Genomic DNA, 132,808 nt, shown 5'->3' with positions numbered 1-132,808 from the left:
GTCACTTTGGTGACCTCCCTAGTATTGTCTTCCGAACCCTGCAAGATGTTTGTTTTGCTTGGAGTGTTCTCTAACTCTCATTGTATAAACTGTACCCGTGGCTCAAAGCTCAGTCATAATACTAACTGGAAATCCTTAACGACAACACAGAGGGCCAAATCCCGATCCCTGGCGTCTGGTTCAGCAAGACAGGGGGAACCCAGCAGTGGTGTTTTTCTGTCACCCCAGAGGGTTCACAGATTGAGTATGCACTGTGAAATGGCCGTATATAAAGATGGCTCATGTCCTTTGTTCGTTTTTGAGACAAGGGCTCCAGAAAATTGAATAGTTTTCCATGGATTTATGTGTGTGTGTTTCTGTATGTGCACATCTGTGTGATTACATGTGCATTCCCAAAGGATGACTTTGTGGGACTGGGTCTCCCCTTCCACATTTATGCAGTTTCCAGGGATTGAACTCAGGTCATCAGGCTTGGAAGGCAGGCACTTGATCCACTGAGCTATCAAGCCTGCCATCATATTCATTTCATCAAAGTTCTGCCATATAAACAAAATGTCATAAAATGCAGGGGAAGCTGGGATCCCAAAGCCCGCCTGGGTTACCTAGTGAATTTGAGGCTAGCCTGGGTAATTTGGTGAGAACTTGACTCAAAATAACAATGTCAATGATGGAAACACAATGAACCATGCTGGTAGCTTTATTAAAAGAAGTCAAGCTGGTGCCGGGTGGTGGTGGCGCACGCCTTTAATCCCAGCACTCAGGAGGCAGAGGCAGGCGGATCTCTGTGAGTTTGAGGCCAGCCTGGTCTACAAGAGCTAGTGCCAGGACAGGCTCCAAAGCTACAGAGAAACCCTGTCTAGAAAAACTAAAAAAAAAAAAAAAAAAGTCAAGCTGTAGTCATAAATATAACTGGTAATGTTGGGCGGTGGTGGTGCACGCCTTTAACCCCAGCAGTGGGAGGCAGAGGCACACGGATCTCTGAGTTTGAGGCCAGCCTGGTCTAGTGAGTTCCAGGACAGCCAGAGATACACAGAGAAGCAGCAACGTTGTAAGAGCAGGCCCAGCCACGACACCACTCTTTCTGTTTCAGGGCTGGAGCACATGCCAGGGGGAGAGCACTCTCCCACTGGGCCACGCTCCCTCCTTGTTATTTTGAACAGTTTTTGGTCTCACAGCAAATCTCTATGTTATGACGGGAATAAGCTGAGCAACTTCTTTTGACGCCACTGTGGAGTTGTTCAATACCTCTAGGCTTAATTGTCCATACCTGGTAGAGGGCACGGTTAGACCACCTGCCATCTGAGAGGGAGAGTTGGAAACCCATGAGTTTAGGACCTCCTGGGGCCCTCGGAGATTATTAAACAATTTTATTAACTTCTTGTCTCTGTCTTTACAAGGTTTCTAGACAGCATATTTTACATACTTCGGATTCTCATAACTACTCATCATGAGTCATCTTTTTATGTGTGCCTGCGTAGTTTGTGTTCCTGTGTTACGGTATTCATGCATGTGGGTGTGTCCTCAGCGTCTTCCTCAACGGTTTTCCACCATTATGTAGACCAGGGTGGCCTGCCAGCCTCTGCCTCCTGAGTCTGGAATCAGAGGATTGCACCACCACAGCCTAGATCCTCTTTATTTTTTTAAGGTTAACTTTTTATTTTTAATTGTTTTTATGTTAATGAGTACTGTCCTGCATGTATGTATGTGCACCATGTACACACAGAAGTCAGAAGAAGGCATTGGATTCCCTGGGACTGGAGTTAAGGATGCTCCTGAGCGACCTTGTGGGTGCTGGGAATCGAACACCAGTCTTCTGCAAGAGCAGCCAATGTTCTTGGCCTCTGAGCCAACTTCCCAGTACCTCTTATTTTTTTAAGGCAGAGTTTCTCATTGAATCTAGAACTCTCCCATTTGGCTAGACTGGCTGGCCAGCAAGTCCCAGGGATCCTCATGTCCCCACAATGGGATCACAAGGCCCAGTTTTGACATGGATGGGTGCTGTGGACCCAAACTCACATCTTCATGCTTGCACAGCAAGTTTTTGGTTTTTTTTTACCAAGTAAGCCATCTTCCAGCAGTCCCTTTTTTATTATGTCTTAAAATTATTTGTTGTGCATGTGTGTCACAGAGCACATGTGGAGATCAGAGGGTAACCTGCAGCAGTCAGTTCTCTCCTTCAACTATGTGGGTCCCTGGGGTTAAACTCCAGTCATCAGACTTGGTGGCAAGAGCCTTTACTGGCAGAATCATCTCAACAGCCCTGGGTTTTGTTTTTCTGAAACTGACTCTCATGTAGCCCAGGTTGGAATTGGTCTTCTTAAGTAGCTGTGGCTAGCCTTGAACCCATAACCCTTCCGCCTCCACTTCCCCAATGTGGGGATTTTAGGTAAGAACAGGTCCACCTTAGCCATTTTTCAGTGAACAGTCCAGTGGCGTCAGTATTCACAACTGTAAGCCGCAGTGGGCAACAGTCACTCCATTGGACCACCTCTAGAACTTGGTCATCTTTTCCAAGTGAAACTTGGTCTCCAACAAGTACTACCGTGGAACCAGGGAATATGGCTCAGCCGGGAAAGGTTCAGCCTGCGCCTGTCATGAGTCAGCTATTCATTCCCACCAAGAACAAGTCATAGTGGAAGCCACGCCCCTACAGCTGTTTGTGGCTTTTAACAATATCGGAAAGAAGAACAATACTGATGGAACAAGGGGTGGCAATGCACCGAGTTCCAATTACACTCACCAGTGGCACCACGAAGTCTTTAGGGAAGGTGAATGCTGACAAAGGAAAAATGAACCTGAACGGACTAGTGCGCATGCCTACCAAGACCCTGAGACTCTACAGGAAAAACACTGGGTGGTGACGGTTTCAGCATTTCGAGTTGAGGATCTAAAAGCGATATTTGACTTACACAATCCTTTGCGGATTGTTAAAACTCCTTCTAATGGTATTGAGCCAGTAGTGGTGTGGTGTGAGAGGTCCAGGCGAGGGGACTAAACTGAATGCTGGGAGAAAGAAGGCGGAGGCAAGGAAAAGCCATGGAGCCACTGCCAGAGAAAGACATGCTGAAACTTTGCCAGTAAGCCACAGCCACATGGTGATACACAGATTAATGGAGATGGGTTACTTTAGGATATAAGAGTTAGCCAGAAATACACCAAAGCTATTGGCCAAACAGCATTGCAAATAATATGGTTTCTTTGTGGTTATTATTTCAGGGCTGAGCAGCTGGGAACAAAGAAGCGGCCTCCTACAGCAGTGGTGGTTGAAGTCACTACTGGAGATGCCTAAATCAACTGTTTTAATAAACTGACTTAGACCAGGCAGTGGTAATTAATTAAAAATAAAAATAAATATGATGGCCTGCAGCTGTAGTCCCAGCATTCCAACAGCAAGCTGGGAGGCAAAGACAGAAGAATCAACCAGAATCACGAAGGCTTAGCTACTCTGGAAGACACTGTGCCAGATTGACATGCTAGACCCTGCTGCAACAAGGTAGGAGAGACTCAACTCCTGAAAGTCGTCCTCTGACCTCCACATGCATACTGTGGCACACACACAATAAATCAAACTAAAACATTCAAAATAATAATGAAACTGTCGTCATGGAGTTGGAGAGATAGCTCAGTGCTTACTAGCACGACTGTCCTTCAGAGGACCCAGGCTCAACAGCCGCCCTTAATTCCAGTTCCCCAGGATTAGACGCCCACTCTGGCCTCGTCTGGCAGACATGCAATTCAAATACAACATCCATCCACATAAAATGAAAATAAATAAAATAAAATCTTTAAGAAACAACTTCAGGATTTGGAGAGATGGCCAAGGGGTTAAGAGCATGCACTGCCCGTGGAGACGACCAGGGTTTGCTTCCCAGCACCCTCATGGCAGTTCCTAACTGTCCTTAACTCCAGTTCCTGGGAATCAGACGCCCTCTGCTGGCCTCCTCCAGCACCTGCAATAACACATTCACATACCCCCCCACACACATATAAATATACATATACGTTTTAAATAAAAGAAATCCACTGACTTTGTTTTTAGAGACAGGGTTTCTCTGTGTAACAACCCTGGCTGTCCTGGAACTCTCTTTGTAGACCAGAATGGCCTAAAACTCACAGAAATCCACCTGCCTCTGCCTCCCAAATGCTGGGATTAAACGTATGCAACACCACGCCTGGCTCACTGGCTTTTGTTGTAAATCAACTTTACACATTTCTAAAAGGAAACAATGTTCACTTGTGGCTTCTGAAAGCAAAGTTAGGACTCAGAGCCTATAGAAACTGGGGTGAAAACCATAGGAAGAAGACCCACGGAGCTAGGTGACTTCCAGGCACACAGAAATGAACCATATTCATTGATCTAAACCAATTTATGTATGAGGGTAACCTCAAAGAAGTTTAAAAAAAAACTAGTTAATTTGTTGTTTATCTATTTCAGTCCTGGAGATGAAATTAATGCCCTGTGCATGCTAGTTAAGGCCTAGAATACGATACTCATTGGAGCAATTTAGGCAGGTGTTCCAGCACTGAGCCACACCCCAGCCCCTCACTGGGGGATTCTAGGCAGGGGCTCTACCACTGAGCCACACCCCAGCCCCTCACTGGGGATTCTAGGCAGGGGCTCTACCACTGAGACACACCCAGCCCCTCACTGCGGGATCTAGGCAGGGGCTCTACCACTGAATTAAGCCTACAACCAATTTGAGGGTTTTGTTTGGTTTGGTTGATTTTGCCTGTCTTTGTTTTTGTTTGGACAAGGTGTCAATCAAAGTTCAGTCTAACTTCAGTATACTATGTTGCCCAGACTAATTCAAGAGTCTGCTACCTTAGCTTCCCTAGTGCTGGGATTACAGCCATGTTTATTACCACACCCAGAAAAGCCACTTCTTACCTCAAACTTGGGGAAGATGGGTGGAGCGGTATGCACTTTGGGCTCAGATGAGCTCCATTTATCACTGATGAAGGTTAACTTTCTGTTTAAAAACAGGAACCTTTGGATGTCAGTGTGGTGATTTCTCAGAAAATTAGGAAACAACCTTCCTCAAGACCCAGTAATACCACTTTTGGGTATATACCCAAAGGACGCTCAACCGTAACACAAGGACACTTGCTCAGCTGTGTTCATAGCAACTTTATTTGTAATAGCCAGAACCTGGAAACAACCTAGATGTCCTTCAACCAAGGAATGGATAAAGAAAATGTGGTACATTTACACATGGAGTATTACTCAACGGTTAAAACCAATGTCAAGAAATTTAAAGGCAAATGGATGGAACTAGAAAAAAAAAATCATCCTGAGTGAGGTAACCCAGACCGAAAAGAGCAAACATGGTATGGACTCACTCCTAAGTGGGTATTAGCTGTAAAATAAAGGATAGCTCCAATCCACAGACCCAGAGAGGCTCGGTAACAAGGAGGGCTCCAGGAAGGATGCTTGGATCTTCCTGGGAAGGAGAAATAAGAGGGATTTTGTGGGTAGGCTGTGAATGGGAGGGGATGGGAACATGAGTGGTCAGGTTGGGGGAGGGGAAGAATACTGAAAGAGGCTACAGGAAAGGGGGTGCATTTTAAGGTCAGGTAAAAACCTGGTGTGAGGGAATTCCCCAGGAATCTACAAGGATGACACCAGCTAAGACACCTAACAATAGCTGATAGGTAGCCTGAACTGGCCAGTGGTCATCAAAGAGGCTTCATCCTACAACTGCTAGAAACAGATGCAGGCCCACAGCCAAACATTAGGTGGAGTTCAGGAAACACTGCAGAAGAGAGGGAGGATGGATTATAGGAGCTAAAAGGGTCAAGGACACTACAAGAAAACTCACAGAGCCTGACCTAACAACCAGGGAGCCCACATGGGACTGACCTAGGTCCTCTGTATATATGTGCAGTTGTATAACTTGGTCCTCTGTGGGAGTCCTCTAATAGTGGGAACAGGGGCTGTCTCCGACTCTTTTACTGACTTTTAGAACCCTATTCCTCATATTGGTCGCCTTTCCCAGCCTTAATACAGGGGTGGTGCTTAGTCTTACCGCAACTTGATCTGCCATGCTTTGTTGATACTCCTGGGAGACCTGCCTTTCCCTAAACAGAAACGGAGAAGTGGATTGGAGGGTGGGAACAGAGTGGGGGGTGGGGGAGGGACTGGAAGGAGAGGAGGGAGAGGAAACTGTGACTGGGTTGTAAAATAAATTATTTTAAAACAAACAAACAAAACCCCAGAAACCGTGCTAGCAGCAAATTCAGGGTTGCTCACAGCGAGCCTTGTTTTTCCTTCTGTGCTCCTCTCGGAGCAGCAACTCTGTGGCCTGCATTTCCCACGTTTGAGCTACTTAACAACTGGCTATTTTTGCTAATCTTTTGGATTAGTCTTTGAACTGCTAGAGACTCGCCGCCTTAAAAAGGAAATGTTTCTGCCTTAGAACTTCTACTCTGGTGGAAATAAGCATGATCATTCCAAAAAAAAAAAAAATGCTGCGTAAGTACCCAATGGCGTACCTCAAAATGGGTCCCAGCAGCTAAAAATAAGCCCTTCAGGGATAGCAAAACCTAGGCCAGGCGCAGAGTGACCAACAGACCCTTCTGGAGACAAGGAACCTCAAAGCCCAAAGGCTGAGCTGCTCTTGGCCTACTTTGATCTAGTACAAATACCAAAGCGGATGCAGATAAATTGTATATATAAATCAAAATGTTACCCTGTCCCTGATAAATATGTTCAATTATAATATGTCACTCAAAAGGAAATACTGACTGTGCTCAGTGGTAGAGCCCCTGCCTACCCAGTGACGGGCTGGGGTGTGGCTCAGTGGATCTAGTGCAGTCTGGGTGTGATGGTGTCTGAATCCCAGCAGTTAGGAGATGGAGATAGGAAGATTAGGAGTACAACTCAAGCCTCAGTTGTGCAGCAAATTTGAGGCCATCTTAGGCCATAGAATATCCCATCGTTTAAAAGAGGACACAATTCAATGTCTTGTCCTATGTGCATACAGTTGTGCAAACATCATTATACTCAAATTTAGGGTAGTTTCATCACCACCAAAAAACCCCTGAATATCTTACTCATCTTCCCATCACTCCTTTGGACCTTGTCCCAGACCCTGGCAACCTCTATTCTATTTTCTGTCTCTGTGGATTCACTTTGTCTGACATTTCATAGAAGTACAATTTTGCAATAGGTGACCTTTTGCTCCTGCCTTCTTCACACGTTTTCACAATTCAAGGGTGTTGCAGCGTATATCAATTCCTCATCCTTGCTAGGTACCAAATGCTGGGGGTTCATCCTGCTGGGCAACATGTCGTACCCTGAATATCCCTCTTCATTAACTTAGTGTGTGTGTGTGTGTATCCCACTTCATTAACTCAGTGTGTGTGTGTCTGTGTGTGTCTGTGCATGTCTGTGTATTCCACTTCATTAACTCAGTGTGCGTGTGTTTGTATTCCACTTCATTAACTCAGTGTGTGTATGTATGTATGTATTCCACTTCATTAACTCAGTGTGTGTGTGTGTATTCCACTTCATTAACTCAGTGTGTGTGTGTGTGTGTATCCCACTTCATTAACTCAGTATGTGTGTGTCTGTGTGTGTGTGTGTGCATGCGTGTGTGTGTGTGTATGGGTGTGAGTATGTGTGTTTGCGATTGCATGTGCCTGGGCAGGAGGTCAAAGCTTGCCCTCAGGTGTGGTTCCTCAGGCTTTCTCCACCTTGTCCGCTGCCAGCAAGGCTAGGGCTAGCTGGCCAGTTATCTCCGGTGATCCTCCTGTTTCTGCCTCTCCAGGGCTGACTTTAAAGACGCACACTCCACACCTGGCTTTTGCACATGGATTTTGGAGATCAAGCTCAGGTCCTCGTGCTTGTGTGCTTGACTCGCTCATCCCAGCTTGGCTTCATTTTGGCATTTGTTTCCTTTTCTGGTTTTCCAGGAGCTCTGATCCCAGGCCTTGTGCAGGCTGGGCAAGCCTTCTGCCACTGAGCTCCATCCTTCAGCCTCCTTTATTTCCCTCAGTTTCTCTGCTCCATGCCTTAGTCACCTTACGTCACCACTGCAAATCTCTACAGACTAGGTGGTGACTCAGCTAACAAGCATTTGGAGCTGGAGAGGTGGCTCCGCAGTTAAGAGCACTGGCTGCTGTTACAGAGGACCTGGATTTGATTCCTAGCCCCCACGTGACAGCTCACAACCTTGTGTAACTCCAGTTCCAGGTGATCTGATGCACTCTTCTGGCCTCCATGGGTACCAGGCATGCACAGGATGCAGAGACATAACCACAGGCAAAACATCCATAAAGCATTTGTTTCTCATGAATCTGGAGGCAGAAATTTCGAGATCAAGGAGCTGCAGTTAAGAGCACCTGCTGCCGGAGGACTTGAGTTTGGTGCCCAGCATCTACCCTGAGCAGTTCACAGCCTTTTGTAACTCCAGATCATAGATTCTTGTGTGTAACTGAGGAATTGCCAAGGTTTCCCAGTGCAGCAGTAGCCCCTGCGTTCCCACCAACAGCATCCTGGGACTCCAATCTCTCTGCATCCTCCTGCAAACTCCCCCTCACTCTCGGGTGAGAGCCGGTCTAGTGTATGCAATTTGCATTTCCCTAGTGACTAATGGGGCTGAATGTTTCTTCCCTTGAGTTGGTTATAGATATGACTCATCTCTTGTTCCCCATTCATGCTGAAAGGGCAAGGGTGATTACAGCAGTCTGTATTTCCTCTCCCTGGACGGCTCCATAGTCTTACAAACTTGAGAATGTCCTCTTGCCCCTCAAGATTAGAGAAGGGAAAGACTAAATCAGCCTGTGTCTATTATGTGGATATTGCTCAATCTTCTCCCTTAATCTTTGTGTTGATGCTGGGAAGATGGTGTGTGTGTGTGTGTGTGTGTGTGTGTGTGTGTGTGTTAGTTACAGTAAATGGAACACAGGGCTTTGCAGATGCTAGGCAGGCTCTCTGAGCCAGAGCCACACACCCAGACACTCACTGAGGGATTCCAGGCAAGTGCTCTACCTCTGAGCCATACCCCTGGCCCTTCTCTGGGAGAGTCTAGCCAGTGGCTCTACAGCTGAGCGACGCCCCCAGTATAAGGGTCTCTGTGCCGGTAGTTTTAGGTCAGCTTGACACCAGCTACTCGTTTCAGAAAGGGAAAGCTCAATAGAGAAAATGTTTACACCATATTGGCCTGTAGGCCAGCCTGTGGTGAATCTTCTTGATTGGTGATTGATATGGGAAGACCTGTTCACTGTGGGTGCTGACATCCCTGGGCTGGTGGTTTGGGGTTCTATAAGAAAAGAGGCAGAGGCGCCCCGCCCTGCACTCTCCGGCCTCTCCTGCCTCTTAGAACCTTCCTGCAGTCATGGTAGCATCTCGCTGCTGCAGCCTCCGGGGCCACGTTCCATCCTTTCAGCCTGAGACCAGCCCAGAAAGAAAAATAATTATCTTTTCTTGCTCGGTACCTATCTTAAAGCCATGAGGGAAATCGTGCACATCCAGGCCGGACAGTGTGGCAACCAGATCGGTGCTAAGTTCTGGGAGGTGATAAGCGATGAACACGGCATCGACCCCACCGGTACCTACCACGGAGACAGCGACCTGCAGCTGGACTGAATCTCCATCTACTATAATGAAGCCACAGGTGGCAAGTATGTCCCTCGAGCTATCTTGGTGGATCTAGAACCCAGGACCATGGACTCCGTTCGATCAGGTCCTTTTGGCCAGATCTTCAGACCAGACAACTTTGTTTTTGGTCAGTCTGGGGCAAGCAACAACTGGGCTAAGGGTCACTACACAGAGGGAGCTGAGCTGGTTGACTCCGTTCTGGATGTGGTGCAGAAGGAGGCAGAGAGCTGTGACTGCCTGCAGGGCTTTCAGCTGACCCACTCTTTGGGTGGAGGCACGGGCTCTGGCATGGGCACCCTGCTCATCAGCAAGATCCGAGAAGAGTACCCTGACCGTATCATGAATACCTTCAGCGTGGCCTTTACCTAAAGTGTCCGACACCGTGGTCGAGCCCTACAATACCACCCTCTCTGTCCATTAGCTGGTCGAAAACACCGATGAGACCTACTGCATTGACAACGAGGCCCTCTATGACATCTGCTTCCGTACCCTCAAGCTCACCACGCCAACCTACGGAGACCTGAACCACCTCGTCTCCGCCACCATGAGTGGTGTCACCACCTGCCTCCGCTTCCCGGGCCAGCTCAATGCTGACCTCCGAAAGTTGGCTATCAACATGGTGCCCTTCCCGCGTCTCCACTTCTTCATGCCCGGCTTTGCCCCGCTCACCAGCCGTGGAAGCCAGCAGTACCGGGCCCTCACTGTGCCTGAACTTACCCAGCAGGTCTTCGATGCCAAGAATATGATGGCTGCCTGCGACCCCCGCCACGGCCGATACCTTACTGTCGCAGCTGTCTTCCGCGGGTGGATGTCCATGAAGGAGGTAGATGAGCAAATGCTCAATGTGCAGAATAAGAATAGCAGCTACTTTGTGGAATGGATCCCCAACAATGTCAAGAGGGCGGTCTGTGACATCCCACCCCGAGGCCTCAAGATGGCAGTCACCTTCATCGGAAACAGCACATCATCGGAAACATCCAGGAGCTCTTCAAGCGCATCTCGGAGCAGTTCACAGCCATGTTCCGCCGGAAGGCCTTCCTCCACTGGTACACAGGTGAGGGCATGGACGAGATGGAGTTCACCGAAGCCGAGAGCAACATGAATGACCTCATCTCCGAGTACCAGCAGTACCAGGATGCCACTGCGGAAGAGGAGGAGGATTTCGGGGAGGAGGCAGAAGAAGAGGCCTAAGGCAGAGAGCCCCGCATCACCTCAGCCTGCTTAGTTCCCTCAGCTTTCTTCGGTTGCCCATTTTTCTCCTTCAGAGTTTTCTTTCTGCTGCCTCTGTCCTGTTTTTTCGTTTTTTTCACTGGGGCGGGGGGGGGGGGGGGTGAACGGTGCCTGGCACACAGTAGGCGCTCAATATATATTTGTTTGTGGAATGTCTCCTTTCTCTTTCCACTCTGACAAACCTACACTTCTGCCATTCTGAGTGTTGCCCTGTTTCCTTCTGGTACCCATTTCTCATAACTGTCAATGTTTCCATTATATTCCCCTGGAACCTGAGTTCTGCTCCAGAGTCCACCTAGAACAAGTCCATTACTAAAGACCCAGATAGTTGCCATCATCCTAAAGCTAAGGAGATCAGGAAGGGAAGAAGGGTGCCAGGTAGAGGTCACTGGGAAGAGAGGGGCGGGGTTTTCCAGTCAAGGCCATTTCCACAGGGGAATCCACTGAGGCTTTTTCAATTGACAGGTTTTTCTCTGCCTCATCTCTCAGCCTCAGGGGAAGGATTAACAGTATTATCTCCATTTATAACCTCCAGCTGTCCTGAGCCAAATCTGCCATTGGAGGTGTCTTCCCTGTATTCCTTCATCCAGAAACCGCCCCGTCCATTTGACCTCCAAACCTAGAAAGGTGTGCTGACACCGGGGTGTCTGGGACCTGTCTCTGCTTCTGCCGTTTTCTTCCTGGTTTGGTCCTACCCTTCTTTTTTGTGTTGAACTTGGCTGCTTTTTTTTCATATTGAAAAGACGACATTGCCCCAAGAGCCGACAAATAAATGGGAGTTGGGGAAAAAAAAAGAGGCAGAGCACAAATAACATAAAATTCCTTAGGGTAACACTAACCAAACAAGTGGAAGACCTGTATGGCAGGAACTTCAAAACTTTGAAGAAAGAAATTGAAGAAGACACCAGAAAGTGGAAAGATCTCCCATGCTCTTGAGTAGGCAGAATTAGCATAGTAAAGATGCAATCTTACCAAAAGCAATCTATAGATTCAATGCAATGCCCATCAAAATCCCAGCAAAATTCTTCACAAGACCTTGAAAGAACAATACTCAACTTCATATGAAAAAAAAAAAACCCTGGATAGCCAAAACAATCTTGTATAACAAAACTTCTGGAGGCATCACAATCCCTGACTTCAAACTCTACTGTAGAGCTACAGTACTGAAAACAACCTGATATTGACATAAAAACAGACAGGAGGAAAAATGGAATTGAATCAAAGGCCTGGATATCAGTCCACATACTAATGAACACTTGATTTTTGACAAAGAAGCTAAAAATATAAAATGGAAAAAAGAAAGCATCTTCAACAAATGGTGCTGGCATAACTGGATATCAACATGTAGAAAAATGAAAATAGATCCATATCTATCACCAAGCACAAAATTCAAGTTCAAATGGATCAAAGACCTCAACATAAAACCAAATACACTGAACCTCATAGAAGAGAAAGTGGGAAGTACCTTTGAACACACTGGCACAGGAGACCACTTCCTAAATATAACTCCAGTAGCACAGACACTGAGAGCAACAATTAATGAATGGAACCTCCTGAAACTGAGAAGCTTCTGTAAAGCAAAGGACATGGTCAACAAGACAAAATGACAGCCTACAGATTGGGAAAAGATTGATTTCCAGAATATACCAAGAACTCAAGAAACTTGACATCAAAAGAAAAAACAACAAATAAAAAATATGGGGTACAGACCTAAACAGAGAACTCTCAATAGACAAATCTCAGAGGGCTGAAAGACACTTAAGGAAATGCTCAACATCCTTAGCCAGCAGAGAAATGCAAGCCAAAGCAACTCTGAGATTCCATCTTACACCTGTCAGAATGGCCAAGATCAAAAACACTGATGACAGCTTATGCTGGAGAGGTTGTGGAGTAAGGGGAACACTTCTGCATTGCTGGTGCGAGTAAAACTTGTACAGCCGCCTAGAAATCAGTATGGTTATTTCTCAGAAAATTAGGAAACAATCTACCTCAAAACCCAGCAATACCACTGTTGGGTATATACCCAAAGGATACTCAATCATACCACAAGGACATGTGCTCAACTATACTCATAGCAACACTATTTGTAATAGCCAGGACCTGAAAACAACCTAGATGCCCCTCAACCAAAGGATGGATAAAGAAAATGTGGTACATTTACACACGGAGTACTATACAATGGTAAAAAATAATGACATCTTGAAATTTGCAGGCAAATGGATGTATCTAGCAAACACTGTATTGACAAATATAATATGTATTCACTTATAAGTGGCTTCTAGACATAAAGCAAAGAAAACCAGCCTACAGACCACAACCCTAGAGAACCTAGAAACAAAAAGAGGACCCTAAGAGAGACATACATGGATTTACATAGGAAGGTGAAAAAGACAAGATCTCCTGAATAAATTGGGAGTGTGGGGGTCATGGAAGAGGATAGAGGGAGAGAGAGGAGGAAGGGGGGAGTGGAGAAAATGTATAGTTCAATGAAAACAACAAACAAACAAACTAGAAAGCAGGCAGAGGAAGCACTCTTCCATGGCCTCTGCATCAGTTCCTGCCTCCTGGTTCCTACTCTGACTTCCCTTAGTGGTGGACTGTGATGTGGAGCTAGTAGCCGAAATGGACCCTTTCCTACCCAGGTTACTTTTTCTCATTGTGTTTTATCACAACAGTGGGAGCACTAATTAAGACAGTCTCCTTATGTAGCCCAAAGTGGCTTCAAACATGTGACCCTCCCGCCTAGGGAAGTACTGGTACTACAGGCGTGTGCCACCATACTTTACAAACAAGGGAACGAAGGTGAGGTCACTGATGTAGCTGCGGGTGAGTGCTCAGCTGAGATGCAGCCCCGCGGATAAGTGTCTGGTAACCTTGTGATCTAGCCCCCACGGATCCCTGCAGTAACAACACAGGAGTCTGTGGTCTTGAGTCTGCATGATGCATCCCCACAGGCTGTCATTTAGATATGATTCGTCTCCAAAAGCCCGTGTGTTGGAGAGTTGTTCTCCAGAATAGTAGCATCGGGAAGTGCTACATCCTTTAAGATGTTAGGCTAGTTGGGGGGTCCTTGATCACAAAACAGTCCCTTCAGGTGCCATTTCCTGTGGGGAACTGAATACTCTAAGATAGGAGGCCTAGACCTTTAGACCCATCGACACATCTATAGATGCATGGGGGTATTGTGATGGTCAGCTTTATCAACCTGGCACAACCTAGAATCCTCTGGGATGAGAGTCTCACTGAGGGACTGTCACCTTGGGTTGACCTGGGAGCATATCTGGTGTGTGTGTGTTGGGGGGGGGTTGTCTTAAGCTAACGGGTGTGGCCAGTATAGGTGGTACCATTCCCTAGGCTAGAGAATCCGAACTGTTCCAAGAGTATAGGAATCAAGCTGGGCACAAGGAAACAAACAGGCTTTCATTTTCATGCTAAGTCTTCCCAATAATCCACTGTTTGATTTGATTTAATACCTCCACTTAATAGCTAATCCAATTAATGGAGATTTTCTCCATCTGTCACCGTAAGTAACTGAGGCATTGCTTGCATTACACCTCCTAATGAGGGCTGGCAAGGTGGCTCAGCCAGGAAAAGTGCTTTCTACCAAGCCTGATGATCTGAGCTCGACACCCCAGACCCAACTGACTCCAGCAAGCTGTCCAGTGATTTCCACGTGTGCCTCCCAACCCAGATAAATATGTGAGAAAAAGGAAAAAAGAATTTAATCGTGGATTGCTTGAGGCATCAACGTGAAAATGGCTTCTAAGGGGGCTATTTAGAGAAAAGAGAGGGACCCACTGGACCAGGGAGAAAGGCTCAGGAAGTAATAGGAGGTGGTGGGGTGAAAATGGCACCTACAGATGAAACCATCATGAGGCTTGGAGGTATGGCTCAATTGCCTGAGTGATTGCCTAGTGTGCATGAAGTTCCGGGTTCAAATCCCAATATCTCATAAAATGGGTCTGGTGATACACACCTATCATCATAGCGCTCAGGAGGCGAAGGCAGGAGGATCAAGAATTCAAGGTCATCCTCGACTACTTAGTAAGTTTTAGGCAAACCTGGGCTACAGAAGACCCTGTGGGAGTGGGGGGAAGATCTAGGTATGGTGGTGCACACTTTCAGTCCGCGCACTCAGAAAACAGACAGGCAGATCTCTGTGAGTTCCAGGCTAACCCCTACATAGAGACTTCTAGGGCAGCCAGAGCTATATTGTGAGACTGTCTCAAAAAGGAAGAATAGGAAAAGAAAAATAGAAAAGGACTTCATTTTGTTGCTAAATTAATAAAATAAGACTGAACTCTCATTAGTCTCAGTTTTTTCCATGGTGTGTGGGGGGTTAGTGTGTGTGTGTGCGTGTGTGTGTGTGTGTATGTGTGTGTGTGTGAGGATGTGTGTGTGAGGGTGTGTAGTGTGTATGTATATGTGTGTGTGTGAAGTTGTATGTGTATAAGTGTGAGGATATGGGTGTGAGGGGTGTATATTGTGTGTGTGAAGGTGTGGGTGTGAGGGGATATGTATTGTGTGTGTAAGTGTGTGTGTGTATGTGTGTGAGGGTATGTGTATGTGTGTGTGATGTTGTGTGTGTATGTGTGTGAGGGGTGTGTATTGTATGTGTGTGAGGGTGTGGGTGTGAGGGTGCGTGTGTATTGTATGTATGTGTGAGGGTGTGGGTGCATGTATGTATCCGTGTGAGGGTGTGTGTGTCTTCATACTTGGGAAGGAATCCAGTGTCTCATGTATGCTAAGTATTCATTCGGCCACTGAGTCACATCCCAGATCTTTGTTTTACGAGCCACCTGATGTGGGCGCTGGGATCTTAATTCCAGTGCCCATGATAGAACACAAAGTACTTTTAACCAGTGATCCATCTCTTCAGCTCCCCACACACCAACGCTTATTTGTTGAGACAGAGTTCTCAACTCTACTGCCCAGACTGGCCTTGAATTCACAGTATTGTCCCTGCCTGAGCTTCCAGAGCTTCCTGGGACCACAGGCAGTGAACAAAATAGACCCTATCTCAAACAAGTTGGAAGGTGAGGATGGCTCTGATCTCTACACACATACCAAGGCACAAGAGCATGTGTGTGCATACATGAACACATGCAAACACGCCTTTTAAGAAGAGCTTGAGCTATAGCTCACCACTTGCCTAGACTCCTCCAGCGAGGGACTGGGGTGTGGCTCAGTGGTAGAGCCCCTGCCTAGAATTCCCCAGTGAGGGGCTGGGGTGTGGCTCAGTGGTAGAGACCCTGCCTAGAATTCCCCAGTGAGGGGCTAGGGTGTGGCTCAGTGGTAGAGCATCTGCCTAGAATCCCCCAGTGAGGGACTGGGGTGTGGCTCAGTGGTAGAGCCCCTGCCTAGAATCCCCCAGTGAGGGGCTGGGGTGTGGCTCAGTGGTAGAGCCTCTGCCTAGAATCCCCCAGTGAGGGACTGGGGTGTGGCTCAGTGGTAGAGCCTCTGCCTAGAATCCCCCAGTGAGGGACTGGGGTGTGGCTCAGTGGTAGAGCCTCTGCCTAGAATCCCCCAGTGAGGGACTGGGGTGTGGCTCAGTGGTAGAGCACCTGCCTAGAATCCCCCAGTGAGGGACTGGGGTGTGGCTCAGTGGTAGAGCCCCTGCCTAGAATCCCCCAGTGAGGGGCTGGGGTGTGGCTCAGTGGTAGAGCACCTGCCTAGAATCCCCCAGTGAGGGACTGGGATGTGGCTCAGCGGTAGAGCCCCTGCCTAGAGTCCCCCAGTGAGCGGCTGGGTAGCTCAGCAGTGGAACACTTGGTGCGATTGTTAGTGACAATCATCAATTAGCATCACCTGGAAGATGAACCCCTTGGCATCTGATCACCCCTGTGGGAGACTATCTTAACCGTGTTAGTTGGTGTGTAAAGACACATCTTTGCTGTGCGAATTTATTCTGCCAATAGTTTTGGGTGCCAACCTTAGGGCGTGGCCTTGGCTGCTATGTGACAACTGAAAAGCCAGAGAGAGAGCCCTAACTCTCTTGTCTGGGTTCATGCTTGGTGCAGTTGGAGACTCAAAGGGCCAAGAGGCAGCACAGGATCAGCAGCAGCATCAGCCTTACTCTGTATCTCTGAGTTTGTCTTTTCATCGCACCCTTTAATAAATCGATTTTTATACCTTTGTGAGAGTGCGCTTCACACCTTAATTGTGGGCCTGACCATTCCCCAGGCGGGGGTCCTGCATGTGAGGAGGAGAGCAGACGACTGAGCCTGATGATACACGGGTGCCAGGTCTTCGAAGACTGTGAAGTGGCCAGCGGCCTCCGCGGCTTCAAGCCTGGATGCACCGCCATCCCCATCAGAATGGACTGTGCCTTAAGTCACGACCTAAAATAAACCCTTTTTCTAATATCCAATTTTATCATAGCACCAAGAAAAGACACTAGGGTTGGAGAGATGTCTCAGAGGTTAAGAGCACTCGCTGCTCTTCTAGAGGACCACGTTTCATTCCCAGCAGCCACGTGGGATCTCCAAACTACCTGTTACTCCAGTTATGTTGGGGACTCAGGGCCCTTTTCTAGCCTCCTAGGGCGCTCGGCATACATATGGTACACAGACATATGTGAAGGCAAAACATCCATCCATATAAAGTAAATTAGAAAAAAAAAAACACTTGGGTTAGAGAGATAGTCACAGTTAAGAGCATTGACTGCTCTTGCCGAGGACACGTTTGGTTCCCATCACCTACAAGGCAGCCACAATTGTCTGTAACTCCAGTGCCACTGCTACGCCATCTTCTTTCCCCCACAGAGCCCAGGCAGGCACATGGTGCACATACATACATCAAAGCAGACACTCATGTACATTACAAACCAAACTTGAAAAAAAGAAAAAGAACTAAGAAACCCAGCATGCATTGCTTCATGCTCAGTTCCCAGCACCTAAATCATACAGTGTTCACAGAACAGAAATGGGCTGGTGCAACAGAAGCCTCCACTCGAGATGCTAGACACATCGTTAGCAAGTGCAAGAGCACCTCTTCCAGCATCTTCCCCGCGCCTCCCAGCCACGAGAACAATCCTGACTGTGCACACGGCTGTACGTTAACAACTGATTTCCTTCCGAGCCTGCAGATGCATGAAGCACACCCCTGTCTCCTTCATCTGTTTATTTTAGAGCCTGGCACGCTGTCTCAACGAAGTAAAAACATTCCCTGGAAATCCAAAATGACTACTGTAGGCTATTCCAAGACCTGACCTGTCTGCTCCGCTCTGGCAGTACAATTCTCATTTGCACACGAGGCCGGCCAGCCAGCCAAAGGCTCTAGCCCGCTCTAACCTTGTTTGAAGATTTGTTAGAGATGAGACAGGGTCTCAGGCTTTAACCTAGGCTGTCGTATAACTCAGTATGTAGTCCAGGCTGGCTTTGACTCCTTGAGCCTCCCAAATTCCAGGATTATGGGAGTGAGGCACTATGTCCCATGTCTGCTCCGATCATTTGAAGGGAGCTAATGTGTCCCTAGTGATGGCTGACCTCATTGTTTACGGGAGCCTTGCAGAGCCCAGGACGGAGTCCAAGCAGATGGGAAGCTCCATTACTAATATTTGTGCTGATTTTGTTTATGAAGCGGACACACCCCAAAGCATCCAGCTCTGGCAATGTTAACATCGTCTTCCTCTTCATGGGTGTGGGCGGGAGGATCGCCTTGCTATGGATCCCAAACTGACCGTGAATTCACATCCTCCTGCTTCATTAATCCTCTCGGGTACTGTGATGACCAGGGTGTACCACCATGCTCAGCATGGACAGCATCCTAACCTCTCAGGACATGCTTCAGAAGAGCAATATGGTGGCACAAGGCTGGGATTCCAGTACTTGGGAACTAGAGGCAGGAGGATCAATGCTAGTCTTGGCTACGTAGAGTTTGAGGCCTTCCTGAGCTACAGGAGCTCTCAAGGAGAACATACTGGGGCTGGAGAGATGGCTTAAAAGAGGATACTGCTCCTGCCAAGGACCCAGGTTCAATTCCCAGCACCCATGTTGGGAAGTAGCAATTACAGTTGCCTGTAACTCCAGTTGCAGAGGATCCAAGCCTTGCACAGGCCCCTGCACTCAGCTGCACACATCTATGCACAGACACACTCTGTGACTTAATATCCGCTGACTATGTCTAGAATCAACTAAAACCCAAGGTGCTGGGCACTCCTATGAGGGATTTTATGCTTCGGATCATTTGAGGTGGAAAGACCCATCCTAAGTCCTGGCCACACCTTCTGGTGACAGCCCACATCAAAGGCCATAGAAGAAGGAAGGTTTTTGCCTGCTTGTTCCCACTCTCGCTGGCACGTTCATCCACTCTGCTGCTGAGCCATTACTTGGCTGCCGTTAGAACTGACTTCTTTCGGATTCCAGCATAGACTGAAGACCAGCAGCTCTAGAAATCCTCCGGGACTCCAGCAACAGATTAGGATTCTGAGACAGACAGCCTTGTAGACTGGATTTTCGGCCTTTCCATCGCAAGGCAGACATTATTGGACTACCCTTTTCTCACCCTGTAAGCCATTCTAATAAACCCCCTTTACAACACACACACACAGACACACACATACACACACATACACACAGACACACACACACAGATACATACACAGACACACACAGACACACCCACACAGACACACCCACAGACACACACGCACACAGACACACACACAGATACACACACACACACACAGTCATTCCATCACTTCTGTTCCTTTAGAGACCCTGACTAATTGCTCACACATACACATACTTGAAAGTAAATCTTTTTTCTTTAAAAAAAAAATAATATCCTATGCTTTTAGGCAGATTAAAAAGCCTTTTTAGAGTTGGCGTGATGACTCAGTAAAGTCCTTGCTATGAGGAACGAGGACTTGAGCTTGAATGAATCCCCAGCACTCACATCAAAGCTGGGCTTGGCCTTGCGCACCTGTAATCCTAGCTCTAGAGAGGCAGAGACACGAGAATCCCTGGGACCCGCCGGTCAGCCAGCCTAGCAGAATTGGTAACTCCAGGGACAAACCCTGCCTCAAACAAGTGGAGAGTGATTAAGGAAGATGATGTCCTCTATCCTACATACACACGTGTGGGATACATACATCTCTATCACACACACACACACACATACACGCACAAGAGAAAAGACCTTCTAGTCAGGGCCCTAATATTCTACAGGGGAATGGGAACGAAAAGGAAAACCCTTCCCTGCCCAACTCCATCTCCAGGGGACTTCACAGGCCTGGCCGGAAAACCTCACTTCCTGCCTCTGACTATAAGATGCATTATGTCACATGGGGAATGTTCCAACGCCTATTTTTGGGAAAGGAGGTAATATTGGAGGCTATGAGGGGGAGGCCAAGTTCTTCTTGGAGCTGGAAGATGCCCAAGAGCGCCTTAAGACGTCTTGCAGGTCCAGGGGGACAGCTACTTTAAAGTCCTGCCTCCCTGCCTTGGGCATCAGCTCTCATATTTTGAGTCTCCAGTGGCTCTGGTGGGGGACAGTACAGGATGTTCTCATGAATCATTCCAGATTTGATGAACTGTCCCAGAACCAATGCCAAGGTCAAGTTTGAAACCTGAATATGGATTTCATCTGGAGTGTGCTGAGGGTAGCTGGCTCTGCTGCTAGAGGTTGCATGTTTGGGCTGCAGCAGAATGAAGAACACTGTCTCAGATGCTGGGAGCGCAGGCCTAGACTAGCCCAGTGAGGAGCTGTGTGCATGGCTCAGCAGGAGAGCCCTTGCCTGGCTTGCACGGGGTGGAGGGTGGATTGGAGGAGCTAAGGAAGAAGAAGGATGGGGCTGAGGAAACGGCTCAGTAGTTAAAGGACTTAGTGCTCTTACAGAAAACCTGGGTTTGGTTCCCAGCATCTACACTGGGTAGCTCACAACTGTTTGTGACTCCAGTTCCAGAGATCCAACACCCTCTTCTGGCTTCCACGGGTACCCACATGCACACACATGCATACATACACGCACAGAAATTTGTTTTAAATCACAAAATATGAAAGAAAGGGACCAGGCACCGGTGGTGCACACACCTTTAATCCCAGCACTCAGGAGGCAGAGAAGGCAGGCAGATCTCTGTGAGTTCAAGGTCAGCCTGGTCTACAGAATGAGTTCAAGGACAGCCAAGTCCACACAGAGAAACCCTGTCTCAAAAAAACAAAAGAAGAGGAGGAGGAAGAGGAGAATAAAAAAGAAATGAAATATTTCCAAAGATCTAAGACAGAAAGAGACTTCGAAAACAGTTAATATTGCATAAGAAGCTACTTAGGATTCAAGCCGATATATTTTGAAACACACAAACTAATGTAAAGCCAGCGTAGAGAGACTGTCACTCACAGGATGCATTAGGTGCCCAACACTGTGCTAACTAACCCTTTCCATCCTTGGCTCAAAGAACATCACCCTAAGGGCTGGGGCGGGGCTCAGCTGCCAGAGTGCTGGCCTGGTTTGCCAGAAGTCCTCGTTTCCATCCCCAGCGCTACATAAACACAGCATGGATGCGCACAGCTGCAATCCCAGCTCGCAAAGTTAATGTCATCCTCGGGACACAGTGAGTTTTGAGATCAGCCTGTGCCACCTGAGACCCGGTGTCAAAGAGAAAATGGTTAACTATCTTGTGAAGAATTTAAAAACTAAAGCCAGGCTTGGTGGCACACACCTGTACTCCGCAGCACTCAGGAAGCAGGAGAATCGCCAACAAGACCCTGTCCAAAAAGAAGTGTTGGGGGTCAGCATTGATGGCTCAGAGGGTTAAGGTAATTCAAACCAAGTTATATGATCTGAGCTCAAGCCCCAGGGACCACAAGGTGAAAGAGAAGCTACTCCTGCAAGTCGTGTTTTGTTTTTTGAGACAGGGTTTCATTGTGTAGCCCTGGCTGTCCTAGAATTCACTACATAGACCAGGCTGACCTAGAACTCATAGAGATCTGCCTGCCTCTGCCTCCCAAGCACTGGGATTAAAAGTGTGTCTCCCAACCCACAGCCTGGAAATTTGCTTTCTGACTTCTGTATTCTCCCTGTGGCTGGCTTACATGTGCATGAATGCACACGTGCATGCGCGCGCGCGCGCACACACACACACACACACACACATATATTAAAATTGAAGCTTTTTCTTTGTAGAGCTATGAACAGTTTAATACAAAGGTACCAGTTTCTATAAGAAATTCCTTTCCGGTTTTGTGATCTTGAGGAACATATCAAAGTAGTTTTGGATAGGCATGTGAGCCCCATGCAGAAGACAAGAAATAGCTACCCTGGCAATTGTTCTGTAACAGACTAAACCAGAAATACTTAACAAAGAGAAAACCTGGAGTTTATCCCAGCACACTGCTTTATTTGAACAAGTTCTAGGTGGTGCTCAAAACATCACTACGATGCTAAATAGCCTGCAAGCTATTTATACATGCTCGGTTATCCCAATTTATCTTTAAACATTTTCCTTTGACAGGTCTTCTGCAAAAATGCACGAGGAATCACAGTAATTCATTGGAATTCAAAGAAAACAGCAGCCCACAAACTTTTACATGCATCTGTTATGTTTGGGTACACATGTACCTGTGCCACAGCGCCCCTGTGGAGGTCAGAGGACAACTTCAGAGAGTCAGCTCTTTCTTTCCACCTTGGGGGCTCTGAGGCTCAAACTCAGTTGTCAGACTTGGTGGCAAGCCTGTTCACCCTAGAGTCACATCCCTAGAGTAGGGATATCTCACTAGGGGCCACAGTGATGGCTCAGCAGCTAAGAGTAACGACTGTGCTTCCAGAGGGCTGCATTTGGGTCCCAGCACTTAGACAACACGTGGCTCACAACTACCCAAGACTCGAGCGGCAGGCGGATCTGACACGTGCGGCCTCTGCGTGGGCACCTGCACTCTGCACATGCCCCCCCACACCACGCACACGCACACATGTGTGCAACCATGCACACACAAACATAATTTATGTACAGGGAGCTAGAGATATGGCTCGGCTTTTAAGAGCACTGGCTGCTCTCCCACAGTATGAGAGTCCTAGCACTCACGTGACGGCTCACAGTCGTCCATAACTTCCATTCCAAGGGATCCAGTGCTCTTTTCTCATCTCTGTAGGCACTGTACACATGTAGTACAGAGACATATGCATGCAAAACACTCACACACATAAAATCAAAATCTTAAAAAAAATAAAAAAGTATATATTGACATAGTCCATTCTTGTCTGCTATAAATTCTTAATATGTACATGTATGTTATCTATGTAACTATGTATGTATGTATCTATCTATCTGTCTGTCTGTCTATTGAATCTCATAGGACTAGAGAGATGGTTACAAGTTCTTGCAGCTCTTCAGAGGACTCCAATTCCATTCCCAGAACCCTCATCTGGTAGCTCACAAGTACCTATACCTCCAACTCCAGGGGATCTGACATACTCTTCCGGACTTCCTGGGTACCTGCACACGTGTGGCATTTGCTCACACTGACACGCACATAAATAAAAATGAGTATTTCCTAAAACAAAAGAAAATCTACACATGTGGAAGTCAAGATGGCTGAGTCAACTCAGTGGTATGAGGAACTGAGTTCAGAATATGCTATCAGAACCCTGAATCTATTTCATCAAGTTCAGTTTGTTATGCAGAACAAATGTTTAACTTTCAGCAAACTGTCCTAGCCACGATCCACTTTCTTCTGTTTGAGCAAGCAAGCCGAACTATGTAAACTCCAGTGCCTAATGCCCTCCTCAAAGGTCTGTGTACACTAGGAGGGCAACTGTGTGTCAGCTGCTTGACTGCCTAGCATGCACAGGGCCCGGGGTTCAGTCTTCCACAATGGACGCATGCATGCACAGTGTGGCGCATATTCTATGCCACGTAGCGTTAAGGATTGTATCCTGAAATATAAGAGAATGCAAATGGGAAACTAACCAACCACGAGTTAAAAGTTGAACATGGAGCTGGTGAGATGCTCGGCAGGTAAAGGCACTGTCTTTGCCAGCCTGATGACCTGAGTGCATGGTCGAGAGAACTAACTCCCACAAGTTATGCTCTGAACTCCAATATAGCACATTATTAAATCCTCTCTGAAATAAATAAGGAGAAAAAGGCCATGTGTGGTAGGTATGGGCCTGTAATCACAACACCCAGGTGGGTGAATCAGGATTGCCAAGGGTTCTAGGCCAGCCTAGGCTATAACAGTGAGTTCTAGGTCAGTCAGAGCTACATATCAAGAGTTTGTCTCAATCCAAAAGAAAAAAAGAAACCCCCCTCCCCCTCAAAAAACATTTGTCTCAAAAACAAAACAATAAAAAAAAACCCATAATCACAGACACACATACATACGCACGGATAAAATGTGTTTAACAGAAGAGGGAAGAGAAGAGAAGGAAGAAAGGAAGAAGACAGAGACAAAAACAAAGACACTGCAATAAGCCAATCAGCTGGGGAAATGAAGGCTTATGAAGGCTTTTTGAAAGCAGCTCATTTGCCTAGGTGGACACGTGGCTCCCTCTTCTGGGAGGTCTGGTCCTTGCATGCACTGATGCCGTGAGCTTGTCTTCCTGGCTCCAAATGAAGAGGCTTGCTTCAGCTGCACTGTCCTTCCTTCTCTCTCTCTCTCCGAAGATTATTTATTTTATGTGCATGGGTGTTTTGCCTGCCTATGTGTCTGTGTGAGGGTGTTGGATTCTCTGGAACTGGAGCTACAGTTGTGAGCAGCCAGGTAGGTGCTGAGCATTGAACCCGGGTCCTCTGGAAGAGCACCTGGCGCTCTTGACCACTGAGCCCCACTCCAGCTCCACACTGCCTGTCTTTCAGTGGCATCACAACCCACTGTGGCTTCCTACAGTTCACCTTCAGAACTAGAATTTTTCTATTGAAATCCTTTTTTGTGTGACACTAGGGAATAAAACCACTGAGGTATACTCCCATCCCCCAGGGGTGTGTGTGTTTGTCAATATAACTATTGAGGCATGCTCCCATCCTTCGTGTCTGTGTGTGTGCATGTGAAACCACTTAGGCAAACACCTATCCTCCGTGTGTGTGTGTATGTGTGTGTACAAAACCACTGAGGCATACACCCATCCTCCATGTGGTTTGTGATGTGTGTGTGCATGCGTGTTGCTGTGGGCTGAACCCAATGCCTCCTGTGTGCTAAGCAAAACAATCTTTAAAATCAGCTATGTCCAGCTGGAGTGGTGACACACACCTTCAACCCCAGCACTTAGGAGACACAGGCTCTGTGTCTCAAACTCTGTGAGTTTGAGGCCAATCTCATCCTCATAGTGAGTTCCAGGCAAACCAAGGCTATATAGTGACGTCCTGTCTTGAAGGGTAAAAAAAAGTCTGCCATGTCTGATCTAGCAAGTCTTTGCTGACACAGTCTAAAGCATTTTCCCCCCTTAGCCCTTAGGGAGCTGGAGAGATGGCTCAGTGGTTAAGAGTACTGACTGCTCTTCCAGGGATCCTGAGTTCAGTTCCCAGCATCCACGTGGGGGCTCACAACTGTCTGTAACCCCAGTCCCAGGGAGCCTTATGCCTTCATCTGGCCTTTGCAGGCACCATTACTGGGGGCCATTATTGGCTATGTAGGGAGTTGGAACCCAGTCTGGACCATGTGAGATCCTGACACAAAAGCATGAAGTCTTAATGGGTCCCAGGAAACCAAGAAAAACAAGTTCTATCCTTCAGATCGTTATCTTTCCTAAAAAAGTAACTTTGAAAACAATCTTCTGGACTGGTGCGATGACTTAGCTGGTAGAGGTCCTTGCTACCAAGCCTGAGTCACGCACAAGAGAACCAGCTCCTCTAAGCTCTCTGAATCCACTTCTGTGCAGTGGACACACACACACACACACACACACACACACACCTGCAATGTAATGAAAAAGAACTTTTCTGTGTGGTTTTTCGAGACAGGGTTTCTTTGTGTAGCACTGGCTGTCCTGGAACTCACCACATAGGCTAGCTTGGCCTTGAACTCACTGAGATTAGCCTGCCTCTGCCTCCCAAGTGCTGGGATTAAAGGTGTGTGCTACCCCTGCCTGATGGGGGGGGAGGAATGGAGGACATTTTAAAAAAAACTTTTTCGGGGGAGGGGGAGGGAAATGGGAGGCGGTGGCGAAATCTTTAATAAATAAATATAAAAAAAAAAAAACTTCTTCTTGGCTGTCCTAGAACTATGTAGACCAGGCTGGCCTCAAATTCAGAGAGACCTGCCTGCCTCTGCCTCCCAAGTGCTGGGATTAAAAGCGTGCAACACCACCGCCCGGCAATATACAGATCTTTAATGAAGGCTTGAGCCTGAAGTACAAATGAAAACCAGATACCACTTAACTGATGAACTTTGGTAACAGACATACACACACACACATATAGTTCTTCACTGACTTCCACACAAGCCCTGGAACACACGCACCCACTCACTCATCCACACAATAAATGTAATAAAAAAAATTTTAAAGAAATACTTGTGTGTAAATACAGCGTTCTTATGTGACTTGATTTTACTTACATACAGGTGCAAGCCGTATGTTACACAACTTAATGTGCATCCTTGGATACTCGGATTTTTAGACTGATTGCTCTGATCTGACATAACAGAACTGGACTATGGGACTCTCTCTACACTAAGTTGTATCTGTTCACTTACTACTTGGGCTTGGAGGTGAAAGGGCAGCTCGGAGGAACTGGTTCTCGCCTTCCATGTGAACTCCTGGAATTGACGAGCATCTTTAGCTGCTGAGCCTCTCACCAGCCCCATTCACACGTGAGCACTTCTTAATTTACTTTTCACTCTCCATAGCCTCGGCAATCACCTAATGGCTTCAAGACCTCATCGCTCACTCCAGTGCTTTTTAAAGAAAGGAAATCATAATTTCCAGATGTGAATAACAAGTCTAACATTTTCTACTAAGGCACAGCTGCTAAATTTAAAATAATTGCATTGTTCAGTCCTTAAGGGCAAAGACCGTAGGGGATGTGGAGCAGCACAGAAACCTAGGAACCAAGTTCTTGCCTAGCAGGCACAAGGCTTGTGATCCACCCCCAGCACTAGATACCCAGGTGTGATGCGCATGCCTGCAGTCCCAGCACTCAGGAGGTAGAGGATGAATTAAAGGCCATCTGCAATTACATATTGCAAGTCCCAGGCCAGGCAAAGCCACGCATTCTATGGAAACTTCATCTGAGGAAAGAAAAAAAAAAAAGATAGCCTCACGTGGCTCAGGCTAGCCCCGAACTCGGACAACTTCGGCTTCAGGAATGCTAGGGTTACAGGTGTTCCCCACCACAGCGAGACGGTCCTGAAGCACGTTTCTGCACTACTTGTCTCAAATGCTTATAAAAGGCCTTCTTTGAAGTCCTACGACATTTTGTTCTGCTTCAAATATCGGGACTGTAAGTGTGAGCCACCACGCCCAGCCTCCTTGGTGTTTTGAGGTCTCGTTACACAGTCCGGGCTGGCCGTAACGTCTAGGCTCTTCTGCTCCTCTGCAGCTCAAGTGCCAGTCACGAGTGACCCTGCACACCAAAAGCATGGGGGAGGCATGCTCACGTGGGCATGGTCGTGCACAGGTGTGTGGGCTAGATCAGCCTCGTGTCACTTCTTCCACAGCCTTTTTTTTTTTTTTAATGTGCCTTGGTGTTTTGCCGTGGGTGTTGGGTGCCCTGGAACTGGAGTCACAGACAGCTGTGAACTACCATGTGGGAGCTGGGAATTGAACCTGGATCCTCTGGCAGAGCACTCCGGGCTCTTAAATGCTGAGACAATGATTCCAGCCCCACCCCCCACATCCACCTTTTTTCATACAGGCCCTCTCACTGGCGTGGAATTGGCTAATTAGGCTGGACTGGATGGCTGGATGGCCGACAAGCTCAAGGGCTCTCCCATCTCCGAGTGCTGGGGTTGGAGACCGTCGCAGCTACACTGGGTTGTTGTATATAGGTTCTGGGAATCAAGTTCAGGTCAGTCCTGCACAGAAAGCGACGTCCTGTGTCCTTAGCCCTTTGCTGTGTTTCCTGGAACATTCCTGCTTTGTAATCCAAGTTGGCCTAGAACTCTCAAATGAGCACAGGCTAGCCCAGAGCTCACGCCTCAGCCTCTTGAGTGCCGGGTGTGTGCTACCATACTCAGCCATGCTGCACTACTTCAGAACCCGCAAGAGAGAGGAGAGAAAAGGGGACGAGAGGGCAAGGAAGGCAGGAGCAAGGATGGGAGGGAGAAAGAGTTCAAATGTCAGGAAGACGAAGACACTGAGAAAAAGAGGAGGAAACATAAGCACACACACAAAATCAAACATTTATTATGCTAAAGAACAGATTTTATTATTTTCCCAAAACACTAAAATAGCCCATGGCATAGTAATTTAGCACACAATATAAATGACATATACAGTCAGGTTCCCCTCCCCCACAGGGCTGTTCTGAACTCTCTCTTGGGTAGGGAGCTTAAAAATGTCCACTCTTTAGATGACCTTTATTAAAATTATCAACAAACCACAAGGGAGAATTACTTTAGAAAAAAATCTTAACGTAAAAGAGATCAGGACGCCTAGGGTCCGGGAAACAGGAAACACTTCATTTGCGATCTGTCTTCTGTCCGCAGAAGAGCCTCAGCTTCTTCATAGTGCCGTCACTGGAAACTGCGCTCCAAGCGGAAGGAAAGGGGCACGTGAGGAAGGACGAAAGGCTGCAGGCCAGAGTCCATACAGTGCAGAAATGGCAGGACTCATCGTGACCAGAGCAGGGCTGACAGGAAGTGGAGGGGGTAGCCTAAGATCTCCACTTCCGTGGGACAGCCAGAGGTGAGCTGAGACAGGCGGCATCTGGGATTAGCCCTTTAGAACGGCTCCACGACGAAGAACTGCGCTAAATGGCTCTTGACTGACCTTGTACTGAGTAGATCGATCATTTCCTGGAAGGGTTTTCCCAGTTCTGAGTCTCTCCGAAATGATTAAAAACACGCTCAAAACCGTCTCTGCGTCAACCAGCGAGGTGTGTCTGGTCACAGCAACCAGAGCAGGAACTGAACGGCTGCAGCATACGCCAGATTTAATGCAAAAGAAACTGCAAGGCAACCTTTAAAATTAATCTGCTATTTTTATTGTTCTGCTTGTACCTTAGCTATGGCATCAGACTTGCTGACCTGGAAGACTGCAGAGTCAGTGACCCCACGACCAGCTGCAGACCATATCAAGTGCTTTTTAAGCTTGAGAGAATTTCCTCGTGGTCTACTGTTTGCTCTGAAAACATGGGGTTTGAACTGTCGAGGGATACACATCTGGTCTCATCTTCTGGGAGAACTTCATAATAGGCATAAGCATATGGCAGCTGGCACAGCTCAGAACGCGGGTGAGACAGTTCCGAGCTGGTGCCTGCCCCCTCAGGGACAGCACTTAACAGTTCAACGTTCAGGAAACCCATTTCCCTCAGTTTTGGATGGTCTGGCCATCCTGACACCCACGACTCTCCTTTGGGGTACCGTCCCCAGCTGTCTGGCCAGTCACTTCCTAGAGCATCTCCGATGCCACAGGATACCCCTGCCAGATGTTCTTCCAAAGCAGATAACAGAACCTTGCTTACGGAGGCTGCTGGAGCCAAATTTCTTCCTGTTGATTCCTTCAGATACTGAAGCACTTGGTAAAGTATGAGGTCAGCCTCACTCTGGCCACGTTTCCTTTCCAGGGATGCCACCACTGTGTCCTGTGCCCTTCCATCAGCACCTGTGGCAGGCTCATCTGTCCAGGAAGGCACACATGCTGGGCTGGGGCTGCCCCTCCGGCTTCTCTTCTTAAGTCCACACAATAGTTTGTCCAAGTCACCTCCTTGTGACCACCTTACGTTTGTCAAGCAAGCATCCAGGGTCCCTCTTCTACCCCTCATGCTTTGCGCCTCTGATGCAGTGAGCTGGGGTGATGCCTGTCAGTCAGCGTCGGCCTTCAGTGGATCTCAATATGAACCTAGAAAAGATAACCAAATGAAAATTCTGTGACAGGGGGTTAGTAAAACATCCCACACACGCAGTATCATCAAACACTAGTTCCTTGAGTAGTGGGGCCACAGAGATGAGCAGGAGCCAGAGAATGAGAGGCACTGAGCACTGTCATAGCCAGCCTGGGCTCTGCAGTGAATTTCAGCATAGAGACAGAGACGGGAGGATCACAAGTTCAAGGCCATCCAAGCCAGTCTGGGCTATATGGATGGGGTCCTGACTTAGATAAATACATGAATTAAGTATACAAAAAGATACAAATAATCAATCCCCCAGCCCTAGGTCTTATAACCCAGCCCCAAGTTAAGTCTACAAAAGAATTAATACTGTTAAGTTATAACAAACCAACCTGCCCACCAAAATGCTAAATGAGAGAGTTTATTTCCAAGTTAAAGGAAAAAATGTAGTCGTGGGAATCAGTTCCTCAACATCCACTCCCTTCACCCCTGTTGAAGATGCTAAAGGCTCAAAAATGTAACCAAGGGGTGGGAGCAAAGGCTCCCGCCAAGGATCCTCAGGGCAATCAGAAGGCATCTCCACACAAACCCTTGATTGCCTTGCATGAGGCAGCCAACTTGCTCAATGACAATAGGCCTGACCCAGTTAGGCAGCTGTTGCCTGCTGGATGCCTGTCTCCTCACCTTCCCTAACCCAGGCTATTAATGGCCTCGGGCACCTGACAGTCCAGACTACCACCGCTTTGTAACCTAAAAATATCCTGCCCCCAATACTTTCCAAAGCAAGCTAGCAAGGCCAGTCCTAAGGGGGACAGGGAGGAGTCACAGTGAGTAGAGCAACTGGCTTGAGCAGGATCCTGTGGGCTGATGGCTCTAAGATGACCCAGCCCTGGGCTGTGGAGTGCTGTTAGGTGGATCCTGGTACTGATGGGCCCTGTAAGGGATCAGGCTAAAGGTTGCAAATTTCTACACACTGCTGAGAATGAGGAAAGGTGCCAACAACATCCTGCTGACTGAAGCTGACTCATGGCCACACTCATGGACACATCACTGACCAGGCAAGCATCTCTGCCTCACACCTGATCCTGCGAAGTCAGCTGTGCCCTACAGCCACACCTTGTCTCCTGGCCACACATCTGCTCAAAAGCACATTCAGTAAGGAGAAGCTACACACAGCTCTGGGGGAGCTGGGCAACTCGGTATCCTCAGGAAAGGTCACAGCTTCTCATGCCGTGTTATGGACCGAGCGTGGGAAAGCACTGAGCATTCTCTTCAGTCAGCATCCCACAGGCCTGACGGCGGTGGTCCATAGGCCTGACGGTGGCGGCAAGTGCCACAGGGAATGAATGAAAGGTTGCTGGAGGTTTGCTAAAGAAAAGGGTAGAAAGGGACCTCAACAGCCAAGTGTATCTCAATGGGGCAGCAACCAAGGTCAAAGCCCGACTGGGGCTGCTGAACAGCGAATAGTCTGCCCAAGGCAGGCCCTGCACGGCTGGTGAAGGCAGGCTGGTAGCTCTGAAAGTCTCAAATGCTCACCTTTACCTGGCATTCAGCTCCTAGGATTTCTTTGTTACAAATTCAATCAGCTGCTCCCCAAGCCCGTCCCTGAGTCAGGTGCTGATCTGGATTCTAACACGAGGACAGCAGAAGACAAAGCAGATGCAGTTTTCTTCCCAGTGAGTCACTAACGCACACGCACGGACCTCACTGTGATACCACTACCACCTAGAGGTCAGTTTACACCAGCAAATCACTAACCCCCACACACGGACCTCACTGTGATACCGCTCAGAGGTCAGTTTACACCAGCGAATCACTAACCCACACACACGGACCTCACTGTGATACCGCTCAGAGGTCAGTTTACACCAGCGAATCACTAACCCACATACCCGGACCTCACTGTGATACCGCTCAGAGGTCAGTTTACACCAGCGAATCACTAACCCACACACCGGAACCTCACTGTGATACCGCTCAGAGGTCAGTTTATACCCACGCCTCAGAGCATGCACCAAAGACAAACTGCTAAAGTGAGGGGTAGAGGGGCCAGGCGGTTAAGAACTTATTGCTCTTCAAGAGAACCTGAGTTCAATTCCCAGCACTCAAAAAAAGCAACTCACAACTGCCTAGGGATCTAATACCCTCTTCTGACCGCCACAGGCACACACACCCACAAATAAAAAGTTCAAATTAAAATGAAAGTAAGGGCTGTAAAGGGCTCAATTCCAGTTCCATATCCAAGAGGGGGGAGGCTTTTATTCCCAGCACGGGGGAGGTGCAGACAGGCAGATCCTGAATCTTGCTGGCCAGCCAGCCTAGCCTACTGGGCAGGTTCCGGTCCAGTGAGAAAGAGACAAGATGGACAGCAGGAAAGACGCCGGAGGTTGTTCTTGACCTCCACATACCCATGCATTGTCCCCGAAAGTTGAAATGTCCAGGTGGTGGTGCATAGCTGCACTCTCAGTACTCAGGAGAGGGCAGAGAGAGGAGGATCATGAGTTCAAGACCATCCTCAGCTATTCATTAAGGCTGAGGCCAGTTTAGGGCTATACAAGAACACGTCTTTAACCTTCCTTCAAAATAAATCACAATGGCAGAGGGCTTACCCTGACTTGCACAAAGCTCTCAGGTAGTTTGGCTTTTTTGTTTTGTTTTGTTTTTGAGGCCAGAGTCTCACTATGTAGCTCTGGGTAGCCTAGAGCTCATTATGTAGGCCAGGCTTAAGTTCAATGAAATCTACCTCTCTCTGCTTTCCGAGCGCTGGTGTGCATCGCCATAACGGGCTAATTTATACTGGCCCTTGATTTGATCTCAACATCAACACACACACACACACACACACACACACACAGAGTTAAAATGAGCCAAGTGTTGTGGTACATGACTGGAACGCCAGTATGGAAGAGACCAAGACAAGGAGGCTTTCCAGTTTGAGGCCAGCATGGACTACATGGCAAGAAATCCACCATAAAAACATACGAGCCGAGCCGGGCAGTAGTGAGAGGCAGAGCTGTGAGTTCAAGGCCAGCCTGGTCTATAGATCGAGTTCCAGGATAGCTAGGCAGTGAAACCCTGCCTTGTGAATCTGACGCCTTTCTCTAGTCTCCAAGGGCATCAGGCATACAAATGGAGCATATATATTTGGGTACTTATACATACACATAAAAACTGAAGCCAGGCGGTGGTGGCGCACGCCTTTAATCCCAGCACTCGGGAGGCAGAGGCAGGCGGATCTCTGTGAGTTCGAGACCAACCTGGTCTACAGAGCTAGTTCCAGGACAGGCTCCAAAGCCACAGAGAAACCCTGTCTCGAAAAACCAAAAAAAAAAAAACAACAAAAAACAAAAAAAACAAAAAAACTGAAGCAAGCAAACCAACCATTTTTAGTTCAAGTCTTGCAGAGAATATATGGTTAAGTTCCAGGACAGCCTGGGGTATAGTCAGAGCAGGGGTGGGGAGTGAGGGGTGGGAAGAACTGTCTCGGTAAAAAAAGTAGGATTGGGGAGATGACTCAGTGGGTAATATGACTGCCTGTGCTAGCATGAGAACCTGAGTTCAAATCTCCCACACTTAAACAAAAAACACTCTGAAAAGGTGGGTGTGACCACATGAGCACCTGATGTGGGAAGGTCATTTGTCAATCTGTTGTTTCATTCGTTAATCAATAAAGAAAACTGCTTGGTCTGATAGGTCAGAAAATTAGGTAGGCGGAGTAAACAGAACAGAATGCTGGGAGGAAGTGAGGCAGACGCCATGCCTCTCCTCTCCAGGGCAGACAAGATGAAGCTCCAGGCCAAGATGGACGTGCACTAGAATCTTCCTGGTAAGACACCACCTCATGGTGCTACACAGATTATTAGTTATGGGTTAAAGCAAGATATGAGAGTCAGCCAGTAAGAGACTAGAGCTAATGGGCCAAACAGTGTTTAAATGAATACAATTTGTGTGTTGTTATATCGGGGCATAAGCTAGCCAGGCGGCCGGGAGCTGGGTGGTGGGAACGCAGCCCGCAGCTCCCTCTACAAGCACCTGCAACCCCAGCATTTCCAGGATAGAAACAAAATCCCCAGCGGTTACCCCAGCTGAAACATTGAGCTTCCAGTTCAGTGAGATGCTTCTCAATGCACACTTGGAAGCACGCATCTGCACTTGGGCACACACATCCACACTCATGTGCACGTATCAGACAAACAACCACGCACACACACAACCACACACACACACACACAGATACCCACAGCAACATTACTCATAATCAGATAGTGACAACAACCCAAAGGTCCAGCAGCCAACTGCAGGTTCTCTGGAGAGTGGTGACTATTATAGACTCCAAGTGGGATCCAGCAGTGGAAAAGCACATTGGGGAAGAAACTGGAGCCATCTAAGTGGCATGCTCACACTAGAGGTGGGGACATCTAAAAGGGCTCTTATCAATTCTTTTTTCCTTTTCCTATTTATTTACTTATTTATTTTAGACTCAGAGTCTCGAACAGCTGACCTCAAACAGGCCATGTAGCTGAAGCTGACCTTGGACTCCTACCCCTTTCTTCCACCACTTGAGTACTGGTGCTACGGGCCTAGGACATCTTGCATTGGTTGGACATGGTGCTGGGGTTGGAACCTAGGGTTCAGGTCATGCTAGACAAGGTCCTTTCTACCAGGACACAACCACGGACTTGTTGCTACTGCCTTTGGGCTACCGCTTATCAGCCCTGCAGTACCCGGCTTTGAACCTGTTTTCAAACCTCTCAGGTATATATCCAGAAGCAGACGTAGGAGACGGTGGGTTCAGTCCACGTTCACCTGTGTGAGAACCACCAGGCTCTCACAACAGCTGAGCACTTTACAACCTGACTAGCACGCAAGGACGGAGGACACACACCTTCCCCAGCATCTGCTCCTGCGACCTCTCCTCCGCCTTCCACCTTGACAACAGCCATCCTAACAGCTGTGGAGTGACCTCCCACTGCTCCTGAGTGAATCTGCTTTCTCCTGGAGTCCAGGATCTTCTCAAGGACATACTGGCCATCTGTGTACCTCCTCAAAGAAATCTCTACACCAGCTCTTCCAATGACTGGATTGAGCTACCTGGTTTTTGTTTTTTCTTTTCTAATTGTAAGAGATCTTTCTCTATTAAGTGTTAATCCTTTACCAAATTAATTCACCAACAACTGCTTTCCTCCATTCCGTGGGTGGTCTTTTGGACTTTCTTCCCCAGGGCCATGCTGAGCTAACATTTGACCATAGAGCTGCATACTCAGCTCCTCCAAATTCATCCTTTTCCATGTAGAAATAGCATATTTATTCAATTTTATTGCATCCTAAAAAACTATCAAGGGGTGAAGAAACTGATTCTTTCCTCCCCAGGTACAGACAAGAGAGGGCTGGAGCCCAGAGTCCAGCACACACCAAATGCAACCCCAGAAGTAAGCAGTTTTGGTTTTTGTTTGTTTGGATCTTTTGCTGTTTTTTTGTTTGTTTGAGACTAGGTATCTCAGTGTAACCTTGGCTGTCCTAGAACTCGCTCCATAGACTAGGCTGGCCTCAAACTCGTAGAAATAGTCCAGCCTTGCCTCCCAAGTGCTGGGATTAAAGGTGTGCACCACCACTGCCGGCAGCAGCTTTTAGCTGATTTGTTCCCATCACCTCATATTTGATGGATCTCTTTTAACATTTGCAAAAATAGAATGAGTTCACATACAGAAACAAGTCAAGGAGGCTGCAGTGGTGACACAAGCTTGGGATCCCAGGACCCAGGAAGACAGGAAACTGATCTGGAATTCCAGTAGCCTGTGTTACAAAATGAGTTCTAGGTCAGTCTGGTGAGGCTGTCTCAAAACAACTAAGCAAAATGAAACCGACTCCAGAATACAAAATCCAGGTAAGAGGGAGGGGAGATGGCTCTGGGGTCAAGAGTGTTTGCTGCTCCTGGAAAGGACCCAAGTTCAGTTCCCAGCACCCACACCGGGTGGTCACAATCACCTGTAACTGCAGATCAGGGGATCTGTCACCATTTTCTGGCCTCCACAGGCATATAAACACACATATACAAGCACATACACACACATACGCATTAGGGGAAAAAAGAATGTAGATGCTGGGCCAAGTGAGAAGGCGCAGCAGGAAAAGCCACTTTCTACCAAGCCTGATGACCTGAATTTGATGCCCAGGACACACATTACAGAAAGAGAGAACAGATTCAAATTACTCTCCTCTCTAGTCTACACACACACACACCCCAAGGAAAAGCAACAAAGGGAGCTGCTCCAATGCACTTTGCACAAATCTACCATTTCCTTCCTGCTCACTACTCTAGCCTCCAGCTTTCTGCCATTTCAGGCTTGGCCCACATGTGGGTCCTGGTGACAGCTCTGCCCTGTCTACACGCTGCACTCCTCCAACTCAGACATCAATGCCGCAACAGCCTTCACCTTCACCAAGGTTTTGCTAAAGTGTCCCCTTCTCAATGAGCTCCTCTCTGTTTTATTCAGAATGCCAGCCAGCTCACCTTCCTCTCAGAAGACAAAAGAGATTTCCATGGGATGGAGAAGTTCTGAGAATGGGTGGTGTGACAACTGCTCAGTATGGAAAGATATTAATGTCCCTGAATTATACACTCAACTAGTATGATGTTATTTATTTATTTTTTGAGACAGGGTTTCCATGTCCCAAACTGGTCTCAAATTCACTCACAGCTGAGGCTGAGGCTGACTCTGAACTCCTGATGCTCCTGCCTCCGGCTCCTAAGTGCCGGGATCATAAGCTTGCACCACAATGCCCAGCTTGCAGGATTAGCTTTGTTGTGAATTTGTCCTCCCTTAGTGTCTCTACATGCTGGGTGTGTGGTACAATGTCTGGTGAAGCAAAAACATATTAAATACAAGGGGGAAAAGATGTCCAAGAGGTGAGAGGGTACTGAAACCCATGAAGCTATGGATTTAGAAAGAGGTTCAGAGAGGAGACAGAGTAGGCTGTGGCCTGTGACATAGCTCAGTGGGGAAATGTGCTTGCTACCATGCCTGCTGACTTGAATTTGGACCTCAGGACCCACACAGTAGGAGACAAGGGACTCCTGCAGGTTGTGCTCTGACCTCCATACACACATTATGACATCCCATGTGCACAGGGGTGCACACACACACGTGCACACATGTGCATATATATACACACAATAAGTAAATAAGATGTAATAGAAAGAGAAGACTGGCGCTAGGAGCCAGGGATGTAACTCAATGATCAAGAGGCCATGGGTCCAATCCCTAGTACTAAAGAAGTGGGACAGAAAGCCGGGCAGTGGTGGCGCACACCTTTAATTCCAACACTCAGGAGGCAGAGGCAGGTGGATCTCTGTGAGTTTGAGACCAGCCTGGTCTACAGAGCTAGTTCCAGGACAGGCACCAAAGCTACACAAAGAAACCCTGTCTCGAAAAACAAAACAACACCAAAAACAACAACAAAAAGGTGGGAAAGAGCCAGGTGGTAGTGGAGCACACCTTTAATCCCAGCATGAGTGAGGCAGAGATAGGCAGATTTCTGTAGAGCAGCCTGGTCTGACAGCCAGGGCTACACAGGGATACCCTGCCGCAAATAAATAAATGAAGAGGAGGAGATTGATGAAGAGCATAGATGGCAAAGGTTCGAAGGCTCGCTGAGCACAGGGCGGCGAGGGAGAAGGTACGGGTGAAACAAGGACATCTCTTGGTCCGGCGATTATCATCAGCCTTTACAGTATCTTTTCCCTGTTTCTTTTAGGCCTTCTCTTTGGGTGACATGAGACTAAGACACTTGATCCATGTTTCTCAGAGCCCACATAAGTGAAAAGTTATAGGCAGGACTTGCTCCAGCAGGTATTCATGATACCGGTTATGTTTCTTGGTTTGTTATTGGTTTTGTTTTTCAAGACAAGATTTCTCTGTGTGTCCTTGGCTCTCCTGAAACTCGTTCTATAGACCAAGCTGGCTTCAAAGTCAGAGATACACCTGTCTGGGTCTACCGAGTGCTAGGATTAAAGGCATCCACCACCACCACCTGTTTTTTTGTTTTGTTTGATACTAGTTATTTTTAATTTTTATTTCAGTTGGGGAGGAGCAAGGTCTCATGTAGCCCAGGCTGATTTTGAACTCCTGATCTTCCAGCCTCCACTTTCCAAGTGCAGGAATTACAGGTATAAGCTACCATGGCCCACCAGATTGCTTTTACCACATGTAGTGAAGGGTATAGAGTCTCATTTTGTTGTTTTGTTTTTTGAGGCAGGGTCTTCTGTGGGTAACCCTGGCTGACCTAGAATTCACGGAGATCCACTTCCCTCTGCTCCCAAAGACTCTCACTTTCTACCATCTGTCTTCCCATGCTGTATGAAACGGTGGGATATTAATAACCTCAGAAGATTGAGCTTTGCTTAGAAACAGCACTTTCTTTTCTTTGTTTTTGCTTCGTTTAAGGCAGAGAAACTGGCTGGTCTAGAACTCACTCTGTAGACCAGAGTGGCATTGAACTCACAGAGATCCGCCTGCCTCTGCCTCCCGAGTGCTGGGATTAAAGGCGTGCGCCACCACCGCCCGGCTTGGCTTTACTTTTTAAGATTTATTCTTTTATTTAATTATATGGCTGGGGGTGGCAGGTATACTCACAAGAGTACAGTGCCCTCTGAGGCCAACAGATCCCCTGAAGCAGGAACCATAAGCTGTTGTGAGCCACCAAGTGTCAGTCAGTGCTGGATACCAAACTCCAGTCCTCCACCTGTCCGATCCCTTTACTATTTTGGGACAGGGATCTTGTCACTATGCTGCCCACACTGACCACAAACTGGCTAAGGAGACAGTTCAATCAGCCAAGTACTCACCATGCAAGCACGAGAACCGGAGTTCCATCCTCCAGAATACACAGGAAAAAACCAAGCATGGTGTCACATGCTTATAATCCCAGCACTGGGGAGCTGGACACAGGAGCATTACTAGAGACATGAAGATCCCTGAGGCTCCCAGGTCTGTCAATATAGTCAAATTCGTGAGCCTACAGCCAATGAGAGACCCTGTATCAAAAAATCAAGAGGCTCACACCTGAGGACAGACACCCAAGGTTGACCACTGACCTACACACACATACATACATGCATGTTCATGCTCGAACACACGCAACACACTCACACGGCCCCAACTCCTGAACTCAAGTGATCTTCGTGTCTCAGCCTCACAGGTAGCTGGGATTACAGGTACACGCTTGTCTGCAAACAGCGCGTTCACGCTTTCTTTTTTTGGCTACATTTGTTTGTGTATGGAGTCTATGTACATGATCAGAAGATAATCCACAAGAGTCATTCTTTCCTTTGACCAAACATCCACATTTCAAAATTTTAAAATAAGTAAAAATAGTTTTTAAAGATTTAGTTTATGTGCATGAGTGTTCTGCAGGCTTGTGTACCACAAGCACGCATGGCACTTAGAGCTGGGACTGGGGTTACGCATGGTTGTGGGCCATCCTGTGGGTGTTGGCAATGGAATCCGCGCCCTCTGCAAACGCAGCAAAGCTCTTAACTGCTAAATAACTCTTCTGAGTCTACAAATCCCTCTGCATCTATTTTCTTGTTCAATCACCTCTCAGACTAAAGAGCTGTTAGCATGTGCTAAAATGCCTCACCACTGAGCTCTGTGGTAGACTTAAGGGGCCTTAGGTTCCATGCCTAGCACTGCCAAAGGGGTAAGGGAAACCCCAGTGCCCTATGAACAAGAGATTTAAGTGTAGGGTTAACAAAACTCTGTAGGGCCCAATGTTTTAACCACATTCCCGTTCCCCTGTCACAGACTAGAATGCGATGATGGAGGGGAAGCTGGTGAGCTGGTGGGGTCCCTCAGTCAGGCTAAATTCTTACTGAGAACAGAACACTATGATGGAGGGAAAGCCGGTGAGCTGCTGGGGTCCCTCAGTCAGGCTAAGTTCTTACTGAGAACAGAACGCTATGATGGAGGGGAAGCCGGTGAGCTGCTGGGGTCCCTCAGTCAGGCTAAGTTCTTACTGAGAACAGAACGCTATGATGGAGGGGAAGCCGGTGAGCTGCTGGGGTCCCTCAGTCAGGCTAAGTTCTTACTGAGAACAGAACGCTATGATGGAGGGAAAGCCGGTGAGCTGCTGGGGTCCCTCAGTCAGGCTAAGTTCTTACTGAGAACAGAACGCTATGATGGAGGGAAAGCCGGTGAGCTGCTGGGGTCCCTCAGTCAGGCTAAGTTCTTACTGAGAACAGAACGCTATGATGGAGGGAAAGCCGGTGAGCTGCTGGGGTCCCTCAGTCAGGCTAAGTTCTTACTGAGAACAGAACGCTATGATGGAGGGAAAGCCGGTGAGCTGCTGGGGTCCCTCAGTCAGGCCAAGTTCTTACTGCACTCTTCTTAGCTGCAGGTCAGAACAGTAAACCCTCAAGCTAGGCTCTGTTAGTGATTTCTCACAAACTAACAAAAGTCCTAAAGCCTTCAGGGGAGACTAAAGCATCCAATATAAAGATCTCAAGAATGGCACTGTGCCCCAGAACGCTCTCTCTCCCTCCTCAAATATGAAAAGGCTGTGTTTCAGGTCCAAGATCAACCTTACATGGTTGGGCAGCAGTATGTACCTTGAATTCCAGCACCTGGGGAAGAGGCAAGTGGGTCTCTTGGAGTTTAAGGCCAAGTCGGTCCACATAAGTTTGTTATTTTGTTTTGTTTGGTCTTGGTTTTTCTATATAACAGTCCTGGCTGTCCTGGAACTCACTCTGTAGACCAGGCTGGCTTAGAACTCACAGAGATCTGCCTGCCTCTGCCTCCCAAGTGCTAGGATTAAAGGTGTGTGTCACCACCGCCTGGATACATAAGAGTTCCAAACTGGCCCGGGTTGTATGAGAGCCTGTCTCAAAAGGAGTTGGGGAGGAGAGGAGAAAAGATGACTTTTCCAAAGCACTCGGTGAGACTGTCTTTCCCTCTACCTGGGCCCACATCTGGTTTCCCAGATTCTCTAGAGCTGGATACACCTGGACCATGCCTCCTCTGGAGCCCACCGAGCTGCCCTCGCTACTGCTGGGTCTCACTCACTGCTCACATCACCCCAGTTAGAGATCTTGTCTCCCTCCCCCAAATGCGCTTGCCTTCAATCTGCATAGTGCACACTCCCCGTGATGAAATATGGATTTGAATCACCTTTCCAGAGATGATCTCACTGTCCTACAAACAGATGCGCCATTAGGAAACACTGGGAATGGAATCTGCCGTTGTTTACTGCTTAGAAAACAAACGAGCCTTCAGCACTCCTGTGATGCAAGGTTACAAAAGTTCCCCCTGAAAGGACGACAGGAATGTCCCTATGGAGGAGGATATTCACCATTCTCCAAGAGCAGGCAGGGAATGGCTGCAACCGAGTAAAGAGGAGAGCATAACAAAGTCTAGTCCGTCATCCAGGTGCAAGCTGGGTGAGGGGCGGTCACGCACACACGTGGTAAGGATAAGCACGTATGTGCTGTGCTGATGGTTAAGGATGACAGGATGTGCCTTACTGCGTTCAGAAGACTTCTCTAGGGAGCCCTCATAGCTAAGCTGTTAGGGAGTGTACCGCTCCTGCAGAGAACTGGAGTCAGACAGCCCGGAACTGCCTGTACCTACCACTCCAGGACAGCCAGCACCTCTTCTGGCCTCCTCATACAGAGGATACACACAGACACATCATACTATGTACACAAATGACAGATCTGACCGGTGGGAAACAGATGGAGAATACACACAAATCCAGGCCAGCAACTGGAGCAGTCTGGACTGGAGAAGGGTACGAAGAAAACTGAATACGAGAGGAAGTGTTTTGGGTTTTGTTTATTGGGATAGGGTCTTGCTACCTAGCCGGAGATCACCCTGCCTCCACCTCCCGAATGCTAGGGTTACAGACACAGATCATGACACCCAGTTTATGCAGGACTGGGGATTAAGATCAGGACACTGTGCATACCAGGCAAACACTACCACCTGAGCTACATCCCTAGACTGTTTTTAATGGTACAAAAAAACAGCAATTCAAGACTACATAACATGTAGCTTTCTAAATTACATAGTTTCTAAATGAGCACAAATCCTATCTAATGCTAGACACCAGATTCCAAAATGGGAACTTGATGGGCCAGGCACGGACTGCTGTTTGCAGACTCTGAGCTAACATCAGGATGTCTGACTTCTCTCAGAGGAGGTGACTAGAGCCGGCAGAAACACCTGGGCCGTGTTTCTACAGGTTGGTAATTGGCAAGGACACAGGCTTTGTGGTTTATCTCCATTCCCACACCCATCACTCTTCACTCATCTGTGCCACCTGCTCTGGAAGTTTGCTGTTTCTGCCCCCGCGGCCTGGGATCACAAAAGATGCCACAAGCCCTTGTTCAGGTGCGATGTCCTGATTTGGGAGCAGAAATACAGCTCATTTGGTAGCGTGCTTGCCTGGCATGCGGGAAGCCCCGGGCTCATCCCAGCAGCAGCTCATCGCCAGGTACACTGGTGCACAGCTGACACCTCTCACCACAAAGTAGGAAAGGTATTCTGAGCTGAGTTTTAAAATTGGTTTTCCTTAACTTGTTTTATTGAATTTGGATCAACATAACATACTTGGCTTCGGATCTCACATGGCCTGTAACCACCTGTGTCGGGGACCATACATACACCAAATCCATTACACTCTAATTTGACCCAACCACAGAAAAACCAGGTATACTACTTCGAGCGGGCTCCACTGCACACCAGGGAATGACATATGTACAGTCCGTCTGCGGCCAGGGTGTTTTCCTTGCCTAGTGGCAAATGCAAAGTACTCACCGGGTTCATCTCCAGAACCACAATAAATAAATAAATAAATAAATAAATCACGCAACCCTGCCAGATTATATGCTTCCCAGGGGTGGAGCTGAGTCCTCTCCAACCCAGCCTGTGCCACTCCAAAATGTGTAAACAGAATCCAAGGAAGCTCCCTATCCAGCCTCTCTCTTACTTGAGACGGGACACTCCAATCGGTAGGACCTCTCTCCGCTAGAGAAAAGTGTTTTGTAATTGGATAGAGACGTGCCAGCCGTTCCCAGCAAATACGGCCTCCAGAATGGTGACACAAGGCACACGCTGTTTGTTACTCCAAATTGTTTCAGGCCTCTAAATTGGTTTCACCTCATTTTCTCATCTTCATCCCCACTGCCTCTTCTAACCCCTGGCCGGAACAAATCGGATACATTGGTCAAAACACCATTAACTTTCCATCTAAAGGTACAAGGATAACAGAATAAAGCTTCACAAAGTTTGGGGAACCAGAATTCACATAAGAACTCGCTGCTACCGGATCGCCAACAATTTGTCATTTTTAAGGACAAAGCGTCCTAAGGGACCTTCCTGTCATCTTTCCTCGGACCCCACCCCCAGATGTAGGACCTGTTCTCTGAAGCATCGTCTATGCAGAGCGGGGTTACAGAGGGGCAATGCACGCTGCTCGGTACGCGCTCAGCCCCCGGCAGATGGCACGAGCCCCCTAGCACCTGCATCCCACGGAGCCAGGTGGGCAGGGCCGCGCGCGACCCAGGGATGCCGAGGGCGCGGCTCACCTACCTGCAGGCGCACGTTGAGCATCATGGAAGCCACGATGTAGAGGTAGGGAAAGTTGATGCGCAGCCGCCAAGCCAAGTCAAAGAAGATGAGCAGCGTGCGGGTCAGCCCCTTGCAGAAGACCCCATAGGAGCGGGCGGCGGCCGAGCGCGACAGCCGGACAGCCAGACCCGACAGAGCCGTCGCCATATAGAGACCCGCGGCGCTCCCACTGCCCGCCCGCCCTCCCTCTCCGCGCCGCGTCGCCCGAGGCCTCCTCCCCGGGCCGCTGTTCAGCGCTCAGCGATCTCAGGGAGCGAGGGAGACCGCGGCGAGGCCGGCGGGAGGGCGGGCCGCGGGGGAGCTGAGTCTGCGCGTCACTCTCGGGAAGCGCCTCCGCGAGGTACCACCTAGATCCCCGGCCCGGCCGCGCGGCCTGACGTCACAAAGCCAGCCCGCGCCTGCGCAGGCAGCAGACTCCGCCCCGCGCCCCGCCTCGCCGACCGCTTTTCTAGCGAGTAAAGTGCGCGTGCGTACGAGAATGGAGTCGCTGCGTTGCGTCCTGGCGCCCTCTAATGGTGAAACCGATGATAACAACTAGAGGAAAAGTCGGGCGTGGCGGCTCTAGCCTGTTAGTATTCCAGCGCTCAGGAGGCTGAAACAGGATCTGAGCTCCCTGACAAGGCTCTGTCTCGAGAAAGAAAAAGCAAAGCTGAAAAGATGATTCCGCGGTTAAGAGCGCTTGCTGCTCATCTATAGGACGCTGAGTTCGGTTTCCAGTACCCATATCAGGTGGCTCACTACCACTTATAATTTTGGCTTCAAGGGATCTATGTCTTTCGGCCTTCGCGGCATTTGCACTCACTTGTGCATGTATATACTCAGATACACATTCACATAAAAATAAATAAATAAATCTTTTTTAAAAAAAAACAGGAAAGAGATGGACCATGGCCATCCATGGTCACAGGTAATTTTAGATCACATATTCTTAAAATGGTTACAGTGAGGCCAGCGAAGTGGTGAAGCAGGTAAAGGCACCTTCCGCTACTCCTAAGGGCATGAGTTCGATTCCTCATACCCTCACCGTGGGAGGACACACCTAAAGTCCGACGAGTTGCTCTCTAGGCTGGCACAGAAGCTACAGTTATCCTGGAAGAGGGAACCTCAATTGAGAAAATGAGAACCCTGAGCCGGTGGTCTCTGGGTTGTAAGAAACAAGGTAAGGAAGCCGGGAGGAACGAGCCAGTGATTTCATCTTAATTTCTAGTTCAGTTCCTGCCTCCAGTTCCTGTCCTGCCGGAGTGCCTGCCTTGGCTTCCCTCAATGACAGACAGGGGGCTGTATAAGCCAAACAAACCCTTTCCTCCCCGTATTGCTTTTGGTAATGGGGTTTATTACAGTACTAGAAAGCATATTAATATATCCTCCCACCCCTTGCAGCCTGCTGTGTTATATGCATGTGCACACATGCACACACACACACACACACACACACACACACACTAAAATGTGACTTCCCATCTGTGTAATGGCTACAGTGGGGACTAGAGAGATGGCTCAGTAGTTAAGAGTGCTTACTTCTCTGTCGGAGGACCAGAGTTCAGACTGCAGCAACCATATCAGGCAGCTCACAAACATTCAAAACTCCAGCTCCATGGAATCTAATGCCCACTTCTGGACTCCATGGACACCTACATGCACACATATATGCACAGACACACACACATACACACACAAATATAGTATTTCTTAAAAATGGTTACAATGGTCGGGCGGTGGTGGCTCACGCCTTTAATCCCAGCACTCGGGAGGCAGAGGAAGATGGATCTCTGTTAGTTCAAGACCAGCCTGGTCTACAAGAGCTAGTTCCAGGACAGGCTCCAAAACCACAGAGAAACCCTGTCTCGAAAAACCAAAAAAAAAAAAAAATTGGTTACAATGGTAAATTTCCTAACACGTATATTTACCATAATTTTTAAAAGAAAGAAAAAGGCATTTGTGGGCTAATAAATAGTCTAGTGTTCCTTGTGTTGCCTGCAGTTCCAGTCATTCTTGTTTAATGTTCAGATATATATATATATATATATATATATACAGTTATATAATATTTAATGTTCGGTTATATATACTTTAAATTTTCATTAATTTGTATACTATTTTATGTGTGTGAATGTTCTACCTGCATGCACCATTTTGTTTGCATGTCTATCTGTGCACCGTGTGCCTGCAAAGGCCAGAAGAGGCCATCAGATCCCCTGGAACTGTAGTTATAGACTGTGAGCTTCCAGGTGGGTGCTGGGATTCCAACCTGGCTTCTCTGGAAGAGCAACCAAGTGACCTTAGCAATGAACCATCTTTCCAGCCTACAATCCTTTAATTGTAGTACTGCCAGACAGGGTGGCACGTGCCCTCAAACCCAACACTCAGAAGCAGAAGCAGACAGATCTCTGTGAGTTCAAGGCCATCCTGATTTACATAGCAGCTTCCAGAACTCCCAGAGCTACACAGTGAGACCCTGCCTCAAAATAACAAATGATGGTGTGGGAGGTCCTTCTGTCTATGTGTTGCTTTTATTGGTTAGTGAATAAAGAACTGCTTTTAGCCTATGGCAGAGAAGAACAGAACTAGGCAGGGAAAGCTAGGCTGTATGCTGGGAGGAAGAAGGGTGGAGTCAAAGAGAGACACCATGGAGCTGCCAAAAAGAAGTAAATCATTAAAAAAAAGTCTTTAAAGAGACAGAGTACAGACAGTCAAAGATTAAAAGGAGTAAAGAAAAATAAGCCACATACATAAAGACGGAATATACAAGGAGAGTCTGAATTATGTATATTATTGTGTCTTTAAATTTTTTGACTGTGAAGGAGCTAAGTAGAGAGAGACATTTTATTGTATGGGCTGCTAAGCTAAACCAGTATGTATATTATAAAGGTATCTTGACTTCAGAATTTGGGTCTAAGAACATGTTGCTTGGGAAAAGAGGTTTTTCTTTTGTTTTCATAGAAGATGAGAACCTGTGGATTGCTTCTGGACGAATATGGTTTCATGAACCAAGGCCTCCTGAAAGGTCGCTGTAGACACCCTCAAAAAATTACTTCGCCCAGCTGCTGGCTGAGATGAACCTAGCACACAGGATACACCATGAAGACCTGATTAATAGTGCCCCCAAACAGCAGGAAGCAGTATGTATAGAACTACACCCATATTCCCAAATATTATCTATAATAATTTAAAGGGGGATATACTATAGAGATGAATAATTTGCATTGGTGTAGATCTTGGTTTATTGATACAAAAGGACAATTTTGTGATATATATATGTATATATAATGTGTGTGTGTTTCTAATCTCGATTAAGGTATTGTATTTATGTAGCTCATTTATAATTAAGAAATACAAGTTAATAGATACTCATCTGTAATAGTCAAGCTTATAGTCATGTTAGTTAGATTTTCTAGATGTATAGAGATATATTTCAGTTATATAGGTATTCTTCAAATCTTTCAGAGACTTTCAGAATATGGCATTTTAAATGTTTTAATAACTTAGGATTTTTCATGTCTATGAGACATGTCTGCTCTTGGCAGCACCAAATACTCTGAGAGAAGGATGGGCATCAAAGAGGCTCCTTAGCCATTTGGGCAAGAAACTCTTGCCTGGACTGCTTAACTAAACATGCAGGACCTGCAGAGAGATGGCTGCTAAACTTGCCTAAAGGTGAGATGATCCTTCAGGTTTCCTGCTTCATGAAAGAGTCTGTATTCTACGGAATACAGAAGAAAGTGACTGGCAAACTACAAATATAGGTAGACCTGTCTTTGAAATTTCCTGCTTCATGGAAGAGTCTGCCCAATACTATTGTGCTGTAGGCTAAAGATGGATGCCCCAATGGTACAAAAGAACTTTGGGTGGCTGTCCAGGTAGCAAGATGTCTCTGTCAATTCTAGAGTTTTGAAAGTTGCTTGCAATGTACTTCCTGTTTACTTAGGTAATATTATATCCTTCTGGAGTCTTTGATGGAGTTAAAGAATAGATAGATAGTTATAGATAGAGTTTTTCTTAGTTATGAGAAAAAATACAGTAGGTATAAATATTGTAACTGTAGTTCTTGTTTGATGTCTGTTTTGTTATATGTAATTTTATTATGTTAAAGTTAAAGCCTTCCTTTTTGTTTAAACAGAAAAGGGGAAATGGTGTGGGAGGTCCTTCTGTCTATGTGTTGCTTCTATTGGTTAGTGAATAAAGAACTGCTTTGAGCCTATGGCAGGGAAGAACAGAACTAGGCAGGGAAAGCTAGACTGTATGCTGGGAGGAAGAAGGGTGGAGTCAAAGAGAGACACCATGGAGTCATGCCAAATCTTTACTGGTAAGTCACTGCCATGTGGCGATATACAGAATATAGAAATGGGTTAAATTAATATAAGAGTTAGCCAGTAAGTAGCTAGAGCTAATGGGCTAAGCAGTGTTTTAATTAATGTAGTTTTTGTGGGGTTATTTTGGTTCTGTGCAGCCAGGACAAACAAGCAGCCCCCTCCTTGCAACAAAATGAAATAATTATGGTACTAATTAAAGCCTCTGAGGTAAAATATACATTGACTTTGAAGAATTCTAGTATTCTGGAATGTAAGGAGTTTGTTAGCAATCTTTCTTTCTGGATTTATTTGTTTGAGATGAGTTTTTTTTTTATCATTTTCTTCTTTTTGTGTGTAGGTGTAGAAGGGGATCTCATGGGTTTGGCTCCATATAGCAACCCAAAGTTGTCCTCGGGAATCCTCCTCAATGACTCTTCCTGTACAGTCTTTGAAGTGGCATCTTTGGGCTCACTGATACTGCTAGTCTAGCTAGCCCACTTGCTCTGGGTAATCCTGTCTCTACCTTCTGAGGCCGAAATTAACTCTGCTGCGCTGTGCCCGCCCAGCTTTCATTCAGCTTCAGGGTCTCCTGACTCCAGTCCTCACAACTGGCCAGCAAACACTTGATCCACTGAGTCATCGCTTCACCCGAGAGAAGCTGATAGTTTGAGAGACAAACACAAGAAAGGGAAGGTCAAGGATGTGGTTCAGTTGAGAGAAGGCTTGCCTAGGATGCATGGAGCCCGGGATTCTGTTCACAGCACTGTGTTAACTGGGTGCGGTGGCTCACTCCTGTAACCTTAACAGGTGGAGGCAGGAGGATCAGAAGTTCAAGGTCATCCTTAGCTACGTAGTAAACTTAAAGATACCCTGGGTAAAGTGAGACCCTGTGAGAGAGGGGTGAGAGAGAATTAGAAAGGTCGGTGTGAAAAGTACTTTTGTACAGGCACAAAGAGTGACACGAAGGGGCTAGAACAGACACAGCATTAATAACTGACAAGCCCATCTGTTTTACTCCCAATCCTCCCTGCTGGTGCTGGAGCCGTGCCTCTGCAGAGAGCAGACCAGAGAAACCAGGCTCCATTTTCAGCAACCTCTCCACGCGCCTCAGACCTGCTTCCAGAAGACGAGAATGAGATGCTCATCCCACCCCATCCTGTCCCCCCTCTAGGTATTTGTGAGAAATGAATGAAATCAAGTTTGCAGCACTGGGCACACAGAAGGCAACCAGAAAACAGTAACTATTTTTATATCCAGAGCCCTTGAGTCCTTAGATTGTAAGCTCGGTGGATTTATGAGCTCAGTGTATGATTAATAATGGTTAATGGTTAGTTGTTTATAAAATTACTTTCCTTGGGACAGTGAGATGGCTCAGCAGGTAGACACTTGCAGCCAAGCCCAATGACCGGAGTTCAATGCCCAGGACCCATATGGTAAAGGACGAGAAATGAGTAATGCAAATTGTCCTCTGACCTCCACATGCTCACTGTGTGTGTGCGTGCACACACACACACACAAACACAGATATTAATAAAATAACTTTCTTGACGGCCCATCTTTATTGAGGCAGTGGATTCAATCCCAAACACTGCAGAAAACAAAATAAACAACAAAAGTCTATATGTTTATTTTCATAATATTTATACTTGTATGAAACTATTGTGATTACTTTTTGGTGTCTCTGTGTTGAGGGAGGGAATGTGTGTGCTTGTGCATGGAGTGTGTGTGTGTGTGTGTGTGTATGTGTGTTGTGTGTGTGTGTGTGTGTGTGTGTGTGTGTGTATGTGTTGAGGGAGGGAACGTGTGTGCTTGTGCATGGAAGCCAAAGTTTGATGTCTGGTGTCTTCTGCAGTCGCTCTGCAGTCTTAGGTTTTGAGACAGTCTCCCACTGTACCTGGAGCTCACCAATTGGCTGGGCCATCTGACCAATGGGCTCCAGGAATCTCCCTCTTTCTCTTCCACTGGTGCTGAAATTACGAGAGTCTATGACCACACCTAGATTTTTTTTTTTTTTTTTTTTAGGCAGGATCTCACTATGTAGTCCTGGCTGGCCTGGAACTTACTAAGTAGAGCAGGCTGACCTCAAATACATTGAGATCTGCCCACCCCTGTCTCTATCCCTAGTGCTTTGCCCTGCCTATGCCCAGCTTGGGTGCTGTGGATCCAACCTCAGGACCTGTGCTAGCATGACCCACTAAATCCTCGCCCCATGTATGGAAAGATTTTAAATTAAAAAAATTCATGTGTATGAGTGTTTTGCCTAGATATGCATGAGCCTGGTGTATGTAGAGGCTAGGAAAGGATGTCAGGTGCTAGGGAGTTTGTGACCCCTGGGGTAAGACTGTAGACTCAGTCCAATTATAATTAAAGTTTATTGTTTAGCTGCTAGCAGAAAGAATAATCTCTGAGCCAAATTTGAGATTGCCATGAGAAAGGGGGTGGGGGAAGGACTTTTAAAGGTGAAAATCACAGGAAGACTTTCAGGAACTACTCAAACAAGCAAAAACTGGTCTGTTCTGCTGAGTGGTGGTGCACACATCTTTAATCCCAGCACTCGGGGGGCAGAGACAGGTGGATCTCTGTGAGTTCGAGGACAGCCTGATCTACAAGAGTTAGTTCCAGGACAGGAACCAAAGTTATAGAGAAACCGTGTCTAAGAAAACCAAAACAAGAAACAAACAAACAAAAACAACAACAAAAGCCTGGCTTGTTCTGCCAAGTTTAACAAGTTAATAACCCGAAACAATGGATACACAAGTTATAGAAGGTCAAAAACAGCTGGGCGATGGTGAAACATGACTTTAATCCTGGCACTTGGGAGGCAGAAGGAGGATCTCTGTGAGTTCGAGACCAGCTTGGTCTACAAGAGCTAGTTCCAGGACAGGCTCCAAAGCTACAGAGAAACTCAAAAAAAAAAAAAAAAAAAAAAAAGAAAGTGAAAAAACAGTTAACCATACAGTAATAACAAGTCATGGTTGTACATTTTGGGAATCGGGGGGGTCACTGAGTCAGGGTTCCTGGGAACTTATCTTCCAGGGACTGGAAGTCAGACACAGCTAGTATGTACCAAGATGGATGCCTGACAGAAAATGGAGTTTCTTTAGCCATCACACAGATACCCTGGAACTGTAGTTTGCATTAGTAAGCTCCCCTGTGGGTGTAGGAGCCGAACCAAGGTCCTCTGCAAGAGCAGAAAGCATTCCTAACTGCTGAGCCATCCCTTCAGCTCCATGGAAGTATTTTATTTTTTACATTCACATTTGATCAACTTGAGAAAGACTCAGGAAGAGAGAATGGGGACACACCATCCCAGATGTGGATCACCAACTTTTTCTAAAGCTGGATACAGTGGTTCACACCTGTAATCCCAGAATTTGAGAGACTGAGGCAGGAGGACTGCCTAGAGTTCCAGGCTAGCCCGGGTGTCTGTTGTTGTTTCCTCTGAGTTGATGCATTCCCTCTTGAAGGAGGGAAAGAAGCTCATGCAACTTGTAAGGTTCAGGGAACTTACCCAACTTACAAGGCTCAGGAAATTCATGTGATTTACAAGGATCAGGAAGATAGAAGGTTACAGGATTTACAAGGCTTCTCTCCGAGCTTATATAAGCAGCCAATAATTGCTGGGTAGGGGGCTGGAGAGATGGCTCAGTGGTTAAGAGCTCTGCTTGTTCTTCCAAAGGTCCTGAGTTCAATTCCCAGCAACCACATGGTGGTTCACAACCATCTGTAATGAGATTTGGTGCCCTCTTCTGGCCTGCAGGGATACATGCAGGCAGAACACTGTATACATAATAAATTAAGTTATTATTATGTATTATTTATTATACATAATAAATAAATTAAATCTTTAAAAAATGCTGGGTAGAAAGACTCCCCAGTTGGCCAACTGTTAGGTTGTTCAGTGAGCTTCAGGGATGCAGCTCCTCTGAGTCATCACCTGTGTTGGGGTGAAATTTTAGATGACAGAGCAGCCTTTGAGTCACCTGGGTTATTGTAAGTCACTCATTAAACTCACTGATTGCTTGGGCTAGACTGAACAGGAAAGATCATTCCTTTGTTGTCTTCAACCTGTGAGATAAATACATATTTGTTCACAACTTCCTAGGAAAAGTCACACAACACTGGGCTAAGCCAATAAAGCTATTACAGCGAGGAGATCAGCAACATTGAGAGGATGGTGGTTTGTTTGTTTTGAAAACTGATGCTTTAGAAAGGGAAGAGAAACTGGGTGTGGACTACACCCTTGCAGCCCAAGTTACATGGGAGGCTAAGGGCAAGATGGCTTGAGTCCAGGAGTCTAAGTCTCTTGTGGACAGCAAGACCCCGGCTCAACAACCACAGCAAAATCCAAGCTAGGCTGGAGAGGCGGCTCAGCAGTTAAGACCGGGAATTGGTGAGTCTCAGCACCCCTATCAGGTGACTCACAGCCACCTGTAACTCCAGCTTGACGTGGTCACATGCCCTCTCTAGACAGACACTCCTGCTCACATGGTGCACATACATACATACATACAGGCATACACACAAGTGCACAGTATTAAACAAAACCCAAAATATAAAGCCAATGGAGCTGAAGAGATGGCTTGGTAGTTAAGAGCACGTGTTGCTTTTGCAGAGGATCTGGGTTTGGCTCACAGCTCTTTGTTGTTGTTGGGGTTTTGTTGTTGTTGTTGTTGTTGTTGTTGTTTTTGGTTTTACGAGACAGGGTTTTCCTATAGCTTTGGTGCCTGTCCTGGAACTAGCTCTTGTAGACTAGGCTGGCCTCGAACTCACAGAGATCTGCCTGCCTCTGCCCCCTGAGTGCTGGGATTAAAGGCGTGCGCCACCACCGTCTGGCTGGCTCACAGCTCTTACATGGTCACTTACAACCATTTATGATTCTAGTTCTAGGATCTGATGTCCTCTTCTGGCTTCCACAGGCACCGGGCATACATGAGACGTACAAATATACATGCAGGCCAAACACCCATACACAGAAAATAAATAATTTAATTTTAAAATTCAAAGATAATTAATAAAATATTTATTTTTAGTTTTTCGAGACTGGATTTCTCTGTAGTTTTGGAGCCTGTCCTGGAACTAGCTCTTGTAGACCAGGCTGGCCTCGAACTCACAGAGATCTGCCTGCCTCTGCCTCTTGAGTGCTGGGATTAAAACTGTGTGCCACTCTTGTCCAGCCCATTAAAATATTTATATTGAGCTACAGAATATAAAGTTTTCTTTAACCCCAAAGTTCTCCTTGTTACCTATATTAACCAACACTAATAATGGTCATAGCACAGCAGTCAATAAATTTTTTCAAATACTTTTTGAGCAAATTATCACTTTCAGAACGTGTCAAAATGAAAGGAATGACATTAAAAAACAACAAGTCTATACTCATAGCAGCTTTGTTTGTCATAGCCAGAACCTGGAAACAACCTAAATGCCCCTCGATCAAAGAATGGATAAGGAAAATGTGGTACATTTACACAATGGTGTACTACACAGCAGAAAAAACAATGACATCTTGAAATTTGCAGACAAATGGATGGATCTAGAAAACATTATGTTGAGTGAGGTAACCCAGACCCAGAAAGACAAATATCATATGTACTCACTCATAAGTGGCTTTTAGACATAAAGCAAAGAAAAACCAACTGACAATTCACAATCCCAGAGAACCTAGACAACAGTGAGGACCCTAAGAGAGACATACATAGATCTAATCTACAGGGGAAGTAGAAAAAGACAAGATCTTCTGAGTAATTTGGGAGCATGGGGACCTTGAGAGAGGGCGGGGGGGAGGGGAGGGGAGGGGAGAAAAATATATAGCTCAACAAAAACAATTTTTAAAAAAGTAAAAAAAAAATAACAAATCACCTGCTGGTAGTGATGCACCCCTTTAATCCCAGGACTCATGAGGCAGAGGCAAGCAGATCTCTGTGAGTTTGAGGCCAGCCTGGGCCACAGAGTGAGTTCCAGGACAGCCAAAACTGTTGTATAGTGAAATCTTGTCTCAGAAAAAAAAAAAGACATGACATTTAGACAAGCAAAGGTTATTATCTTAGTAACTGTTATGAAATAAATGGCAAAGTGCAATGATTTAGTGCACACAAAATACTTATAATTGTATAGACTAGCCAGGCAGTGGTTGCACACGCCTTTAATCCCAGCATGTGGGAGGTAGAGGCAGGTGGATTTCTGAGTTGGGGCCAGCCTGGTCTACAGAGAAAGTTGTAGCACCGCCAGAGCTCCACAGGGAGACCCTGTCTCAAAAAACAAAACAACAAAAATATAATCAAAGTATATGATAGGTGTATATGACAATGTCACAATGACGCCATAATTTCTACAATTAGCATATACTAATTAGAAAAAGAAAAATTTAAATATGAGGGAAGATATGTGTGTGAGATATCATAGTCCTTTAGGGCCTATTCTTCTCTCTGGGAAAGCAGGCTTGCTAAGGACCTCTATCTCCCGGTTAGAACTGCAGCTTGGCATGACCACATGTCTAAATTCTGACCAATGGAATGGAAAGAGAAGGATGTCCTGTCTCCTTGCTTCTCGTTTTCTGTTTCTCAGCTGCTGAACTGACCTCCTCCTCAGCTCAGGAAGAAAAAGTTGCCCCCAGCCTTCATTCCCTAGAGCCCACGCAGCCAGCTTGACTGACTTATGTCTGGACTTTTAGACCTGGGGGAAATCACTTTTGAGCTCATTGAAGCCATCGTCATTTTGAGTCTGTGTTTTTTTTTAATTTATTTATTTTTATTTTATATACCTTGGTGTTTTGCCATGGGTGTCAGGTTCCCTGCAACTGAAGTTACAGACAGGTGTGAGCTGCCATGTGGGTGCTGGGAGTTGAACCTGGGTCCTCTGGAAGAGCAGTCAGTGCTCTTAACCACTGAGCCATCTCTTCAGCCCCGTCTGTGTTATTTGTAATCCTTCCTAATCAGTGAACAGCATTTGGTGTGAATATGTGTGTATTTGTATGAGGACTGTGCGTGTGCATCGTGTGCGCATGGAAGTCGGAGGTCTATATCAGGTGTCTTCCCCAATGGCTCTTCACTTTGACTGTAAATTTCAGGTATTGCTTTATTTTATGTAGGGTCGGTGGGTTGGTCTGTGGGCTTGACCCACAGGTGGAGGTCAAAGGACGACTTACAGGATTTGGTCACTTGGTGGCAGACAACTCTACCTGGTGAGTCATCTTTCTCCTGTTTCCTCCACCATGCCCTTTATTTCTTAAGACAAAGTCTCTCACTCTACCTGGTGCTGGGTGCTTTAAGTAGGCTGGCTGACCAATACACCCCAGGTATCTTCCTGCCTCTGCATTCCCGCCACAGGGATTACAGGTGTTTTTACAAGGGTCCTGGGAACTGAACTCAGGGCCTCATGTTGGTACTGTTAGCATTTTACCGACTGAGCTATCGCCCAGCCCCGATATCTTTTGGTTTTTCCTGCCCGGCCACGACTTCCCATTCTTTCACAAGACTTCCTCCACCCCATTGTTTGTGGTTGTATGACTCACTGAGTCCCTTTCTTCCCTAATGAGTGAGCAAGGGACCAGACGACCAAGATTCTCCCTCCCCCACATCAGGAATGAACATTTTCTCTGGAGTGGCACAGGAACCTCAGGGAGAATGAGTTAGGATTTGTAGTACCAATCCCACCAGAATATGATCCTTTGGGTCCCAAGTATAGCCTCTTAGTTTGCACTACTTTTTAAATTTTGTAAATATTTGTGTGTGCATGCATACACATGTATACACATACACATATGTACACACAAATCAAAATATAATTAAGTTGTTTGCTTAACAAAACTTTTCCCAGGTTTTCTTGGGACAGAGTCTTTCTATGTAGCTCTGGCTGTCCTAGAATTCACTATGTAGACCAGGCTGGCATCTAACTCACAGAAATCCATCTGCTTCTGCCTTCCAAGTAGAACTGGGATTAAAGGTGTAAGCGACCACAACTGGCAGGATCGAACTTTTGAAATGTGGCCACTAGGTTTGAAGAACTGAATTTTAGATGTTGTACAGGTGGCTCTAAAATAGATCACCTGCCTAGAATCCCTCAAGGAGAGGTTAGGGATAGTGCTCAGTGGTAGGGCACCTGCTTAGAAATCCCCAGTGAGGGGCTGGGATGTGGCTCAGTGGTAGAGCCCATGCCTATAATCCCCCAGTGAGGGGCTGGGGTGTGGTTCAGTGGTAGAGCACCTGTCTAGAATCCCCCAGTGGGGGGCTGAAGTGTGGCTCAGTGGTAGAACACCTGCCTGGAATCTCCCAGTGAGGGGCTGGGGTGTGGCTTATGGTAGAGCCCCTGCCTACAATCCCCCCAGTGAGGGGCTGGGGAATAATTCTGACAGAGACACATAAGTCTACACATATACATTTTTGGTTTTTTGAAACAGGGTTTCACTATAGCCTTAGGTGGTCTGGAACTTGATATGTAGACCAGGCTGGCCTTGAACTCAGAGATCTACTTGCCTCTGCCTCCCAAGTGCTAGAATCAAAGGTGTGAGCCACAACACCCAATTTAAAAATTAGTTGTGAATGCACAATAAAGTGGAAAGAAATCTACAATGAAGTCACATCCCCCTTAAATTTACAGCAGGCGTTCTAGCTATACTTGCTTTTCCTTACTTCTATCCATTGCCCCATTCACAAGCATCTCCTTTATGTGTGTGCGTGTTGGTGCAGGTGTAAGTCTGTGAGTGTCCATGTGTGAGTGCATGTGTATAAGTGTGCAGATGTAGGTGAGAGGTCAATCTCAAGTGTCATTTCTCAGTCACTATGCACTTTAATCTTGTCGCATGTTTGTGTATGTGTGTCTATACAAGTGTATGTGTGTGCAAAGATGTGTGGAAATCAGGAGACAGCTTGTGGGAGTCAGCTCTCTCCTACTGTGTGTGTCTTCATTATCAAACTCCGATTGTTGAGGTTGTTGCCAAGCACCAAGGTGCCACCATATCAGTCCTTAAATCCTCATTTTGGTGTGTGTGTGTGTTAAATGTTTGAAGAGATTTATTTATTTTATGCGCATAGGTATTTTTGCTTGCATGTATGTGCACAGACTGTGTGAGTTCCTGGTGCCCATGGAGGTCAGAATGGGTGTTGGAGCCCATAGAACTGGATTTACGAGTAGTAAGCCACCATATGAGTGCTGGGAAGCAAACCTGGGTCCTCTGCAATAGTAATGGATGCCCTTAAACACTGGGCTATCTCTCCAACCCCTTTAGTTGTAGGGTTTTTTAAGATTTAATTTCCATGTGTGCGTGCGTGCATGTGCATGCGTGCATGGTATGTGTGTGTGTGTGTGTGTGTGTGTGTGTGTGCGCGCGTGTGTGTGTGTGTGTGTGTGTATGGTACATGTGCATGAAAGTAACCCAAATTGGCCAGAGAGAGGGCATCAGATTCCCCAGCGCTGGAGTAACAGGATATGCTGGGAACCCAACTCTAATCCTTTGCAAGAGCGAGCAGCAAGTGCTCTTAACCAGATCTATCAGTCCAGATCTCACCCTCTTTGCCTCTCACCCAGACCTGGTGCTCCTTGAATGACCTAGGCAGGGTGGCCAGCCTCTCCTGTCTCCACCTCACCAACACTGGCATTTCTGAACACACCTATATTTTTCGGGAAGTGCCAGGGTCGGAGCTCAGGTCCTCATTCTTGCGAGTTAAGCAGTTTACCATGGAGCCATTTCCTCAGCCCACCTCTCATTTCTTGATACATTTCCAAAACCATTACAGAGGTCAGGACATTTGCCCTTAAACAAGTTTGCATCTGTACCATCAGAGGTCAGGGCTCGCTTATAGTCTCTTCTCTATTTGGGGGTGTTAAAACATCCCAAACAACGAAATGTAGAGATTTCTGGTTTCCCATAATGGCGCTTTGACAAATCACTACATCTGTGTAACACAAAGCTCATCAAGAAATACAGCCTGGGGGCTGGAGAGATGGCTCAGCGGTTAAGAGCATTGCCTGCTCTTCCAAAGGTCCTGAGTTCAATTCCCAGCAACCACATGGTGGCTCACAACCATCTGTAATGAGGCCTGCAGGAAGAATACTGTACACATAATAAACAAATAAATAAATATTTTTGAAAAAAAAAAAAAGAAATACAGCCTGGGAGCTGGGCGGTGGTGGCACATGCCTTTAACGCCAGCACTCGGGAGGCAGAGGTGGGCGGATCTCTGTGAGTTGGAGGCCACCCTGGTCTACAGTATGAGTTCCAGAATAGGCTCCAAGGTTACACAGAGAAACCATGTCTCAATAAATCAAAATAATAATAATAATAATGAGGAGGCGGAGGAGGAGGAGGAGGAGGAGGAGGAGGAGGAGAAGGAGAAGAAGAAGAAGAAGAAGAAGAAGAAGAAGAAGAAGAAGAAGAAGAAGAAGAAGAAAAAGAAAAAGAAAAAGAAGAAGAAAAGAAAAAGAAATACAGCAGCAGGGCCAGCCTGATGCTCAGCAGGTAAAAGCTGGCTACACAAGCCCAGTGATGGAAGTTAGATTAGATGCTTGGAAACCACCTGGAAGGCAAAAATTGACTCTTGATCATTGTCCTCTGATCCCTACACATGCCTTATACACACAACAATAATAATAATACATAAAAAAAAACATTTAGAAAGAAATAAACAGCAGGCCATGGTGGCACATGTCTTTAAAACACCCAGAGGTAAAGGCTGGTAAATCTCTGTGAACCCAAAGCCAGCCTGGTCTACAGTATGAGTTCCTGGCTAGCTAGGACCATATAGCCACACAGTGAGACCCTGTCTCAAAACCAAAACAAAACACCTACCAAGAAGGTTTTCATCCCTAGTCCTGAGCTTTGGGGCTGAAGAGATAGATGGCTCAGGAGTTAAGAACACTGCCTGCTGTAGCAGAGGACCCTAGTTCGAACCTCAACACCCACATGGTGACGTACAACTGCCTATTACTCCAGTCTCAGGGAAATCCGACTCCTCTAGCCCATGGATACCTGCACTTACATACACATCCACACGCATATTAAAAACAAGTCTTTTTTAAAAGTTTAGAATTAAAAAAATAAAATAAAATGAGCATCGCCTTCCATGATGTGCCTTTCCAACTCCTGCCTGCTTCTGGAGGCAACTACTAGTTGAATTTTTTGTCAAGGTTAGTTCGGCCTATTTTAGAATTCCATATAAATGGAACTATTATATAGAATGTGTCTGTGTGTGGAGAGGTGAGGGTGGGGTGAGAAGAGTTTTGTTTTTTTAATTTTTTTTTTTTTGAGACAAGGTTTCTCTGTGTAACCATCCTGGAACCTACTTTGTAGACCAGGCTGGCCTCGAACTCACTGAGATCTGTCTGACTCTGCTTCCTAAGTCCTGGGACTAAAGGCATGCACCACCACTACCTGGCTGAGACAGGGGTCTTATGTAGCCTAGGCATATATATTTATAATAATAAAATAAATAATATATAATAATAATAATAAAATCTATATATATTTAGTTTTTGTTATAGTCCAGGCCTGCCTGGAAATCGTAGTGATCCTCCTGCCTCTGTGTCTCGCGTGTTGGGATTAAAGGTGTGCACCACTGTGGCCTGCCTGACTTTAAACTCTCCACATAGCTGAGAATGACTTTGACCTCCCAGGTATTCTGCCTCCTCATGCACCACTACACTTCCATTTTTTAATATCTTCTTTTTAATTTTTTTATTACATTTATTTATCATTTGTGTGTAGGACACATTCATGTCACAGTGCGCATGTCAGGGTAGGAGAGAACTCGCAGGAGTCAAGTCTCTCCTCCTACATGTGGGACCCCAGGATAGAACTTGGGCCATCAGATTTATCAGCAAGGGCCTTTACCCACTAACCCATTCAATCCATCTTCTTGCCCTTTTTAAAATTAGACTAGGGCTTATAGAGCTGGCTCAGTGGTTAGGAGAACTTCCTGTTCTTGCAGAGGACACAGCTCAGTTCCAAGCACCCACCTGGTGGCTGAAAACAGTCTGTTAGCCTTCTTCTGGCTCTGCAGGCATCAAGCATGCACCAGCACATACATGGTCCACAGATATACATACAGGTAGAACACACATATACATACAATAAAAAGAAATAAATCTTTAAAATAAAATAAGACATAATAAAATTACTGAAACCTTGTGGTCATTTCATACAGAGAGCATGGCACAGTGAACAGAACTCTGAAGTAGGATCCCCTGCTGTTACCAGCCTGGCTCCTACTTGCCATCATTGCTCTCTGGAACATTCCTGAGTCAGTAAAGCTTCTGATCCTCTGTGCAAAATGAGGAGCATGAACCTTGCGCTCTCAACTCAATTACAGGTTCACTAGGGCCATAAAGATGGCAAAGTGATTCTCACCTTTAATCCCAGGGCCAGAGAGGAAGAGGCAGGTGGATCTCTGTGAGTTCCAGGCTATTCTGGTCTACGGAGAGAGACTCTACCCACCCCCACAAAGATGAGGGGAATTGGAGAGATGTCTAAGAGATCAAGACACAGTTCCTGAAAAAGACCCAGGTTTGACTCCCAGAACACACATCAGATTATATCAGGCTAGCCAGGGGATCCAGTACCCTCTTCTGTACTTTGAGGACACCTGTACACGCATGTACCACATATATAAAATTAAAAATAAAATTAATCTGTAAAAAAATATGAGGAGAGTAGCTGAGTGGTGGGGGTGCACACCTTTAATACCAGCACTTGGGAGGCAGAGGCAGGCTGATCTCTGTGAGTTCTAGGCCAGCCTGGTCTACAGAGCTAATTAATTCTAAGACATCTAGGGTTGTTACGCAAAGAAATCCTGTATCCCACCCAAAAAATGAGGAGTAAGCCAGTTCCAATGATTTGTTTCATGTGTGTGTATGTATGTATGTGAGCACATGTGTACACGTGTGTGTATGTATATGGAGGCCAGAGTTGACATTGGATGTCTTCCTTAACCACTCACAACCTTATATATTGAGGTAGGATCTGTCACCTAAACCCAGAAGGCTTTGATTTAGCTAGCCTAGTTAACTAGCTCGCTCGAGGGACCCTTCACCTCTGCCTCTGTGCACTAGTGTTACGGTATAGCCACTTTTTAAGGTTTTTTAACTTTTTATTATAAAAAATTACTTAGGGACTGAGGAGATGGCTCAGAGGTTAAGAGCATTGCCTGTTCTTCCAAAGGTCCTGAGTTCAATTCCCAGCAACCACATGGTGGCTCACAACAATCTGTAATGGGGTCTGATGCCTTCTTCTGGCCTGCAGGCATACACACAGTCAGAATATTGTATACATAATAAATAAAAAAATTACTTAAAGTTTTAAATTTCATTATACATACCAAATCCAAGTTCCCACTCCCTCCTCACCTCCCATTCCCTCCCCTTACACTCCCCACCCCCCATTCACTCCTCAGAGAGGGTAAAGCTTTGGGGAAGGTCCAAGGCCCTCCCTGCTGTATCTAGGTTGAGCAAGGTATCCATCCAGAGAGAATAGGTTCCCAAAAAGCCAATACAAGCAGTAGGAATAAATCCTGGTGCCACTTCCAGTGGCCCTTCAGTCTGCCCCAGCCATGCAACTGTCAACCACATTTAGAGGGACTAGTTTGGTCCTATGCTTGCTCCTTCCCAGTCCAGCTGGTGTTGGTGAGCTCCCATTAGCTCAGGTAAACTGTTTCAGTGCTTACACCATCATGGCCTTGACTTCTTTGCTCATCCTCTCATTCCTCCCACTTTTCTTTCTTTTTTTTTTAAAGGTTTATTTATTTACTTATTATGGATACAGTGTTCTGTCTGCATGTACATCTGCAGGTCAGAAGAGGGCACCGGATCTCATTATAGATGGTTGTGAGTCATCATGTGGTTGCTGGGAATTGAACTCAGGACCTCTGGAAGAACAGCCAGTTCTCTTAACCGCTGAGCCATCTCTCCAGCCCTCCTTCCACTTTTCTTTTTTTTTTCTTTTTTTTTCTTTTTTTTTTTGGTTTTTCGAGACAGGGTTTCTTTGTGGTTTTGGAGCCTGTCCTGGAACTAGCTCTTGTAGACCAGGCTGGTCTCGAACTCACAGAGATCCGCCTGCCTCTGCCTCCCTAGTGCTGGGATTAAAGGCGTGCGCCACCACCGCCCGGCCTCTCCTTCCACTTTTCAACTGAACTTTGGGAGCTCTGTCCAGTGCTTCAGTGTGGGTCTTTGCCTCTGTTCCCATGAGTTGCTGGATGAAGTTCTATGGTGACATTTAAGATATTCATCAATCTGACCAGAGGGCAAGGCCAGAGCTCTACTCAGCGGTAAAAAGCAATGACATCTTGAATTTTGCATGCAAATGGATGGAACTAGAAAACAAAATCCTGAGTGAGGTAACCCAGACCCAAAAAGATGAATATGGTGTGTACTCACTCATAAGTGGATACTAGCTATAAACAAAGGATATTGAGCCTATAGTTCATGATCCTAGAGAAGCTAAGTAATAAGGTGAACCTAAAGAAAAACATACATAGATCCTCCTGGAAAGTGGAAATAGCCAAGACCACCCGACAAAATTGGAAACAATGGCGGGGGGGGGGGGAAGGGAGGGTGGAAGGGGAAGAGGAAGGGAGAAAGGGAGCGGCGAGAAGAACTTGAGGGAATGGGATATTCGAGATGGAGGAAGGGCAGAGATGAGAGCAAAGAAAGAGATATCTTGTTTGAGGGAGCCATTGTGGTGTTAGCAAGAAACTGGCTCTAGAGAAATTCCCAGGAATCCCCAAGGCTGACCCCAGCTAAGATCCTAAGCAATAGAGGAGAGGGTGCCTTAACTGGCTGATCCTCATTCTTGCAGGGTAAGGCCTTTACTCTCGGGCCCACCTCTCCAGCCCCTATTGTTTGATAATTATACTATGCTAGCTGTACGATACACAGTGTATCTGATATGTTTGTGCATCTGTGCGTGCACAGCACTTCTGCTGAGTCCTTGGTATTGAAGTCAGTAGCCTCCACTGTGAGAAATAAATTTCCAGTATTTATAAATTACCCAAGATGCAGCATTTTGTTATGGCGGCAGACATTCCAGTACCCACAGGGTAGTTCACAATCACCTGTAACTCCAGTGTCAATGTATCTTGATGGCTTCCTCTTCCTCCTCCTCTTCTACGGCAGCCTTTAGAATATGTGTATGAGTGTTTTCCCTTCATGTTACGTACCTGTACTACATGTATGTGTTCCTGGAGCCTGTGGAAGTCAGAAGGCACTGGAACTGGAACTATGGATGGTTGTGAGCTACCATGTGGGTGCTGGGAATCAAACCCAGGTCCTCTGTAAGAGCAACAAGTTGTAGGCAGAGTTTCTCTATGTCTCGGCCATGCCCAAATAACCATTCAGAGACTTACTATTAATTATAAATGCTTGGCCTATTGGCTAGGCTTGTCCCCAGCCACCTCTTTTTTTTTAATTTATTTATTTATTACATATACCGTATTCTGCACCAGATCTCATTACAGATGGTTGTGAGCCACCATGTGGTTGCTGGGAATTGAACTCAGGACCTGTGGAATAATAGGCAATGCTCCTAACCTCTGAGCCATCTCTCCAGCCCCCCCCCCCCAGCCACATCTTAAAACTTAAATTAACCCGTTTATATTAAGCCACATTTTGCCACATGGCATTACTTCTTTCATCTTGCACCTCCTGTTTCCTCTCTGTATCTGTCTGGCAACTCCTCTGACTCTGCCCTTCTTCCCAATGTCCTTCCCACCTAACCTGATCATGACCAGCTACGGGCCAGTCAGTTTTATTACACAACATATATAACATATATTTATTCCACAGCAAGAGCTCTAAAGTGCTGTGCCAGCTCTCTAGTCCTGCGTCCACATGCCCTCCCTGACCTCCGTGGTTTCCTGCATGCACAGGGTGCCCATACAATACATTCAGTCACACACACAAAGTAAATACATATATTTATTCTGGGAGATCACTCAGCATGAAGTGTTTCCCAAGCCTGGTAACCTGAGTTCGATTCCCACAGCCCACGTACAAAGGCAGCTGCTACAGCAAAGATCTATAATGTCGCAGTTCCGCAGCACAGCACGAGGTGGACCCAGAATCACCTGGAAGCTGCAGAGACCACGCCTTAACAAAGTGCAAGACAAGAACTAACTTCAGAGGCCAGGTATGGTGACACACATCTTTAATGTTAGCAATCAGGAAGCAGAGGCAGGAGGATCTCTGTGTCCGAGGCTAGGCTGGTTTATAGGTTGAGTTCCAGAACAGCCAGTGATACAAACCCTGTCTCAAACAACAACAAACAAACAAAACACTAAGTCCCCCCCCTCACTTTTTTTTTTTCAGATAGAGTTTCACTATGTGGCCCTGGCTAGCTTGGAATGCCACATGTAGACCAGGCTGGTCTCAAATCCACAGGTCTGTCTCTGCCTCTGAAGTGCCCGGACTAAAGGCATGTGCCATCACACGACACTAATTTTTTTTTGTTGGTTTTTTTTTTTTTTTTTTTGGTTTTTCGAGACAGGGTTTCTTTGTAGCTTTGGTGCCGGTCCCGGAACTAGCTCTTGTAGACCAGGCTGGCCTCGAACTCACAGAGATCCGCCTGCCTCTGCCTCCCAAGTGCTGGGATTAAAGGCGTGCGCCACCACCGCCTGGCTACGACACTAATTTTTAAAAATTATATTTGTGTGTGTGTGTGTGTGTATTTGAGCATTTGTGCACGCACAAATCAGAGGACAACTTAAAGGAATTGGTTCTCTTTCTTCAGTATCTGGGCCCCGGGGACCAAATCCAGGTCGCCAGACTTGCCAATAAGTGCTTGTTCCCGTGAAAAGCCATCTTACCAACCGTCCTAGATTTTTATAATAAAACATTGGGGGTGGGGAACACTACTGAGAAGATCATTCCTTACTGTTCCACCCTTAGCATCATTGGCTTGTCTGCGGCCTGTCGTTGGAACCCAGCTGGTTAACAAAGTGTGGGTTTGTTCATTTGAAGGAAGTGGCCATGGGCACAGACCTTGTGTGGGTTAAAGACAAAGTTTCCATGCCCCACTGTGGGCTCCCTTCTGCTCCGTTGCAGCTCAAGTTTCTGTCTTTCATAACTCTTTTTTTATTTCCTCCTCCTGGAAGAGCATATGTTCCAGAAGCTTCCTTAAACATGTTATGTGGGAGGTAAAACTTGAGAACTTAATTGTCAGAAGGCATTCTTAATTTTACACAACCACTCGATCAATATATTGGCCACAAGGAAGGTTCTAGCTTAAACACAATTTTCTTTAATTTTCTTTTTGAGACAAGGTCTCACTATGTAGACCAGGCTGACCCCGAATTTACAGAGATTTGCCTGTCTCTGCCTCCCAAGTGCTGGGATTATAAGAGTGAACCACCACATCCAGACCAGGAATTCTTCTTAAAAAAATGTATTCGTGAAAAAAATTATTTTACACCAAGCAGTGGTAGCTAGCATATGCTTTTAATCCCAGCACTCAGGAGGCAGAGACAGGCAGATCTCGGTGAGTTTGAGCCAACCTGGTCTACAGAGCGAGTTCTAGGACAACCAAGGCAACACAGAGAAAACCTGTCTCAAAACTAAAAGAAAACAAGACAAACATAAAATAATGTTTTACATTTTATTTTGTAAGTCTATAGGTGTGGGCACATGCCAGTGTGTGTGTGTGTGCGCGCAGGCGCGTGTGCTCACAAGTGTACATACACAAAGGTCAGAGAACGACTGTGTGGAGTTAGTTCTTTTCTTCTACTTTTACTTGGGTTCCAGGGATGGAACTCGGGCAACCAAACTTGCATCGTTAGACGGCGTTCGCCCTTACCTACTAGGCCATCTTGCTGGCCTTCTGGAGAAATCCTGAAGGCATTTTCCCTCAAGTGTAACTGCTGAGAAACCCAAAGTCATCCTAACTTCCTGCTCCCTAAGACTTTGTTGTCTCTTGGGAAGCCAGAAGGATTTTATCTCTCCACATTGTTCTGAAGTTTTACAAGTATTTGCTGTGCAGCAGATCAACTTTCTTTCCCTGTGGGCACTTTCCGTCTGTAACTGGCTTATCCTCCCGGTCTGGGAAATCCCCCCCCCCCCCCAATAGTTCCATGGCTGCTTTCCTTATTTGTTTTTCCTTTGTTCTTGACTTTCTAGTGTTGGGATATTAGGATGGTGGGATTCCCTGGTCTGGCTTTCTTTTGAAAGAAAGGAAGAAAGGAAGGAAGAAAAAGAAAGATTTATTTTAAATTATGTGTGTGTGTGTGCTCACATGCACACACTTGTGAATGCGGGTGTCTGAGGAGGCCAAAGGTGTTGGATCACCCTGGAGCTGGAGTTCCAGGTGCCTGTCAGTCACGTGAGGTGGGTGCTGGGAACCAGTCTTCTGTAAAGGCAGTCTGTGCTCTTCTTACCACATAAGTGTGAAGAACAGAGTGTGCGACAGGACCAGAACCTGTGTGTGTAGCGGGGGAGCATGGAGACTCACCTAAGATTCCAGTGCACACAGGTGGTAAAGGAAGGAGCTCCAGGGCAAGCTGATTGGCTAGAGTAACCAGAATGGGAGAATTTGGGGTTCAGTGAGGGACCCTGCTCCAATATATAAGGTGGAGAGCCATTGACAAATACACTTGATGTCAACCTTGGTCTTCTATACCCATGTGCACGCACAAGTATGACCACTTCTACACGATCACGCGCGCGCGCGCACACACACACACACACACACACACGCATCACACATACTCCAAAAAAATATCTTTAATGCTTCTGTCTTCTAATAGGCCATCTTATTAGTGAATGAATTATATTCCTACCCTGTTATATCAGCAACCTTAAAAAAAATTCTCCCTACCCTTTATCTTCATGGTTATTATTTTATTTTAATGATATGGTACAAGGATCTTTTTTCTTCCTTAGAGTTTTGTGTTTATTTAGCACCCCCCCCCCAACCTTGAGACAGAGTCAGGTTGCTCAGATTGGCCTTAGACTGCATAGCCAGAGGATGAATGGACCTCGGGATCCTTCTGCTACCACCTGTCCAGATGTGCACCCCATCTGTTTCACTCTGGGGTGCGGATCAAACCTAGGTTTTCAGTCACGCTAGTGAAGCACTCTACCAACTGATCGACAAAGCCGGCCTGTCTTTGAGACGCGAAGCCCAGGCTGGGTCTTGAACTCCGCACGAAGTTGACATCGATCACCACTTCAGTGACGGCTTCCACCTCCCGAGTGCTGGGAAGACAGGTGTGCCACCTGAGCAGGTCTGTGATGTGCGAGGGACATGCTGGCGGGCGTTCTAACCTGGCTACATCTCCAGGAAAAAAGAAAAATTGAGACAGGATCTCACTGTGGCACAAGCTATATAGAATTTTGTAGAAGGGCCTCATGCCATAGCATATTGTAATTATCCCATAACAAGGGGGCTCAAGAATCTTTCCATGGCGTTGGCAGGAGAGCAGGCGGGAGAACGGGGCCCTTCCAGAGAGCCAAACTGGTAGCCCCAGAACCCGCAGACCTTCCTAAACTCGGTCACGCCCGGGATGCGGGAGCGTGCCAAGATGGCGGACGCCCCGCCCCGCGGCCCTTCGAGGCGCGTTCGCCGGCTGGAGCCGAGTACTTCCGAGCGTTCCCGAAAGCCGGTGGAACCCAGGAACGGCGCGGGCGGGAGCGGCCCCGCCCGGAGCCTGGGAGCTGCGTCGACGGCACCGAGGGGGAGGGGAGGCCGGATGTGAGTGGAGCGGCCATTTCCTGTTTCTCTGCAGTTTTCCTCAGCTTTGGGTGGTGGCTGCTGCTCTGCTTCGCCTTCCAAGTCCACTGAGGACCAGGCGGCGTGGACAGCGGTCCCGGCACTCGGCGCCCCGCCGCCCGCAGCCTCGCACCCGCTCGCCCCGCGTTTCCCGAGCCCGCCGCTTCCCGCTTCAGTGACCGGCCGCCGCCGCTGCCGCGGCCCACGGAGCGGCCCAGATGCAGGCCATCAAGTGTGTGGTGGTGGGAGACGGGTGAGTGCACGACCGTGTCGGGGGCGACGGAAGGGGTGTCGTCCGCGGCGCCGTGGGGGGCGGGCGGCACTCGGGTCCCCGCAGGCCCGAAAAGCCTCGGGCTGGCGTAGAGCGCGCGCCCGGCTTTCTGGGGGGCGCGGGCCTCCCACCCTCCCAGGCCTGGTTCCGGCTTCTGGTTGGGGGAGGGCCTGGGCGAGCCGGCCGGAGGGAAAAGTGAACTCCACCCTCCTGCTTTCTTTTCCCCCGGACACCGCCCGTCGCCCTGCTCTCGTTGGCACGTAGACGGGGCTGGTTTGAAAATTTTTGCTTTTTTTTTCTGTATTGTTTTTGAGAAAAGGAAGTCCAGTTTCTTCATGAACTTAGGATTTCCCCCCCGAGAACTGGGCTAGGTAACGGCCTCCGAGTCGAACCTATTGGATGCAGTTTTGCACCGGCCACTTGGGTGACCTGGAAGTTAGGAACGGACTCGGTTGCTTCGACTTTGCAGGTTGTTTATAAAAATGCTCATTTTCACACTTTGCGCCGGGAAAGTTACTGGAATGCTAGCTGAAGGAGTTGAGTGTGATGAAGACTGTCCATTGAACGTAGTGTGGTCATTAAAAAAAAAAAAAAGAGCCTTCTCTGAAGGCGTTAGATAGGGACGTTGCAGATCCAGCTCCCTGTGACTCGAGGCAGTTCTTTTCATGACTGTTCGTGATGGTTTCAGGCCCTTGAGGGAGACAAGACTGGTCTTATGCAGGCGCCCCCCCTCCTTCAGTAGAAACAAGAATCTCAGTGTAATCGGAGCAAAATCGCGCGTCTCAGCGTTGCCTGTGTAGGTTCGTGTTAGCGAGGAAGCTTGCAGATTTACTACTCCCGGTTTCCTCAAACGCAAAATGCAACTGGTACATTTTCAAGTTCAGTAGGACGCGCTGCAAACTTACTGTCTTCCACGCTTGCAGCGAACACGGATTTTCCTGAATCGCAGCCCCTGAATTTTTGATCGATTGTTCAGCCTATTTGCATAACTCTACGTTAGACGTCTGGGATCGCCCCTGTAACTAATGTAACCAAACGGTCAGATCCCCTCTTTTTTTGGGGAGGGGGTTGTTTCACAAACAGAACACGGCTCAATGTATAGAACTACATATTGGGAGTCTCAGAGGCTAGAAATGTGTCCGCTGCTTTCCCTTTCGCCTCCTAAAAGGAAGCTTTGTCACCTGGGACAGTTGTTTGATAGTGAAAGCAGTTGAAGTTCTGTTTTGGAGCCAGGGTCTTTCTGTGTCTTGGTCCTCGATGGTTATTCGCCTGTGACAGCCTTGGTAGTGTTGGGTTTACAGGTATGAGCCATCCGGCCTGCTTTGAGTGAAAGCGTTTGTTTGTATTTTGAATGCACCTTTCCTGGGGAACGTTTGAAAAGTTATCTGAACTTCCTTTAAAAGTTAGAAATGCTTTTGTGGATTGGGAGGCTGTACCATTCCTAGTCTTTTATAAGTTAAATTGCTCTATCACCACCCTCGTCGTCCTAAAGCTTAAGCACCGTCGAGGAAGAAGGGAGATTGTAAGAATCAGAGGTCAGGGACACTAGACGGAAGCAGTGCCTTCTGGACTATACTTCTGAACTCCATAGCAGCTGTACAGAATCCTAGCCCAGGGCAGGGAGGGCCGAGGCTGAGTAGGAATGGACCCTTGATGGCTTCTTGGGGTGGGAGAATGAGTTTTCTTTATGGGTGTGACCTTGGTAGATCCACCTAGCTCCAGTGGATGGCCCCACACTCAGGAGTATATGGGCAGCACAAAGTGGACTAGGTGGGCTTTTAAGAGGGGGATGCAAAACTAGGAGGAGGAGTGGGGATGAATATGATCAAAATCCATTGGATGACATTCTCAAAAAATTACTTTTTAAAAAAGAGGCAAATTGCTGCTGAATCAGGACCATATCACAGTGTTTGAAAGTTTTTAAGATTGACTGAAATACACATGCAACAGGTATGCTTATATTTTTATTGATATTTATAGATCATATTGTAGGTCTGCTCCCCCCTCCCCCTGTGCTGGAGTTGGAATTCAGGGCCTTATGCTTCTGTCAAGTGCTGAACAGCTGAGATACATCTTAGCCTGTTACGGACTATAAAACAAAAATACCCAGAATGCCTCCTGTGGGGTCTGGAGCCTTCCTTTGGGTACCATTACTTTTTCTTATTTTTAGTTTTTTATATGTACGGATGTTGTGTCTGCATGTATGTCTGTGCCATATATTTGTGCAAGCAGAGGATCCCCTGAAACTGGAGTTTTCTGGCGGTTGTGAACCACCATGGGGTGCTAGCAATCGAACCCAGATCCTCTTGAAGAGCAGCCAGTGCACTTAACTGCTGAGCCATGTCTCCAGCCCCCCACTGCTGTTTCAATTTCTGGAGTAACCCTCAGCCTGTCATTCTTTTCCTCAAGAGAGATGCCTCTAGGGAAAGTTAAACAAGACTAAACAAGATGCTGAATATTAAGAGGCTCTTAAGTGCCTGGTCCTTGTGGAGTGCCTGGAAGTGCTGGTTACCATTGTTTGTGTGTGTGTGTGTGTGTGTGTTTCCAGTGCCTTATCTCTTGTGTGTTAGACAAGTGCTCACCACTGAGCCATTCCCACTTGCCCCTATTCTTACTATCATTGTTGGGGTTTTTGTGTTTGTTTGTTTTTACTATGAAGGTCTGTGAAGAATGTTAGAAATGCAGTTTCTAGCCTTGAATTTTTCAGTCTTTTTCTAAAAAAAGCAACACTGTTTTTTTAAATATATTTATTTGTATTGTGTGGAAGGCATACATTGCCATAATAAGCTGTGAAGGTCAGAGGACAACCTGGTGGAATTGGCTCTATCACTTGGGTCCCAGGGATTGAACTCAGGTAGTCAGGCTTACCTTTACCTGCTGAGACATCTTTCTAACCCCAGTATACATTTTTTTTTTTAATGAAGTCTCGATGTGTATCTCTGGCTGGCCTGGAACTCCCAGAGATCTGAATGCTGTGTTAAAGGTGTGTATCACCACATTTGACCGTACTTTAAACATGCTGAATGTATAAGAGTGTTTTGCCTAGCCGGGCGGTGGTGGCGCACGCCTTTAATCCCAGCACTCGGGAGGCGGATCTCTGTGACTTCGAGACCAGCCTGGTATACAAGAGCTAGTTCCAGGACAGGCTCCAAAACCACAGAGAAACCCTGTCTCAAAAAAAAAAAAAAAACAAGAGTGTTTTGCCTGCATGTATGTCTGTACCACATTTGTGTCTGGTATCCAAGGAGGCCAGAAAGAGGGCATTAGATGCCCTGAAACTGGAGTGACAGATGGTTGTAAGTCACAGTGTAGATGCTGGGAATTGAACCTGGGTTCTCTGCAAGAGCAGCCAGTGCTCCTAACCATTGAGCATCTCTCCAGACCTTCTTGATGTGCTTTTTCGTACTATATTTGACATAGATATTGTTGGGGCTAAGTAACAGAAGTAGACATTTACCAAAAGACTGATGAAATTTACACTTTGAATGTACAGCAACATTGATTTAGAACATTGGTTCTCAACCTGTGATCCCCCCCATTACAGTTTATAACAGAAGCAAAATTACAGTTATGAAGTAGCAAGGAAAAAGCGTTATGGTTGCTATAACATGAGGAACTGGATTAAAGGTTGCAGCATGAGATCCACTGGTTAGAAGTATAGATACATAGCCTTGCATGCCAATAATATTTTTTGCTTTTTATTAAATAAGCTGTGCCTGAAGTATAGTTGGAGTGCCTTTTACTCTGAAAATATTTAAAGCAATTAACCTAATGTCATATATAGTATACCACATTTTACAGGGCTAAAAGCCTCTTGGTGTTCCTTCTAATATAAGGAGTGATGACAAACTAAGATCGTACAAATTGGGAACTTTCTTATTTAAAAGTTCTTTTGAGGAATTGCAGTTAAAAATTCTGATGACCATGTTAAATTAGTCAGCCTGTATTCTTCTGGTGGGTTAGTCTCTGTTCAGTAGTTAATTGACAGTGGATATAAAATAGGAGAGATTTAACCTTATATCAGATGGTATTTCTGAAAGCAGAGCGTGTGATTTTTCTTGGTAGTGTATGGCATACACTGAACCACACTGAGCTAGCGCTCTTACTCTTAGACACACACACACTTTTTTCTTTCTGCTGGTGCTATGGACTAAACCTAGGACCTCACATTTGGTAGATAAGTGTCGTATTACTCCATTAAATCCCCACCCAGCCCTGACCTAGATTTGTTCTCCTGCTGGGATTGCCGAGAAGTGCCACCACAACTACCTCAGTGGTTTTAACAGGACTGCTTTAGTTTAGGATAGGACAACCAGGAAGCTGACAAGCCAAATCTTAAGTTTCCTTCTTGTCTGCGTATGGATTTGGGTCCAGTACATTGTCTAACTTTGACATTGCTGTCTAGGAATTTCGTTAGTTCAGCCTCCTATGATGTCATCCCTACAGGAATGGACACATTTTACTCTGCTTCCATTGATCAGTGATAGCATGGCCCATGAATTTGCTTAAGCTCCTCATGAGTTTTTGTTTTCTTGTGATGTGGATGTCTGTTTATTTTGGCCTGTTATGAAGGCACTTGAATTCTGCACTGGCTTCCAAATTTATTTTTTTATTTTATTTTATTTTTTTGGTTTTTTTGAGACAGGGTTTCTCTGTAGCTTTAGAGCTTGTCTTGAAACTTGTTCTGTAGACTGGGCTGGGCAAAGACTCACTTCTGCCTTCTGAGTGCATGTTAAAGGCACCATCACCCGACTCCAAATTTAAAATTTTGTTTTTATTACTTTATATGCTTGGCTGTTTTACCTGCATGTATTTTTGTGCACCAAGTCCCTAGTGCCCTTGGAAGTCAGAAGAGTGCTTTGGATTGAAACTTTGTACAGAGTCTTAGTTTGAAGTCTTAAATGGTGTTAATGACTATCTTTATACCCATTGGTTATGAAGTTCCTGACTCGTAAGTGTGAGAGTTCTGAATTGAACAATTCTTCATGATTCATCTGTTTTTCCGAACATAACCTTGTCGTGGAAGAAATATTGTTACAGAATCTCAGAATCTTTGTACCTTAGAGATATTTCTTTTTTTTTTTTTTTTTTTGGTTTTTCAAGACAGGGTTTTGGTTCCTGTCCTGGAACTAGCTCTTGTAGACCAGGCTGACCTCGAACTCACAGAGATCCACCTGCCTCTGCCTCCCAAGTGCTGGAATTAAAGGCGTGCGCCACCACCGCCCGGCTTAGAGATATTTCTTAGAGAAATTTCAGACTCTAGCTCAAGGTCTTTCAGTTATGGAGGAATATGAGAGAGGAGGACATACATGTATTTGTGAGTGAGCACACAGACATGGGTCTACATGGAGGGAGAGGTAGGCATCTTCCTCAGTCATCTTTCACTTCATTTCTTACTTTAAAATTTTTATGTGTATTTTTATGAGTGGATGCCCACAGAGGTCAGGGTTGGGCATTGTCTACTCCAAAGGCAGAGTTATAGGCAGCTGTGAGCTGCCTGATGGGAGCTGGGAACTAAGCTTGAGTCCTGGAAGAGCAATAAGCTCTTAACCTCTGAGCTGGATCTCCAGCTCCCACTTGAGTTTTTGAAATAGGATCTCATACAGCCCGGGGTAGCTTCCAAACTCCCTTTGTACCCAAGACTAGATTTGAACTCTGGATCCCTCTGCCCTCTTTAAGAACTAGACGGGTATGTATCACCATACCCCGCCCTTAAGATTGACTTGGTCAGATCTCTGTGCTTTTAGACAGTATTACCTACCTGATCTGGATTTGGTTTCCAGTTACTGGATGAGTCTGGTTTCCCAGTCTTAGGAATGTTTTGTCTTACAAGGCCGTGCAGAAAGTTCTTTATTCTTTTTTGTTTTTTTTTCAGACAAGGTTTCTCTGTAGCTTTGGAGCCTGTCCTGGAACTATCTCTTATAGACCAGGCTGGCCTCAAACTCAGAGATCCGCCTGCCTCTGCCTCCCGAGTGCTGGGATTAAAAGCGTGAGCCACCACCACCTAGTTATGTTCTTTACTCTTTTTAGATCTACTCCCATCCTTTGGTGCTGGGCATGGAATTTGGGGGATTGTTTGCACTAGGCAAGCCTTCTACTAATGTGCTACAGCAGTGATGGAGACCTCTTCTTGGACAGGGTTTTGCTTCTTAGTCCATGTAGGACTTGAACTTGAAGCAGTTCTCTTTAAGACTCCCAAGTGCTGTGATTACATAGCCAGTTTTTTACATACCTTTAAAGGTTTTGTGTGTATAGAAGCGTGTCTGAGTGTATGCATGCACGCACGTAGATGCCTGCAGAAGAGTTATAGGCATTGTGAGCCCTCTGATGTGGATGTTGGGACTCACTGAGCCATCTCACTAGCCTCTACATGTTTTTAATGTGAGGAAGTTGTCAGTGCTTTCAGGTTATTGATATGTGTATTTTAAGGTTTGATTTGTAAATTTCAGAAAAATAATATTAGAGCCGGTCAAAGCAGAAGGCTTGAAGCACAGAATTCTCTTGACAGGAAAATGAAGACATCAGTAGGAACGGAAATCACTAGTGGGCTTCATTCTTAGTCCTTTCTACAGGATAGGGCAGGAAGTACAGATAGGTTAAAGAAATAGTAATGTCATGTGCTAGGGGAAGAGCTAATATAGAGCGGACAGCAGTTCCTTCCAGTAGACCAAGGCTAGTTTTCTAAAGATTAAAGGGAGGTTGAAACTAAGTACTTAACTATACAAATTCAGAAAATTCCAAAGCAGATAGAAACTCCCAGAAATTCTGCAGCACTGTCAATCATGGCTGTGACCAAATACGGCTTCCATTCCCCATGTGAACATGTTCTTGATGTTACTTCCTGTAGTTCAGTTGTTGACTTTGGCCTCTAGAGTTCATTTATGCCGTGTGTTTACAAGGAATGAGTAAATACACTAAAAGAAAAGTAATAACTTCTCTATTTATGCTGATCCATTTTAAAATTAAGAATTTAGTAAAAGTACAGAGACAGGCTCTCACGTAGCCCAGGCTTGCCTCACGAGCGCTATATGACCTTGAGCTTCTGACCCTCCTTGTTTCTACCTCCTGGGTGCTAGGATTACAGACAAGTGCCACCCTGCTTGGTTTTATTTAGTGTTGGGGAACAAACCCACGACGTGGTGTATGCTAGGCCAGCTGAGCTGCATCACAACCCTATAGTCATGTTTTTATAGAACATAAATTGTAGTTAATTATGTTAATAATTACATTCCCAGCCATATGTGGTGGCTCACAACTGTCACCCCAGCACGGAGGAGGCAGAGGTAAATGGGTCAAAGGATCATGGTGGGCACAAATTCAAAACCAGCCCAATCTACATAGTAAGTTCAAGGTCATTAGGGTTGTGTATTGAGACCACTTCAGTAGGTGAAGGTGCCTGCCGATAAGCCTGACAACCTGAGTTCCATCCCTGGGTACACATGATAGGAGGGGAGAAGCTGTTTATTCCCTTAAAGCAGTGATTCTCAACCTTCCTAATGCTGCAACCCTTTAATACAGTTCTTTATGTGTGGTGACCCCCAACCATACAACTGTTTTCCTTTCTACTTCATTTTTGCCACTGTAATGAGTTGTAATGTGAATATCTGTTTTCTGATGGTCTTTGCAACCCTGTGAAAGACTCATTGGACCCCCAGGTTGAGAACTGCTACCTTGAACTTTTTATCTCACGCATACTATGACGCGTGTGCACAGGTACATTATTACAAATAGCAACAACACAATTCTCAATACCAGATTGTCTCAGTCTTCTTTCCAGTTGGGCCTTTCAAAGATGATGCCTCTACTCTAGCTGGGGTGCAGAGCTAGTGAAAGGCTGGGGAGCATGATGGTGGTGTGAGGAAGATGAAGTGCTAGGGATTGGGCACAGGATGCCTGTGTAGTAGGCAAGTATTCTACCACTGAGCTATAGCCCCAGCTAAGGTTTTTTTTTTTAATTATTACTTATATTACTTGTACGAAGTGCCTTCATTGACATTTCCATATATGTGTGGAATGTACAGTTTGTTTGAAGTAGGTTCTCGCTAAGTAGCCCTAGCTAGAGTGAAACTCACCATGTAGCCCAGACTGACCTGGTACTCCTGGAGATCCTCTTTTCAGCCCTCAAGTGCTAAGATTACAGGCTTGAGCCCCCACTCCTGGCTATCCATGAGTCTTGTTTCCTGCACTATCTCAGCACCCAGTACCTTCCTTTGCTGGTGTAAATTGGTATTGGATTATTGCTCACTGGAGTTGAATGCATCTACTTACAAGCAAGAACAGAGGCAGCAAAGGAAGTTCAGATGTGCCAGAAACTATACACGTAAATGATAGAGCTAGTTCTGAATCTCCAGACTAGGCCTCTCCAGATCTTAGGCTGTCTTGCTCATACAGGTTTGTTTTGACATTCTAAGCCTTTCACAAGATAAATGTCTAATGAGTCATTTCTGTTTAGAAAGCCGTTAGGGATTGGAAGTTAACCTGCTGGTGATGTAGTGCTTGACAGTGAGATCTTTAGGATGGGAAGCTCCAACTTCATTAAGCTCTTTATAATGTTACAAGTCAAGCAAGTATTGGCAAGACTGAGTGGTTGAGCTTCTGCTCTTATGGAACCCTTAGCCTCAGAGTGGAAGGGAAGTACAAACTTACTTCTGGATAGTGAAGCCCAGTCTGCAGTGGCCTGTGCTGAGCAACAGAATCTTAGGATTAACACCAGTGTATCACCTTGACCTTAGTAAGCCATCAGAGGCAGCAATGAGCTGGACTCTACTGTTTGGACGGAGCCTTTAGGGTGTCCCTGTAGTCAACTAGGGACTGTGGTGAAACTTGGAAATTTTATATTTTTTTTGCAAATGGTGCAGCAGTTTTCATTTTTTTTTTTTTTTTTTTTAGTTTTTCCAAGACAGGGTTTCTCTGTAGCTTTGGAGCCTGTCCTGGCACTAGCTCTTGTAGACCAGGCTGGCCTCGAACTCACAGAAATCCACCTGCCTCTGCCTCCCGAGTGCTGGGATTAAAGGCGTGCGCCACCACCGCCCGGCCTGCAGTTTTCATTTTTAATTATAGTCTCAAAACAAAAATTCAATGGTTGAGAACTTTTTAAACAGTACCCTAACTTCTGCCTGAGTGATACCACTAGTGATAGCTATAGCTGTCTGTCCCTTATGGTTACATATTTCTGCACTTTTCTCTTTTGCCTTCTCTTTGCAACTGTTTGAGAAGTTTACTCCATCCCTATGTCCTTCATTAGCATCTTTAGTGTATTTGACTTAGCTTCTTTCACAGCTTGTGAGGATTGGGGGTGGGGAGGCAATGTGCCTAGATATGAGTGAGTGAGAGCCTGTGGCTGTTTTAACTGGTTGTGCTCTGTTATGGACAGGCAGGCAGTAACATTAGTCAGTACTTGAGAAATAGTGCAGTTTGCAGAAGCGGTCATTGTTCACATATTGGTGTCAGCTCTGAGTGGAAGATGTTAAGCATTTCACTGGGCCTTGTACTTACTGCATACCCTTGACTGCTGGTCCACATGCAACACACACAGAAAAGGAGGTCGTTCAGTCTGCCTTTCTGAGAAATACAAAGGTTTTGTTTTGTTTTTAAGATAAAAATGTGGCCGGGCGGTGGTGGTGCATGCCTTTAATCCCAGCACTCGGGAGGCAGAGGCAGGTGGATCTCTGTGAGTTCTAGGCCAGCCTGGTCTACAAGAGCTAGTTCCAGGACAGGAACCAAAAGCTACGGAGAAACCCTGTCTCGAAAAATCAAAAAAAAAAAAAAGAAAAGAAAAGAAAAGAAAAAGAAAAAGATAAACGTGTGCAGAGTGTTAAATGTTAGAAAAGCTCATTTGTTTACACTTCTGGATGTGGTATAGCTGTTTCCCATCATTTTCTAGAGTATTCTAGCAGAGTAGTGGAAACCAGGATTGTGTTCATGTTGACTAAACAGCCGTTTTCTCTCCCTTCAGAGCTGTTGGTAAAACCTGCCTGCTGATCAGTTACACGACCAATGCATTTCCTGGAGAGTACATCCCCACCGTGTGAGTATCCTCTTTGGGTTGGGAATCATTTTACCTGCGATGTGTTTTCTGTTTTGTAAAGCCTTTGTCAATCCATATATGAATTAATGGTGTTTATTTTCCTCCCAAACATTGGAATCTAATTGTTAGGTATTTAGAGCTTAAAAAAAAATCAATTTAATGTATGATTTTCTTACATGAGGCCTGTGTGAGAGAATGCACAGTTCCTTACTGACTTTTAGACATTTAGAAAACAAAAGAAAATCACACTGTGGAGTATGTAGACTGGAATGTAAAGAAAATCAGAGCCTGACCACCGCAGTTCAGTTTCTGATAGCTTGGCTCTGTGGGGCCTGGAGCAGAGTATCTATCGCACTGGTTTAATTGGCCTTTCTGGCCAGTCATCAATTGTTGCATGTCTCTTACAGGGCTGTAGAAGTAAAACTAGGGGGTGGGGCAGATTTAGATTCTGGGTTGGATTCTGTATGGGTAACCCAATTGAGTGGGAAGACAAAGTACATTTCTTGTAATGGCTCACTGGGGGAACCTCGTGGTGGTGCAGAGCTCGATCCTCAGGTCCGAGTCCAGTGCGTCCTTGAAGGCTCAGACCCCAAGGGGACCACTAGGGTTTTACTGTGTAGCCTTGGCTGGCTTTGAACTCTTGATTATTTTGCCTCCCCTCTGTAAACCACCACAGCTGCTTGTCTTTTCAAAAATGACTTTTCCTCTCTCTGGTTAGTCAGTAGGCTTTTCTTGGGTGCCTCTTACTGTAGCAGTTTCAGGCTAATTTGCACACTTAATGTGGTCAGGTGTACTCACTCTGAAAACGTGGGTGTCTTCTAAAATCGCTGCTGTATTTGGTTGTACCACTGCACTTTGGCCTCAGGCATAGGTGACTTTGCTCTGTACAGTTTAAACTGAGGACACTAGTTGAAACAAAATATGCTCATGAAAATTTGACAAGTGGAATTTTTTTTAATGTTTTCTTAATATTTATTATGTGTACAGTGTTCTGCCTGCATGTACACCTGCAGGCCAGAAGAGGGCATCAGATCTCATTATAGATGGTTGTGAGCCACCATGTGGTTGCTGTGAATTGAACTCAGGACCTTTGGAAGAGCAGTCAGTGCTCTTAACCTCTGATCCATCTCTCCAGCCCCACAAGTGGGATTTTAAGAGGTTCACTTTCCATGTTTTATTTCTCCTGAGAGAAAACCTTTATTAAAGGCAGAGAGTTCATTTTGAGTTTACATTTGTTTCCTTGTGAGTCAGTAGCCTGTCCTTTCCTTCTCATCTCTCTGCTTGTGTGTATAGTTGGTTCTCTGTGTCCTGTTCTCAGCCCGCCCTCTCTAGGCAGCTTCACATGCCTCAGGGAAGATTTCTTCACTAGCAGCCTCCAGGCCCATCCTCTTTCCTGTAGCACACCTCCTTTGGGAAGCTGTGAGGGTGTGACTAACCTTTCCTTGTCCTGTTCTACAGCTTTGACAACTATTCTGCCAATGTTATGGTAGATGGAAAGCCAGTGAATCTGGGCTTATGGGATACAGCTGGACAAGAAGATTATGACAGATTGCGTCCCCTCTCCTATCCGCAAACAGTAAGGCTCATGCTTGACTTTTACCATGTTTTAGAGTATGGTTCTTCAGTGTCCACCTAATGAGCAGTGCTCACAGGTCTGCTATGTTGCTGTGGCTGGGGTCTTTGATCATTTAAGGGAAGATAAATTATTCCACTAGTAAATGCATACCTCCTTTCATGCAAACCAAAATTTGGGTTTTTAAATATTATCAGTTATTCAGCCTTTTTTATTTTGCATTCTTTTATTTAGTCTCCAGACAACCACACAGAACAGGTACTGTCACAAAGCCAATCTTTTTGTTTGTTTGTTTCAAAACGGGGTTTCTCTGTAGCTTTGGAGCCTTTCCTAGAACTTTGTAGACCACAGAGATCCGCCTGCCTCTGCCTCCCGAGTGCTGGGATTAAAGGCGTGCGCTACCACCACCTGGCTGCAAAGCTATTCTTAACAGCAGTTACTTTGAAAGATGGACTGTGGGGATGTAAAATCAAATTAAGCACTTAGGTTGGACATGGTGGCTCATACCTGTCATCTAGCACTTAGGAAGTTGAGGCAACATTGCTACAAGTTTGAGGCCAACTTGGCCTATAGTTTGAGACTTTGTCTCAAAAAAACAAGGAGTTAATATTAAGGTTTCTTGAGTCGGGATGTTGCTCAGTTGGTGAAATGATTACTTGCCGTTCACAATCTTAGTCTTGAGTTATATCCCTGGCACCACATAACTGGACATAGTGACCTATGCCTATAATTGAAAGTGAAGGTAGGTGATCAAGGTCATCTTTGGTTACACAGAAAGTTCCAGCCTGGACTACATGAGACCCTGTCTCCAAAAAAAAAAAAAAGCTAAGATTTCTTTAAACTTACCTAAGGACTTAATTACCCCCCCCCCCCATAAAGCACATAGTTCTTGACTTCAGTATTAAGTGGGAGGTGGAGGTTTCAGTTTAAAGGCTTGTTAAATAAGCCTTTGTGTTTAGCCAGGAAAACATCTCTTTAGTTTAGCTTCTGTATGAGGCAACCAAATGATTGATGATTTACCTGAAGCTAATCATAGCAGTGGTTGGCAGAACAGTGGTACTGGAAAACAGTGTTAGGATGCAAAGCAGTTTTCATATGTATGTCATTTGCTTGTCTTAATACAAGGTCTTCATTTTACACAGTGTGTTTTGGGGCCGGGGTATGGCTCAGGGTGTTGGTCTTTATACGTACCAGCACAGGGTAAGGAAGCAAAAGTATATCTTAGAGCAGTTTTGGTGTAAGATGACCAACGTTAAAGGCAGCAGAGTGAAAGCCTTGAATTCTTCCTAGCTGTGTGTTCTCAGGCAATTTTTTCCATCTCTGGCCTTGCCTACTTGCCACTAGCATGAGTTAATACATCTCAGACCAGGTGTGTTGGTTCAAGCCTATAATCTCAGGATTTTGCAGACAAGGCAGGTGGATGTCTGTGAGTTCAAGGCTAGGCTATATTGTAAGACCGTGTTTCAGAAATAATAACAAAATAATACTCGTTGTGTGCACACCAGTTCTGGCAGAGTCCCCACCCTGTATGCCCACTTGCTCTTCCTTCTACCTTAGATGGGCCAAGGATCCTTGTTCCAGGTTTTCCTTGGACGAACATTCCTTGTGTGCCCTTTAGTGCCCCTCATTATTTACTGGGAGACCTGGTTTACGATCAGAGAGACAGTTTAGAGAAAGACAGACTTTGAGCCCTGACTGACGGGGCAGCTCTAACCGATTTAGCCCTTACTTTTTGTCTCGATTTAGTTCCAGTCTACACCTTTGTGTGTGTAAATGAACTTTTGTTTAGTTAGTGGTGGTTTTACCCGTTAGAAGATACCTTTTCTCTATCTTTCATTTCTTAGTGGAGGAGTTACCAGATATTGTCTTTTTGTTGTTGTTTATTTTTCCGAGACAATTTTTTTCTGTGAAACAGTTCTGGCTGTCCTGGAACTCACTCTGTAGATCAGGCTGGCCTTGAACTCACAGAGACCTGCCTGCCTCTGCCTCCCAAGTGCTGGGCTTAAAGGCCTGTGCCACTACCGCCTGGCCAGATACTGTCTTTTTGAACTGTAGGTTAATTGACTTGTAGCTGAATAAACAAAGAGCAGAAATGTTAAGAGGAAGGGTTTGAATGGGTAGGTTTTTTTTTTTTAATCAATCTAGTGCTAAAACTTAACTGTGGTTGCATCTTTAAAATTAGTTCACAGTCCCAAAATGATGGCAATTTTCGGGATCTTAAAAGTGTTCTACCTCTAGTGGATGCTGAATAATTCTGGATTTTAAGTGGATTTTAAAACAGCAGTTGGTATATGTCCAGCTCAGTGGATGTGTCTGGAAGGGTGTGGCATCATTTCTGAGAAATGAGGGCCACCCTATGTGACTCAATGGGTACAGAGTAGGGCGAGGCCTTTCTGTGTAAGGGAGTCATTCTTAGCAAGTCAAAGGTGACTTGGCAGGAGTCAGATTGTGTACTGAGTATCGCAGATGAGTGAGGTGGACTCTTCCCAGACTGAATGAGCCATAGCGGTGTGTGTGAGGCCTGACTCAACATAGGTCTTGTAAATTTGCTGTTTTATCTGTGCAGAGCAGGTGGACGGTTTTCTTATATAAGATAGACTGAGTAGCAAGAAAGGAGGACAAGATTCTCACTCAGCCTGCAGCTAGATATTTGCCTGCTAGGACTCTCTGAGATCTGCAAGTTATGCTCAGATGAAGTCTGCCTGCTGTAGGCCACACTGTCAATACAGGAACAGACCAAGATTTCCTGGCTGGCATCTTATTCTGGGTCTCTGCTGACTGGTATATGGTTCTGGCTCTCTGAGGTATGAGTCTGTTTTTGTGACTCATAAAAAAAAACTGTGCTCAGGTGTTCTTTTCAAGTGGAAGATTCTTATTTGAAGCACACTAAAAAGAGATGTGCCACTTCCTATGGCCATTGTTATTTTGAGACAGGGTCTCCTTTAGTATAGCCTAGGGTGGCCTGCAACTTACAGTGTTTTGTTTTTTTTTGTTTTGTTTTTTTTTTGTTTGTTTGTTTTTTGTTTTTTCGAGACAGGGTTTCTCTGTGGCTTTGGAGCCTGTCCTGGAATTAGCTCTGTAGACCAGGCTGGTCTCGAACTCACAGATTACAGTGATATTTTAAAGATTTGTTTGTTTTTGTGTGTGTGAATATTTGCCTTCATATATGCATGTGTACCATGTGCATGCCTGGTGTCTGCAGGGGCCAGATCAGATCCGTTGGAACTAGAGTTAGGGACATTTGTGAACTACCTCATGGGTGCTGGGAGTGGAGCCTGAGTCCTGTGGAAGAGCAGCCAGTTCTTGTAATCACAGAGCAAAGCTGTCATCTCTCTAGCCCCTGGGATAGAGGGGTGAGTGACCGCGCATACCTGGCTGCAGCTTTGATTTTTTTGCTTTGTTTTTCTAGACAAGGTTTCTCTGTGTTGCTCTATAGGCCGGGCTGGCCTCAAACTCAAGAGCTCCACTTGCCTCTGCCTCCTGAGTGCTGTGTACCTCCACCGCCTGGTGCAGTTTTGATATCTATGCCTTTGTTAAGATGACTGTTAGATGTCTGGTCCTCCAGCCAGAGAGCACTAGAAACCACTTGCAGTTAACCAGAATAGGGTCTGCTGCTCTTTGCCATGAGGAAAACACACTGTATTGTGTAATTGGGGGTGTGTAGGACTCAGTAAAAGGGGTTTACTCTGGCTGAGTTCTGTGACAGCCTTGTATTTTAAGAAGTCCTACCTAGAAGGTGGTGGGATGCAGTAGGGCTGAAGCTGCTCCTGGTGAAGAAGCAGTTCCTTGTATTCTGCCCCCCCCCCCCTTTCTCTCTCTCTCTCTCTCTCTCTCTCTCTCGTTAGACTTCACAGGAACACTTCCACTCAGTGAAGCTGTCAGCATCAGGCTAGCTCCCAGGTGTCAAGGCTGCTTGTCTTTTCTTGGGAACTCCTGTCTAGATTTTTTTAGATCTGCCTTTTCTCTGCTATGTATGTAACCCCTAGTCATTTTCTGTGTGTGAAAAATTCCTATTAAAGAGATGGGGAAAAAAGAAGAAAAGAAAAATTCAGATGTGAATCTGAAATATAGATACAGTGTTTTAGGAAAGAGTAGACTAAAAGCCACTGTAGTTCTGTGGTGGTGAGAATTCAGCCACCTTTTCCTCTGCCCTGTTTGTTTCTCAGCTCTGGCTCATACTGGAGATGGTGTGGCAAGTAGAACCACTCTAGCTGTAGTTGGTGTTACGCTGTGTGTGTGTGTGTGTGTGTGTGTGTGTGTGTGTGTGTGTGTGTGAAGAGAGAGACAGACAGACAGAGGTCAACCTCAGATGTTGTGCCTCAAGAGCCACCTTGCTGTTCTCATGCCTCCCCAGCAAACACTTTACTAACTAAACTGTCTCTTTATGCTCTGGCTGTGTTTTTGTCTAGTGAGGGAGAAGTAGTTGGTGATAAGGGAGTACTAAAGTCATTGGAGACTCACACTCAGCTGGAGGCATGTGAGTGTCCTGTGATCTGAGGAGAGCAGTAAAGTCCCCAGGAAAGATGGGCCAGAAATCATGAGAAGGAAAGACAGGTGCTGTCCCAAGGGTGGGGAGGAGCAGGGACACAGGTAGTATAGCCCCTGTACCTTGGTATCAGGAAGGCAAGGTTGGAAGGGATGGATGGTAGGAAAAAGCATCAGAAGCTGACTAATTTAATTTAGACCAAGGGGAGAGGGCAGGGCTGGAGAGATGGCTCAGTGGTTAAGAGCATTGCCTGCTCTTCCAAAGGTCATGTGTTCAATTCCCAGCAACCACATGGTGGCTCACAACTATCTGTAATGAGATTTAGTGCCCTCTTCTGGCCTGCGGACACACACACACAGAATATTGTATACATAATAAATAAATAAATAAATATTTTTTAAAAAGATTGCTTGTATATATAAAAAAAAAAAAGAAAGGAGGAGGCAGATGGTGTAGGTTGGAAGTCTGGTTCCACTTGTGCCTGCCTCTCCTCCATCTGGAAGATGCTGCAGGGATAAGGGGTAGAGTGAATGAAGCCAGGGGGTGTGCTCCAGCTGTTTTCTGACCTATTCTGATGATCGTCACAATGAAACAATGTGTGTTTTTGTTTTGTTTGGAGGGGGGGACACTTTGTGTCAATTCCTTAGGAGAACACCTTCAGAAATAGCCCATAGATGAAACCTGGAGTCTCTGGAAATTGCCCTCTTTGAATTGTAAATACAAAGCTTGAGTGAGGTGAGGTTAAAATATTGCCTTGATTTTCTTTATTAGAATTTCTGGGGTGTTTTATATTGGGAGAGCAAGCGTGCAAATTTATTTATTTATTTATTTGTTTGTTTATTTATTTATTTATTTTTGTGTATGTCTGCGAGAGTGTTGGATCCTGGAGTTACAGACAGTTGAGTGCTATCTCAGACACACCAAACAGACAGTTTGGGTGCTGGGAATTGAACCCAGGACCCCTGGAAGAGCAGTCAGTACTCTTAACTGCTGAGTCATCTCTCCAGCCCCCAAATGTTTCTCATTTTTACTGAGGATAAAAACAAATGGAAAGTATTGTGATGGAAATAAAAAAGGTTGTCACCTATAAAATGGCTATCAAGTGGTGACCTCTTCAACTCTGACAAAAAGGGACCTTAGTTTGAATAACAGTGTTCATTTGTGTTAGTGACTGCAGTCTGAAGACTGATGTGCCAGGCTGACTCCTTTGGCTCCCTGTTCTGGAAAGCCTTAGTGTGCCTGTAGGCAGGTGCCTCACCTATCTCTGAGGTTTCCTTTGGCTTACCTCTGAGAACTATCTTGTCACTGATGAGTGCCATCAACAGGCCTTTTTATGTTAAGGGACACTTTGTGAACACTTTGAGCTCTGTGGGATGTGTTAAATTCTGGCAGGTGCTACCATAGTGGGAGTGCCCTGGTGACAGGCCCAGTGTTCCTTTGATCTCCTTGTTGAACTGTGCAGGGGACAGACCCTTTGATTTTGTGGCTCTTGGTTTCTGAGATGTATTAAGTCATTGTACACCTTTGGACTCCTCAGGAGGGCTGAGACAACTTCTGATGAAGACTAACGGGTTATATTGACTTTTGTATTTCTTAGTTTGTACTGAACTCAAGCAAAGTTCTCCTGCATTACTAGGTTGGAGACACAAGTGGTAAAGATAGAACCTCCAGGGGCAGAGACAAGCCGATTGCCGTATGTAAGACTTCAGTCCACTTCAGCCTCCAGCTTTGTCTCTCCTCTCATTTCACTTAGTCTCCCCAGGAATACTATGAGCCTCAGGTTCCTTGAGTGTTTTCTAGCTGATTCACTCAAGAAGAGGTTTCACTTGATGAAATAAACTTTCACTGGAGCCTGACTGTTCATTACCAGTTGATTAAAGTGGTCCAAGAACTGCCTGCTCCCCTCCTCCCATATGAAAGAGGCTTCCCGAAGCCCCTCCCCAGGATGGTAGGAGGTGCAGGTGTGGAGGGTCCACCTGGTGCTTTCCTGGGTGGTCATAACGCTGAGCCAGACTAACCTCACTCCCAGGGTCTTTTCTCTTCCTCTGGTGTTCTGTGTGGTGGGCTGCGGGGGTGGCTGCAGCGCTGGTGAGCTAACCCAACTCTGCTTTGAGAGGGTTTGGAATCAAATCAACGTGGATGCTGGGAGGCCCTGGTGATTCTCCGGTAGGCTTGTGCATGTGCCAGCATTGAAGTAAACAATGTCGTTTATAAAAAGCTGTCGTGTGGAATGTTTCTTTCCTTTTCAGGTACGAGATACCAGCTGGATGGTTTAAGGTGCTAGCTAGCTTGGGAACTGTACACATTTCACAAAATAGAATAATTGCATTTTCTAGGGCTGTATCTTGATAAGTCTAGCATTCATTTTAGACTCTTGGACATTATTTTATACAGGTAAACATCTGAATTTTATGTCATGTGCAATACTAGATAGGAAAAAAAAAACTCAGATATTTTATATTTAGCCAGCAATTTCTCTCGAGTAAGCACTCTTGTATTGCTTTCCCTTTGCATTCTTTCTGGGCCACAGCTGCCCTTCAGGGCAAGTTTCCCAGAGGCCCCTGGCTGTGCTTGGGAAGCTGTGATGGTGCTGGGGTGTGGTTGTTGCTTGTCATTGGAAGGGAAGTCACACTGAGTTCCCTCCCTGACTGGAGGACTGGGAAGCAAATCTTTGAACTCCATTTTGTGCCAGGGACAGTGACAAGCTGACTGATAGATGCTAGTGATGATATAAGATGGTTTGTGCTTCATGTGCACATGGTGAGCTTAATGAAAAGTGTATCTTGGTAGGTGATGTATTTAAAATCGACTGCATCCATGAGCCCGAGACGCTGTTTTTCAGAAGAGTTTCTGTGTTGGTAACTGATAAACCGATAATTAGGTTCCCAGTTGGGCATGATTGGAAAGCAGCCTCCTGGGATGTGATTTGATACCTCTCAAGCCTCACACGGCTGCCCGCAGTTTAATCTGAAGTCTGGTTGGCAGGCTTGGTAATGGTTTGGGAGTCATCTGGTCAACTGGGTGGGGTGGGGAGTAAGTGGGAGGTAGTGAGCACCTAGGTGCTACTAACGGTAGGCACATAGTGCCTATGATGGTTCATTGCAAGCAGCAGTAGGCAGAGCTGGTGGGCAGTTTAAGATTGTCTTCTACATGTTGCCTGTGTTTCCTTTCTGTAGGACGTGTTCTTAATTTGCTTTTCCCTTGTGAGTCCTGCATCATTTGAAAATGTCCGTGCAAAGGTAAGTGGAATTTACGGAATGATTGTTGCATAATGTCATTCTGAAGCATTAAGCTAATGAATCTTTATCAGTAAAAATTCAGGAGTCAGCATTACTCTAAGAAAGAAATATTAAAAAGAAAGATGAATGCCATCATTTGCTGGGAACTTTGAATTGTTTAACTTGACTTTAGTAGCTGTACTGAGGAATGGGCCATTTGTAAGTCTATGGCTTTAGGGTGTTGGTCTCTAGAACTAATTTCTTTGGGAAGCAGGCTCTCGTCCCAGCGGTACCAAGCACTTCAGAATTGATGTAGTGACCATTTCTTTCTGCTCCAGCATCTTGCACCAATTTAGTGAAAAAGGGTGAGGGACCCTGTTGGTGTAGAGATGGGGACCATGGTGGGGACAGTGGAACTAGCTTCTATATTTTCATCCTGAGCTGATGGTGAGTTTTTCTAGAGTGATCCTATAAATTAGACCTTTCCTAAAAAACAAAATGATTCCTTTGAGGGTACTGCCCTTCTCTCCTTTCTCCTGGTTCTTGACAGGTGGGGTCTGTTGTGTTGTTCTCTGTCTCGGGGCCTGGCTAGCCAGGGTATGCATGGTTCTTGAAGGCTGAGTAGAAGGCAGAGCAGCTTTGTGGGGCCCGCTGTGGCTGGAGGTTTGGTCCTCGGTGCATACTAGCTGGCTGAGGAGAGCGGCATGGCTTTGTTTCTTTCTTCACACTAGTGGTATCCTGAAGTGCGACACCACTGTCCCAACACTCCCATCATCCTAGTGGGGACGAAGCTTGATCTTAGGGATGATAAGGACACGATTGAGAAGCTGAAGGAGAAGAAACTGACCCCCATCACCTACCCGCAGGGGCTAGCCATGGCGAAAGAGATCGGTATGAACCCTCCTTGTTCTCTGCTTTGCAGTCCTGGTGACAAGCAGCTGGAGTTGTCCATCTGAGAGAGGAAGGTTTCTTCTACTTGGGGGTCTCTTTGCTTTGGGCACCCAGTCAAGCCAGGCCTTTAGTGTTGGTTTGGGAGTTGGCTGCTGAGCCACACTGTGCTGGCTTAGTGCGGGGAAACTGTGGTCTGATTTACAGTTCTGTGGTGTCATTGCCCGATGGAGTGTCCATCAATGCCCTGTGGCTGTCTTTTCTAGGTGCTGTCAAATATCTGGAGTGCTCAGCACTCACACAGCGAGGCCTCAAGACAGTGTTTGATGAAGCTATCCGAGCGGTTCTCTGTCCACCTCCTGTCAAGAAGAGGAAGAGAAAATGCCTGTTGTTGTAAATGTCTGAGCCCCTCATTCTTGGTCCTGTCCCTGGAACCTTTGTACGCTTTGCTCAAAAAAACGGTGGAGCCTTCGCATTTGATGCCAAGTTTTTGTTACAGATTCATTTTTCCATAAAACCATTTTGAACCAATGAACCAGTCAATAATTTTAAGGTTCTGTTTTAAATGTAAGAATTCCAACTTACGGTCTATTAAAAATTCAGCCCTAAATGACAAGCCTTCTTAAAGCCTTATTTTTCAAAACCCCTAATCTTGCTCAGATTAAGAATTGCCAAAATACCTTCTGAACTAAATCGTGTTGTGCTGAGAACACTTAAGTACTAAACTGTTGAGAGAGACTTTTGTTTTTAAGAAGACTGCAGCTTCTGGAGTTGGGGTGCAGACCCTTCCCTAGTTTCCAGACCGCGTGATGCAGCACAGCCTCCTTAACAACACGTTGCCATGTAACGCACCTGTAACTTATCAGCCCATGTTCATTACATAACTTTGTACTGTACGTCACAATGACTGAGTGTAACATCTCAGCCCTTTGATTTCATAGTGAGTTTTCTAAAATCCCAGTTGACTAGCTTTTGCAGACTTTGAACAGAACTCTGGTTTCCCGTGTTGCCTCTAATGAAGTATTCTGTTCCTAGTCGTGGGTGTGCTGGGTGGAGTGTGTGAAACACAACATGATCAAAGGATAAAGACAGTATTTTGACTAATATGAAGTAGAGATTACTTTACACTACATTGTACATGGAGTAATTCAACTGAATAAAAGTGTCACGGGTAAAGAGTTTTAACGGTTAATTTCTGTCAGACACAGTAGATGGCAAAGGTCTTAGCAGTGTCTCTCTTGAGCTTTTCCTTTCCCTACACTGCCGTCCCTCCCCAGATGGGTTGTGGAACCCATATTTAAACTGGCCATCCCCACAGTTGCTAACTTAGCAAGTACTTTTCTTTAGGGCCCCCTCTTCACGAGCAATATGTCTGACCTGTACTATAAGACCTTTCTGATAATGCATTTGGAGTTTTTTTCTTTGTTTTTCTTTTGGTAGATTGGTAGAGTGCACTCCTGTTTTCACCTTACTTTACTCAAAGCTAATAAGTGCTTTCCTTAGTTTTCTAGTAATTAGGTGTAAAAATCATGTGTTGCAGCTTTATAGTTTTTAAACTATTTTAGATATTCTTAAACTATGAACCTTCTAAACATCACTGTCTTGCCGGAGTACCAACACTGTCACGTGACTAATGCTGCCCCTCTAGACCTCACCCACGTGGACACATGCTTCCCGTCGTGGCTCTGCCTAGAGCTGTTCCTTTGGGTCTGTGAGGTTCTGTCAACTGCTAGTGCTAGCGCTGTTGTGTGCAACCTGACTCACTGGCAAGAACACAGTGTTGGCCTTCCAACCACTAGAACAAACTTTTCAATTGACAGTTGCAGAATTGTGGAGTGTTTTTACATTGATCTTTTGCTAATGCAGTTAGCAGTATGTTTTGCATGTATGACTTAATAAATCCTTAAATCAGACAACTGGTCATGCTTGTGTTTTTGGAACCTGACAAACATGTTTGCCTCACTTTAAACTCCTGGATTGTTGGCTGTGTGCTTCTCAGACTGGGGTGGAGGGCGTGCCACCTCCAGGGAAAAGGTAGGTAACTCCACAGCCACACAATGCAGTGGGGGTGGCCTTCATGTTCAGTCTTGTTGAGCCTGAGGTGCCCGCGTGAAGTTGCCCACAGTGGGGTGTGTTTGCATGAGCACATCCCTGTGGGAGATTTGCCAGAATTGAGTGCATAACATGGGGAAGCTGGGTTGTGGAACTAGGCAGGGTAGACCACGTGATCCTCGGGGAACCCGAACATGTACTGTTAATACAGCCAGTTAGAATTGGCTTTCACTGGCGATTCTTGTACTTTGAATCTTTAAAAGTTACAGTACTTGTGTGTGTGAGTATGAACGTGGCACAGCATGTGCGGGCAGAGGACAGCCTTCAGGAGTCATGCCCTTTCCACCCAGGGACTCAACTCTGGCTGGCAGGCTTGGCCACGGGTACCCTTACCTACTGAACCATCTTTTCTGGTCCCAAACCAAGCTACCTTCCTTCCTTTCTTGAGAGTGTCTCACTATGTAGTGTTGGCTGCCCTCTGCCTCCCTAGTGCTGTGTGATTAAGGGACTGTGCCACCGCACCCAGCTCCAAACCTTTTTTAACCAGAGTTAAACAGGCAGTTTAGAAACACAGCAGTAAATGCTTATTATAAGGACATGAGCTCTGCCTGACCTATTCCAGAGGCAGGACTTCATCCTTTTATTTTTTTTTAAAGATTTATGAGTGCTTGCTCAAATGTCCTTATCACTAGTATACAGTGCCCACAGGGGTCAGAAGGTGGCTTTGAATCTCCTGGGACTAAAGATACAGGTGGTTGTGAGCTGCCATGTGGGAGCTGGGAACCAACTGTGGGTCCTCTGCCAAGAGCAAGTGCTTTTAGCTGTTCTGGATCTGACTCTGTAGACCAGGCTGATGTAGAACGCAAAGATCTGCCGGTGGCTGTCTCCTGAATGATGGAATTAAAAGGTATGTGACATATCTGGCTGTTTCCCAAGTCTAAATTTTTACCGCAATGTTCAGCCACAGCTCTTGATCCAATAAGGATGTGAGGAACGAGGTCTCCCCAGTGGCCCCAACACCATCATCTTAATTCTCTCCAAACATTGAGTGTCCAGCAGACATAATTTTATACGTACATACACTTGAGGCTGTATCCAGTGATAACAGAACTTGGCCTCACCCACACTTCGGTTTCCTAAAGATAATGCTTAAATCTTCTTATTTGTGAAGAGTTTGACTAAACTTCCTGGCATATTGAAATCTGAAATTTAAAGTGTGCGTGCACACGTCTGTAGAGACCAGCCCCAGGTGATGCTCCATTTTTCTGAAGACAGGCTCTGTCACTGAACCTGCTGGGGTTCACCTGTCGGATGCCCTAGGGGCCTTCCTGTCTCCCTCTCCAGCGGTTTGAACTTAAGTCCTCAAGTGAGACTACTGACCAGGTCATCTCTGGCCCTTCTGTTGAATCTTAAGATACTTTATTTTGATCAGTTTGCATTTTGCCACGTCTCCGGATCATCTGGCCACCAAATCTTTGTATCGTGCACAACTCCAGTCTAATTTCTCTCATTTTGTCTCTGAGGGCCTTTATCTCAACAGAAGCCATTCTGCTGGGGGATACTCTCTGGGTCTAAATTACTGGAATTTCCTTGGGGTTTCGGTTTTGGGTTATTTCTGTTGTTCTTTAGGATGGGGGTCTCATATAGCTCTGGTTGTACTGGAACTCACTCTGTTGACCAGGGTGGTCTCACAGGTACTGCCTGCCTGTTGGATGTGCCTCCCAACTGCTGAGATTAAAGGTGTGTGCCACTATGACCAGCCCCTTAAGATTTCTGACCAAAGATATTTCTTTCCTCAATTTTTTTTCGCTGTAACTAGGGTGTGTACTCTTGAGACAGGGTTTCACTATGGTTTTTTGGCCTAGAACTATGCAGACCTTGAGCTCACAGAAAATGACCTGCCTCTCTGCTCAGAGTATTAGGATTAAAGGTGTGTGCCACTGTACTTGGCAGCTGTATTTATATTAATATATTTAATAAGTTTTCCCTTTAGTCTTTCTAGCCCCCTTTTGGGGTTTTGTTTGGAGTCAGCATCTCGAGTTAGCATATTGTTAAGTAGCTAAGTGTGACCTCCAGTTCCTGGTTCTCCTGCCCCCCATCTAAGTGCTGGGAAAACAGCTCAAGTCACCAACACACTTGGCATCTTTTGTTTTCTGGACTTGGTGGACTCCTTGTATTTGGAATATGTGCAGGTCTCAGTAGCCAGAATTACAAACAACTTGATTTTCCATAAAAAGGCAAAACTCTCATTGCTACCTAGGTACAGTGGTCCATGTCAGCTCCAAGAGGCTAATGTAGGGAATTCCTGTCCCCCAGTAACACAGACCTTCCTGTGCACTCACTGATGGTGTATCAATTACTTTATTTTAAAAAATCCTCCCTGAGCCCAACACCTGGCTCCAGAGCTAGAATACTGTGAGAATTAAGCATACGTGAAAGTTAAGCAATCACTTCATGTTGTACAAATGGAGCCACAGTGGACTCAGAGGACGCTCCGGCTGCCCTTAGTGCCGCACCAACACCAGCGAAGAAGATAAAGTGCACACCTGTCGTCTTAGAGTCAGACTCTTGTAAACAGCGGGATGGGTTCCTGGCAGGGGTTGAAGTGCTAGAGATTCACCAAGGGTCTTCATATGTGGAGTTCTCAGGTGGCTAAAGGAGGCTTGCTCCACAAGCTGTCCCAGAAGTCCTAACACCTCTGCGTGTTCCCGACTCCTGATCCTAGTAATACTGTGGTTAAAAATAGTTTTATAGGTTGGAGGTGGCGGCACATGCCTTTAATCCCAGGCAGTTGAATCTCTGAGTTTGAGGCTGGCCTGGTCTTCCAGATGGAATTCCAGAACAGCCAGGGCTCCATAGAAACCCTGTCTTAAGAAAAAGTTTCTCTGAATTGTATGGTCATACTGTTGCCCATTCTACAGGGACCCACCAGCTTACTGTTGATGGGAACCACCACACCAGCCTCACAGAAGCCACTCACATTCAGTTAGTCTAAAGGAGGGGGAGCGCAAGCCCATTGTGCTGGGCAGTGTCCACAAGCGGGGTTAGGCCACAGCTGCAGGAGGGCCACCTTGTCCCGGGCAGGAGACACAGGCTGTTCTGTCCGCGACTACTCTGTCCAGCGCCTGATTGACGATATTAGGCAGGTGGTCAGTCAGCATCTTTGGGCCTATCAGGATCTTGCCAAATTCTGCTTCATGTGCCCACCTTGCCCTGTACCGGGCAGCAGAACAGCAGCCAAACCTTGAACAAAAGAGAACATGGGCTAGTGATGCTGTCCTTGAGCCGGGCTTCTGGCCACCCTCAGCAGATGAGCGTGGAGACCCATGTGACTCCCTCCACTCACCTCCCTGAACCACTCTCTTCTTCAAGGTGGATGATCCTGCCAGGTGGGTACAGAGGTGGGTACTTGGTGGGAGAATCCAGTGGGGAGTCGCTGGAGCTGTAGCCTGGGGAGCATCGAGTCAGCAGGCTCTGCTCCCCAAGAAGAGGCTGAGTCAGGGCCCTCTGGTTGGCCTCATCCAGCTCAGTTGGAGAGTTATCAGGGTCTCCTCCAAACAGTCCGTACCAACAGCCGCGCAACAAGATCTTGTACTGAAAGGTAAGGCCCAAGGGCAACATTGGTCCTGTGCTAGGTGGCAGCCCTCAGGGTTTAGCCTGTCCTTCCACAACCACAGGTCATGAGTGAGGCTTGTGCCAAGAACCCATCGTATGTGCAGCAATAGTTAAAAAACAAATCATACATGTATTTTGAAAGTTATTTTTAGGCCAGGCAGTGGTGGCACACACCTTTAATCCCAGCACTCTGGAGGCAGAGACGGACATCTCTGAGTTCAAGGCCAGCCAGGTCTATAAGAGCTAGTTTCAAGACAGGCTCCAAAGCTACACCTGTCTTGAAAAGCCAACAACAACAACAACAACAAAAAAAAAAAAAACCAAAAAAAGCAAATATTAAAATTCTGATAAACAACAAAATTGAAAAGGTAAAGCACCTGGAGTCCCATTACCCAGATAAAACCACACTTCAGCATATACTTTTTTGAATATTGTCAAGATTCCCGTTGATACATACCTGTTCTTTAAGAATACTGTTTTTAATCCTACGTATTTTGTGTGTTCCTGTGATGGCATGCCGTGTGTGTGTGTGTGTGTGTGTGTGTGTGTGTGTGTGTGTGTGTGTTTGGGGGGTCACAGGACAAAAGGAGCTGACTGTTTACCCCCTGGGTTCCAGGGACTGGACTCCGACTGGGCTTAGTGCCACATGGCAAACCCGCTGTCTCGCTGGCCCTTCCTTTTTCAAACTTACCCCAATAGCAGGCAACGACTAGGGCCTCGAGCATGCTGGGCAGCTCTTCTACCACTGGGCTCTAGCCCCTGCCCCCTCCTTGGCTTCCTTTTCCTCTTGGCCTCAGATTTTTGGCAGTCCTACCTCAGTCTCCCGGCAGCTGGGTTAGAGGCCAACACCATTACACCACCTCATAGCTATCAGCTCCTATCAGCGAATACACTTTCTCTTTTCCTGTGTGTGTAGGTTTGAACCTAGAACCTCCTGAAGGCTAGGGAAGTGCTCTACCACTGAGCTACACTCTCAAGTCTCTACCATTAAAATTTCCCCATTACATTTATTTAGCTAATTGTATGCATGTGGAGATGAGGACTTCAGGGAGGTCCTTCCCCCCTCCACCATGAGGACTGAATGCAGGTCAGTCTGGCAGCAAATGCCTTTCCCCACAGAGCCATCTTGCCAGCCCCCTAGAACCTCTTAAGAGTCCGTATGTGTCGGCCTTACTGGAAGCCTGGGACCATGTGACTGAGAGCACAGAGGAGATGGGCAAGGGTTTCTTTCCTAAGTGCCGCTCTGTGACTCCTGCACACAGAATCCCAGACACGGAGGAGAGGCGAGCATCAGTGTGCTGGGTCTAGAGACTGCTGAGCCGCTCTGCCTGCCTCCACACGGACCCTCCGTCTAACTCTGGCTGAGCGCTTACCTTCGGCTTGTTGCAGTTAGCGATCACTCGCAGGATCCTTCTCTTCAGGTCCTCCATGTTGGTCACGCTTAACCTGGTTGGTAAAAAATAATCTCAGTACCCGGTGTTGCCAACGACCCCGACCCCATGGGCCACTTGAGGGACACTGACCTGGGAATGACATCCATTCCTAGGATAAGTGACACAATGAAGTCCTTGGAGTGTTCGTAAAGGGATTTGCTGGAAATTCAAGTGAGAGACAAGCTAAGTCAGTCTAGGTTCTGTTGCTGCAGGCTTCAGAGAGAATAAACAGCTGCCAGGGCAGATGTTGGTGTCACATTCCAATCTTCTAACAGAGAAACATGACATGGGGACCCCAGGGCATAGTACAGCTAAATCACCAAATGATCCCTGTGACCCAGAAGGCCCCAATGGCACAATCTACCGACGTGCCCTGGCAATATATGAGCAGGCAGAGGTAAAAGGCTAGCCACTTCAGTGTGTATCTGCAGGACAGAAGCTGGCCCAGTGCGGTCAGGCCTGTGATTCCAGACACTCGGAGAGTAAGGCAAGAAGACGGACCTACCAGGGCTAGACTGAATTCAAGGCTAGCTAGCCTGTACTCCCATCTAGCACTTAAGCCTTAAGCAGTAGAGGGAGAAGGACTGAGAATTGGGACTAGCCTGGGCTACACAGTTAAGACCCTATCTAGAAATCACTAAAAAGTAAATATGTAAATAAAATATAAAGGTGAAAGTCATCTAAAAAATTCCTACTTCTGGTGTGAAAGGTTTTTTTTTTTTCTGAGAGAATGAGAACAGAAAATAGCATGAATACTGGCTTTATAGAATTGTCTGGAACTATATTGATATCCTGTGTGCTAAATTAGAAAAGTTAAATAATAAAAGCAGTCCCTAAAATCAAGCTCATAGTGTATTTTTCCTCCTGAGCAGGGTTCTCTTCTGGAACACACCTATAGTCTCAGCCCTTGGGAGACTGAGGCTGGATGATCACCAAGAGCCTGAGGCTAGCCTGGGCTACATGCAATCTAGGCCAGGCTAGGCTACACTGTGAGACTGTCTCATCAAAACCAAAAAGCAAACCCACAATATTTCTGCATCACTCCTATTTTTCTGGCACAAACTTTACCTCATCACAAGCAGATACCTGACAAGTTCTTTACGTTATTTTCAGCTAATCAGTGCAGGAAGAAAGGAAGCCCACTTTCTATTCCCTGCCCTCCGAGAAAGTCCATCTAAGGAAATGGCTGTTACTGCCAACACTAGGGGTGAGATGGTGACAGTGAGCGTGGCCAACAGGAAGTATATGGAGTGCTAAAACCACGCCCACTGAATCAGATCTAATCTTAGTGACCAGGTGTGACGGTGCACATCTTTAATCCCAGCACTCAGAGAAGGCAGAGGCAGGTTGATGTCTGAGTTCAACTTCAAGCAAAGGCTACATAACGGGACCCTGTCTCACAAACAAAAATCAAGCTGGGTGGTAGTGGCAGCGCACGCCTTTAATCCCAGTATTTAGGAGACAGAGGCAGGCGGATCTCTTGAGTTTGAGGCCAGCCTGGTCTACAAGAGCTAGTTCTAGGGCAGCTAGGGCTGTTACACAGAGAAATCCTGCCTTCAAAAACTAACACATAAACCAAAACAAAAGATCTGTTTTCTGCATTTTTCATTTTTTCTTTTCTTTTTTTTTTTTTGAGACAGGGTTTTTCCATGTAGCCCTAGTTGTCCTGGAACTCGTGCTGTAGACCAGGCTGGCCTCGAACTCAGAGACCCACCTACCTCTGCCTCCTGAGTGCTAGTATTAAAGATGTGCACCACCACTGCCCAGCTGTATTTCTCAAATATTTTGATGGATATATAGTGGGTTTTTTTCACTGTTCTGTTTTTACCTTTTATTGTTTTAATCCTTAATTAGTTTTAGTCTTTTTTGCTGTAGAACGGATTTCTTTTATAATCAAGGCAAAGCTTACGTGTCCAGTCAGCATGCTCAGCTAGCGGGAAAACATGTCCAGCTCATAAACGTCCTGTTTGCTCAGCCCCAGAGAATGCGCGTGGTCCAGGTGAAGCCCACACACATGATGGATGCCAGGTGGCAGTGATATGCCACTGGGGGCTACCGAGGATCAGAAGCGCACAGCTGGGGTCAGGGGAGGGGCAGGCAGCAGGGGAGGCTCACATGGCAGGCAGAGTATGTGGGGATTCTCTGTTACAAAAGGGCTCGGCAGGTAAAAACACTTGCTGCCAAGCCTGATGCTCTGAGTTCAACCCCTGGGACACGGACAGTGGAAGAGGACAGCGGGCACCTCCATGGCATAAACACACCCACACAGACACACATGCATGCTCCTGCAAAGAAATGAGGTTAAAACAGGGGAAAAAGGGAAAGATTTGAGGCCGGAAACGAGCTCAGTGATGGAGGACAAGCACTCTAGGCATGGGCGCAGGAGAATGGACGCCCTCTGCTGGCTCCCACGGACAGCTGCACAGACGCGGTAGACTCTCAGACACACATACAGTTTGAAGTTTCTTTTCTTTAAGTAGACGGTAGACAAGTGATGTACCATTAAACTACTTTTCTAGTCCTAAAATAAGTTGTCTTTAAAAACCAACCTTTAGAGGCTGGAGAGATGCCTCACTAGTTAAAAGCACCTACAGCTCTCCCAGAGGACCCTGGTTCCCAGTCTCCAGTTAGACAGTTCACAATTGCTACAAGTATGTGTCCCAATGCCTCTCCTCTGCAGGTACCTGCTCACGTGTGCACTCACACATAATGACAAGAAGATCTTTAAAAACCAACAAAAGGAACCTTAGAAATCTATCGTTTAGCAGGTTATAATCCCAGCCACTATGGAGGCTGAGGCACAAGGATCAGTTCAATGTCTCCCCTCAGCCCCACAGCAAGTTCCAGGCCAGCCTGGGCTACGCAGGAAATTAGAGCTCTTGGCCGGGCTTCTCTAAGGACTGTATTCTCTTGCCTCTGCCTTCCGAGTGCCTGCATCATAGGCAGGCAGCACCGTGTTCAATTTCATAGTCTTTCTTCAGCTCCATAGTCTTTCTTTGCCCTTTTGATACAGGGTTTCAGGCAGCTCAGGGTCTAACCTGCCATGTGGCCGGAGAGAACCTTCACCATGTAAGCCTCCCACCGCAGCTTCTCCAGTGCTGGAATGACAGCAGTAGGCTATCCCAGGCTTCAGGGATGCCACATGTCAGCCCTACACAGTGTGTCACAACAAACTTCTGGGGAGGAGAGGTAATTCAGTTATGTGAATGAAAGAGCACCTGCTTGACCGTCCTGCAGAGAGTGAAACCTTACCTCAGGAGCCCCCTGGGTGGCGAGAAGGCATATGCACGGACTTGTGGGTAGGCCTTCCGGAGCATGATGGCTAACAGGGCCGCAGCTCCGGCTCCTAGGCTGTGCCCCACCAGAACGAGCCGGTACTCCTAGGGGACAGAAGGCAGAGGGAGTTGAGGCCCAGAAGAACAGATGGACCGTGACAGTAACAGAAAATAGAAGAATGAACCGATCTCACCGGAGCAACACTGAAGGCTTGGCTCAGAATCCCATCGTTGACCAGTCTGCGGTAAATGTACCTGGCTGCTTGAGCAATTCCCTGGAGGAATAGATGGGGTGAGGTCAGCATGGCTCGGAAGGCGGTCTCTGGCCTGTGGTTCACTGATACACTCTGGGCCTGTGTCCCAGAGGCTGGCTGCCAGGAAGTGGACGGTGGTATGTATCTAAGCCAGTGGGTGTCACTAGGAACACCCATTTATGCAGCAGGCACATCTGTAGTTCTGTGTGTTAGTCCGTAGCTGCACGACACACGACGTGAATCCTCTAAGGACTGGGGATTGAAGCTGGGGGCCCTAGTGTATGCTGGGCAAGCAATCTACCACTGAATTATACCAGAGCCTTTAGAACTTGTTTTTATGGGCTGGAGAAATAGACCAATGATGAAGAGTGCTTCTGTCAGTGACCAGAGTTCAGTTCCTCGCACCCGCATTAGGTAGCCCACAGGCACCAGCTTGAGGGGATCCGTTGCCCAATTCTGGTCTGCATTGGGCATGTGCACATGGACACACACACACATAAATATGTCTAAAAAGTATTATTTTTTTTGAGATGGTTTTAAAGTTGCCAGTCTGGCTCTCAATTTGATATGTAAGTCAGCCAGGCCTTGCACTTTGTGTGTGGTGTCTTCAAACTGAAAGATCACAAACCGAAGAAAGCAGAGGACCTTGAGAAAGCTATTTATTAGTGCTTTGCACTCTTCGAGCTGCAGCTGACAGGGGAAGAGAGCAATTTAGAGTGGGGCACCCTTACAGGTTATGTGGTAATGAAGACCCCCAAAGTGAGCCAGGAGCTCTGGTTTTGTGGTTTACTCTTTTTCCTTTCTTTCTTTTTAATTTTCTGGAACTGGAGTTACAGACAGTTGTGAGCTGCTATGTGGGTTCTGGGAGTCGAACCCTTGTCCTCTGGAAGGGCAGCTAGTGTTTATAACGGCTGAGCCACCTCTCCAGCCTTGCAGCTAACTCTTAGTTGGAAAGGCAGATGCGGCAATGAATGCCCCACCACATGAGGGTGATGTTGTGCACGAGAACCAAACAGAACTGTTTCCAGAGAGCTCTGTTAAAGTCTGGTTGCCCGTTTAACAGCAAACAGGATATGGCTGGTAGTGTTAACAAAGATAAGGAAGAATAAAAAAACTACTTTGGGGGCCAGAGAAGTGGCTCAGGGGTTAAGAGCATTTGCTGATTTCCAGCTCCTGGACCAGGTGAGTCACCCCTGCCTGTAGCTCTAATGCCAGGCATCTGATGCCTTCTTCTGGCCTGGGTGGTCACTGCAGACGTATGGCACCCATACAGACAGGCAGGCGCGTGTGCACCCAGGGAAATAAAAATACCATTTAAAAAGACACTATTTTGAGAACTACAGCAAGACTGAAATGAGTTATGAAAGATAGGCAGACTGGAGAAAAGGAGGATTTTCTTATTTATTTACAGGGGATCTGTTTGTGTAGTCCAAGCCTCAGACTCACTCACATGTTGCCAAGCCTTAAGCTTCCAAGTCTCCTACTGCTGCCCCCTGAGTGCTGAAGGTGTGCACCACTACACCCAGTTCACGTGATGCTGGGCACTGAACTCGGGGCTCCATACATGCTGAGCAAACACTCTACTGACTCGGCCACACCCCTGGCCCTGTTCTAGTAGTATCTGGTGATCATAAACAGTTGCTAACACGATTATTGTTTGAAATAACAATACCATTAGTGGGTACAGCTCTGAAGAAGGCCACCCCCTCCCCTCGTCTCCCGTTTCTCTCGTGTGTGTACATTAGTGTTCATGTACACGAGTGTGGACTCACACTTGTCACAGCAGGCAAGTGCAGGTCTGAGGACACCCCTGGTGTTGGGCCTTGCCTTTCATTTCAGACGGTTTTTTGTTGTTAGCCTCTTGTCTATGCTGGTCGGTTCTAGAGCTTCTGGGGATTTTCCGCCTCCATCTTCCCAGAGTGGAGACTGCAGGTGCCCACTTATTGTTTACACTGTGCTGGCCAGGCAGTGCTGACATGACAGATGCACACTGCCATGCCCAACTCTTACACATGAGTGCTGGAGATCCAAATTTAGATCCTCACACCTGCCTGGCCAGCACTTCACCCGCTGAGCCATTCCCCTGGCCCCATTGAACTGAACGGATTTAAACACCCAATCTAGGTTTAGGGAGACCCTATCTCAAAATATAAGGTGGGAAGCAACTGGAAAAGACAGCCAGCGTCAACCTCTGACCTTCATATGCACATATACACACATGTACGTGAACCTGCACACACATAGGAACACACACACACAAAGATGAACACCAGAAGACACAACCTCACAAGGAGAGAGGGTAGAATATCAGAGCTGGGAGTGGGGCCGTTAGCGTTTGGTAAGCCTAGAGCCAACATCAGGGTTCATCAAAAATTAGGGTATAGACAGAAAAGATGGGCACACAACATTGTACAAACACATGATGGCAATGACCTGAAATATCACAAACCGTTAAAATGATAAATGTAATACACCCATCCAGCATCCACATATCCATCTACCACTGATCTATCCATCCATTCATCTATCCCTCCACCTACCTGTCCATCCACCTACCCACCCATTACCCGCCCATCCATCCATTCACCTATCCCTCCATCTACCCGTCCACCCACTCACCCACCCACCCATCTACTCGTCCATCCATCCGTTCATCTATCCCTCCATCTACCCGTCCACCCACTTACCCACCCACCCATCTACCCGTCCATCCATCCGTTCATCTATCCCTCCATCTACCCGTCCATCCACCTACCCACCCATTACCTGCCCATCCATCCATTCACCTATCCCTCCATCTACCCGTCCACCCACTTACCCACCCACCCATCTACCCGTCCATCCATCCGCTCATCTATCCCTCCACCTACCCGTCCATCCACCTACCCACCCATCTACCCGTCCATCCATCCATTCATCTATCCCTCCACCTACCCGTCCATCCACCTACCCACCCATTACCCGCCCATCCATCCATTCACCTATCCCTCCATCTACCCGTCCACCCACTCACCCACCCACCCATCTACCCGTCCATCCATCCGTTCATCTATCCCTCCATCTACCCGTCTACTCACCCACCCATCTACCTGTCCACCCACTCACCCACCCACCCATCTACCCGTCCATCCATCCGTTCATCTATCCCTCCATCTACCCGTCCACCCACTCACCCATCTACCCGTCCATCCATCCGTTCATCTATCCCTCCATCTACCCGTCCACTCACCCACCCATCTACCCGTCCACCCACTTACCCACCCATCCACCCATTACCCGCCCATCTATCCATTCATCTATCCCTCCATCTACCCATCACTCACCCACCCATCTACCTGTCCACCCACCCACCCATCCACACATCTGTCTTCCCATCCATCATGTTTTTTGGTTTGTTGAGAGAAGGTTCCAAAGCTCACAATGGCCTGGACCTTGCTGTGTAGCCTGAAACTAATTCATGGTCCTTCTACCCAAGACTCTCCATGTCTGGAGTTATTACACTTACTTTACAATGTTTAAAAACCATTTCATACGCACACATCCATCTGAGGTGGGGTTTTCCTCCTCCAAGAGGAACTCTGCCCCACTCACCCCCACAGAAAAGGAAGAGAGAAACAGAACTAGGCTCTGGCCACATCCACAAGAACTTGTGGGAGTGAGCTGTCCATCCAGCCTGTGCCGCCCACAAGGCTGGAGCTCTTGCTCTGCTGCTCTGGCTGGACCAAGCATTTTCCCACGAAGATATCAGACTTTAATTAGAGGGCTACAGTTCAGTTTCTAGATGCTTGTCCAGCCTGCATCAGACTCTTGGTTCCATCCTAACCTGGAATCCTCATATTCAGACAGTGGATGCAAGAGGAACGCAAGTTAGCTATAGGCCAGCCTGGGCTACATGGGACTCTTGCCTAAAAAAAGGAGGCTGAGGCTGGGTGGTGGTGGCACTTGCTTTTAATCTCAGCACTTGGGAGGCAGGGGAAGGTGGATCTCTGTGAGTTCAAGGCCAGCCTGGTCTACAAAGTGAGTTCCAGGACAACCAGGGCTACACAGAGAAATCCTGTCTTGAAAAACCAGAAGGAAAAAAAAAAAAAGAGGGAAGGAAAGACAGCTCGCTTCAAGTGTTGATCTGACAGTCTATCCTCTGGCTTCAGCCACGTTACTCCATCTCTTTGAGGTGTCCCTCTCAACACAAACATACCTTGTGGGCCACACAGTCCTGCAGCTCTGCCTCCAGCTCGATGTTCTCACTCTCTGCAGACAAGTCAGTCAGGACATCCTGGGAATGTGGGCACAGCAATGTCAGCCTGTGAAGCTGCATGGCGGGTGAAGGTGGCATGCGTGGGACTGAGGACAGGGACCCCAGAGCAGTCAGACTGCTGAGAGAGATGTGTCCAGCCTTTACAATAGCTGAGGCAGGAAGGAATGGCGGTGACAGAAGGGACATCTAGAAACACCTTTGTCTTGCACACTGATCTTCCCAGCCCAGAGCACAGATTAGGGTTTGAGCAAAGCCCTGTTTCTGCCCTGGAACACACACACAATGGCTCACTAAACAACAAAGATGCTGATACGGGAGAGGATGAGTGGCCGGGCTGAACCTGGAGGGAAGCAGGAATAACCATCCTCCCTGGGCTCCATGCTGTTTTGGTTTCTGTTTGTGACCGGCTTTGAACGCCTGTCTCCCATGCTGGGACTGTAGGCATGTACCGCATGCCTGGCTTACTTCTACAAGCGACCCACTGAGGACACCTGGCACGCTTAGTGCTGTGTACAGACTGGGACAGCTCACAGAGCACCCAACAGGCTGGCAGGGAACAAGCACTCGGAGGAAAGCCGTGTGCACTGGAGGTTTCTGGAGGAGGAAGGAAAACGCTGAGGCCTGTGCACAGCATAGAGAGACTGGAGCAGGTTGTGCTGGGTGCACGCTTTCGTTCCGGCACTTGGGGACACTTGGGGGCTACACAGGAAAGAAAACGGATTGACTAGGATGACCGAGATGACGGGAAACCTTTCTTTCGGTGCAGGGAACCAAGTGGTCAAAACAAGGGCTGGGAAAGGACCTAGTTAGAGAGCCTGAGGCTATGAGAGCAAGGAGTAATGGGCAATACTAATAATAGATAATGGACTGAACTCCCGCCTTCCACACGGTAGGTTAGGTGCTCTGCCCTGAGTCTGAAAGGGAGATACCAGGCAAGTGCTCCTTGCTGCATGACTTGGCCCAAGAATCTTTTCTTAGACCAGGCCTCACGACGTAGCTTTGGCTGGTCTAGAACTCACTCAGTAGACCAGGCTGGCCTCTAACTCTCAGAGATCTGCCTGCCTCTGCCGCCCAAGGGCTAGAATTAAAGTTGTGGCACTAGCATGTCCAGCCCAGCCCTCTTTATTATTATTTATGTGTTTACTTGTGCGTCTCTATACCATATGCACGCCTGATCCCCTGGAAATGGAGTTACAGATGATTGCGAGCTGCCATGTAGATGCTGGGAATCGAACTTAGATCCTCTGAAAGAGCAGTCAGTGCTCTAGGGCTGAGCCATCTCTTCAGCCCTGTTTTATTTTGATATAGGGTCTAAGTTGCTCAGGCTGGCCCTAAATTTAATATTCTCTGTTTCAGCCTTCAAAGTGTCTGGATTCTAGGCCTGTTCTGCATACTCAGCAGTCACACTGATCCTTCCTGGGCGCGCCTAGGAGAACCAGGAAGTGAGAGTGGGGGTGGCAGAGAAGAAACCAGAAAGCAGATGCTGAAAGAGGGAAGAGAGCGGGACAAGAAGTGGAGGCGGGAGAGGACTGGAGGTGGACAAAGGGCTCGCTGCACCCAGAAGAGGCAGCACATGGTGACTGGAGGAAGGGAGGGCCTGAGAGAACCCCCAAAGGAACTTGAGAGTACGTGACTATTTTTTTAAGTCTTTGTGTGTTGTGTATGTGTGCGTGTGCACATTTGTGTATGAACGCAGGTGCACGTGTGCCACGGCCCAGGTACGGTGGTCAGATCAGAGACGCGCTCCATGTCAGCCTTCACCTCCACCTGGCTTGAGGTAGGGTCCCTTGTCAGCCGGTGTAGAGACGCCAGGCTATCTGGCCCTTGGGATTCTAGAGTCTCCTGTTTTCATCTCCCATTCTGCTGCAGGAAAGCTGGGACCACAGACGCGGTACCGCCCCTGGGTTTTACGTGGGTTCCAGGAACCGTACGCAGATCCTCACCGTTCCCCTCAGCGCACTTTACGATGGAACCGTCTCCAAGCCGCCCCTCCCACTTCTTCAAAATTCAGTCTTACTCTGTAGCCCAAGCAGGACTCAAACTTGGAATCCTTCTGCCTCAGCCTCCGGAGGTGGGATTACAGGGAGTGTCCCACCACACGGACCAGCGTGTCTTCTCACGGAAGGCTGACCCCACCATTCCATCTGGCTCTGGGTGCAGGAATTAGAGGGCGGGCTACCCAGGCTTGGGGCTCATCTAGGCACATCTAAAGAGGGTCAGCAGGAGAAGACCAAGCAGGTGTCCCTGTAGACTGTGTTGGAATGTGTTGGCACCTCCGCTGCCAACAGCTGGCCATTAAGTGGGAACCACCTCCCCGTGTTTCATCAAGTCGGTGTTCCACAACCCACGCTCACTTCCTGGCTCCAGTGCTTCCCCTGGTTACCTCACACAGTGGCTTTCTCTGTTTCTATTGAAGATTTCCTCTGCCCCAGCACCCACCCGTGGCTTACTCTCTGCTCCCCAACAGTGTCCAGATCTGAACCTGTCAAACACGGCGGCATTACCTGGAGAGACATGGTTCCTCTCACAGCAACCACCACGGCCTCTTTTCTGTGATCCAGAACTACTATGAAGGGCAGCTCATAGACCTGGAAGAGAAGAAGCCAGCACAAGGCCTGACCCATGGGTCACAGAGCACCACCACCAACAAAGAAACCTGCGTGTCTGTGACCTGGTTTTCTATCCTCCTGCCTCCCAAGTGCTGGGGTTGTACACATCACCATACCTGGCAACTTCACGAGGTTTTTTCTCTTTAAATTACATTTATAATGTGAGGGTGTGTGTGCGCGCGCATGAGCATGTGTGTGTCACAGCATGTGTGAAGAAATTAGAAGACAACCTGAGGGAACTTGTTCCCCTTCTATTGTGTGGGTCCCAGAGATTGAACTCAGGTCCTCAGGCTTGGAGGCAGACACCTTTACCCACTGAGTCATCTCACTAGCCCGACTGTAGAAGACTTAGTTCTGCCAAGAGATTCTGTAGGTCACAGAGTCTGAAAACAGTTGCCCTCTACCAGGTTTTGGAGTAGAGAAGAGGTTGGAGAGCTGCTGAGCAACGCTAACCACAGATTTGAAGGTGGTGGGGAGGTAGGGGTGTGTGTGTGTGTGTGTGTGTGCGCGCGCGCACGCACACGTGCGCATACACTCGAGTGTGACTTCCATTCCAGGCTTTGTGGTACAGGCTTGTATCCCAACTGTTTATGAGGCTGAGGCTGAAGGAAAGCAAATTGAAGGCCTATTTGGGTCACAGGCTAAGCTCTGGGCCAGCATATAGGCAACTTAGAACATTTAGAAATAAAAAGTAAAAAGGAGGCTGGGGATGCAAGATGGTTCAGTGACTGAGATACTCACTGCTAAGCCTGATAACCTGAGTTCAACACCCAGGACCCATACGCACGCATGCATGCATGTGCACACGGGCTCGTGTGTGCGTGCACACACACACTCCTCCCACTAGAGCCCAGAGGACTCTCGGACCCACATCTGGACACCCCGTCTGAGACAGCACCTTGTCGTGAAAGCTGATGTGAATGAAGTCCCTGTACTGCAGCCCGGTCGTCTTCAGGATGGAGGCAAAGTGGCAGTTGTGCTGGTCCCCTTCAACTGCGTCATACTCCGTCTCTCTGCTTCTGCAACTGAAGGGAAGACAAAGAGCTGACTGGCAGTCTGGGCCCCCAGCCAGAGCACAGTGATCCCCCCTCTAGGATTTATCTAGAAAATTCAGGGTGGGGGAGGGCCGACCACTTCTAAGACAGTCTAAGAACAGTTTCTCAAGTCGCAGGGAATGGAATCCATGGTCTTGCGCATGGGGTAAACACTTTTTCACTGAGCTACATTCCTGACTCTTCTTTCCTTCTTTTCTTTCATGTCTCTATGTGTGTGCGCACATGTGCATGTCCATGCATTCATTCATTTCTGTGTGTCTGTGTGTGCACATGTGCAGGCCCATGCATTCATTCATTCGTTCATCTCTGTGTGTTTGTGTGTGCACATGTGCACGACCATGCATTCATTCATTTCTGTGTGTGTGCACATGTGCAGGCCCATTCATTCATTCATGCATTCATTCATTCATCTGTGTGTGTGGGTGTGTGCACATATGCATGTCCATGCATCCATGGAGGCCAGAGGAGGTCATGGGATTTCCTACTCTCTCATTCTGTGTTAATTCCTTTGAGACAGGGCTTCTCACTGAACTGGAGCTAGGCTGGAGGCCAGCAAGCCCCAGGGATCCTCCTGTCTCTCTCTACCTCACCCCCACCATAAGGGACACAGGCAGAGTCGGAACAAGCTTTTTCATGTGGATGAGGGGCTTTGAGCTCCAGGCCTCCTGCCTGAACAGCATGCACGTCACTGACTGAGCCACCTCTCCAGCCCCATGACCAGTAAAGACACAAGGATTGCCTGTGTGACTTCGGGAGCACTGGGGATCAAGCATGAGAACAAACTGCCCTGTGGCTGGGTTCAAGGGCTCGCAGAGGGTGAAAGTGACAGATACGATATAGGAAAGGTCATGCCAAATTTCTGTGTCGGGTCAAGAAAATGGCTCAGCAGATAAAGGCACCTGCTGCCAAGTCTCATGACGTGAGTTCAATCCCTGGGATCTACATGACAGACGGAGAGAATAAACTCCTACAAGTCGCCCTCTGCGCTGACATCCATGGAAACACACACACAAATGTAATTTAAGTTTTTTTCTTGAACTGTCAAACTGTCGACCAGGGAGTCCTGCAGGCCGCAATGCCCCAGAGGGATGGACGCTAAGCACTTAGATCTCGGTTTCTAATTAGCATCTCCACCTTGCAGGGTGAAGGGCAGAAACCATTCCAGGGCAAGCAAAGGATGCAATTTCAACTCCTTTCATCAGGATCCTTCCATCAAAGCCAAGGTGGCTCAGTGGGTAAAGGTGCGTGGTGAGTGATTTCACACGAGTTCCCTCCCAGAGCCCACGGTGAGGCAGGAGGTCAGAAGACAGCACTGTCGTTTGCTGTGGCATACACGTACCCACACACATCTCAGGCGCATGTTAATGATAAATAAAACCTGAAATATTTCCATCAGAAATGCAGGAGGAGGCCATGTGTGGCGGCATGAGCCTGTAATCCTAGCACTTGGGAAGTGGAGGCAGGAGGATCAGGAGGCCAAGGGTATCCTTGGCTACATGACATCCTGCCTCAAAATCACCAAAAAACAAAACAGGTAACTAGGGAAGTGCTCAGAAAGTGACAGGGACCCATCAAAAGGACACAGGAACCAGCCTGCAAAGTCAGGCTGGGGCATGTGAATACCAAATACTAATTATAGAAATGACAGTAATGAACCGTGGCTGTGGATGAAGCAAGAAGCATGTGTTGGAAGTGATACCAAGGATCTTGCTGCGCAGCAGAAGAAATGGTGATTTGAGAAAAACAGCAAGTTCCCACCCACTCTAGTCATGATTGACTGAAGTAAGAACAAAGGGATGCTAAATCTGGACCTGGTGGCTGAGGGCTCGGCTTAATGTGAGGATGCTTTCCCAGCATGAGCAAGGCCTGGGTTCAAGCAGCAAGGAAAAGAGTAGGGCTGGTGTTTAGTGGGTAAAGAACACAGGCTGTGCAAGAGGATCAGAGTTCGAATCCACAGAACCCATGCCCTGTGCCAGACAAGGCTGTGAAAGTCCTGGAACCCAGCACTGCGAGGTGATGGGTGGAGTCAGGAGGATGGCTGGGACTACCAGCCACCCGCTTAGCTCCAGACTCAGGGAAAGACCCTGTCCTGAGAGAATTAAGTGGAGAGAAGGACAGCAGGACACAGACATCCTCCTCTGGTCTCCAAACCCTACACACGCATGTGAACATGCATACATGTTTGGACATATACCACTGTGAGATATTACACACATACACATTATTGCGTATTCAAGTTACCAGTCAGTTAGCAACCAATTAGAGTATTGATTTTTATAATTTTACTACAATGAACATCCTGAGGAAATTCTGCCAAGTTGCTAGCAGACCTTTATCCATTAAGCATGAGATGTTGGCCCAGTGGGAAAGGTCCCTGCCGCCAAGCCTGACGTGAGTCTGAATCCCAAGAACCACAGTGGGTGATAATAGTTTCCTCAAAATCCCTCCTGCCTTCAGAGATTGAACATTTTCCAGACCATGTGATCAAGTTAATAATATGCCCTGAAAAGGCAGGCATGGTGGCACATGCCTTCCACCCAGCACTCAACCTGCTGAAGTCTAACCCGCTCCTGAGAGGACCGGCTTCAATATGCTTGTATTTCCCATGTAATCAGCATCTACAACCTAAGCCAAATGCATAGCTCCACTCTCTTTCCTGTTGGGTTTTTGAGACAGGGTTTGTCTGTGTAACAGGCCTGGCTGTCCTGAACCTCACTCTATAGAGCAGGCTGGCTTGAACTCAGAGAGCTCTGCCAGCCTCTGCTTCCCAAGTGCTGGGTTTAATGACATGCGCCACCACTGCCTGGCCGCATAGCTCCACTCTTCCACGCTGGCCCAGTAACCATTTGCTGAAGCCGCCAACAGGTTGAGAGTGACCTTACACAGTGACGATCCCACGAATGCTGGAAACATGTGGATAAAGGTGACAACATCTGTACGTGGTTCTGAGCGCTGTTCTGGGGCAGCTAGGGTCAGTAAGCTTTTTCAGAAGTTGCAAGTGCCAGGTGTGGCGCAGGCCTTTAATCCTGGCATTCGGGAGGCAGAGGTGGCAGCCTCATCTATATGATGAGTTTCTTTCAGGCTAGTCAGGAACAACATAGTGAGACCTCAAAACTTAGAGCTAAGGCATGAAATCTCAGGACACAGTCACAGCTCCAGAAAGATTCTAGGAACAGGACTTAAGACTCCATTCTATTCTTGGATGCTTTCTCTTAGAGGGAAATTCCATGAGAAGCTCACACTAGGCTGACCTACCAGTCACCACCAATCCTGCAGAGCCCGGTGAACGGGTTTCTGTAGATGTAGAGAGGCCATCCGTAGGCGGCAGCTGCAAAAGGCATGAAGTGATGGCAGTTCTCCACTTCGGCATCCAAGTCGGCTTCCTGGGGGAGAGGAGGGAAAAAGCCTTTTAGTGTGTGGCATCCATGCAAGGGATGAACCCGGAGATCTGCGTGTCCCATAACCCGAGCCTCGGGTGTCTGTCTCCACCTTCTACCCATTAGAACCATGTTTGCTGGACCCACCCAGCTGGCTGGTCCTCCAGCCTCCAAGAGTCCCCTACCTCCAGCTCCCATCTTGCTATAGGAGCCCCAGGATCACAGAAGTGCTCCATTACGTGAATTGGGGGGGGTGTCCCCACACTTGTGAAGCAAGCCACTTAGCCTGCTGGGTCACCCCCACCCTCACACCAAGAGGTCTTGCGCTCCACCTTCTAACCCTTCCTGCTTTTCCTCCTTGACTCTCGAACATTCCTTTTCTCCCCATGTGTATTTGTGGGGTACCTGCGTGCATGCGTGTTCACAGGGTGTGGGCACCTGTGTGTGCATCTGTGTGCACATGGACACCCAAGGCTCACATCGAGAATCTTCACTCTCCCACCTTATTTGCCAAGGCAGAGTCTTTACCTCAAACCCAGACTTGACCTAGCCAGCTTGCCTGAAGGCTACCCCACCCCCATCTTTACCTTCCAAGGCTGTAATTACAGTTGGGCCAGCACACCCAGCCAGCATTTACATGGGTTCTGAGGACCCCAACTCCAGCCCTCACAGCTGTGTGGCAAATAGAGTTAACAGCTGAGCTGTCTCTCCAGTCTTTTGTAGGGGGAAACTGGTATTTGTTTTGAAGACAGGGTCTGTGTACCCTGGCTGTCCTGTCCTGGACCTTGCTATGTAGGCTAGGCTAGCTTAGAACTCAGAGATTCACCTGCTTCTACCTCCTGAGTGCTGGAATCGAAAGCATGTGCCACCACAGCCAGCACTTGTTTCTTGAGACAAGGTCTCTCTATGTATCTCTGGCTGGCCGGGAACTCTCAGATCCACCTGCTTCTAAACAGCCACCGGTGGACTCCACCGGAACTGTGGCGAGGAAGGCAGGGGTCCCTGCTCAGTCTTCTGGCTCCTGTCAGAAGTTCCTGCCTAGAGTTCTTCATGGCTTTCCACGCTGGACATGGGCAATTTCAACATCTGGAGGAGGCATGCCACTGGGGGAGGGTTTTGAGGTTTCAGAAGACCGACACCATTCCCAGAAGCTTTTTCTTTGTCTCACAGTTGTGTCTCAAGATGTGAGCTCTCAGCTTCTATTCCAGCACCACGCCTGCTTGCTGCTGCTGACAGTCATGAGCTCTAGACCTCTACAACTGTAAGCCCCCAATAGATGCTTTCCTTCATAAGTTACCTTGGTCCTAGTGTATCATCACAGCAACAGAAAAGTAACTAAGACACAGATTCCTGCCTGGAGGACTCCACGGCTTTCGACCCCAGTGACACGGGTGCAGTCACTGCTGGCAGAGGGATACAGTCTACGGTTTCTCTGCCATACACTCTATGTGCTATTTTTCTGTTTTTTGTTTTTTTTTTTTGTCTTATTTTTGAGGATCTGGGAACATGGCTCAGTGATGGTACATGTGCCTAGTATTTATAAGACTCTGGGTTCCACACCCAGCAATACAAGAAGGGAGGAAGGAAGAGAGAGAAGAGAGAGGAAGACAGAGGAAGAGGGAGAGAGGGAAGGAAGGAAATGAGTGAATTAGTGTTGTCCCTTCTACTGTGTAGCCTGGGATGGCCTGGAACTCACAATCCCCCTGCCTCTGCCCCCTACTGCTGGAATGCAGGCATATACTTCCAGGCCTGGCATGACTTTATCTTTGGAAAACAAAAATTCATGGCAGAAAAAATTTCATCAAGCAAAGCTTGAGCTGTTTCCGCTTCCTAAACCTGGAGAAGAAAACACACTCTGAGGTGACTCAGGCCCCATCCCAGAAGGAATTCTTCCAGAACATAGGACCAAATATTGACTTCCCTACAGCGCAACCTAGACAATAAGATGGAAGTAAGCTTCCTGTACCTGGAATCTAGGTGAGAAAGTTGGGTTTCGGTCCAAAGGCTACTGAAACTGTTCTTGGCTACTTCTCCTGCCTCTTCTCCCTTCTCCCATCTGTCCCTGTCTTCCTATCATTCCTCCCCTTCCCTCAACTTCTCTCCTCTTACACAGGGTCTATTTCTAGCCTGGGGCTCCCTACATAGTCCAGACTAGCCTCCTACTCACAATTCTTCTGCTTCCTCTTCCTGGGTGTCCCACGGCCAGCTTTAGCTGTATGACTCTGAAGGTCTACATAGACGCACGAATGTTGGCGGTGTTGTCATTACCTGAGACTGCCCTGGAAAGTGGGTGACGACCTCCTGAGGCTCCAGGCTGCTGCTGATATTGTCCTGTTGCTGGTGGAGAAGGGTGAAGCCTGCTGCAATATCACTGGGCACCAGGTCTGTGTCCTGGGTGGGAAAGCACAATGGCCTGCCGTAAAAACCCATCAGATGGTCCAGAAACCTCTTAGCATTCAGTTAAACAGAGTTCACACACAGGCTCATTACATAGAAAAAGGTATTTATTATTTTCTATGTGTCTGAGACAGTCTCATGGAGCTTAGGATGGCCTCCAGCTCACTAAGTAGTTAAAGATGACGTGGGATTCCAGATCCTCCTGCCTCCACTTCCCAAGTTTAAGCATGAGCCACCACACCCAGCTTAGAGAGTATTTAAAGGGACTTCTGTGTGTGTGTGTGCGCGTGCACACGCATGTACACATCCATGCATACCACATGAGTGGGGGATCCCCTGGAGCTGGAGTCACGGGCATTTGTGAGTTAAACCAATGTGAGTGCTGGAACTGAATCCAGGTGTTCTGTAAGAGCAGGAGCTTTAACCACTGGGCCGTCCCTCCATTCCCTTAAAGATCCTTTAAAGAGCATTTTCCTTTGCGGGATTCCTCCTAGATGTGAGCTTAGCATTTTTCCTATCTTGTCCCCAAACAAATATGCTTGATTGATCATTTTATCAAAATTTGATTTTAAGTGACTTAATAACTATTTCTGTTTAAAAAAAATGTGTGTCTGTGTGCAAGTGCACGCACGTCAGAGTACGTGAGTGCCGGTCCCAGGCTGGTGCTCTCCTGAGGCAGGGTCTCTGTTTGTGCTTGCTGAACTCGGTGCTCCGGTTCTAGCTAGCCTGTGAGCTTCCGTCCTAACCACAGGCACGCTTATGCTGATGTGCACAGGATCAGAGGTGTGCACCACCATGCCTGGCCTTCTCATCTCTTAAGCTGATGGGAAGTTTGCATTGATACATACTGAGGCAGATTCATGAGGGTGAACATATGATTACTGGGTACACTGTGCCAAGAATGAAATCAGAAACTAGTAAAACACCAGTGAGACTTCTCATGGAAACAAATCTGGAAGTTAGAAATCCTCTCTCAGCTGGGCTTGGTGGCACATGCCCAGAATTGTAGGACCCGGACGGCTGAGGCATGAGGATGGCAAGTTCAAGACCAGCCTGAGCTATACAAGGAGTCCTTAGGTCAAAACGTGAGGGAAGGAGGAAGAGGAGGAGGGAGGGAGGGCAGGCGGGCAAGCATCGGCAGGCCACAGGATGAATGATGGCCCAGGGGGGTAAAGACACTTGCTGTCAAGCCTGACGACCTGAGTCTGATCCCCAGAACACAGAGTTGGAGAGAACCAACTCCTGCATGTTGTCCTTGGGCCTCCACCTATGTCATACAGGTATCCACTCACACAAAATAAATGGAACTAAAACCAAAATAGACTAAAGGAAATTTCCACCAGTAGCAGGATCTTCTAGCCCACAGGAAGGGCCACTGGGCCTCTGATGGGCAAAGGATGCGTGAAGCCTTGGGTTCCACCTCCAGCCCTTCAGAAAACCTGTCTTGGACCAGGTGGTGGCGGTGGTAGCAGCAGTGTACACCTTTAATCCCAGCACTGGGGAGGTAGAGGCGGACGGATCTTTGAGTTTGAGGCCAGCTTGGTCTACAGCCAGGGCTAGAGAGAAATTCTGTCTCAAAACAGCAACAACAAACAAAAACTATCTTGGTGGAGCACACCTGTAATCTCCGCACCAGGAGACAGAGGCAGAAGGTCCAGGATTTCAAGGCCCCCCTCAGCTACATAGTTCAAGGTCAGATTCAGCTACAGCCACAGGAGACTGGTAGTGACTAGGTACCTTCTCTTCTCTTCTGGATATCTTGAGATTGGGTTGAACCGCTCCTGTAAGATTTAGGAGCATGGCTCAGTGGGTAAGAGTGCTTGTTGCTCTTCAGTTCAGTTCCCAGCACCCCCGTCAGGTGGTCTCACAACTCCCCGTAACTCCAGCTCCTGGGGAGCCGATATCCTCTTCTGCCCTCCGTGGGGTACCTGCACGCACGCAGCACACGCTCACACAGATGCAAGTAATAAAAATAAAACCAAATTTAAAAAAAAAAAAAGCTTTACAGGGCACACCTCTTGTGCTGTCCCATGTCCCATGCTACCTCTCAACAGTTACAAGTCAGAGCAAGAGGAGACAGGAAGGCGCACAGGATGTCGAAAGGAATCTTCTCTCTTACTTGGGTTTCAGTACCAAAAACAACAGTTACGACACATCATTACACAAACACATGGAGAGGCGAGAGAAATGAGCACGTCCAAGTCCTCGGGCAGCTCATCCTGGAACAGCGACTCCCTTGGCACCTCCGTCACTAGTCACGGAAGGGGGTGGCAAATATTTAAATTACTTTCTACATTTCTTGTGTGTTTGCGTGTGTGTGCAGAGGTCAGAGGACAATGTGGGGCCTAGGGACTGAACTCAGGTCACCAATCTTAGCAGCAATCGTCCTTACCTGCTGAGCCATCTTGTGGAATGAGAAATTGCTTTCTGATACTCCCCTGCCTGTACGTGTCTACCTGCTGACTGCGCCGGATGGAGGAGACATAAGAAGACAACTAGCAAATTCTTTCCTAATGGACACGTTGTGTGACTTAGTTCCTTAAAAAACAACGCACAAGCTGGGCCGTAACAGACTAGTGTCAATGAAAGAACACACCTGGCTGTCAAGAGAAGGGCCGAGGGCTGGGCTGGGGCTCAGCTATAGTATAGCACATGCCAAGATGCATGAAGCCCTGGGTTCCATCCTTAGCACCAAATAAAATAAACCGGGGTGGGGGAGCGTGCCTGTAATCCCAGCACTGAAGAGGCAGCTGAAGGAGGATCAGAAGTTCCAGATCATCCTTGGCCACACAGTCAGTTCCCGGTCATCCTGGGTTACAGGAGACCCCTGCCCCAACAAAGCAAAACAAACAAGAGGCAGCAGGAAAGGCGTGGCCATCCTTGCGATTAACTGCTGCCTGCCAAGCCCGCCCAGGCAGTGTACTCCCAAACCCCATGACCAAGGGGTCCAGGTCCTCAAAGCCACATTACAGTCGCTCACATGGCTTTGTGCAGCATGCTCAGCTTCCCACGGAAAGAGACCACAGCAGATCCCGTCTGCTTACAGAAAAGTAGGTGGAGAAAAGGTCGGCCGTGCTGGAAAAAGCAACCCTCGCGTTGTCGTCCTGCACCACGCAGCAGCAACAGAACATCACTCTGGTCTCCCACACGCTTTTGGCCGCTGTCTTCAGGCCAGTCAACAGCTGGTTTGAGTTGTTACTGTCCAGGTGCTCGGGGCAGCCCAGAGGATGTGGAGACGTCATGCCGCCCAGCGGATCAAAGACAAAGAAGATGGTGACCATGGTGGTTGCCATGACAATCCAACTGCAAAAGTAAAGCATGGGAAAGGCTTGGTGACTGAGAAGGCGGGGTGGCCCACGTCCCCTGCAAACACACAAACTAAGCCTGCTTCTATACTGCCGAAGGAGAGACAGAACTCTGAGAACCCCACTGAGACAAGCAGTTTTCTTCTAGAGAGTTCTCTGAGGGTCAGAGAGAGGACTCAGGAGGTAAAGGTGCTTTTGGACCTGCCTGGGGATCTGCATTTGATCTCCAGGGAACACATGGTCGAAGAAGGAGAAAATCAATTCTTGCAGGCTATTCTCTAACTTCCAACATGTGCCATGTCATACACCACACATGACTAACTACACAAATAAATATAGAAAAAGAAAGACAGTTCCTCATAGCGTCCCACAAAGGCCAGAGCTCTGAGAGAAAAGCCCAGAAAGGACACAAAGGGCTGAGTGTGTGTGTGTGGGGGGGGGGAGGGCAGCACTGTAGCCTAGACACAGACGCCACTAGAACTAGTTCTCCAGGAGCCCCTGACCGTAATCCAGCTCCCCTCCGTGTCCTGAGGGTCTTCGGAGTAAAACTGAAGAGTTTCCACATTATCGAACACTCCAATAAGTGTCCCCCGGCCCACATTTAACTATTTCTATTTGTGTGTGTTCTGTAGTGGATATGTGCGTGTGTGTAGTGGTCAGTGGTTAACCTTGATCAGTCTTTACTAACACAGGGCTCTTACTGAGCATACAGCCCAATGACTAGGCTAGGCTGCCCATGTCCACCACCTGAAGTGCTAGGAATCCGAACTAATTCCTACTGCTCTCATGACAGGCTTTACTAACTGCTCCACTTCCTCAGCCTGAATTGTTTCTACACCGCCACAATGTGCAAGGCCCTGTGTGGTCTCCACTACAATGATGCAATGCAGACGCTGCCATCCCTCCCTGCCTGCCGTCCCTGCCTGCCTGCTATCCCTGCCTGCCTGCTGTGCCTGCCTGCCTGCTGTGCCTGCCTGCCGTCCCTGCCTCCCTGCCTGCCGTCCCTGCCTGCCTGCCTGCCTGCCTGCCGTCCCTGCCTGCCTGCCATCCCTGCCTGCCTGCCTGCCTGCCTGCCTCAAAGATGGCAGCACCAGCACCGGCCTCCGCTTCTTTATTCATAACAAAAAGGGACAAAACTAGACTACTGTTAAGATCTTTAGCTTGGTGGTGAGAGGGCTCAGGGGGTACAGGCATCTGCTGCTCAAGCCTGACGTCCCAAGTTCAATACCTGGGACCCATGTGGCTGAAGGAGAGAACTGACTTCCACCAAGTTGCTCTCTGACCTCCGCATGTGCAATAGAATATAACCATACTTCCCCACATAAATAAACAAATGTAAAAAATTAAACTTTTTTAAGTAAAGAAGATGTGAAAACTGCATTCTAGCCCTTATTACACCACCAGACAGTGGTGGTGCACACCTTTGATCCCAGCGTCTGGGAGGCAGAGGCAGGAGAACTCACAGATCTCAGTGAGTTGAAGCCAGCCTGGTGTACAGAGTGATTTCCAGGACAGCCAGGGCCACACAGAAACCCTGTCTCAAACAAACAAACAAGCTTTATTAGACTATTATACACCATCTCAATTCCTGGCACTGGTTCTCCCGACCTTTAACCTTCATCTCACCTTTAACCTCCACCCTTTCCTTTGACTGTGGGCTTCTCTCTGTGTAAGATTTATTTATTTTTATATTATGCATGTGTGTGTGTCTGTGTGCGTTTGCATGTGGGCACAGGTGCCTTGGAAACCAGAAGAGGACATCCCTAGATGCTGGAATTACAGGCAGCTGTGAGCCTTTTGATGCGAGTGCTGGGAACCAAACTCAGGTTTCTCAACAGCAGCAAGTGTTCTTAACCACTGGGTCATCTCTCTAGTACCTGCCCCCCCCTTTAAAGAATTTATTTACTTATTTTATCTGTGTATATATGAGCTGAGAAGTAGCTGGGGCTCCTCTGAACTCAACGCTCTTGGCCGCTGTCTTCAGCCGGTCAACAAGTGGCTGTTGAATATGTAAGTAAGAAGGTATCCTCCATGATCAATTTCCACCTTCTTCCTTTAAGGAGGATCTCTTCCTCCGAACCTGAGGCTCATGTGTTCTGGGCTAGGCTGGAAGGCTGGAAGCCCCAGGGATTCTCCTGTCCCCAGAGGTGAATGTGGGAGGCTTAGTTTTTTGCACGGATGCTAGGAATTGAGCTTCGGTCCTCACAATAGCATGGCAAGGACTAGTAACTGCTGAGCTGTCTCTCCAGTCCCTCTTCCTTCTTCCTTGCAGAAAAGTGAGGTTGGGAAGAAAGTGAACACTCACAAATGTAAGCTGGAAGAGGAGTTATTTCTCACGGTCTAAAAGCCATCCTTAAGTTTTCATGAATTACTCAGAAAGTCCCCACTCTGTGTTAGAAAGTCCCCGGGACATCAGGGTGTTACACTGCTCGGAAACACACCTGAGAAGCCAAGAGGAGGGAGACCTCACCTGACAATGACGGTGGTGATGATGCCAATCACAACTGTCTTGTCACATTGGATACCTTTTGCCACCCAGAAGGCCCCCAGAGAAGCCCAGACCATTTCTGGCAGGAAGAGCGCCAGGCGGACATAAAGCAGCTTAGCCATAGACTTCCGAGGTCCAGGGTTACAAATGGTTCCTGAAACACAGAAAAGAATGAACTGCTCACGAGCCTCCTAAGATGCAGAGCTGCCTGTCTGCAAGAAGACAGCTGGGGGTGGGGTGGGGGTGGGGGCTGGAGAAATGGCTCAGCTGACACAAGCGCCTGCCACAGAAGTATGAGGACGTGAGCTTAGATTCCAGCATCCACATGGGGTGGTGTGTGTCTGTAACCCGAGGGCTGGTGCGAGTGGTCCCTGGGGCCCACTGGCCAACCAGCCTAGCTGAATCAGATTAACTGAGACCCAGTCTCAAAAGGTAAGGTGGGGCGTGACTGAAGACCTCCCCGTGATGCTTATATGCACCTGTAAGTACACACAGACACAGACACACACACACACTACAGGAGCTGGAAAGGCTGCTTAGCAGTTAAGATCATGCATTGCTCTTGCCAAGGACCTGAAATTGGTTCTCAACACCTATAGCAGGCAGCTCACAACCCCACATAAATATCTCCAGTTTCAGGGGATCTGACCCCTCTAGCCTCCACGGGTACTTGCACTCACACATAAACCACACACAGTCACACACACATAATTTAAACATAAAGTCAATCTTAAAAAGAAAAGAATATAGCTACTGAACATCTCTGCATTTTGCTGTACCCACCATCGGGCTCCTTATACTTGGTGACATGTGCCAAAATTAGAAAGCAAGCGATAACGCCGACTGGTCTTGGCACACGCCTTTAATCCCAGCACTCGGGAGGCAGAGGCAGGCGGAGTTCTGTGAGTTCGAGACCAGCCTGGTCCACAGAGCGAATTCCAGGACAGTCAGGGTTACAGAGAGAAACCATGTCTTGAAAAACCAAACAGGGGCGAAAAAAAGCAAAACAAAAAGAACAGAAAGCACATGACAAACTGAGGGATGGGAGGCTGACAGAAGCTTCAGGTCCACCTCTCAGACTCACTCAGAGTTACGACCGTGTCTGGGCTCTAAGGACTACATAATCGCTGCCCAGACTGGAATACTCCTGAGAAACTGAGAGTGGCACCGTGGGTAATTACACTGCAGCAACCGGCATACAGGAGGGCTGCCCCAGGCAGGAAGGGAGACAGATTAATAGCCAGGAAAATAAGCTTCCCGCCTACTGAACACCTTACCAAATATTTGTACTGCTAAATACTTTAACATCAATTATGCTCTAATTCTCACAAATTACGGGCGAGTCATTAACTCATCTTACAAATGAAGAAATTGAGGCTCAGAAGATACGTGTGGTGTGTGTATGTGTTTGTGTGTGGTGTGTATGTGGTATCTATGTGTGTGGTATGTGTGTGTGTGGTATATATGTGGTGTGTACATGAGTGGTGTGTGTGTCCGCTATCTCCCATGGAAGCCAGAGAGGAATGCTGGGTGCTTTTCTCTTTCACTCTTCACCTTGGTTCTAAAAAGGATTTATTTTTAATTATGTGCACATGTCTGTATGGGGAGATGGCACGTGAGGTACATAGTGAAGCCAGAGGCTTTAGAAACCCTTGACCTGGAGCTGCAGGCAGTAGTGAGCTGCCCAGTGTAAGAGCTGGGAGTTGAACTGGGATCCTCTGCAAGACCTCTGGGTCATTTCGCCAGCCTTCCACGCTTTAGTTTCTCTAGGCTGGCTGGCCGATGTGCTCCAGGTGTCTGCCTGGCTCCACTCTTCCACACTGGGATTACAGGTGTACGATGGGAACAAATCACGGATTTAAAATGTTAGTACTGGGGGCTGGCTCAGTGAAGGGCACCTGCAGCTCTTGCAGAGACCCTGAGTTTGGTTCCCAGCACCCACCTGACCACCACACTGACCTCCAGTCCTGGGGACCCGATGCCCCTTCTGCCCTCTGCAGGTACTCCCACAGATGTGGTATCCCACACACAGACACTCACACATAATTAAAAACTAAAAATAACTCTTTAGTGCTGGACATGACAGCACACACCGTTAACCCCTGAAATTGGACGTAAGTTCAAGGACAATCTGGGTGACATAGCAAGTTTCATGCCAGCTGGGGTAACATGCCTGTCTCCAACAAGCATAAAACAATGTAAAAAAAAAATGTTTTTAATTATGCACTATCAAGCCTCCTGCTTGGCATTTACACTGTAATTGGTTTTTAAATTTTCATTTACATGTATTTATTGTGTGTGAGCACATGTGTGACATGGCAAGAGGAGGTCGGGGACACCTGCCGGAGTCGGCTTCCTCCTCTCAGAGGTCCCAGGCTGGGCACAGCAGCTCCTTTACCTGCCGAGTCTGGCTGGCCTCACGGCGTTCTCACTCTTCCTCTCTGAGGAACAAAGGAAGCCCGTCACTATGGAACAGTGGCTGAGACCCTAGAAAAACAGGAACCCAGGCCTGCACTGGGCTGGTAGGATACTAAATATGGACACATTCTAACATGGTCAGCAGCATCAGCGATTGGGACTTCCACATAAAAGCCTCTGACGCAACATTTACCAAATACACAGGCCGACAAAGATGGAACGCGTTTAACTTCCCGGAAGATGAACGAGATACTGAAGGAAGCTGCAGCTACCTAGAGAAACACTGTTTTAAATTCTTGGACAATGTCATGTGTATGTGTGGAACATTTTGGTCACTACCCCTCCCTGCTCCTCCCACTCCTTCTGGGACCCCTTCTTCCTGAGAAGTCCGCTCCTAGCTTCGTAGCTTTTGCTTTGTTTTGCTTGTTTGTGATTCACCGAGTTTAACTAGGGTGACTGCTTAGGCACGGGCAGGGAGTTATTCCATGGAACACGGGCAGTTTACCAGGGGCTACATCACTGAAGAAAAATGACTCCCCCTCCTTCAGCAACCATTAACTGCCAGCAGTCCCTGAGCTAGAGGTGGGGTCCTCATGAGTCCCTCCCCACCCTGTGACAGAATGTTGATGGCCTCATCTGGTTTAGATCTTAGAAAAACACATTTTTAAAGACAAAGTTCCACTCTGTAGACCAGGCTGGCCTTGAACACACAAGAGATCTGCCTGCCTCTGCCTCCAGAGTGCTGGAACTAAAGGTGTGCACTACCATGTCTGGCTAGAAAAACACTTTTATTTCCATATTTACTTTTCCTCCTCAGGATAAATAGGCTGGCAGAGACCCCCGGTTACTTAGCAGATATTCCAATTTGATGACTCTGACCTTCAGAGACACTGCTGTATTAGGCTGTACTTAACAAAGACTTCCTAAAAGTGACCCAAAGTCCCTGCCTGAAAGCAACAAAGAGAAAGTCTATGCGACAGATTTATGAATGACAGACACCTTAGCCACTGCAGCCATCTTCTCTGACACAGAAGTTGAGCTATGAGCTCTTCAGACACAGGGAGACAAAGGACCCTACCCAGACATGGTGGGTGGCAGTCCTCACATGGAATGAGTTCTTCTGTTAAAACCCAGCAGCCTTGAATGCAGACCATCCTCAGTTATCCCCTATATAGTAGCAACTATAGGGTTTCATGGGGGGAAGTTCTGGAGGTATGAGCCTTTGATCCTAGCCCTCAATTGGGAAGCTGAATAGCACCCTGAATTTGGGCTACACAGTAATATCCTGAAGAAGCAAAGAAAACACCTCAACAAAAGCAAAACTGTCCTTAACTATGCCACGCATATCTATGGCTATGAAAAAGAATCATCTTGGCCCTTCTTTCCACAAACCATATAAGGAAGGTCACAAGCACTCCTGTGTGTATGCAAACATATAGGTAAAAACTGATTAATACACAAATATTGTCACACTGGCCTCCCCAAAGGTTTGGCTAAATACATCCCCACCAACAAATCAAGCTGCCTATTCATTTCCAGCTCCTTATGCAATGACGCACTTATTTTAATGTGTGTGTGTGTGTGTATGTGTGTATATGTGTGTGCATATGTGTGTGAGAGAGACAGTGTGTTTGAGTCTGAATCATTTATTTATTTATTTTGGTTTTTCAAGACAGCGTTTCTCTGTAGCTTTGGGACCTGTTCTGGAACTAGCTCTTGTAGACCAGGATGGCCTCAAACTCACAGAGATCCACCCACCTCTGCCTCCTGAGTGCTGGGATTAAAGGTGTGCGCCACCACTGCCCTGTGGGTCTGAACCTCTTAAAATAAGAAAAAGTCTTCCTTTATTCTTCAGGCCCTTTACTATTGTTCTACTGACCCAGGGTTCTTCCCTTATTTCCTACGAAAGCCTCACTGCTGGGTCTGGTGGCCATGCCTGTGATCCCTGTGCTAGGCAAGCAAAGACAAGAGAACTGCCCACTGCAGTTTCAGGCCAGACTTCATCTCAGAAAGACCTGGGCTCTGACTCAGGTGGAAGGGGTTTGCCTCATATGTATGAGGCCCTAGGTTCAATCCCTATTGATGCAAAAAAAAAAAAAAAAAAAAAAAAAAAAAAAAAAAAAAACCAAAACAAAACAGAAAGAAAGAAAAGAAAAAAAGAAAAAGATTGGTATATCTATCTATCCATCCATTCATCTATCCCTGTATGTACCTTTTTCCCCATGTGCTACAACCTCCCCACATCTTTTCTTTAATTTTCTTCATTAAAATTCGTGTGTGTGTGCACGCATGTATGTATAATTTTTTTTTTGAGACAGAATCTTACTACGTAGCCCTGGCTGGTCTGAAATTTGCTATTTAGACCAGGCTGGCGTCAAACTCAAGAGTCACGTACCTCTACCTCCCTGAGCGCTAGGTTTAAAGTCGTGAGCCACTGTGTCCTTAAGAAGTCTTTTCTTTAAACATTTATTTGTGTGTGGTGGACATGTGTGCTGTCACACATTTGTGGAGGTCAGAGGACAACTTGTGGGGATATGTTCTCTCCTACTGCGTGGGTCACAGGGCACGATCATCAGTACAGGTTGCAAACATCTTTACCCACTGGGCCATCTCACTAGCCAAAAATCTTACCCATGGCACTGACTTTGTTTACTTATTCATGTTTCCAGGCAGGGTTTTACTATGTAGCTCTGGCTGTACACTTACAACAGTCCTCCTGCTTCTGGCTCCTACGTGCTTAGACTACAGGCATGATCAGCAGCATGTGGGCTGACAATTTAGCAAAATGTGTTACTTATAACCAAGAGCAATTAAAGGAACTAATTTGGGGGTCTGGGGGTGGTACTGAGGCCACTGAGCTCATCCCCAGGGTCTGAACTAAACTTTTTTTTTCTTTTCTTCTCCCCCCCACCCCACTCCCCACCTCCTGACAGAGTTTCTCTGTGTAGCACTGGCTGCCCTGGAACTCGCTCTGTAGACAGAGGCCTCAAACTCAAGAGATCTGCCTGTCTCTGCCTCCCAAGTTCTGGGATTAAAGGTATTTGCCACCACAGCCCAGCTAAACATTTTTTAAATTTCATTTTTATTCTTGTATTTGAGCCCCCCTCCGTGTACACTGTGTGCATGCAAAGCCAGTAGAAACCAGTAGATTGCATGAGACGCCAGGAATTAGGATTACAGAACGTTATGAGCCACCTCATGTGGGTGCTGCAAACAATTGTGTAAGAGTAGGAAGTGTGGGGTGGAGAAATGGCTCAGAGGTTAAGAGCACTGGCACTCTTCCAGAGGACCTGAGTTCAATTCCCAGTAACCACTTGGTGGCTCACAACCATCTATAATGAGATCTGGTGCCCTCTTCTGGTGTGCAGCAAACATGCAGGCTGAACATTATATACACAAAAAAAATAAATCTTTAAAAAAAATTCAATTCAAACTTGGACAGGAAGGACCTGGATCAACTAACACTGGACATGCAGGTAGGGCTTCTCCAGGACAATCTCCTGTGTCTGCTCATCTTGGCTGTGAGTGGAGACAGCCCCACCCAGAAGAAAAATAAAATCATGCCTTGGTTTGTTGCCAGGACCTTAGGAGGAGGGGTAAACTTTGCCCTAGGAAAGGAATTTTGACAACACCCTGCCAAAAAATTAGGTGGAGAATGATTCAGGGTGGCAGTCAGTGGCGTCAGCCTCCGGCTTTCACACGTGTGCACATGTCCACACAAATGTGTACATACATCACATACACAAAGAAGAAAACACTCTGATGTCAACTGTAGTGATAGCTTTTCAACTATGGAAACAGTCAGAACCTTAGTGAAGGGCTGGGGAGATGGCTCAATGAAGAGCACCTGCTGCTCTTGCAGAGGACCTGTGCCTGGTTCAGAGCACCTGTATGGCGTGGTTCACTACCACCTGTGTGGAATGGTTGACTGCCACTTGTGTGGAGTGGTTGACTACCACCTGTGTGGAGTGGAGTGGTTGACTACCACCTGTGTGGAGTGGAGTGGTTGACTACCACCTGTGTGGAGTGGAGTGGTTGACTACCACCTGTGTGGAGTGGAGTGGTTGACTACCACCTGTGTGGAGTGGAGTGGTTGACTACCACCTGTGTGGAGTGGAGTGGTTGACTACCACCTGTGTGGAGTGGAGTGGTTGACTACCACCTGTGTGGAGTGGAGTGGTTGACTACCACCTGTGTGGAGTGGAGTGGTTGACTACCACCTGTGTGGAGTGGAGTGGTTGACTACCACCTGTGTGGAGTGGAGTGGTTGACTACCACCTGTGTGGAGTGGAGTGGTTGACTACCACCTGTGTGGAGTGGAGTGGTTGACTACCACCTGTGTGGAGTGGAGTGGTTGTCTACCACCTGTGTGGCGTGGTTCACTACCACCTGTGTGGCGTGGTTCACTACCACCTATAACTCCAGGTCCAGGCTATCCGATCCAGTGCCCCATTCTGACCACAGCAGGCACTTACAAGCATGTGGTTATCCACACACATAAACCCACAAACAATCTTAGAAGGAAAAAAAAGACACTGAATACACTCTGAAAGGGTGGACTGTAATGTATAAAAATGGTATCGCAGTACGGCTGTTAAGATAAAAACCCAGCATCACGCAGAAAATGTGGCTCTTTACCTCTCATGCTGACACACACCATGGCCAACACGGTGCATATGATAACTGCCAGGAGAACAAGCAGAACAATCAAGTAGGTGCTGAGCAAGGCTCCACCAGGACAGTCCAGCTTCCTCCTATGCACGAGATACAACGTCAGACTGGCGATCCATCTGCGGACAAAGGAGAAAGTGGGTTCATAAAACAAGAATATGAGGAAATGAAGGGAGTTAATAGTTTCCAACGCAAGGGTAAGGTTCAGTGTGGAATGTAATTTCCATCCATAAAAAGTCCACCCAGAGCCGGACTGCTGGCACACATGTGGTTTTCTGCTCTTACTTTATATCTACTGCAATCCAGGAACTGGGCACGCCTGTAATCCCAGCACCCGAGAGGCAGTGCAGGAGGATCATAAATCAGGCCTGAGCCTGAGTTCCAAGACCCTGCACAAGGAGCCTCCACTTAAAAAGCAAATAAGCAGGGCTGCAGAAACAGCTCAGAGACAAAGGGCACCGGCTGTCTTTCCAGAGGTCCCGAGTTCAAAACCCAGCAACCACATAGTGGCTCACGACCATCTATAAAGAGATGTGGTGCCTCTCATGGCATGCAGGCATACAAGCAGGCACAACACTGTGTGCATAAAAAATGAATAAATCTTTAAAAAACACACAAAGGCTGGAGATATAGCTCAGTTAGTAGGGCATTTACCTGGTGTGCAGGAGCCCTCAGGTTCAACCCCAATGACATACACTAAGTGTGCACACCTGCAACCCCAGCACTGGGGAGGTGGAGGCAGGGGGATGAGAAGTTCAAGATCATTCCCCCCACACACAGTAGAGTTTGAGGCAAACAAGAGATATAGAAGACCCTATCACAAAGCAAAGCCTAGGCAAGCATTCATAAGGGTTCTGCGGGAAAACACCTGAACACCTGCCATGACTTAGAACCATGTGAATTGGAAACCACACGCTGTGTTGCTGAACTAGTCACAGGACGATTTGTACATGTATAGTAATGTGCAGTGTAGCCTACCACAGTCCAAAACCAAGCACGCACAAAGGAAATTATGAAAATAACTCATAGATTCAAAAAGAGAAGCCCTGCGGGCTCCTGGGTACATTTTGTAATTCTGCAGGGAACAGTGATACTGCTCAGACCTCCAGCAGGCAAATTCACCCTAGGGGTACATCAGCAGAGGACAGCACCACTTAGCAAGAATGTCTGCTTTTTAAAATTACATTTATTTACTCTTTGCTTGGGGAGGAGTGTCATGGCATGCCTGCAGAGGGAGGTCAGAGCACAACTCCAAGGAGTCAGTTTTCTTCTTCCACCTGGGGATACAACTCTGGTCACTGGGCTTGGCAGCAAGCACCTGTACCCATTGAGAGATCTTGCTGCTCAAGATTGTTCTAGTAAAGATTCAAACTCCAAGCCGGGTGGTGGTGGCCCATGCCTTTAATCCCAGCACCTAGGAGGCAGAGGCAGATGGATCTCTGGGAGTTCGAGGCCAGCCTGGTCTACAGAGCAAGTTCCAGGACAGGCGCCAAAGCTACAGAGAAACCCTGTCTCCCGCCCCCCGCCCCCAAAGATTCAAATTTCAAAGCCCTAAGAGGCATCATTCCAGGTGATGGGGATTTAGCTCCGTTGTAACGCACTTGCCTAGCAGGCATGAATGAGGCTGGGCTCAAGCATTAGAGGGGAAAAAATGAAGGATTGCTTTGGGTAGCTTTTCTTTTCTCAAGATAGGGTCTTGTGCAGCCCAGTCGCCCTCAATACGTATCCAAGGGTGAATTTGAACTCCTGATCCTCTTGCTGCCACCCCCTAGTCCTGGGATTACAGGTGTGCACCGCCACCACGAGTTTTGTGTGGTGCTGGGGATCCAGGCAAGGGCCTCATGCATGCGAGGTGAGCACTCTACCAAAATGAGTTACACCCCCCAGGTCCTAGATAACTTTTTCTGTCCGTCTTGCATACACCAAGGCTCTGTGTCTGGAAATAACGGCAAAACGATCTGAGAAAAACCCAGCCCTTAGAAGCAGAAAGTTCCTAGAAAGAGCTTCTGCGTTCCCATTCCTTTCCTCCTTGAGAATGCTTTTTCCTAAGAACGCTATTCCTCGTTGCCAGGCATGCCAGGAGCTGACTTCACGCACTAGTGCCGTTTCCCACTGAGCGTGGCTACGTTTTGCAAAACCAACCTATTATACTGGTTTCTGTGAATTGCTCTGAAATTGTAATTGCTCAAATGTTTGTTTTTGTGGAAACAGGTTACTTCGCTACCCGCCCGGCAAAAAACACGGGAGTGATGCAAAGTTCCAAAGCCGGGCTCCTGAAAGGAGAAACCTGGAGGCTACGGATTTTTGGATGCTCATGCTTCCCTCACGCTCCCAGTGCCAGGGTTCCGCGCCGCACCCTAGCGCTCGTGCCCCGCAGCGCTGCAGGACCGGGACACCTGTCAAATGCACAAAGCGATTGCCCTACGGTCTAGGTGCAGACAGACCGAGCTCGGCAGGCGCGGCTGCCGTTAAGCACCGAGGAGGGCGACTTGGATCGCCTTCTGCAGCCACAGCGCGCCCTCCCGCCCGCACGGCGGCCTCACTTACGACAGCACACGCAGGAACAGCTCGAAAGTCCCGGGGAACACCAGGTCGTCGCTGGCCAGGGACCAGCGCCGGCCGAACAGCACCATACCCGGCATGGTGCACCTCCTACTGCGCCGCCCTGAGTCGCGCGCGCCCTTCTGACTCCGTGGGCGTCCAGGGCCTCAGGGCGCGCAGGCGCACGCTTAAGTAAAGGCTCGCGCATGCGCCCTCTGGCCCGAGGCCTGAGCACGCGCATCGATTAGCACGCCGCCGTCTTGGCTCGCTTCTCAGATCCGCTGGTCCGGAAGTTAGCTGCTGGCTATCGACTGCTGATCGGAGGGTGTGTGAGGTTTGTTCCGACGTGGTCATTTCTGTTTAACAGATAAAGATTCGGAAGACCTGAAAAGACTGCTCTCCCCACACTACCGCGGCCGCTAATGGCGAAGCTGGGACTTAATGCTTGGGTCCCTGAATCTTCTAAGCGTGGGGCGACTTTACTGTCATTTGTGGTTCCTTAGGACTCAAGACTGAGTTCAAGTCTGACAGGCCACCCAGCGGTTGGTGAGATAAGGTCTGACTCCTTTTCGCAGCTCCACGGCTCTCCCTTCTCTCCTACACACCGTGGTGTAGCCACCTTCATCCCTGCTCCTGGCCAGTCTCGCTCGTTGCCGTTCTTCCCCACAGCCCCCCGGGTGACCTCGGTGACCGGTCAGACGTAGTCTAGGTTATGCCTAAGACTTGCAAGGCTGCTCTTGGGCACAGAGTACATCTTAACTCTTCGCAGAGATCTTGCTCGCAGAGTATTACATGAAAAGCTCGTAATTTGTGTCTGTATTCCCAGTCTGCCACCTGCTGTCATCTACCCTCACATCACGTACGTTTTAGTTACCCAGTGTTTTTGTGTCGGTGGTGTGCATGTGCGTGTTTTTGTATGTGTTTGGGGTGCACCGTGTAGTAGATGCGTGTGCACGTGTGCTCATGCATGTGGCGGGCTGAGGTTGATATCAAGAATCATACCCCCTCTCCAAATAAAGGCCAGATGGTGATGGCGCATGCCTTTAATCACAGCACTCGGAAGACAGAGGCAGGCGGGTCTCTTCTATGAGTTCGAGGCCAATCTGGTCCACAGAGCTAGTTCCAGGACAGCCAGGCTTACATAGAGAAACCCTGTCTCCAAAAACAAAAACAAAAGACTCATACCCAATAACTCTTCACTTTGTTCACTGAGGCAAGGTCTCTCAATCTAATACAGAGTTTGCTGATATGTGTAGTCTTGCTAGCCAACTTGCTATGGGGATCTTCTGACTGCCCCTTCCTAGGTTGTAATTACAGGTGTACTTCCTTGCCCATCCTGCATTTTCTTGGGTTTCCAGGGATCTGAATTTTATTCCTCACACCAGTTCAGCAAGTCATCTCCTTAGCCCCTCACCCCCAAATTTTAACATTTTCTGTTTCCTCTTATGGAGATGGTACCTTACAGGTATTTTTCTTTTGCCCCCCCCATCCCCCCCACCCCACCACACACACACACACACACACTTATTCTTTTTTTGGTTCTGGGGATTTGTTAGGCCAGCACTTTACCCCAGCTGCTCTGTCTCTGAATCTCTTCATCCAGGTCTCAGGTGTGGTGTCATTATTTCCCAGACGCCTCCGTGAGGCCCTTAGCTAACAGCACAGCACAGCACAGCACAGCATGGGCCTTTTCCTAGCTCTTGTTTCCTTATTGTGTGCTGAATCTCTCCCTGGCCCAAGTGTGACTGCTGCCTGGCATGCTGATAAATTGAGACATGGTGTTCAGGCAGGAGAATTAATTTTAAGGTCAGGACTTCTAATTAATTGAGAAGATGGAGGATCTGTTAAAATGTCTATCCTAAGGCTGGGGATGTAAGTCAGTTGCTGAGTGCTTGCCTAGCGTGCACAAAGACTTGATTTCTACCCCAGCTGCTGGGTAAACCAGATGTGGTAGGACATGCCCGTGATCCCGGTTACTGGAGGTAGAGGCAAGAGGTCATTCTCAGCTACATAGTCAATTCAAGGCTAGCCTGGGCTACTTGAGACTCAGAAGTCTGAAAACAAAGTCCATCTGGGGAGAAAAAAATTTGGGAATCCTTTATGTAGCCTGACAGGTGCTCCCAGGCTGGTGGGAAGATGATAGCGTGTTCAGAATCTGTGTTCCTATCCCTTTACTCCCTTGAGGATGCTTTTCCTGAGAATAAGACTCCTCATCGCTAGGCATGCCAGGACTGACTTCATGTACTGGTGCCGCTTCCCACTGGGCCCACATTTTGCAATAAAAGCTCATCTCACCGACTTCTCTCGAAACCCAGGCACTGTTGGCTACTGTCACAACACTTTTCTGTTTTGCAAGGACAGGCGTTGTTTCCTCACGCTGCTCTTGTTACTGTAGTTGCCCAAAGAGTTTCCTGACATGTTGTACAATGGAGGGACCAGAGGGGATAGCTGTCACCCTTTGCCGATAGACAAAAAAAAGAACTCGTACTCCACCTGAATATTGTGGACATCAAGGGTAGGGTGAAGTTAAATAGAGAGTCACACAGATCTCTGTCCAGCTACTTTTTTTTTTTTTGAAGCAGGGTTTCTCTGTGTAGTCCTGTTTGTCCTGGAACTCACTCTGTAGAGCAGGCTGGGTTCAAACTTGCAGAGACCCACCAGCCTCTGCCTCCCGGGTGCTGGGATTAAAGGCGTGCACCAACTGCTCCTGGCTGCCCATCTACTTTTTAAAAAATAGGTTTGTTTTTGTTTCTCATTATGTGTATGTGGAGTGGGAGTATGTGCATGTGTGCATATGTCTGCGGAGGCCAAAAGAGGAGAGGGCATATATATTATATGTACGAAGTTGGGCTTTCTTGGTCAACAGTCTGTAGTCTGTAACTCTTGCACCAACCCTCAGTGGCCCTTTTGCAATCTGCTTTCCTGGGGAACCTCTGATGGAAGGGCAGGAGGTCAGCATTTAGTGTCTCATCAAACAAGGTGGGCGAATTTTTAAATCTTTGGGTAACCTGGTCCATGTAAGTTGCCTGCTCTAGGGGCTGGAGAGATGGCTCAGTGGTTAAGAGCACTGACTGCTCTTCCAGAGAACCTGGGTTCAATTCCCAGCACCCACATGGCAGCTCACAACTGTCTGAAGATCCAGTTGCAGGGGATCACACCAGTGCACATAAAATAAAAAAATCAAATAAACTTTTTTAAAAAAAAGTTGCCCGCTCTAACTGACCTGGGTCTGTCCATTTAAAAGCAAAGATGTGTTGACTCACCTCTGCCAGTGTGAGGCTGAAGAATACATCCTTCAGGTCCATGTGCACCTGTTTCCCTGGAAGAATCAGACTCATGAGAATCCGAGATCCCAGGTTTGTTCATAGGCAGGAGATGCAGGGTCACTGGCAGGGCACCGGGAGGCCTGTCCCTTCAAACCAGGCAGTATGGACTGCAATTTCCCCTCTTGTTTCCAGGGTCACTGGGTACTGTTTAATATAGAGAAAGATAGCCGAACTGGTTAGTTGAGAAATTATAGGAGCTTGGTGTTGGGCTAGTCCTCGGGGGTTGATTTCTTCTGACGGGGGAAAAGACAACAGTTTGCCGGATATCTTTAAGTTCACCTGCGCCTCATCATCAGAGAAGGTGATAGTGGCTTTCAATCTATGCAAAAGGTTTCGTCCCCATAGGTTCTCTGTTGTTAGACCCCTTTGAGCTACCTCCAGTAACTGGGACCTGCTTACACCTTTACATTTTTCTAACTCGCTTTTAATATCTGGGTCCCATTGGGTAACAAAGGAAATATTTTTTGTTTTGTTTTTCAAGACAGGGTTTCTCTGTCTAACAGCTCTGACTGTCCTGGAACTCGCTCTGTAGACCAGGCTGGCCTCAAACTCACTGAGATCCACCTGCCTCTGCCTCCTGAGTGCTAGGATTAAAGGTGTGCACCACCACGTCCAGCAAAAGGAAATCTTTTTAACAGCTGTCTTTAATCTTTCTAAAAAGTATCGGTGAAATTGCTTAAAGTCTCTTTGGTCAGCATTGGACAGAAGGGGGAAAATCTTCCATCCAGGCTGTGTGGCTTTGCAGCAATGCTCAGGGGCAGTGGTTTGTTTGTTTGTTTGTTTGTTTTGTTTCATTTTTTTGTTTTCTCAAAGAATAATGGGTTTTACAGATCATTGGTTGAAAAAGAGACATAGATTATGAAAGAGAAAGGAGTAGAACTTTCTCTTTTCCTTCAGGCTCAGCCCAGAGGAACTTTTCCCTTCCCCAGGGCTGCTGAGAGCAGGCAGAGTAGAGGGATCTCACATCCTTCCTGTGTGCATTCCACAGGCGTGGGGCCCTGGGTGAGAAGCCAAACCCCTCCCTCCTCCCATGCAGGGCCCAACCCTGACTGAGCAGGAGCCAAGCAACCAAACAAGCAGGTGCTCCTGCTCCCTGAGTGGGGCAGGTGGAGGATTTTTTTTTGTTGTGGATTTGTTTGCTTTGGTTTTTTATTTATGTATTTTTTTTTTTTTTTTTGGTTTCTCTGGGTGACCTGGTAGAGCTGAGACGATTTGAGTCCCCCACAGGATGAGGCACAGGTCTTAAGCCAGGAGGTCCTTACACCAGAGAAAGCCACTGGTCAATACAGAGAAACAAACACATAGAAGACCCACACATATACACTAGACAGCTGGGGTGACCACCACACATACACACACCTGACAGACAAGCGGATCTAGCGACACCTTATACAGATCCCAGACCCTGAATCAGCGCTTGTATCCAACCTCTCCTCCGGTCCAGACAGAAGCCGCCTTAACTATGCTTGTTCCCAGAGGTGACAGACCAAGCAACTTCCTGATTTGTTTCCTTCTGGGGTGGAGGCCTCAGACCCTCCTGAGTCGTTAGGCAGGGATGGTCGAAGGGAGTCCTGGGGACCTGGAACGTCTCGGTCGTACACCCTCTAGGAGCCACTTGACTCTTCCTCACTCCAGGGAGCTCTGAGACTCGCCCCACCCCCACGTCTCAAGGTCTGGTCTCTGGGACCTCAGTGGGACCTCCAGAAATGTGGGGCACTCACCAGAGAAGACTGCTCAGCCGTGGGTCTCAGCCAATAGAAAGTCTTTATCGGCTGGCCGGCAACTCCACTGGGTGTTTGGGATCCCGGCGTGGCGCCGAGCAGCTCAGGGTGGGCTCTGAAGCGCACAGACTATGTTCTGGGTTGACAGACTTCAGTTAACAAGAACAGTCAGCCAGAAGCAGAACTACGGAAACT

At 47.2% G+C, this 132,808-nt stretch overlaps 4 protein-coding genes and 1 pseudogene across 7 annotated transcripts; 2 read left to right on the top strand and 3 right to left on the bottom strand.

Annotated features, from left to right (window-relative positions):
- The first annotated feature begins 9,345 nt into the window (after nucleotides 1–9,345).
- On the top strand, nucleotides 9,346–10,828 carry LOC121464872 (annotated as a pseudogene).
- Nucleotides 10,829–28,271: 17,443 nt separating this feature from the next.
- Fam220a (family with sequence similarity 220 member A) lies at nucleotides 28,272–29,691 on the bottom strand. The gene has a single exon (XM_041677702.1). The coding sequence runs from the start codon at nucleotides 29,689–29,691 to the stop codon at nucleotides 29,002–29,004; it is 690 nt and encodes a 229-aa protein (XP_041533636.1). The 3' UTR covers nucleotides 28,272–29,001.
- A 35-nt stretch (nucleotides 29,692–29,726) lies between these two features.
- Nucleotides 29,727–43,750, bottom strand: LOC121464680 (small integral membrane protein 10-like protein 2A). Of its 2 annotated transcripts, none has more exons than XM_041677704.1 (2): nucleotides 43,344–43,750; nucleotides 29,727–29,768 (listed from the first exon to the last, which is right to left on the bottom strand). In XM_041677704.1, exons 1-2 carry the CDS (start codon nucleotides 43,527–43,529, stop codon nucleotides 29,748–29,750), a joined length of 207 nt encoding a protein of 68 aa, XP_041533638.1. In that variant the 5' UTR covers nucleotides 43,530–43,750; the 3' UTR covers nucleotides 29,727–29,747. The 2 variants fall into 2 exon arrangements, with proteins under 2 accessions (XP_041533638.1, XP_041533637.1); XM_041677703.1 differs by lacking the exon at nucleotides 29,727–29,768 and adding an exon at nucleotides 38,633–38,772.
- A 23,614-nt stretch (nucleotides 43,751–67,364) lies between these two features.
- Nucleotides 67,365–89,732, top strand: Rac1 (Rac family small GTPase 1). Its single transcript, XM_041678026.1, has 6 exons — nucleotides 67,365–67,611; nucleotides 77,585–77,656; nucleotides 79,115–79,232; nucleotides 86,892–86,954; nucleotides 87,665–87,824; nucleotides 88,088–89,732. Exons 1-6 carry the CDS (start codon nucleotides 67,577–67,579, stop codon nucleotides 88,216–88,218), a joined length of 579 nt encoding a protein of 192 aa, XP_041533960.1. The 5' UTR covers nucleotides 67,365–67,576; the 3' UTR covers nucleotides 88,219–89,732.
- A 1,111-nt stretch (nucleotides 89,733–90,843) lies between these two features.
- Nucleotides 90,844–127,714, bottom strand: Daglb (diacylglycerol lipase beta). 3 transcript variants are annotated; one of them, XM_041678222.1, is made up of 15 exons: nucleotides 127,573–127,714; nucleotides 124,993–125,144; nucleotides 117,919–118,090; nucleotides 115,188–115,446; nucleotides 112,015–112,137; nucleotides 109,625–109,752; nucleotides 106,213–106,339; nucleotides 105,210–105,293; nucleotides 102,646–102,723; nucleotides 98,391–98,471; nucleotides 98,174–98,301; nucleotides 95,012–95,080; nucleotides 94,862–94,934; nucleotides 93,220–93,467; nucleotides 90,844–93,116 (listed from the first exon to the last, which is right to left on the bottom strand). In XM_041678222.1, the coding sequence occupies exons 1-15, from the start codon at nucleotides 127,665–127,667 to the stop codon at nucleotides 92,918–92,920; spliced, it is 2,016 nt and encodes a 671-aa protein (XP_041534156.1). In that variant the 5' UTR covers nucleotides 127,668–127,714; the 3' UTR covers nucleotides 90,844–92,917. The 3 variants fall into 3 exon arrangements, with proteins under 3 accessions (XP_041534156.1, XP_041534157.1, XP_041534158.1); XM_041678223.1 differs by lacking the exon at nucleotides 117,919–118,090 and having other exon boundaries at nucleotides 127,573–127,707; XM_041678224.1 differs by lacking the exons at nucleotides 109,625–109,752; nucleotides 115,188–115,446.
- Between the last annotated feature and the right edge of the window lie 5,094 nt (nucleotides 127,715–132,808).

This window comes from Microtus oregoni, unplaced genomic scaffold, assembly GCF_018167655.1.
Source record: "Microtus oregoni isolate MIOR12 unplaced genomic scaffold, Mior012 000029F_ref0000214, whole genome shotgun sequence".
NCBI lineage: Eukaryota > Metazoa > Chordata > Mammalia > Rodentia > Cricetidae > Microtus > Microtus oregoni.
Note: the sequence above shows the minus strand (reverse complement) of the source record. Positions and strands in the feature narration are given on the sequence as shown.

Bases quoted from the DNA above. Each gene is read 5' to 3' on its own strand.
- Rac1 (XM_041678026.1), top strand. From the start codon at position 67,577: ATGCAGGCCATCAAGTGTGTGGTGGTGGGAGACGG. The intron at 67,612-77,584 runs GTGAGTGCACGA...CTCTCCCTTCAG, and splicing joins TGTGTGGTGGTGGGAGACGG to AGCTGTTGGTAAAACCTGCC. The intron at 79,233-86,891 runs GTAAGGCTCATG...TCCTTTCTGTAG, and splicing joins CCCTCTCCTATCCGCAAACA to GACGTGTTCTTAATTTGCTT.
- Fam220a (XM_041677702.1), bottom strand. From the start codon at position 29,691: ATGAGGGGTAGAAGAGGGACCCTGGATGCTTGCTTGACAAACGTAAGG.
- Daglb (XM_041678222.1), bottom strand. From the start codon at position 127,667: ATGCCGGGTATGGTGCTGTTCGGCCGGCGCTGGTCCCTGGCCAGCGAC. The intron at 115,447-117,918 runs GTGAGGTCTCCC...TTACTTTTGCAG, and splicing joins ATCACCACCGTCATTGTCAG to TTGGATTGTCATGGCAACCA. The intron at 93,117-93,219 runs GTGAGTGGAGGG...CTTTTGTTCAAG, and splicing joins GAAGAGAGTGGTTCAGGGAG to GTTTGGCTGCTGTTCTGCTG.
- LOC121464680 (XM_041677703.1), bottom strand. From the start codon at position 43,529: ATGGCGACGGCTCTGTCGGGTCTGGCTGTCCGGCTGTCGCGCTCGGCC. The intron at 38,773-43,343 runs GTAGGTGAGCCG...CATTGGCTGTAG, and splicing joins TGCTCAACGTGCGCCTGCAG to GCTCACGAATTTGACTATAT.